This window comes from Bidens hawaiensis, unplaced genomic scaffold (assembly GCF_021521415.1).
Source record: "Bidens hawaiensis isolate Kalapana, Puna unplaced genomic scaffold, B.hawaiensis_p1.1 tig00053664_1, whole genome shotgun sequence".
In the NCBI taxonomy this organism is placed as follows: domain Eukaryota; kingdom Viridiplantae; phylum Streptophyta; class Magnoliopsida; order Asterales; family Asteraceae; genus Bidens; species Bidens hawaiensis.
The window spans coordinates 1-110,332 of NW_027506267.1; the positions used below are offsets into that span (position 1 = coordinate 1).

General features: G+C 37.0%; 9 protein-coding genes, 1 non-coding gene and 3 pseudogenes across 12 annotated transcripts; 5 read left to right on the forward strand and 8 right to left on the reverse strand.

Moving 5' to 3' along the window:
• Positions 1–14,865: 14,865 nt before the first annotated feature.
• Positions 14,866–17,382, forward strand: LOC143617295 (uncharacterized). Its single transcript, XM_077089903.1, has one exon. It carries the CDS (start codon positions 14,866–14,868, stop codon positions 17,284–17,286), a length of 2,421 nt encoding a protein of 806 aa, XP_076946018.1. The 3' UTR covers positions 17,287–17,382.
• Positions 17,383–17,557: 175 nt separating this feature from the next.
• On the reverse strand, positions 17,558–19,411 carry LOC143617296 (pentatricopeptide repeat-containing protein At1g52640, mitochondrial pseudogene; annotated as a pseudogene).
• A 1,302-nt stretch (positions 19,412–20,713) lies between these two features.
• Positions 20,714–23,272, reverse strand: LOC143617290 (O-fucosyltransferase 13-like). Of its 2 annotated transcripts, none has more exons than XM_077089897.1 (6): positions 23,086–23,272; positions 22,927–23,006; positions 22,076–22,146; positions 21,899–21,987; positions 21,587–21,808; positions 20,714–21,518 (listed from the first exon to the last, which is right to left on the reverse strand). In XM_077089897.1, exons 1-6 carry the CDS (start codon positions 23,214–23,216, stop codon positions 20,786–20,788), a joined length of 1,326 nt encoding a protein of 441 aa, XP_076946012.1. In that variant the 5' UTR covers positions 23,217–23,272; the 3' UTR covers positions 20,714–20,785. The 2 variants fall into 2 exon arrangements, with proteins under 2 accessions (XP_076946012.1, XP_076946013.1); XM_077089898.1 differs by having other exon boundaries at positions 22,076–22,183; positions 23,086–23,171.
• A 16,287-nt stretch (positions 23,273–39,559) lies between these two features.
• LOC143617288 (putative mitochondrial protein AtMg00310) lies at positions 39,560–40,354 on the forward strand. Its single transcript, XM_077089896.1, has one exon. It carries the CDS (start codon positions 39,560–39,562, stop codon positions 40,352–40,354), a length of 795 nt encoding a protein of 264 aa, XP_076946011.1.
• Positions 40,355–46,261: 5,907 nt separating this feature from the next.
• Positions 46,262–47,567, forward strand: LOC143617298 (glyoxylase I 4-like). The gene is made up of 3 exons (XM_077089904.1): positions 46,262–46,519; positions 47,027–47,132; positions 47,285–47,567. The coding sequence occupies exons 1-3, from the start codon at positions 46,365–46,367 to the stop codon at positions 47,534–47,536; spliced, it is 513 nt and encodes a 170-aa protein (XP_076946019.1). The 5' UTR covers positions 46,262–46,364; the 3' UTR covers positions 47,537–47,567.
• Positions 47,568–50,588: 3,021 nt separating this feature from the next.
• Positions 50,589–52,256, forward strand: LOC143617294 (uncharacterized). Its single transcript, XM_077089901.1, has 6 exons — positions 50,589–50,648; positions 50,697–50,969; positions 51,165–51,250; positions 51,336–51,396; positions 51,490–51,576; positions 52,016–52,256. Exons 2-6 carry the CDS (start codon positions 50,889–50,891, stop codon positions 52,106–52,108), a joined length of 408 nt encoding a protein of 135 aa, XP_076946016.1. The 5' UTR covers positions 50,589–50,648; positions 50,697–50,888; the 3' UTR covers positions 52,109–52,256.
• A 170-nt stretch (positions 52,257–52,426) lies between these two features.
• On the reverse strand, positions 52,427–53,804 carry LOC143617293 (protein UNUSUAL FLORAL ORGANS-like). Its single transcript, XM_077089900.1, has one exon. It carries the CDS (start codon positions 53,628–53,630, stop codon positions 52,443–52,445), a length of 1,188 nt encoding a protein of 395 aa, XP_076946015.1. The 5' UTR covers positions 53,631–53,804; the 3' UTR covers positions 52,427–52,442.
• Positions 53,805–62,275: 8,471 nt separating this feature from the next.
• LOC143617300 (uncharacterized) lies at positions 62,276–64,620 on the reverse strand. The gene is made up of 9 exons (XM_077089906.1): positions 64,436–64,620; positions 64,083–64,197; positions 63,942–63,978; positions 63,803–63,872; positions 63,607–63,711; positions 63,374–63,524; positions 63,221–63,300; positions 63,054–63,147; positions 62,276–62,646 (listed from the first exon to the last, which is right to left on the reverse strand). The coding sequence occupies exons 1-9, from the start codon at positions 64,473–64,475 to the stop codon at positions 62,577–62,579; spliced, it is 762 nt and encodes a 253-aa protein (XP_076946021.1). The 5' UTR covers positions 64,476–64,620; the 3' UTR covers positions 62,276–62,576.
• Positions 64,621–77,264: 12,644 nt separating this feature from the next.
• On the reverse strand, positions 77,265–83,551 carry LOC143617292 ((6-4)DNA photolyase-like). The gene is made up of 14 exons (XM_077089899.1): positions 83,002–83,551; positions 81,975–82,046; positions 81,810–81,890; positions 81,533–81,712; positions 80,681–80,752; positions 80,516–80,602; positions 80,328–80,426; positions 79,266–79,349; positions 79,107–79,193; positions 78,928–78,999; positions 78,475–78,588; positions 78,288–78,375; positions 78,101–78,196; positions 77,265–77,486 (listed from the first exon to the last, which is right to left on the reverse strand). The coding sequence occupies exons 1-14, from the start codon at positions 83,365–83,367 to the stop codon at positions 77,311–77,313; spliced, it is 1,674 nt and encodes a 557-aa protein (XP_076946014.1). The 5' UTR covers positions 83,368–83,551; the 3' UTR covers positions 77,265–77,310.
• Positions 83,552–86,525: 2,974 nt separating this feature from the next.
• Positions 86,526–92,334, reverse strand: LOC143617297 (senescence-associated carboxylesterase 101-like; annotated as a pseudogene). The gene is made up of 4 exons (XR_013150803.1): positions 92,262–92,334; positions 91,842–92,166; positions 90,163–90,672; positions 86,526–87,665 (listed from the first exon to the last, which is right to left on the reverse strand). The product of XR_013150803.1 is annotated as a senescence-associated carboxylesterase 101-like (transcript).
• Positions 92,335–92,518: 184 nt separating this feature from the next.
• On the reverse strand, positions 92,519–98,421 carry LOC143617299 (boron transporter 4-like). Its single transcript, XM_077089905.1, has 13 exons — positions 98,380–98,421; positions 98,045–98,150; positions 96,012–96,094; positions 95,716–95,908; positions 95,491–95,629; positions 95,248–95,413; positions 94,997–95,163; positions 94,739–94,912; positions 94,578–94,673; positions 94,371–94,487; positions 93,969–94,291; positions 93,478–93,886; positions 92,519–93,348 (listed from the first exon to the last, which is right to left on the reverse strand). The coding sequence occupies exons 2-13, from the start codon at positions 98,146–98,148 to the stop codon at positions 93,313–93,315; spliced, it is 2,007 nt and encodes a 668-aa protein (XP_076946020.1). The 5' UTR covers positions 98,149–98,150; positions 98,380–98,421; the 3' UTR covers positions 92,519–93,312.
• Positions 98,422–109,160: 10,739 nt separating this feature from the next.
• Positions 109,161–109,234, reverse strand: TRNAW-CCA (transfer RNA tryptophan (anticodon CCA)). Its single transcript has one exon. It is a non-coding gene; the product is annotated as a tRNA-Trp (tRNA).
• A 161-nt stretch (positions 109,235–109,395) lies between these two features.
• On the forward strand, positions 109,396–110,312 carry LOC143617289 (equilibrative nucleotide transporter 8 pseudogene; annotated as a pseudogene).
• Positions 110,313–110,332: the final 20 nt, after the last annotated feature.

Below are 110,332 nucleotides of genomic sequence, written 5' to 3' on the forward strand. Positions count from 1 at the left end.
ACTAATTATAACTTCTTTTGATTTTCTAAGACCGAAGACACATGTCGCTACTTAATAAGCATCCATACCAGTTGTTGGTCCCCTGAATACACTCAAGATCAAATCAGTATACGCTTAGATGATGTCTGTTCTCAGCAGGTTAATTCGATTTCTGTATTATGAAGTTCAAATTTTAAATCGATCGAGTGGTAATTCATGAAAAGTGTGAAATTGATGATTAGGTTGGCCCTATAAGGATTGATGACCCGTCTTCAGGGAGATTCAAGCACTGTTTGGAGAGTGACATTTACATTGAAGGTCCTTGTGTGAGTAATGTATGTTATTTCGACTTTTACAGAAGTGGAACCGACGGGTGGAAGCCTAAGACGGTATCCGTATATGGTCCCGATTATGATGATTCATTTCACTTTGAGTTCAGTGAATGGACTCCTGATGATGATTGGACCGGATATGACATTTGCTATAGATACGATCCGGATGCCTGCTCAGTTCGCTCGGCACTGAAGTAGCTAGGGTTCAATCCTTAATTCTTTCTAAATATGCATATGTTCCAAATAATATTTGACATGACGTATGTAATATGGACTACATGGTCATGTGTATGTGATAAGACGATTTTGGTGTTTCAGTTGTGTAAAGTAATGAATATAGTGTAGTTTTATGTTATTTAAAATAATGAATACAAGGTTTTGTACCTATGCGTTGTGGCGCATAAGTGTGTTTAATTTTATTGGTCGTGGACATACAGAATGTTTTCTCATCTATATTACATTATAATGCATATCGGCATCCTTTCATCTGCCCCTAAGACGCTTGTATATTTATTATACCTTCACCCTGCCGTCGACTTTATCCCTTCGATCCATTAATGCTCCAATAACCATTCATTGTATGCTTTCAATAATCAATAACTGAAATCAATTATGGTATTCATCGTATGCGTTCAATATCAATATCTGAAATCAATTATGGTGCAATCAATTGACGGGTTAAGAGCCGGTGGTTGAATCGTCGCGGGTTACGATTGACTGATTCGTCCCCGTCTTTCATCACTGAAAATGGTTATTTAAAGGAGAAATTACCCTTTCATTGAAGACGCCAACAGGACACACAAAATCGTTTCCAATTAGAACCCCCTCCTAGAGGTGCACAAATCGGTTTTTTTGAAAAAACCGGTTCGGTTATTAACCGGACCGGTTTTTTTTTATCCAGAAAAAAACCGGTTCGGTTAATAACCGGACCGGTTATTAACCGGTTTTTATCAATGAAAACTCAAACCGGCCAAACCGGTTTGGACCGGTTTAGAAACCGGTTAGAACCGGTTATTAAACCGGTTTTTTTATAACCGGTTTTTAATAACCGGTCTAACCGGTTAACCGGTTTTTTTTTTTTTTTTTTTTTTTTTTTTTTTTTTTTTTGCTTTAGGGTTTAGGGTTTAGGGTTTCGTTGTTAGCATTCTTTGCTTGGAAGATTAAAAACACATAACTTTCATTTATAGCTTTTACATTAAAAATACAAACATTAAATCGTTATCGCATATTCGTAACTCAAAAATACAAACATTAAAGAATGCTTAGACACGATTACATTAACAAGTTGATGTTTGTTACTCATTTTCTTCGCTACCCGATCCCGAGCTATTCCTTAGGTAATCGTCGTACGCGGCTTCTTCATCGGTCATTGGTTGAGTGTGTCCTTGATTGACCTCGTCTTCATACAAGGCCGCCTCATACTCCATTTCCCCCTCGAGTGAGCGTTGATGTTGTGCCCTATCTAAAGAGTCCAAGTAATCCTTGTAGCAAATCGACATCTCTACAGCTGGTGGAGTGAGTCGAGTCCTCCTAATCGATATAACCCTGCCAGAAACAGAAAAAGCAGACTCCGAAGCTACCGTGGAAGCTTGGACCGTTAGTAAATCTTTGGCCATGGCGGCGAGGATCGGAAACTCATCCTCCTTACCTCTCCACCAAGCCAGCAAATCAAGACTTCTAAATTCATCCGGAGTCATGTGTTTCACAAAGTTGGTACCACCATACCTTCCAAGTTCACTGCTTGGGGTGTTTACCCTTTGACGTTTACCGGCGTCTTCCCAAATCATGTAGTACATCCCCATTTCAAGGTCGGTTTGGGATTGGGATTGGGCAACAGCTCTTAACGAGTCATGAATTTGGGAAGACGACCCGTGTTTTGTAAGGTAAACATCATACATGTTTGCCAAGGTGGTGTTGAAAGCATTCTTTAAAGTTTGGTTATAATGGGGGTTTTGATCGTCGTTTAACTCTAGCTCATCACAAATTTTTTCTATTAAAGCTTCAACACCACCAACATTGATGCAAGGGTTTAACGCAGCCGCACAGGTCAAAACAGCGGGTAGTTGTTGAAAATATTTTCTAAATTTTTCTTTCATTTTTGCACCCATATCAAAATAAGGTGCACCCCTACAATGAATTTCAGTCAACTTTGTGCACATGACAGCAATTTTTGGTAAAGCAATGGGGCTTGTTGGATAGTAAACCCCGGATAAACTAGTTGTGCAAGATTTAAAAATTTGAAGAACCTCCGTAACGATCTCAATCAATAACCAGTTTCTAGGATCGTACGGTGCACATTTACCCCTATTTGACAAAATTTGATGAAACGCAATTAACGATTGTTTTTGTTGGATGGCTTTCTCAAACATTTCACAAGTCGAGTTCCATCTTGTTGGACAATCCCAATTAGGCCCCAACCATTGACAGTTAGCTTCTTCACAAAATTTTTTGTATCTTGAAAATGTTGAATTGTTGCTAAAAACATCTCGTAACATTCTTTTAAAATTGTTTCTTTGCGTTTCGATCACGTTTAACCCATCTTGCACGGCCAAGTTGATAATATGTGCAATGCATCGGCTATGAAAAAACGCTCCATCACAGATAGGTTTATACTTTAATTTTAAATGGCCAACCGCGGCCGTATTGTTGGACGCGTTATCAAACGATATTGAAAAGATTTTATCTTCAATCTTGTATTGTCGAATGACTTTATCCAAGAGTTTAAAAATATTTCTACCCGTGTGCGGGTAATCAAACAATTGAAACGCAACGGTTCGTTTCATCATTTGCCACGACCGGGGGTCAACCCAATGAGCCGTCACACAAATGTATGAGTCGGGCGAACCATTAGGTACCGACCACACATCCGTTGTTAAGTTCACACCAGTTTGTAAGTTTGAAAAGTATGAAATTAGTTCGGACTTTGCGTTTTTCCATGCTTTAAGACAATCTCTTCTAAGGGTCGAACGACTTACGTGTTGGTAGCGTGGTTGAACATACTTTTGCATCATCTCCGTGAATTGAGGGTTGTCGAAGTGGTTGAAAGGAAGTGATTGTTGAATCACAAAGTTGCCAAACTGTTGACGTACCGCTTCAAGGTCGTACGTAAACACCGTTCCTTGATTCGTCATCTCCGGCTGCGAACTACTTCCGGATTCGTCCTTCAAGACCTTGCAAGAGGGCTTTTCTACATGAGCTCTTAAACTGGAGTTTGCTTCTTTGTTATAAAACTTCAAACAATGTTTGCATCTAGCTTTTTGGGTTCCGTTAGACATTTCGCATAGGTCGAAATGTTGCCAAATATCTTGGTTTCGTTTCGTGGGGATGACCCGAACGACGGTTTCTCCCGTGTTCGAGGCACCCATGTTGACCGATGAAGCAGCACTTTGGGAGGCCATGATAATCGACTACGAATTAAGAGTGGTATACTCGAGTATGAAATAAACGACTACGAAAGAAGAGCGTTTGGAGTTGTATAATCGCGTATGAAATAAACGTTTAGAGCGTTTGGAGTTGTATAATCAAGTGTGATCTAACCAATACCCAACCTAAACTATATATAGATGTTTGTGGGGGTAAAATGGTAAAAAAACAAAAAAAAAAACGGCTAAAAAACGGTCAAAAAAAAAAAAAACGGCTATAAAGCCGTTTGGTAACGTTCGAAAACCGGTTTAACCGGTTAACCGGTTATTAAAAAACCGGTTAACCGGTTTTTTTTATAACGGTAATAAACCGGTTATTTTAAAAACCGGTTAACCGGTTTTTTAATAACCGGTTATTTAAAAAAACCGGTTTTTTTTATAACCGGTTATAAAACCGGTTTTGGCTCCAAAACGTATAACCGATACGTAAACCGGTTACGTAAACCGGTCAAACCGGTTTTTAAAAAAACCGGTTTTTAAAAAACCGGTTTCCGGTTGAACCGGCCAAACCGGTTCCGTAACCGGTTTTTTTTGAACACCTCTACCCCCTCCCCCCATCATCAGGTACGATTTAATTGGTTTTTAGGTTTTTAACTCAGTAATATTGTTAATGTTTGGATGTCGATTCAATTGAATTTGTCTTCACGATTTTGTACAGTGGTTTAATTGGACAAATTACTATGATTTATCATATCATTCAATTGGAATTTGTTGAATACCATATATTACATATACGTACCATATTTTACATTATAATGCAATATTGATGTGTCGATTAATTATCATTAGTTAATGTCACTAAGACGATTAATTGGAATTTGTAAGGTAAACTGTAACATATGCATTTTTAAGGTAAACTATAGCGAATTCGAAATTATAGCGAATATAATTTAAATTTGTATAGTGGTTCGATTGGGGTGTAATTGGGTTTGTGAAAGAATATAATTTAAATTTGTATAGTGGTTTGATTGGGGTGTAATTGGGTTTGTGCATTAAAAAATGCATATGTTAATGTTTACCATTTATGTGGCTAAAATTATCATTTTTTATTTATGATCATCTAAGTATCATATTATGTTGGTTTTTAATTAAAATTGATGGTATATTTAAATTATTAATTATTTTAAATAAAGTTATTATTAAAGTTTAAACTGTGAAACCAAATTAGAACCAGACCGTTAGTAACGATTCGGTTTAAACTTTCAATGGTTGAGTTAGGTTTTGAACGACAAAAAATCAGTATTAACGGTTGGACTCACAAGTTTAACTTAAAAACCATCAAAACCGACACTGAACACCCCTACGTAACATATTAATTTATTTAAAATGAAAAAAAATTACAGCAATAGCATATCCAAATTAAAGAGAATAAAATGCTCGTTTTATGGTGCAATTTGTTTATAAAATATTAACGTATGAAAAGACTATACTCGTTTAAAAATCATTTGTGGGAAGTTAGTTTACAAGTTAAATTAAAAACATAATATGATTAAAGATGAGGGACCAAACTTGTAAGTTGAATGGATTGTGTTTAAAATACATGTTTATCCTTATTAACACATGTACCTCATGCTTTAAGTGTTGTGAATTACTTAAAAATGGGTGTCTTAATTTGCCCTTGTTTTGTGTATTATATATAGTATAGATAATTCAGGAACCAAATTATATAAACAGACACCAGAAACCCTAAGAACCCTAACACATCAAATCGGTTGATCTGTTTACTTTTGATTCAATTATCCTTAGGGTTAATAAAGAACAAGGAATCGCGATCACAACCATGTAATTAAATACCTTAAACAACGAACAGAGGTGAGTTAATCGTTCTCCACAGTTTCCGGCCAAAGCTTGATTAAAACCGGGTACCAGGAAGCTACGATGGACAAATTAATGTTGGGGGTTTAATTGGCGACGGTGCAAGGATGATTCCAGTAGGTTTAATTAAGTTATTATGATTGTTATCATATATATTAAAAAAGAGGGAAGGGGTGTCGGCCAACCTTAACACGAATTGCGGATTTGATCTTGTTTCCTAAAATCTGAGTGTCCGCAAGGTCGTTTATGGTATAAGGAATCACAATCAGAGATCTCTTACTATAATAAACGAAGATTAGGCTTCAAGAAAACGTAAACGGGTACGGGGTTGCGATGTGGGTTGTAGATACGGGTTCGGGTTACTGGGTTAATTGATTATAATATATCAGTTTTGCTATTTGGTCCCTTAACTATGGACATGGATACAAAAGGGGGTTAAAGTAAGGATAAAGTTTAAAATTTTACACAGTTTAAAGTTGTTTGAAATAATTAGCCAAATATTTAACAATAACATTAAAATAATAATAAATAACTCGAATAACATGATATTTCGTAAACAAAAATAATTCAAACATAGAAACGGTTGGATTCAAATAAAATATTAATTGTGAAAAGGCCGAGTTGTTGCATACCCTATGCATTGGGTTCAGGTCGGGTATAGAACCGAGTATTTTAAAAATGGGTATTTGAATACCCTATTTTTGGGTATCGAAAAAACCCTATTTGTGTGTTTTTTCGGGCTTTTTTCCGGGTATTTTTAGAGGTATTTTTCGAGTACTTTCAAGGTATTTTTCGGGTATACATCGGGTATTTGAAATATCCGGTTTCGGGTATTGGAAAAACTCTGTTCCGGGTATGGAATGGGTTCAGGTTTTCGGGTATTAACGGGTACAAATCGGGTCCGGTTCGGGTTTTAGTACCGTAATGCATACCCTATCCGTACCCTACGAGTAGGGTCGGGTATTAAAAACCCGGATTTAAGAAAACCGGTTCCGAGTTTTTATTTCGGGTCGGTTCCGGATTCAGGTTTTTTTTTTCACCCGTAGTGGTGATGATACGTGCCTCTTGGGCCTTGCAAGGCTTTGATTAAATCATTTGTATACCATCACCGTGATTCATGTGTAACACATATTTTAGTAACTATTAAGTATTAGCTATGAGTTAAAGCTAACAAGATGTAGGCATGTATTATTAATTATTATGGTTTTAACGTATGTTGGCTATGTTACAACTTACAATCAACATGACCAACAAGGCAACAAGCCTATTATGAAGGTACATATAATATAACTCTTGTTTCACGTTAAAGTAATTGCTAGTCAAGCAAGCTTTCGATTGATGTTTACATTATTAATTACGATCTTGCAGTATGTTCTTATTTATGTTCATAATTTTGTTTCATACTAATAAGCTCAGTTGTATGTTAGCCTCGGGTCGAGTAAAGTTTGAACTACTCAAAATGGTGATTAGCTGAGATCAATTTGGTTCGTACTGTGTTATGCTGGGTAAACGAGCAGAGCTGTCTCCGAGATTTTGGTTGTCTCAAACGAGTACTAAAAAAATTAATGGCCTTATAAATAAATTTTTTTTCCTAAAGATTGACAATATTTGTGATAACAATAAACAAAAATACGTACAATTATTGTAGCGATAAACAAATACTTGCAAAACAAAGTTAAACGAAGCGAGAAACTCTTCTATCTGTTGTCGGCTTAAGTGCTTAACTAGACAGAATTACTTTTTCTAACCAGACCTATTGTGAGTTTAAGTGATTAAAAATGGCCTATAAGTGGCTGAATTACACCTATCTTCTAACCTCACTTTGGACCTCTTCGATATCAGGCACTTAGTTGTTGCTACATTATGTGTAAACGAGTTAGACGGGTCAACTAGATTATGTGTTTAGTTCTATTAATCAGTCTTAGGAACTATCCATCACTGCCACTTGTTTATGAAATAATCAAAGAATTGAGACAATTTCATCCTAGTGAGTAGTGACTATAGTTATTTAAGAAGAATCAAGAATAGACTTCGAATATCCTGACTAATTATCATTTTAATTCTTTTAAAAATAATTAAAAGCAATATAATTAGCAAATATAATAATAGAACTTAATTGCTTCAACCTTGACCCCCATAAGTTTATGTATAGTGGGTGACAAATAGGTTGGAATATGTGCGTCAAAGGGCGACAACACCTCCCCTTAGACCAGTGGCGAAGCTTGGACATACAAGTTGAGGGAGCCGGAGTCGATATTATAAAAAAATTCATAAACTAGAGGGGGCTAGGCACAAATTTCGGTCGGAAATGGGTAAATTCACACTGTGTATAAAAATTTTCGGCCGAAAAAACGATAAATTTACACTAACGAGCGAAAAACGGAGGGGCCGAGCTCAAAATTTCGGTCGGAAACGGGTAAATATACACTATGTATACAAATTGTCAGCTGAAAAAGGATAAATTTACACTACCTAGCGAAAAAACGGAGGGTCCGAGCTCAAAATTTTGGTCGGAAACGGGTAAATATACACTATGTATAATATATGTATACAAATTTTCAACTGAAAAAGGATAAATTTACACTACATAGCGAAAAACGGAGGGGCCAGACTCAAAATTCGGTCAGAAACGGCGAAATTTACACTATGTATAAAACTTTTCGACTGTAAAAGGATAAATTTACACTACCGAACGAACTGGCCCCAACAAACCTACACCCCTGCCTTAGACGATATTCGGGCATGTTGTTGGGAGAAAATTGGGGGGGGGGGGGTGATTTATGGGCTACAAACCACTACGTACACCCTTAAAATGACAACAGCTCATTTGCTAACGTGATGTCTCGTATTAAAAATCCCCTTCATTTTGTAGTACTCCACTACATAACTACGTAGCCTAACGAATTTCACGTGCTACAAGTTGTTCTCATCAATATATATATATATTATATTATTTTGCCGTCCAAAAAAATAAAAAAATAAATTTAAACGTGTACGGTGTTGGTATGTGCCTCTTGGCAACCCATTTGTATACCATGATTATCGTTAATATTAACTATTAACCTATAAGTTAGAGTTAACAATGTTTAATTAGACACCTGTTTCCAAAAAAAAAAAACAAGGTCTAGACTTTCTTTTTATATTTTTTAATTTGTTATTATAAGTGTTGGGCCCATGCATGTGCCAACCCACTAGAGTGACAAGATAGGTAGCCTATATAATGGTCCTAGGTAACGTACTAGGTAATGGACTCATACTAGTTCAAGATTAATATGATGAAATTTATGTGTTTGGTTGTGTTGCTTGTGTTTGCCCTAATCTTCATACCATCAAAATCTAGATCAATCACCCATAAACATGAACATAACCTTAACTTTAAGATCCACTCTACTCGTGATCAGCTAGTACTCGTACAATATTTAATTTACGTACCTAAATTAATTAAAAGCGGAAATCATGACTAATTAACTTCTTTTGATTTTGTAGAATGGAGACGAATATCAGTACTTACTACACTTCTCCAGCAGTTGTGATCCCACTAAATCGAGTCAAGGTCAAATCAGTGTACTCTTTGGTGATGAATACGACTATCAGGTTCCCTTTCTGTACAATGAAACTCCAAATTTTAAATTTTAAAATTTAAAATCGAGTGGTAATTATTACTGAAAATATTGATGATTAGGTTGGCCCAGTGAACGTTGATGATGTGTCGAAGAAGAATTTCGACCAGTGTGAGGGTGGTTGGGTTGACATAAGAAATCCTGAGTTTTTGGGTATTTTATGTTATGTCAAAGTTTACATAAGCGGCTTCAATGGGTGGAAGCTTAACAGCATATCAATAACGAGGCCCTATTTTGACACCGTTTATTTTGACTTTAATGAATGGATTTCGTAGGGCTGGTGGATCGGACGTAGCACCTGCCCTCCCTACGATTGGGAGGCTTGCGAAGGCAACACAGCTCGCTCGACACTCAAATAGGTTCAATCATTATCTTTCTAAATACGCCTATCTGTGCTCCAAATAATATTTGATATGATGTATGTGATATGGTCTACATATATGTTCTTGTGCATGTGACAAGACGGTTATGTTGTTTCCGTGGTGTAAAATAATGAGTATTTTGTGGTGTTATGTTATGTAAAATAATGAATACAAGGTTTGTACATGCGCGTTGTGCGCACAGGCGTGTTTGTGTGTTTATTGGTCGTGGACATGCAAAATATTTTCTCGGTTAGACAAAGAAAGATAATATGTGTGTAAAAGTAATAACACATACATAAACAACATGAATAAAAAAATACATGCAAAAACGATTCCAACGTGCCACAATAGGAAACATAAAAAGGAAATAGTAAATCTAGTGATTATAAAATAAACATTAAAATGAGGGATAACCTTACCCCAGTTTCTTTGCCATTTGTGTATGCTATAGATTTTCTTTAAGAACCTTTTATTTGAGTGCTACCGGTTAGATAAACCATGGCTGAGTTCGACCTGTTAAACATAAAAAACATAACTCGAGTTTATTCGATTCGGGTTATCTGTTATCTCTATTAGGATAAAAAAAAAAAAAGAAGTGTAGAAAAGGATTTATCATGCGTATCACCACCCATCCTTCTCCTTAATTTGTTGCTCAAGAGGCCCAGAAGGTATCAAAGCATCCAACTAACAGTTAGACTAAGGGTAACGGGGTTTGGTTGAGCCCCAAGTGACAAGCAAAATCTGACACGTAGGGGTTGATGTGGCACAGGATCAAGCCCCTCAACCAAGCCCTAGAGGGTGTAGTGGTCCAGGTGATCAGGGGCTTGGTCAGGGGCTTGATTGATTTTTTTTATTTATTATTTTTTTTGTTATATACACAAATATAAATTAAAATACTTCATTAAAACATAAATAAAAATGAAAATAAAAAGGAAAATAAAAAGAAAAATAAAACGGAAAATAAAAAAATACATATAAATAGCGCTTTTATTTTTGTGTTGCCAATTCCTTCCGAATACGTTCTTTTTCTTCCTCCATTAGCGCTTGGTCGTATGGCGGTAGGTGGCTAAAGTCTTTGACTAGAAAAGTCAAACTCTTGAAACGGTTTCTTTTGTGTCGAGCTTCACCAATCGATTGGAGGCCACTTGACAATTCCTTAATGTCTTTTTTATAGTCGCCATCAACAACCGTTTTTTTCCCAGGATCCCTACCCGGAGGGCGGCTACAACCTTGGTCTTTCAAATGACCTTCGGACAAGTTTAGGTCGAAGTCAATATGATTCTCCGACCCGTTCGAAGAGACGTATGTGCCGGACGCACTAGTTTTTGTACGTTTTGCCCCATCGTCAAACGTCTTCACCACCCCATACCTCCGCAACACCTCTTGTTTCCATTTATCACAACTGAATTTGTAAACCGCGAGATCATCGGACCCACTCGGCCGCATTCGGTTAGCATTGCGGTTATGTATGTTGGTAAACAATCCTACATATTTACGAGTATCGGTCCACCGACCCGATATCATATTATCGGTACGAGCCCTACTCCCCACTTGTTCATAAAAACATTCCTGAACCTTGGCCCAAAAAACTCGAGCTTTTGAAAGTCGGCTACAAAATAAATAACAAAAAATGTAATAAGTACACATAAAACTTAAAAGATATATTAAACAATAAAATTCACGAAATAATTTAACCGCGTTCCGATCTTGGAATATTTCAATCCAAGCTTCTCTTCTTTAGACCACAGAGTAGTCTTCCGCTTCTCCAGTGCCGAAGGACCATCCGCTTTGCCGGTCTTCTTCCCCTTCTTTTTGTGGGATCGTTTTGCCGGCTCCGGTTGTGTTTCCATGACCGAAAAATCAGGTTATGACATCCCAATGAACTCTTGAAACGAATCGTCGTCCATGTAGTTACATTCCTCGGGAAATTGAGTGTCGTTGATGTTGCCCCAACCCGACATGGTTTGTAACTTGATAAATTCTTAAATTATTATAGAGAAATGTAGTGAGAATGGTGTGTTATTGTTATAAAATGGGGTAGTTATTTATAATGTGCTATTTAGTAAAAAAAATAATAAAAATAAAAAAAAATAAACTAGCCAACGGCTGGTTTTTTGAACCTCAAAGCCCAACGGCTCTTTTTTGTCCCGCGACCACAGCCACGCCGGCCGGCCGCGCCCGCCTTCACCTGAGGGGTGTAGCGGTGTTCGCGAGCCACATAGGCGGCCGCGTCCATCCCTCACCCCCATTACCCTCAATCTTATAACATAATGCACTTGAAATAAATTTAAAAAATAAACAATGAAAAAGGACAGTTTTTTTTAACAACTTTTAAATAATTTTTTTCAACAACTTTTGAAAGGTACATGTAATATAACTCTTGTTTCATATTGAGGTTGGATTCCTGGATGTTTGTTGTTCCAATATAAATATATATATGTATAACTCTTGTTTCATATTGAAGTAACCGTTAGTCAACCAAGCTTCCGATTGATGTTTTTATTATTATTTATGATGTTGCAGTATGTTTTTGTTCATAATTGTGTTTCGTACTAAGCTAAGTGGCGTATTAGCCTCAGATTGAGTAAATTGGTGATTAGATGTGATTCGTTTGGTTTATACTATGTTATGTTGAGTAAACGCAGGGTCGTTTTCAAGATTTTGGCTATCTCAAACGAGTACTAAAAAAATGGTCTTATATATAATTTTTTTACCCTAAAGATTGACTATTTCTGATAACAATAAACAAAAACATAGTTATTGTAGCGATAAACAAACAAACAGTTACAAATAAACGTACAACAATGTTAAATAATATACAAAACAAAGTTAAACGAATCAAGAGACTCTCTTATATATTGTTGGCTTAAGTGCTTAATTAGACTGTACTTTTTCTAACCAGGCCTATTGTGAGTTTTTTTTATTTAAGAATTTGGAAAAAAAAATAAGAAAATTTTTCATTTTTTATTTTTGAGTTATTTTAAAATGAAAATAAAGAGAAAGGAAAGAAAAGTTAGACCTTTTTTTCTCCAAAACTTTTTAGTCAAATATGATATGATTGTGAAGGAAAAGTTTATAGTCTATTACAATATTACTAATTTACCCTATCTCAATTCTCTTTTCCATGTTGCTATGACGACATAGTTGTAAAGTTACAATTTTTTCCCCATTTTTTTTCCTTTCGATCTAACTCAAAAGTGTCCTAAAACGTCCAATTGTAAGGCTGAATTACTCATCTCTTCTAACTTCATTCATGACCTTTTCGATATTAGACCAGTGGCGAAGCTTGGACGTACACGTCGAGGGCGGCGGCCTCAATATGTATAAAAAATTCATAAACTAGAGGCGGGCGGGATCAAAATTTCGATCGGAAACGGGTAAATTTATACTGTATATAAAAATTTTCGGCCGAAAAAGGAAGATGGACACTACCGACCGAAAAACGGGGGGATTGGGCTAAAAATTTCGGCCGAAAACAAGTAATTTACACTATGTATAAAAAGTTTCGGTCCAAAAAGAATAAATTTACACTAACGAGCGAATAACGGAGGGGGCCGGACTCAAAATTTTGGTCGAAAACGGGTAAATTTACACTATGCATAAAAATTTTTAGCCGAAAAATGATAAATTTACACCACTGAGCGAAAAACGGAGGGGGCCGGGGCCACCCCTGGCCCCAACTAAGCTACGCCTGTGTATGAGGCCCTTAGTGGTGGCTGGATTATGTGTAAACGAGTCAAACGGGTCCACTAGAGCAGTGTAAATTTACATGTTTTCGTTAGAAAAGTTTTATACGTAGTGTAAATTTAGCCATTTTCGATCGAAAATTTAAGTCCGGCCCCCCTTGTTTGTGAAATCCCCCCCCCCCACGCGCGCGGATGTCTTAGTCCAAGCTTCGTCAATTGAACTAGATTATGTGTTAGTTCTATTAATCAGTCTTAGGAACTATCCATCACTTGCCGTTTACGAAATAATCAAAGAATGAGATTATTTCATCCTAGTGAGTATCCATACTGTATGTAATGTATTAGAAAAGAGCAAACTAGACACTTTATTTTAAGAGTTTAACACAATTTAATGCATAAGGTACATATACATAAGTAGGTAAACTTGTCTATTAAACACAAATTACATGTGAACTTTCAATTCTTCAAAAAAAAAATATTTACAATTTTTCATCCTTAATTTTAGCCAAATTTTGTTAAAATAAATAGTGTTTACAAATTTGTCCTCTCATCTTTAATCACATATTATTTTTAATATTGGGTTTTGCAATTCAAAACGGGGGTAGCGGCATTGGCGAAGTATAGTTGGGGCCCGGGGTGGCCCCGACCCCCTCCGTGTTTTTGCGCGGTAGTACAAATTTACCCGTTTCCGTCTGATATTTTGTATACGTAGTGTAAATTTACCCATTATTAACTGAAATGTCACTTGTAACACAACCCCGCTATTTGCTTAGTTACCGCTACGTTTGGCTTTAATTTTACCCTTGTGTTTGCTAAAAAATATTTTTCCTATAACTTTTAATATAATATGTTTCCTAACTTTTTGTATATTTTAAGAAATTAAATGAAGACTTGCTCAAATTAAGCTCTTCAATCAAAGTGCAAGATTCAATAACCTTATGACAATGAATAAAAAACGGTCAAGATAAATATTACAAAATCAAATAATAATAAAAAATCTAACAGTTATGTAGATAACCCTAAACAAACATCAAACATCAAAATTATCAACAAAAACACAATCAGAACCACCTCTAGGTTTATAAATCAGCAAAAATAAACTGCTTACGTGAGAGCAACACGTAACACCTGATACAGTGTTAGAATATTTCATGAATGATTTAGAAAAAAAAGGGTGTAAACAAGTTGAGCCGAGCCCGAGTTTAACATGCACAAAGCTCGAGCTGGCTCGTTTCGATCTCTATTTCTAAAGCTCAAGCTCGGGTCACAAGTAATTTTTCAAACTCATGCTCGGCTCGTTCATTATTTTTTAATTATATTTTATATATTTATAATGATTTTAATATATTTCTTTCCATTATAAGTTTATATATAACCTAAAATATATTATTTACTTATGTTTTCATAAAATTATATATATACAATAAAAATTAAATAAATGACCGGTTGGTTTAGGTCACGAGCTAATTCGATAAGTGAAGCTCAGACTCGTTTATTAAACGAGCTTATTTTTAGGCTTGGCTCAATTGAGCTTTTGCACGAGCAAATCTCGAGTGACTCACGAACAGCTTGACTCGTCTGCACCCTTAAAAAACAGTATATTATAAAACTATAAAAGCATCAATATTCAAAAAGATTAGTTAACTATTATGTCTAAGACTCTTCTCTCTCGCATCACACCCAATAACACTCAAAACTCACAATCACCATCCAAAATCCCATCTCATATCAAGAAAATCATCAACGAAATCTCTCAAATCCTCAAAACCCAACACCCTAACTGGGAAACTACACTCGAAACCCGGTTTTCGGAGCTTAATATCGTCCCATTAGATGTTGCACACCTAGTGTTCGATAAAATTTGCAACGTTGATTCGGGCTTAAAGTTCTTTAATTGGATTACTAACCGACCGTATAACGATACCCTTGATGGGTTTGCTTATTCTAGCCTTTTAAAACTCTTGGCTAAGTCGAATTGTTTTCGAGAGATTGATTCGGTGGTTATTCGTATGAAATGCGAGAGTAAAATTCCTACCATTGATGCTTTGGGAGTTTTGGTTAAAGCGTATTCGGAATGTGGGTTTATCGATAAAGCTTGTGAGTTTTACACGTTCGCGGTTAGAACGTATGACATCGTTCCGAATGTGTTTGTGTGTAATTCTTTGTTAATCGGGCTTGTGAGGAATGACCGTTTGGAAACCGCACGCCAAGTGTATGATGAAATGCTTCAGAGAAACGAAGCGGATAATTATAGTACGTGTATAATGGTGCGTGCGTTTTGTAAGATGGGAAAGGTTGAACAAGGTAGAAAGATGATTGTGGACCGATGGGGACAAGGTTGTATACCGAACATTGTTTTCTACAATACGCTCATCGATGGTTATTGCATAACGGGTGACGTCAAGAAAGCGTTTTTGTTGTTTAAAGAGCTTAAATTAAAGGGCTTTTTGCCTGCGGTCGAGACGTATGGAGCGATAATAAATGGGTTTTGCAAGGAAGGAAATTTCGGACTCGTAGATAGACTTGTTAACGAAATGAAGGCGAGAGGTTTGGTGATAAATGTACATGTGTACAATACTATTATCGATGCTCAGTGTCGGCATGGTTACAAGACGAAAGGAGTTGAGATGTTGAAAAACATGATTGAGATCGGTTGTGCACCGGATATTGTTACGTATAATATTCTAATATATGATTCTTGTAAGCACGGGAAAGTCGAAGAAGCTGAACACCTTATGGAACAGGCTGCAAGAAGAGGATTAAGACCTAATAAGTTAACGTATACGCCTCTGTTAAACGCGTATTGCAGACAAAATGATACCAATAAAGCCCTAGATTTGTTTGTGAAGATGGTTGATAATGGCGAAAAACCTGACCTTTTAACTTATAGTTCTCTTATTCACGGGATTGTTATTTTAGGCGAGATTGATACCGCGATAATAATATTGGAAAAGATGACGGAAAGAAAAGTATTCCCGGATGCAGGGGTGTATAATGTTCTGATTAACGGGCTCTGCAAAAAAGGCAAACTTACGCTTGCAAAGAACTTGCTCTCTAACATGCTTGATCAAAAGATTCCACCTGATAAATTCGTTTACGCGACGTTAATCGATGGGTTTATTAGAAATCACGAGATTAACGAGGCCAAGAAAATCTTCGAACTTGCAATCCAAGACGGTATGAATCTTGATGTTGTGGTATATAATGCAATGATTAAGGGATACTGCAAAAATGGTAATTTAAAGGACGCGGTTTCTTGTGTTAAAAACATGATTAAATCACGTGTTTCACCAGATGAGTTTAGTTACTCTACGATAATAGACGGGTACGTGAAACAGCATGATGTCGATGGTGCTTTGGTGATTTTTAACCGTATGGTGAAACAGAACTGTAAGCCGAACGTGGTCACTTACACTTCGTTAATTAATGGATATTGTCAAAAGGGAGATAATATTGGTGCTGAGAGAGTATTAAAAGAGATGAAATTACATGGAGTGATGCCTAATGTTGTTACATACAGTATATTAATAAAAAGTTATTGCAAAACTGGAAAACTTGCGAAAGCGGCTTTCGTTTTTGAGCAAATGTTAAAGAACAAATGCAGCCCGAACGATGTCGCATTTCATCATCTAGTGAATGGTTTTACAAAGTGTTCCGAGAAACATAATGTAAAAAGCTCGATGTTTTTGGATATTAACAGCAGGATGTTATCAGACGGTCATGACACAAGACTTGCAGCATACGGTAGTATCGTTGTATGCCTTTGTCTTCACGGTATGCTCGGTTTATCTTTGCAGTTGAGTAAGAAAGTGGGAATTAGAGACTGTCCTACTATTTTTGCTGCTTTGTTGTATGGTATTTGCTTAGAAGGGAAGGCAAAAGAATGGAATAATATGATATCCTGCAATATGAATGAATCCGAGCTCGTTGTTTCTGTAAAATATTTGTCGGTTTTTGGTCGATATGTACCACAAGGGCCGACAGTTTCTGAAGCTTCTTCAATTTTGCAAATGTTGATTAATAATTGTAATTCTAAACATCATGAAGTTTTGGTAGCTACAGAAAAATGAAATTAGGTGTTTTTACTATTTACACTGTACATTATAATTTATCAAGTATAGATACACGATTTGCGTGTTCTTGATGCATTTTATTCGCTTCATAGCAGAGCTACTTTCCGAGTAAGTCGAGCCAAGCCAACTTCAGCTCGAAAAAAGCTCGATGATTGTGATATCTTGTATAGATATCACAATAAAGAATGTTTTTACAAGATAAACCGAAAAACCGAGAATTCGAATCCTACATTACAAAAACTACAATCAAACAAATGAGTATTTTTATTATTTATCCAATACAATAATACCTTAACGTACAATAGATATGCGAATCCCCTTTTTTCACGAAATCGATCAATGTAATCACATCCCAACATCTCGGAATCGTCAATACATATCCAATTAATCATTGGTTCACCGAGAAAAACAGTTTTGGATGGTTAATCGATCAATTTTTTACTTTTTTTCACGAAAACCGTTTTTGAGCGTTTTAGTATTTTTGCCTTTGAGCATCTCGCGTACATATCGTACGTTAAGGCATTATCGTACAGTATCTCGACCCTTATTAATAATCACTCTCTTCTGAGCTATCTTCTTCTTTAGTCAACTTTATGTTCATCCTATTACCTCTCATAATACAAGAAAGCTCTTGTATAGTACAACTAGTGCTTCTTTCCATCTTTTCAGCAAGAATCTCTACTTGCTCTGCAAACCCTAATCCTATAATCTTATTTCTCAAAAGTTCACAAGTTTCAGCGTACGGCGGTATGCCATCATCAACCATCATTTCAAAATACCGACACGCATCCTCTAGCTTCCCTTTCTTCCTACAAAACCCATGAACCATGACCGCATATGTCGAAGCCGACGGATGAAAACCACTCGACTCCATCTTCTTCCATAGCGCCGTAACCCTGTCAAACCGCCCGACCCGAATCAACATCTTTAGCAACATGTTATACGTATGCCGATCAGGGTCACACGAATCTTTTTCCATTCTTGTTACCACTTTAGTCGCCATGTTAACTTCCAACCGGCTACAATGATAAGCTAATATCGCATTGTAGCTCCACACGTCCGGTTTCACTTTTCGTTCTAACATTTCGTCCAACAACCGGTACGCTTCGTCAATTTTATCGTTTTTACAGAGTCGGTTAATAATCGCGTTGTAAGTAAACACATTCGGAACAAGATTATACCTCTTCATCCTATCAAGCACCCTAAACGCCGAATGCACATCATTCGCACTACACGCAGCATGAACAAAAATCGAATACGTGCACGCATCCGGCTCAAGCCCTTTCGCCCTCATCCCACGAAACACCTCACGCGCCTCACTCACATTCCCGCCTTTACACAACGCCTCCAACAAACCATTATACGCCTGCACATCCACATCCACACCACACCCTCTCACAACCATTTCATCGAACACCTTACGTGCACGCTCCATTTCACCAACAAACCCCCACCCCCTAACCAAAATACTATACGTTTTAACCGTCGGCTTAAACCTAAACTCATTCTTAACCTTATCGAAAAACGCCTGCGCGTCTCGCACATGCCGTCTCTTACACAAAACATATAATAAATAATCCAACTCATCAACACTAGGGTTTATTTTATAACTAGACATATTATTAAACGCCCTAATGGCATCCTGAGGCAAATTGGCTTTACAATAAGCGTTAAATATCAACCGGAACGTACCAGGGGTGATTTCGAATGAATGCAAGCGCGGAAACTGTATAATTTCACCTAACAAGTCCCAGATTAATGTGAACTGTTTTGTTTTGGATAATATGTTGATTAATATATGGAATGTGGGTTTGGTGGGTGTGATGTTGGGTATGGTTTGAGTATATATGAAGAACCGGTGAGCTGAGAATGGTAAGTTGTTGCAGCGTTTGAGGACTTGTTCGAGTAAGTTTGGTGTTATGGATGGTGTGTATGGTGTTAGGGCTGAAACGATGTCGTGTTTGGGGCTGCGGTAGTCGCTGAGGATGCGTGATATGTCGTTGATTAGGTGTGGTGATGGTGGTGATGAGTAGTGTGTGATGAGGTGGAGTCTGGTGGTGGTGAGTGATCTGATTGCCATGGTTGGAGTGAGAGTTTGAAAACCGCACACCAAGTGTTTGATGAAATGAAATCGAATGCTTCGTGAACTGTTTGACGGTGTATTGGTTTTTATTAATTTATCTTTTGGTTGTTGTCTGTCTCGACTAACGAGTTGACCGCTAATTGTCCCATCTGTTATCATATTTTACTAACAGAATTCTAACGTCGTTAGTTACAGGTCGTTAGAAAAACGTTTTTGACAAGAAAACTCACATTCAAAGTCGGTAATGTTAGAAGGTCGTTATTTTTTGGTCAGATACCTAAGTCGGTATATCTTTGAAAGCTCAGACGGAGAGAATAAACGGACTCCTCAAGGGCTACTTAAGCCACTTTAGTGCAAACCAGAAGGATTGGAGCTGTTGGATGTTGCTGAGTGTATCAGAAAGTTCGAAAAGAGGCATTCTTTTAAGAAAGAGATCCGAAATATTCATAGGTCATATCAAAGATTTTCTTGCAGCGAGTGATTCTCCTAAGAGAAGGAGGACTTACCTTACACGAGTAGAGGAAAGTACGATGCTATGCGTGGAAGAGCTTTTTGTATGCCTTCAGAGAGAAAAGCCTTCACAGCGGAGGAGAAAGCAAGATAGAAAGCTTCCTCCGAAGCTTTCTATCTGAGTAGTCACTACGGCCTACCCTATTAGCCTAGATGAAATGGTGTAAGCACGTACAATACCATGAATATAGGTTGTAAATTGGGCAAATGAGCCAAGTCGCTCGCAAGCTACTTGAGATTGAATGGAATAAAATACTCGAAAAAACCAAGCCTTATCGAGCCCAAGCCTCAAATAAAACTCAATTAATTATCGAGCTAGAGCCTAGTGTGTTTCATAAGTTTTAACTTTTATGGACTTCATTGTATTGACTTCACATTGCACAACCGAGTTTGAGTCAAGCCTTGTGTCGTTTAAGTTATTGCACACTAGCTTGACCCAATTTTAGGTTTATTTGAGGTTTTTCTAAAAATACATAAAAATAATTATAAATGCATATAAAATGTATAAGAAAACTAAAAAGATTCCGAGCCAAGCTCAAACTTGAAAACGACTCACAGGGCGAGCTCGAGCCTAGTTGTTTCAGGTCTTGGCTAGACCAGTTTACACCCAAGTATTACCGATAAATAATCAACAAGCTCTTAGAATTCTTTTAAATTATTTGCTTGTAAAAAGTGATTGCTTCAAGCACAATAAAGCATAAAAGGTTTGGTTTGGTTTGGTTTGGTTTGATTCAAGAACAATACCATATCAACCCCTGAATTCAAATCAATAAAACACTAAGCATCATTGAATCTTAAAACCAATTTTACAAAATAAATACAAACCAATTAATAAACCAATATTGTTTCCACCTTAAAAATAACAATTTCAAATGCACAAAAAAAACCAATACAATAACATTATCACAATTTGAACTCACAAAAGCAATCTGGCAATGCAGAACCTCTACCCATTACAAAATCCTCTTCATGAGCCTTTTTAAGTGCTTTCATCAACTCTTCACCTTTTAGCCCCTGACTAGTAAACTCTGCAAAATCCTTCCTATTTAAAAACAAAGTTTTATACAACCCTTTATAAGCCCTCATTGCAGCCACCATCTTATCCATATTACCGAAATAAGTCGCTACATACGCGTCACTATTAATCGACACGTAATAATCCAATACAGCTTTCGTGTTCCCGTGCATGTTTACAAAATCTTCACCACTTAAAAGAGACGACTTTGTAACCACGTTTGTGTAAACCGAGGTTAACCCTTCCAACTCCATAATCCCGTCTCCCGCTGCTAAATAGATATTTGTGTTTTTCGGGATTAAAAGTGATTGAAGAATGAAAGCGGTTTCGTTTGGAGTAAGTGGACATTTTCCTCGGTTTCTCCAAACACGAGCTGTTTCACCGGTCCATGGTTTTCGGTCCCCACGTGCAGCATCTATAGCTTCCATTGAGGCACGTGAAAGCCCGGTGTATTCACATTGACTGTAGGCTACCATATCGGGCTCAAACCGAAGGTGAAGAGATAGAAACGGTTTTGGTATGGCTTCTAAAAGCTCGTTGCTTTTTTTCTCCAAAACGGGTGTTAAACGTAAGGCACTGTAACATGCTTGACAAAGGGACGCCTTTGCATACAGTGGATACCTGCAAGACTTCATAAGTTTAAAGACCAAATAATATTCTATAATGGTAACTAACAGTTTTAATAATACCTATCGCGTCTTTGGCTCATTGCAGGTGTAATAGAGATGTAACGATGCTGCAATAAAGAAGGAAGAACACTTTCAACGTAATCAAATTGGCCTTTGCGTTTACTGCAGTCTACTCTAACGGGTTCTTTTGATGCTATTTCTGCAGGTAATTCTTTTACAACATTTATAAATCCTTTCAGCTGTTGAATGAAGTAGTCCACATCAAATACATCTGCAAATCCACTGAAGATGAACAGAAGGATTGCATTAAAATCTTTACAACTGATAATTAGGTTTCTAACAGAAGTATTAAGTATTAATAACATAAAGAACCTTGATTCGTTCCAATACGCAGCCACTTCAAACTTTGGTAACACGAGAGTTGCATTTAGTAATCGTGCAACACCAACACCATCACATAACTGCAAACAATCTTCAAAAGTGATGACCTAGTTTCTAATTAAACAAAATGGTAATGATCGATTGATCGTAAATAATTGGAGTACTTACATCCCTCCTCATTTGATTAAGGCCACCATAACAATGCACTCGAATGTAACCATTAGTTTCAGCAGGTAGAGCTGCAGCATTTCAACACATAAAACCAAATGCAATTGTCTGCATTCAAGGCGATTCAAAGATTTGACTCAATTGAAAACCCTAAATCACATAGAACGTTCTACCGCATACATGAAAATAAGGGTGTAAACGAGCCAAGCCATGCATGAGCTACTCGAGATCGGCTCTCAAAAAAGCTCGAATCAAGCCAAACTTAAACAAGCTCTAGCCTCAAAAAAACTTGTTTAATACCCGAGCCCGAACTTCACTTATCGAGCTCGAGAGCCTAAACAAGCACCTATTATCATTGTTGTAAAAATCGTGCCTAGGCTCCGAGTACTCAACGAGTAATCCCGAGTACTCACTGACTAAGGCCGAGTACTCCCAGAGTCCCAGTTCCCCAGTTAGCCGCCTAGCGACTTTTGCAACCTTGCTTATTATATATAAAACCTTTTTCATATATATTTATTTAATAAGAAGTGTTATAGATAAAATTATGATAAAATAACTAAATAATTTACATTACATATATAACTATAATTAAAACAAAATTATAAATAATTATAAACTAATTAATAAATAACAAAATGTGCTTAAGCCTAGCTCAAGCTTGAAAAAATACTTACGAGCCAAGCTCAAGCTCTTTACAAGTTAAACAAGCCTAGTCGAGCTTCGAATTTACACCTCTACATGAAAACACTATCAATAAGGCAAAACAAAACCTAATTATCCTACAGTATAATTGACAATATAATCTTCTAATTGGAATGGAGAATTAGTGATAATTAGTTAAGCAAACTGACCGGTTAAATGACCTTGAATCCACCATTTGCAAGGTCGCCAATCCAGAATCCGTTTAGCGCTCCATATGTCAGACTCCGCACTGCAATTAGACGATTTGATCCAAAATTAGTTAGTTAGTTAGTTACAGTGATTTATTAAACGATGAGATTAGGTCTTACGTGGCGGCGTAATTGAGACGGATCTGTGAAGACGAAGGAGATAGAGAGATGATGGCGAATAACAATATGAGTGTGATGAGTGTGAGAGTGAGCAGCGGCTTCTTTACGAACAGTGATAGCATCTGGTACATATAGCTACGGATGGATCGAATCAAATTGTTGCTGGATTTGAACTGTTTGAGTGACGATTATAGCGTTGCTACGGATCCAGTTGATGTATCATATGTGGCCGTTTGGCGATTGTAAACGATGCTTTCAAGCATATGAGTGTAAACGAGTCGCGTTGAGCCGAACCCAAGTTTGGCTCGTTCTAACTTACAAGAGCTCGAACTCGGCCCATTTTCAGGCTCAGGCTTGGTTCAAGCTTAACTGGTTTATTATTTTTTAATTAATTTATGTACAATACTGATTATATATATATATATATATATATATATTATGAGAAAAACTTTAAACGAAGCTAAGATCGGCTCGAGTTCCACTGTGAAGTGTAAAACTAATACCTGGATGTTCAAAAAGAAAGGTAAAACTTAAAAATAAAAAAGGCTAGACGACCCTAAACGATTTTTCTGTACAAGGCTTAATCCCGGACTCAATGACGAAACGTACTTTATTTGAGGCTCAAGTTCAAAAAGGAACGACTGGTTACAATCTTTTTATCGATACGAGCTCGAGTAGCTAGCGAGCGGCCCGGATCGTTTGCCCATTGTGGGCATCGGTTTTATCTCCCGAAGCATCCAATTGGATCGCTTCATCTTCAAAAGCACTCCATCGATTTTTACTACCTGAAATCAGTTAGGTAAAGTGTGTGATGGAAGACCAAATGATTGGTTAGAATATATTTGAGTAAATCTGTATAGATGGAACACCACCCCTATCAATGTGACAAACTTTTACTTTGGTAATAAATGAGGTGTACTCTCTATTGAAATTCGATAAACCGAACCTGTCAAAATACTAGTTTCAATTGAAACCCGATTTTGTCAACCCAGTTTTTACTTTTGTTAATTAATCCGAACCGATTCGTGCATCTCTACTCACTTGTACGTTTGTATGGAACATGACCGGCCAATATCATGCATTTGGGATTTGGTGACGCCAATTGGGCCTGGAAAAAATGTGGGACATGTGGGCCTGTAATTAAATGGAATGGAGCCTTTTTGTTTTAACCAAATACTTACAGTACACCATGGATATAAAAACCCACTAAAATTTGAGTGAGGCCGCCCCTAGTGCCTAGGCTGGCACTAAATTCGCCTCACCATTTTTATTTTGTTCATCGGCCTCGGTTCGGTTTGGGTCAAAACCGGTTTTATTAGAACCAAATATTGCACTATCGATCAAACCTGTTTCGGACCATAGGGTTTTAAACCTGATATCAACCCTACATTTTGGGTCGGTTCCTAACCGATTCTCATCAAGCTAGTTTTAATATTAGTTTCGGCTATGGAACCGATGTTTTTACACCTCTACCCCCAATGAAGAAACACTAAGTGAACCCTGGACAGATTATAGATAATCTGGGGGTTAGGTAATGTTTCCCACGGATGAGATCTAGCTGAGAAGGCTGTTCTTCAGGAGACCTGCAAAACAAACACCGTAAGCTCGTCACTGAGAAGGGGGGGTTCCTCCTTGTGACCACCCTCCGGCGTGAGAATCAGACTAGGTTGCTCTGAATATAAGAGTATATCAAGAGATTGCTAGATAAGATTGAGATATCAGATGCCCTTACCATTCCAAGATGTTGGAGTATTTATAGCCGAAGGTAGGTTCCCTAGAAGGTACAGCCGGCTGAATAGTATTCCTGTTCTACCAACAGTGGATTATGCATAGGCCATACTGGTTGGTGGATAGGTTACGGCCAACAGTAACAAAGTCGGCTGCACTATTCCACCAACTGTAGATTATGCACGTCCCACCTACTGTGGATTGTACGCAGGCCATGCTGGTTGGTGAATAGATTACGGCCAACAGTAACACTATTCTACCAACTGTAGCCTACGCACGCCCCTCAGTAAGAGTTGGTGAGTAGGCAGCGGCTAATAGTGACAAACAGTACTAGAGGGTGCTCCTCCTCGTACTGTTGTCGGTGAGCTGTCACCCTGTGATTGGCTCATGGGTTGTTCTGGTCAGATCTTCTGTCCTATCCATACCTTGGTAGGTATAGTACAAAAGATCTTTCAGAATCATACGGACTGGCTCATTTTGGCGGGATTGTTCCCGCCTTGCTCATTCCTTCATGTGACTACTGAAGTAACTATTGCCTTGTGCGTGTAGCCCTGCTGTCTGCGGGTAGCCTTCCCTGATGGCTTGTATCCGCAACTGCGGGAACAGGCGGGGTACTTCACCATTGGGAGGCTTTCCCTGCGTGTACAGCTTGCGTACTGCGCGTAAGATTCTATGAGCATGGTGGGTCCTGCGGGAGCAGATGGCCTTTGCGCAGACGTCCCTGTTCAAGGTGAGTCTTGCGGGACCAACTGGTCTCTGCTGGGACCTACCTCTTCAAGTCCCCCCAGTCCAATGTTCTTCTCATGAATGTTTAATAAAGTGAGGTGAACTTTTGGACTTTAAGCAAGGGGTTTTGAAAAGGGTTTTTAGTTTTAAGGTTCTCCGTGGGGATTCTTCCCGCGGGTTTCCTAATGTCACTTGCAAAAATTCCCGATTTTTTTGCTTGATCTTTGGGTATGATGCGGGTAGGTATGTAACCTTCTCGCAAGTCAGGAGCGTTGAGTCTCACTTGTGTGGATTCTCCTTGAGGTTTTAGTGGTTTTGAACATAGTGATCAATTATGTTTAAACCACCAATTCCATCCTGGAGCCTCAAACAATGTAGTTCTCGACGTTCCCGCTATGCGGGGATGTTATTTCCGTTTCCGCAAGCATTGCCCAGAAGATCCTTCTTGGTTTCAATTCCCTGCGGAGCGCTAGGTATGTGAAGGGTTTTGCCTTAACACTGTACCCGCGCTCGTCTTACGGTTACTTTACTTTCAAGGTACCCCTGGCGTCAATTCCCTGCGGGTGCTAGGTATGTGAAGGGTTTTGCCTTAACACTGTACCCGCGCACCCGTCTTATAGTTACTTTGTTGCCGGGGTATTCTTGGCTTCAATTCCCTGCGGGTGCTAGGTATGTGAAGGGTTTTGCCTTAACACTGTACCCGCATCCGTCTTATGGTTACTTGATTGCCAAGGTAAGGGGTATTTTCCCGCTTACTTTTGAATCTTTTTGAATTTTGAATTTTGAAATTCGAAAGGTTGGTGAGGATAAGAACAGTCCAAACATCTGAAACGTCGTGCGACGGTTTCTTCTGACTGTGTCAGGACGTGCAGGAAGTTATGGTGACGTGACAGTACATGGTCATTCCAGACGCTTTTTCAGGCGCGTGGGCGCGATTTTTCGGGCGCGTGGCCGCGAAATTACTGGCACGCGTCCTTTTGACAGCTGTTGCCAGCCTGCTTTTTGCCACGCGTCATAGTTTCATTGCACCCTCGATTTCTCTCTCCTTCGCATTAAATTCACCGCATTAATTGCGATTAGTATATAAAGGGGGAGAGGGTCCTTTGTAATTCACACCTTCACCCTTCTCTTCTTCTTCTTAGCGATTTCCGGCAAATACTCCCCTTTTCAGGCAAGCATTTTCCCGAAATCGCTTTCTGCAAGATGTCTTCCCATGATATCGAGTCCACCACCGATGACAGGAGTACTGCTGGTGAGTGCCAGTGTGCTCTGCCCGGCAATCAGTACCGGTATGTTGTTAGGAAGTTCATGCTCGATCCTTTCGAGCCTGAGTTTCCTGAACCCCATCAGACCGTGTACGATGCCCCCAGAGGCAAGATCGGGGTTTATGCAGCATTCTTTGTCTATGGGAATCTTAGGTTCCCATTGACAAAGTTTGTTTACCGTGTCCTTGAGAGGCACGGTGTTCATCTGACCGAGTTGCACCCCATGGCGATCGCCAAGATTCGCCATTTCGAGTGGGTGTGCCGGATTCTGGGCATTGAGCCCTATGTGGACCGCCTGATGACCTTCTATACTTGGAGGTGCATCCAGGGGTGGTACACCCTGACAACCCGGATCAAGGGTTTGAAGATTTGCGCGACCGAGCGCAGTCTCCGATCGTGGAAGCGGGAGTTCTTCTACATTTCTGCCCGCGCCATCCCCATTGCCATGAAGTTTAAAAATGGCCAGGCAATTCCAAGCCACCACGCCACCAACTACCAGGAGGCGGGATGGTTTGCGAAGATATCCCGGGTCCAATCTCCGGTTTACCGGTTTGCGGAGTCCGGGATGGTGATGCTGGGGATGAGCCGGGTATGGAAGGAGGCGTCTCAGGTTCCCATCCTTCTCGAATACGGTTTGAACTCTACTCCTTATGGTATGTCTTGTCTTTCTTGCTGATATGAGTTTGTCTTCTAACTGTTTCTTTTCTTTCAGAGGGGAACAATTTGGAGTCGCTCTTGTACCCGCGGGAAGCTGACGACCCTGTGCGGGTGGGTACTCGTGCTCTTGACGAGAACGAGTTGCCCATCCTGGAGCAAACAGCGGATCGGTTTGTGGAGGTCTATCCGCTGGGCCACGAGATCCTGAGCCACCGGCGGCCAGGTAAGGCGTTATTCTCTCCTCCACCCCTCAGTGCTGTACCCGCTGCTGGAATTCCTGACATCCTGTCTTCTTCTGAGGAATCCGCAGATGGTCCTCCGTTAGTGCGGAAGAAGAGGGCTGCCGGCGGGAAAGGGAAGGAGAAGGCGGCCTCCACAGCCGATCCAGTGCTCCTATCTGACACTGAGTCAGATAGTGAAGAGGTGGCGGGGAACCCCGGTGGTGAGAAGACCACTGTTCCGGAGGCTACGACTGTTACCTCCGGAGAACCAATGACGACGACGGTGACCGGCATCAAGAGACCGGCTCCATCGGGTTCGTCCCCGCCCGTCCGTACGTTCAAGCTCAAGAAAACCCGTAAGTACAACTCTTGGCTTTTATCTTCGTAGTTTAATCCTCAAGTCTTTTAACACTTTTCTTGTTTACGCAGGCGTGGATGTTGGCGCATTCCAGGGTGAGGGGCCGAGTACTACCTCTCCGCCAATGACGGTAGGCTTGGTCAGCCTACCTGAGGCGTCGACCCAGGCGCCTGCGCCTGCTACCGCTGGTTCAGTTGCTCATTCTGAGCCGACTGTTCCAGCCGAGATGACGTCACCGTCGGCTGTGAGTGCGATTTTTACAGCATCCTTCACAGAGCCGGCGGTTACTTTTGCTGCTTCTTCCGCGGCGGCGACCGCGGCGGACACCATGCCTCCGCCATCGACTGCGGCGGAAACCATGCCGCCCCCGCCATCGGCTTCGACGGCCGAACCTTCAGGTACGCGCGGGGCTTCTTGCCAATCTTTGTTACCTTCCCATCTGCCTGACCTTTTGGATGGATTTCCCTTAGGTTCAGGTGATGGGTTCGGTGGTTATCGGCCAGTGATCGACCCTACAGGTGCGTAGGGTTCTTTTGGCCTTTTTGTATTTTTTATCATCTTTTCCTAACTGCTTTGTTTCTTTTGCAGTGTCGGATTCCAATGAAGTGTATGTTCCAAGATGGAACATACGCCGAGGAACAACCCTTCGCACACCTGTGGAGTGCGTGGACTGGGCTCGCCACACTGCTCCCCATGGTGCGTTGGGGGAAGCCATGGTTAGCTACCAGGAGGGTAGGCTAACCAACGAGCTTCGGGTTCTCCTGGCCCGGATGCAGCCACGCGTCGAGCTGCTTTGTCGTGAAAACGACAAGTTGAAAGCAGCTCGCGTTAAAGAAGTATCTCAGGCGCGTGCTCTCCGGGAGGAGAACCAAAAACTAACCACAGTGGCTGCGGAGAAGGAGAAGGCCTTCAAGGCCCTCGAGGTTGAGGTTCAAGCGCGACTCGAGGCCCGCTCCAAGGCCACCCAAGCTGTTAACGAACAGCTTCGGCTAGCTAAGGAGACTGCGAGGAACGCGACCGAGAGGGCCACCAAGGCTGAAGCCGTTGCTGAGCCTTTACGCGTGGAGAACGAGGAGCTCAAGGCCAAATTAGAGGCTCTCCAACGTGCTCATGATGCCTTGGCGATGGAAGATGCCAAGAAGCTCCAGGAGATCTTGGACCAGAGGGGCGTGCTTGACCATACCGAGCGGAAGCTTAAGGGCGTTGAAGAGGCTGCCCCAAAGGAAGTGCTACTTGCCAACCTTAACAAAAGCGAAGCCGAACGCGCCTGCACCCAAGCTCAAGCCGCCCTTAAAGAAGCTCTGGTTGCCAAGGAATGGCTTCTTCGAGAAGCGTTGTCTCAGGTATGTCTATCTTCATGTGTTCACGCTTTTCTTTGTAAATAGGGTGTTGACACTTGTATATTTTCTTATGTAGGTTGTGCATCGGGTCTTCTCAGAGACATCTTACGACGATGCAATGAGCGCAGCCCTCAACGCTTCTCACGAGGATGGGGAACGGGTCGGCTTCCTGCTTGGTCTAGGGTTTGTTGAGAAAGGCGTCCCGCCATCCAACTTCCCTTTGTACAATGTAGATACCGAAGCCATATATGACCAAGCAGTAAATCAATACGCCGCCTTCCCGCATCCGGTGGTGGAGAAGGTGAATGAAATTGCTGCTGCTGATGACGGGCTACCTATCCTTAAGGCTTACCTTGAACAGCTACGCTCTACTGACGGCGCTGGTCCAAGTGGAAGTGGCCCTGAAGCCTGATCCTGAAGATCCCTTCCCGCTACTAGGATAGATTTAGTTTGTATAGATTTACTTTCTTGTAGGCGGGTAGTTACCCGTCCATTCTTGTAACGAATATTTATGAAATGTAAACCTTTGCGCGGCTAAGACCGCTTGATTCATTGGATTCCTTGCTTTATAAACTTTATGACTTGCATACTTTAGTTTAAATTAGCAATTTTCCAAGTGTTTAGGATAGGTTAACCTTTGAACGTGGTAGATAGGTGTGAAGTTTTGCTTCCTCTTCCGTGATTGTGCGGGTAGGACCGTCACTTGCACGTAGGACGTCTAAACTTTACCATCTGACCTGCGTGTAGGTTTACCTTATTTGAGGATAAGTTAACCTTTGAACGTGGTAGATAATAGGTGTGAAGTTTTGCTTCCTCTTTCGTGATTGTGCGGGTATGACCGTCACTTGCACTTAGTAGGATGGCTAAACTTTACCCATATCTGACCTGCGTGTAGGTTTACCTTATTTGAGGATAAGTTAACCTTTGAACGTGGTAGATAATAGGTGTGAAGTTTTGCTTCCTCTTTCGTGATTGTGCGGGTATGACCGTCACTTGCACTTAGTAGGATGGCTAAACTTTACCCATATCTGACCTGCGTGTAGGTTTTCCTCATCTTTTTTTTTTTTTTTTTTTTTTTTAGGATAACCTTTGAACGTGGTAGATGATAGGTTGAAGTTTTGCTTCCTTGTTCGTGATTGTGCGGGTAAGACCGTCACTTGCACTTACAAGGATGGCTAAACTTTACTTACATCATACCTGCGTGTAGGTTTCCCTTATTAACGTTGTGTTTACGCGGGTTTTTTCCGCCTTCCACACGTAACGACTTACTTCTTCCCGTTTATGCGGTGAATACCGGTATCAGTGGGAAGTTCATAAGTATAAAGGTAAACACATTATGAAAGGAGAATCATTTCCATTAGAAGTGGCTCTATGCCTTTTCTTTACAAGTTTTGGAATTGATCTACATATAACATTTGCGTAATTGAGCTCCATTCCATGTTCTTGGGATGGGAGTGCCATCGAGCCTTTCGAGCCGGTATGCGCCCTTTCCCAGGACTTCTTTGATAATGTATGGCCCTTCCCAAACCGGGGCCAGCTTTCCTGGGCGCTCTTGGTTTGAAGCCTCGTTGTTACGCAGTATGTAGTCTCCTATCTTGAAGTTGCAGAGTTTTACCCGCGTGTTGTAGTACTTTTGCATTTGTCGTTTGTAGTTCTCCTCACGCACTGCGGCTAAGTATCTGCGTTCCTCGGTTAGCATAAGATCCAACCGTCTTTCCGCATCATTGTCTTCTGGCTGAATCAAGACCCTTGGCGAGGGTAGACCAATTTCGACCGGGACCATGGCTTCAGTGCCATAAGTGAGGCTGAACGGGGTTTCTCCCGTACTGGCCTTCTTCAGCGTTCTGTTTGCCCAAAGGACGTGCGGAAGCTCGTCCACCCAGCCGGATCTGTGTTCCGATAGCCTCTTCTTGATGCCTTCGACGATGCTCTTATTTGCTCTTTCCACCTCACCATTACCTTGCGGGTGTGCCACTGAGGTAAAGGTGTGGGTGATTTGAAGTTCTTTTAGCCACTGTTGTAGCTTCTTGTCAGCAAAGTTGGTGCCGTTATCGCTCACCAAATTCTGTGGAAGTCCAAAACGACAAATAATAAATTCCCAAATAAATTTTTTGATATGTTTCGCGGTTGTTTGGGCTAAAGGTTTTGCTTCTATCCACTTGGTGAAGTAGTCGATGGCTACCACTAGGAACTGAACATTTCCTGCTGCTGTAGGAAATGGGCCTGTCACATCGATGGCCCACTTCTGAAATGGCCATGAAGAAGTGACTGGAACAAGTTCATTCTTCGGGCGGTGCGTGTTGGGTGCGTAAAGCTGGCAAGACCTGCATTTTCTGATGTATGCCAGTGCATCCGTATGCATCCCCGGCCAAAAGTATCCCGCGTTGTTTAGCTTGGCTACAACAGCGCGAGGACCTGCGTGTACTCCACAGATGCCTTCGTGTACTTCCCTTAGGAGGTAGTCAGCATCTTGGTTGTCCACGCATCTCAAGAGTGGGCCAAGAAAGTTACGTCTGTAAAGGATGTCGTTGACGAGCTGATAATTCAGTGCTTTACAGCGTAGTTTTCTTGCCTGTGTTTTTGACTCTGGTAGTGTTCCTGCTGCAAGGTAATTTATTATTGGTGTCATCCACGTTTCTGTACCGGTTTGGATGACACAAATTTCCTTGTGCGGGACTGATGGTGCTTCGAGGAGTTCAATGCGGATGTCCTTTCCCAAGTGGGTGAAGGCTAGTGATGCAAGCTTGCTTAACGCATCCGCAGATTTGTTTTCGCTGCGCTTGACGTGTATGACTTTACAATCACTAAAATCACGCATAAGGGTTTTTGCCTGGGCGAGGTACAGGGCCATTGTGTCGTTCACAGCCGTGTACGTCCCATTTATTTGGTTGGCCACCAGCATGGAATCCACGTGGGCTTCCAAGTTTTTCACTCCCATCTTACGCGCAATTCTCAAACCGGCCAAGAATGCTTCATATTCGGCTTCGTTATTCGTACTTGGAAAATCCAACCGAATAGCGTAAGTATATTCTTGGCCTGCTGGGTTGGTTAATTTTAACCCTGCGCCTGAACCCTCGTTACTGGCTGCTCCATCAGTGTAGAGTCGCCAGACATCATTGATGTCCTGTGCTGGGGAGGGTTGAGCCTCCTCCTGGCACTCTTTCTCCCGCGAAGCGGGGACTTCTGCAATAAAATCGGCCAGGACCTGGCCCTTTATGGCTGGTCTTGGCTTGTACTTAATTGCATATTCTCCCAATTCAATTGCCCATTTGGCTAGACGTCCCGATAATTCGGGTTTGCCTAGAACGTTTGAGAGTTTGAAGTTGGTGAGAATGGTGATTGGGTGGCCCTGGAAATATCGTCTTAACCTGCGTGAAGCGTGTACGAGTGCTAAGACCAATTTTTCGAGGGTAGAGTACCGGGTTTCTACGTCTGTTAGTACACGGCTAACATAATAGATTGGCATCTGGATGCCTTTTCGTTCTATTAGCAGGACTGCCCCGGTTGCTCTATCTGTTGCGGAAAGGTATAGGATTAACTCCTCTCCCGCTTGTGGTGCTGTAAGTGTTGGGAGTTCGATCAGGCGTGACCGAATCTCCTGAAAAGCTGCTTCCGCTTCTGGTGTCCAGCGGAAGTGCGTTTTCTTTAAGCAGTTTCTCAATGTTGACACGAAAGGAAACGACTTATCCGCATGGTTTGCCAAAAAGCGATTAAGTGCGACTAGTCATCCATTCAGTGTCTGAGCCTGTTTGATGGTGGTAGGTGATTCCATTTTAATAATGGCTTCGACCTTTTCAGGGTTCGCTCTGAAGCCATCTTTAGTAACAATGACTCCCAAGAACTTCCCTTCTTCCATCCCAAATGAACACTTGCTCGGGTTGAGCTTCATGTTTATCTTTCTGAGCGTGTTGAAAGTTTCTTCAATGTCTTTCAACATCGCTTCTGGCTCGGGGCTTTTGATGACCAAATCATCCATATAGACTTCCAAGTTTCTCCCGATTTTGGGCATGAAACTCTTTGTCCATCAGTCGTTGGTACGTGGACCCTGCATTCTTAAGTCCGAATGGCATCATTTTATAACAAAATGTACCATCGGGCGTCCGAAATGCGGTTTTGTCCTGATCATCTACGGCCATGTGGATTTGATGGTACCCCTTATACGCATCCAAGAAGCATTTAAGGCGAAATGGTACCAACGAATCCACCTTAAGATCAATTTCTGGTAACGGATAACAATCTTTGGGGCATGCTTTGTTCAAATCTTTGAAATCTATGCACATGCGCCATTGTTTGTCATTCTTCGGTACCATTACGGGATTTGCAACCCATGTTTGATATCTGCTAACGCGTACGATGCCTGCGTCAAGGAGTTCCTTGACTTGGGTTCTACACGCGTTAGTTTGTTCAGGCCCCATTACTCTGCGCTTTTGTACGACTGGCGTAACAGCCGGATCGCACTTGAGCTTATGCTCCGCCTTACTTCGGGGTACACCAGTCATGTCAGCTGGTGCCCACGCAAAGATGTCAGCGTTTTTCTGCAGTAAGCGTTTGAGTAGGGTGCGGGTGGGATCAACGATTGTTGGTCCAATGGTAACGACCTGGTCGGGGTATTTGCCATTGAAGGCCCATTTTTCCGGTTCGGTGATGGTTGGTTTAGCCTTTTTCGGTTTGGGTTTAGATGAGACAGATGCGATGCATACCTGGGGAATGCCAGTGATCATCGCTACACCCTCAGCTGTTGGCCATCCCATCATGCCGTGGACTGAAGATACCACGGCGTTGAATCTTGCCATCCCGTCTCTTCCGAATAGGATGTCGTACGTGTGGTGTGGCTTTTTCATCACGACAAAATCCACGTCTTCTGTGCGTGAATGATTCCCATCAGTAAGAGTAACGGGGAAAGATAGGATACCCAGGGGGGTTTCTGTACTGCCGTCAAACCCTTCCATTGAAGCGTAGACCGTTTCCAAGCGTTCTTTGTCTTCATCATCCAGCTTATCAAAGAACTGCCTGTACATCACTGTCGACGAAGCGCCGTTGTCAGCAAGAGTGCGGGAAGTGATGTAATGCCCCAGCTGGCTTCTGATGACGATGGGGCCTTCTTTGCTGGGGCCTCCTGGCACTCGCGGGAAGCGCACCTCAGCTTCCTTCCACGCGCATGGTTCTGTCACTCGTCTTTTTCTTCCTCTGACCTTGCCATGAACCATGTTGATGCTGATGTCGACGGGCTTTCGTCCGTTACCTCTGTACCGGTTGTCATTCCTTCCTCCCTTCCTGATCGATGCCACGAGATGTGCAAGTCTTCCATCCTTGACAAATGTCTCAATAATATCCTTCAAGGATGTGCACTCTTCAGTACCATGACCCTTTGTCCCGTGGAAATCACAGGATTTGCTTTGATCCGCATTAGGTTTCTGCCGGATCAATGGGGCTTTTGGCCATGGCAATTTTTCCGTGGCAAATATCTCCGTGACGCTCTTCGTGAGTGGCGTCCACCGGTGTTTTCGGTTTGAAGGGTGTGTGTTGTCCCTTCCGCCAACAAGAGGGCGAGAGCTGGATGAGGTGTCAAAGTTTACCCTTGACTGCCAAATACCTAGCCTCCTCTTTTTGTTCTGCCGGGCGATCCGGACATTGTTTTCTCTTGTCCTCTGCGTGTAGAGGTGTGTACTCTGGGGAAGATCCCTTCCCAGTTGCTTTTCCGTCTCGGCAAAGCGCTTTGCCGCCGTCATGATGGCATCCCATGTTGATGGCATGCCATCCTTACCCGTCAATGTGCGGATAAGTTCTGGGTATTCGGCGCCTTGGATGAAGGCGGCGCGAACCAGATCCTCACTTATGTTGCCGAGACTTAGCTTTTTGGAGTTGAAGCGAGTGATGAAGTCTAGTAAAGATTCATCCTCCTCTCTCACGCAGTTGAGGATCGTCCACTGCTCTTCAGTGTACTTCCTCTGTTGGCTGAAGTGCTGGCTGAACTTGTTCTGAAAGTTCGCCCAGTCATATATGTGGTGGATTGGTAAACGATCGAACCATGCCCTGGCCGCTCCGACCAGAGTCATCTGGAACATGTAGCACCACGTGGGTTCCGTCCAGTTGCTGACGGTAGCCCCCGCAATGAACCTGTTCAAATGGTCGTCTGGGTCGGATAGACCATCATAAGTGCCAATGTTGGACATTTGTTTGGCACTTCTCGGGGCGATTGCTTCCGCAATGTCCCTTGCGAATTTTGACTTTCCTGCATTTGTAGCAGTTGGTCTAAAGGTTTTGGAGAAGTCACGCGGGTTTCTCTCCGCGATTGGTTTAAAAGCTTCCCCAAAATTCCTTTTTGGTTGGACGTCCGTTTCCTTACGCTTCCCTTTCGCCTTATGGCGAGGGTTTGAGTCGGTATCGGATTCCAACTCGTCGTCTGAGTACTCGCAGTCACTGCTCATATTGAGGTGTTGGCGAGTACTGGCGAATTCGTCAGCCTGTTGAACTGAACGCAAGCGTTCATCCAATTCGGCTTGGAATTCTCTTTGCCGTGCTTCGGCCCACGCCTTCACTTGATCTAGTGTTTGGTGAGGGACCTTCGTTCGTTTTTCCAGCTGGGTATCGGTGAACCCCAGTGGAATATTTACTGCACTTGCCCCGGCTTGGGTAGTCGGGGTAGTGTTCGTAAGGATTGTATAACCGCCGGTGTTCCCCCCAGTTGCTGGGGTTGTTACCGGGGTTTCTTGGTCGGTTACTGGCCTTTGGACCGGAGTAACGTTAACCATTTTTTCAGAAATTGTGAAAAAACTAAAATAGTTCTAGCTTTTATGCACGGATGGCGCCAATGAAGAAACACTAAGTGAACCCTGGACAGATTATAGATAATCTGGGGGTTAGGTAATGTTTCCCACGGATGAGATCTAGCTGAGAAGGCTGTTCTTCAGGAGACCTGCAAAACAAACACCGTAAGCTCGTCACTGAGAAGGGGGGGGGGTTCCTCCTTGTGACCACCCTCCGGCGTGAGAATCAGACTAGGTTGCTCTGAATATAAGAGTATATCAAGAGATTGCTAGATAAGATTGAGATATCAGATGCCCTTACCATTCCAAGATGTTGGAGTATTTATAGCCGAAGGTAGGTTCCCTAGAAGGTACAGCCGGCTGAATAGTATTCCTGTTCTACCAACAGTGGATTATGCATAGGCCATACTGGTTGGTGGATAGGTTACGGCCAACAGTAACAAAGTCGGCTGCACTATTCCACCAACTGTAGATTATGCACGTCCCACCTACTGTGGATTATACGCAGGCCATGCTGGTTGGTGAATAGGTTACGGCCAACAGTAACACTATTCTACCAACTGTAGCCTACGCACGCCCCTCAGTAAGAGTTGGTGAGTAGGCAGCGGCTAATAGTGACAAACAGTACTAGAGGGTGCTCCTCCTCGTACTGTTGTCGGTGAGCTGTCACCCTGTGATTGGCTCATGGGTTGTTCTGGTCAGATCTTCTGTCCTATCCATACCTTGGTAGGTATAGTACAAAAGATCTTTCAGAATCATACGGACTGGCTCATTTTGGCGGGATTGTTCCCGCCTTGCTCATTCCTTCATGTGACTACTGAAGTAACTATTGCCTTGTGCGTGTAGCCCTGCTGTCTGCGGGTAGCCTTCCCTGATGGCTTGTATCCGCAACTGCGGGAACAGGCGGGGTACTTCACCATTGGGAGGCTTTCCCTGCGTGTACAGCTTGCGTACTGCGCGTAAGATTCTATGAGCATGGTGGGTCCTGCGGGAGCAGATGGCCTTTGCGCAGACGTCCCTGTTCAAGGTGAGTCTTGCGGGACCAACTGGTCTCTGCTGGGACCTACCTCTTCACCCAACTATAACCACTGTTATTATTTTAACATAGGTCTAAGACACAAGAGAAGTATATATAATGTTATTTGATTTTGCTTTTAGTGCGGCCCGGGGCCATTCTGGCGGTATTTTGTCGGTGTGGGACAACTTGATGTTTGTTAAACATTCTGTTTTTTATTCGAACTTCTTTGTGGCGGTGGAAGGCGAATGGACTATTTTAGATTTGAAATGTACTATGGTAAATATTTATGCTCCTCAAGACGAACGGGATAAAAAAAATTTATGGCAATCGCTGTTGGAATGCATTCATAATAAGCCGGGCTTTTATTTTTTAATGGGTGATTTTAATGCAGTGCGTTTTCAACATGAAATACTGGGTACTTCCTTTCACGATTGCCAAGTATTTTAATGACTTTATTTCTGATGCGGGGTTGATCGATATTCCTTTGGGTGGGTACTCGTTTACTCGGTTGGATGCTAGTTGTAAAAAACTTAGTAAACTTGATCGATTTTTACTGTCGGAGGAGTTATTTTCTCGAATCACGAACATTGAAGCTGTTGCACTAGATTTATCTATTGCGGATCATCGTCCGATTCTGTTCCGTCAAAATAAGCTTAAATGTGGCCCAATCCCTTTTAAATTATTTAATTCCTGGTTGGAGAAGGATAGTTTTGAAAAGATGGTCGTTGAAGATTGGAGTATAAAACCTATGGCTCGTTCTTCTAATGGCTTTATTATTTTTAAAGAAAAACTCAAGAAGCTTAAAAATTCGATTAAGACATGGTCGTTAGGTTGCATGAAGCAAGAAGAGGCCAACCATATGGTACTTTCGACTCGTTTGGTTGAAATTGACAAACTAATAGATTTGGGGGCGGGTTCGGAATATCTTATTAATGAAAGAAAGACGATTTTGAAGAATTTAAATAAGATACATGAAGGTAAAGTGTTGGATGAGGTTCAAAAGGCAAAAGTTAAATGGTGTATAGAGGGGGACGAAAACTCAAAATTCTTCCATGGGGTTGTAAATAAAAAGAGAAGGCAACTTTCGATTCGTGGTATAAAAAAAGATGGTTTATGGATTGAAAATCCCGATGGTATAAAAGATGTGTTTCTAAAGTATTATAGAAGTAAATTTAAACGGGTGGAGGGGATTAAGGTTAGGTCGAGAAGTCAGTTTTTTAAACATCTCTTCGAAGATGAGTCAAGAAGTTTGGAAACAGAATTCTCCATATCTGAAATTAAAGAAGCGATGTGGTCATGTGGTAGTCAGAAGTCGCCTGGGTCGGATGGGTTCTCATTTGGGTTCGTTAAACATTAATGGGAAGTAATTAAAGATGACATTTGTAAGTTTGTTTTCGATTTCTTTCGCACGGGTAATATTCCGGTTGGGTGTAATTCATCGTTTATCACTCTAATTCACAAGTTGGTTAGCCCTGTGGTTGTGGAGGATTTTAGACCTATTAGTTTAATAAATTTGCAATACAAAATTATTGCTAAGCTTTTGGCTAATAAGTTGGCATTGGTCATTAATTCGTTTGTTAGCACTGAACAATCTGCATTTATCAAAGGGAGACAAATTATGGATGGTCCTCTTATGGTTAATGAGATCGTGGATGATTACAAGCGTAGAAATGGGAAGCTATTGTTATTAAATCTTGATTTTGCTAAGGCTTATGATTCACTTAATTGGGATTATTTATTTACTATCATGTCTTTTCTCGGATTTGGGGACAAGTGGTTGTCTTGGGTCAGGACTTGTTTATTATCTGCCAGAGCGTCTGTTCTGATTAATGGTAGTCCAATGGCGGAATTTCAACTCGAGAGGGGGCTACGACAAGGAGAGCCCCTTTCTCCTTTCTTATTTATCATCGCTATGGAAGGATTGCATGTGGCGATTGAAGACATTATTCAAGCGGGTCTCTTTAAAGGGGCCAAGATTGGTGGAGGTCCGTTAGTTCTGTCTCATCTCTTTTATGCTGACGATGTCATCATTCTTGGAGAATGGTCATTGAGAAATATTGAGAACCTAGTCATGACTTTAAATTGTTTTTACTTGGCTTCGGGGTTGAGGCTAAATATTCACAAGTCTAATCTTTTTGCAGTGGGTGTGGATCAAGAAGAGGTTGGTTATTTGGCAGATGTTGTTGGCTGTAAACCGGATAAATTACCCTTTAATTATTTAGGGATTCCGGTGGGTGCGAGAATGGGAAACATTACGAGTTGGAATGTTCTAGTTGATAAGTTTAAAGCTAAACTGTCTAAATGGAAAACAAATATGTTATCTATAGGAGGGAGAATGGTTCTTATCTCTTCTTGCTTGGTTCATTGGGGGTATACTTCCTTTCTCTCTTTTTAATGCCTGCAGGAGTTATAAACAAGTTAGAAGCCTTACGGAGTAGGTTTTTTTGGGGAGGGGTCGAGGACAGTCATAAAATTCCATGGGTTAAGTGGAAGCTCGGGATTGCTAATAAAGAAAATGGGGGCTTGGGCATTGGTAGTTTGAAGAATTCTAATTTGGCTTTGTTATATAAATGGAGATGGAGGTTTGTTAACAGTCCTAACTCCTTGTGGGTGAGGGTGATTAAGTCCATTTACCGGAATAACATTGATCAACATGGATTGGTCCAAAACATCAAAGGAAATGGGATTTGGGCAATGATAGTTAAGTCAATCAGTAAACTCAACGATGAAAACAGAATTCCGATTTCGGTTATTAGAAAAAAAGTTGGGAATGGGAATAATACTTTGTTTTGGAAAGATGTGTGGATTGAAAATAGTCCGTTGTGTTCTCAGTTCCCTAGATTATTCAATCTAGAGATAAACAAAGATTGCTTCCTTAATGAGAAGTTGGTTGACAAGGATTGGGTGTGGAATTGGAGAAGGCAGTTGAGGGGTGGGGCGGAGGATGCTCAACGTATCGAGATGTTATCCATTCTCTCTTCTTTTTCCTTGTCTAATTATGATGATAAGTGGACGTGGAAGCTGGAATTAGAGGATAATTTCTCGGTAAAAGGAATTAGATCGTATCTTGATCGGTGGGAGGCTCCGAGTGGATATTCTTCAACGAGATGGAACAAGTGTACTCCTAGAAAGGTCAATATTTTGGTTTGGAGATTGCTTTTGGATCGTTTGCCAACGAGGTATAATTAAAGCTTGAAAGGTTTAGATATCCTTTCTATTTATTGCCCGATGTGTTCGAATTCGGTGGAAGTGCTGGATCATGTCTTTTTAGGTTGTGCTATAGCTTCTAAAATTTGGAATTCTATTGCTCGATGGTTGAATTTGGATTTTCCGATTAATAAAGGCCCCAAAAGTATTATTGATTGGTTGGATTCTAATACTTGGGTGAAAAAAAAGTAAAGAGGTCGTCGAGACGATTATTTTTATAGCTTGGTGGATTATTTGGAATGTCCGGAACGAAATGATTTTTGGTTCGATTATCAAGTATAGAGAAAGTCTTTTTGATTTCATTGTTTCAGTTTTTTTTTTGTGGTTTTCGTCTCGTAATTTTAAACATCGTATAAACTGGGTGACGTGGTTGAAAAATTCGTTACTTAGTATGTAATTTTGTCTGTTTCTGGTTAGAAATTTCTAACCAGAGTGGTTTTTTATAAAAGTTTGCCTTTTAAAAAAAATATCTCATATCTACGTGTACATGTGTAGAAAATCATTATAAAATGAATATGTGCAATTATCATATTGTAGCTATGTGTAACGTCTAGGTTTGGTAAAAGAATATAAATCTATTTGATTGGGAGAAGATAGCTTCCTTAGTTTCATATAGTGATTGATGCCTTGACGGTTATATTTGCTTGTGTCCCCATCATTATTCTCATTCTATCACATTCAACCACTTCATTAGTTCATTGTATAAAAGTTTTCCATAATTATTCTTAGTTTATTCGATGTGGCATACAAGAAAATAAATTATTTTATATTCAACCTATATTAATAATAATAAATAAACGGTCCTTAATTTTAGAACAAGAAAAACACATTTTATGTTGATACATGATGATCGTTTCATGTGACTTCCTATATGGATTTGTTGTCACCTCATCTAATTAATATAGTGTTTGGTTTTACATTTGAAAAATATATAATTTATAAAAATAGTGTGTAACCATTTGAAAAATAAAATGATTATTTACATCGTTAGACCAAGTAAAAGATTTCTACAATTTAATTCATTTTATGGGGTTTTGAGCTTTGTCATTAGTTAAAGATTTTCAAGCATTAACAATATACATCATCAAAAGTTAATATCTATACAAACTCATAATCTAGCAAACATGTTTTTAGTCACGTTCGGTTTGGTTTGGTTATTCTTACCATTCAGTGTATTATTTTTATCTTTCTCAATATGATTTTTTTAATCGATCAGGTTTTTTGTATGTTTATTGATATGAATGTTCTGAAAACTAATTCATAAAATATGGTATCAGACTATACTGTGAAATTTTGCAAACACAACTCTAGGATGGAGCCTAGAGCAATGCATTTATTCAATAGATCAAAAGCCCTTTGTTAATAAAACAAACAATGTCAAATATGTGTAATATTGTTCTAAAAAAAGTTCATAATGACATTGTAATTTGAAAAATGATTGTTAATAAATAACATAAAATACTAAATGTTTTATCTTATATTCTGGTCATTAACAAATACGGCGTTGTGGCTCAATGGCAGAGCACTCACTTTATAAGTGAGAGGTAGGGGGTTCAAACCTCACTACCACCAACTTATATGGGAGATATGAGGGATTACCCTGGCTTGCCAGGGTTCGAGTCCTGATCTCACCCGGTTTTACCGGCTCCTCGCTGTCGTGCCGTTTGACGGGTGTGGGGGTGGGGTTTTATCCGGTGAATCCCTCAATAGGTGGACCGCTAGAGGCTCCGTCCGTCCGGACTAGTGGCCGGCTCAGGCTACCTTTAGCTAATTGGGGCCGTGTACGGGGTACCCGACATTACTTAGTTGGCCGTTCAAAAAAAAACAAATACGGCCCACCAAATTAATAGATTATGAATTAAAGTCCAAGCTAGTTAATTGTAATGTGCTCTTTTATTTAAAAGAAACTTAAATAAGCATAAGTTGATCCACCAAAATAAATCATCATCTAGTTCGTGATCCATGATTAAATCAAATAGTTACGATGGCCATTGACCCCATGAGCACACACGAGACACGAGTAAGACATAGGATGAAAGAGATCATAGAGATTATTACAGGTTATGTGAGAAAGATGAAAGAAAAAATGATTGGTTTATTAATAATGAGAGAAAGCAGTTACAACCCGTTAAGCAGCTGCTAGACTGATAAGCTAGAAGACGTGTCGCATAGTTTTTCGTATTTGACATGCATGGTAGATGATGTGTAGGATCACAAGATATTATATTAATATAATGTATAAGATTATATTACATGACATGATTCAATAATATGCATGTGATGTGAGAAAGAAAATGTGAGAAATATTTATGTATATATATAATACAATAGAAATAATATATGGTCACTTGTCGTGGCCAGCGTGTCTAAGGCTCTAAGCTGGATCTTTCATCATATTTAATGTAATGTTTTCATGTGACATAAATAATAAAAATGTCATCACTAAACCTTTTAGCTTAAGGACGGATTACGTGTATTGTTTATTTTAGAAAATTAAACTTTTAACAGTCTTTTATTTAATACTTTATTACGATATGGTGGCTGATTAGTATAATTTGGCTTATTTCATTCTTTATTTATTGTTTCACTTACCACTCGATTAATATAACTGATCGATTACATGAGATCATGATGTCTTTAACGTAAGAATAGAAAAGAAAACTTTGTCATGGCCGACACATAAAGATTAAATAATGCTCGGTAGCTTATAAGGTGCATGTCGGATTAAAGAAAAAAATAAAGCACCACGCCAAATTTAATTTTTATTTATTAATTTGTTAATACTTTATTACGATATGGTGGCTGATTAGTATAATTTGGCTTATTCCATTCTTTATTTATTGTTTCACTTACCACTCGATTAATATAACTGATCGATTACATGAGATCATGATGTCTTTAACGTAAGAATAGAAAAGAAAACTTTGTCATGGCCGACACATAAAGATTAAATAATGCTCGGTAGCTTATAAGGTGCATATCGGATTAAAGAAAAAAATAAAGCACCACGCCAAATTTAATTTTTATTTATTAATTTGCCTATTACTTGAGACTATATGTTTTATTTAAAGCTACAGATTTTATAATTTTATAAATCCACATTTAAAGATAAACTAGTTTAATTTTTTAGTGTGTATATTACGAGAGTTCAAGTTTCATGGTAAATAACTGTGTAGATTTAAAATTAGTGTTATAATGATTATGTGAGTTAGCCGTTCTAGAAAACAAAACGTTTTAAGTCCAGAAGTGATTATAAAATATCAATATGTACGTGTCTTGAGAAAGATAACAATTGTTTATAAAATAATTATTTTCCAATTATAAAAATACGTAATTAACGGATACGTTTTCATAATTTTAGTTGTTGTAAAATGTATGGTATCATGAGTACCTACAAAATGGTTAGATTATTATTTTTCTAAAAAAATATATAAGTGGATAGCCATTGTTTTCATTCTATATTACTGATAACTAAAACTACCATAGCACATAAAACTTTATCTAAAATGCAATGAGTCCAAGCTTAAATGAGATATTGTCATGAATCAAGTAGGATCATGATTACAATATTGTTGCGATCTAAGAAACACCACTAGGTACGCACATTATTAGTAGTTAATATCGTTCTAGGTTAAAAATTAACCCACTAAACATACAAATGACTAAATGTAATTACAATTTTGAACTAAAATAATTATGTTATAAAAAATAAAATGGTGTAATAATAATAATAATCATTCTAGGTTAAAAATTATAGGGTAATAATAATTACATTAGTGTTAACACAATCACTCTAAAAGTATGTACTAATTTAGTTAACTAAATATTTGTGTGTTAATAAATTATATTTAATTAACATAATAATGAGTCAGCTTTCAATAAATAATGCAATGGTTATTCATACATCATTTTTTGTTATTCACACACCCTCTTAACACACACCAATCTATATATACACCCTATAAAGGGTGTATGAATAACACATCCTATAAATAATAGAACACATACATAAAAACAATACTGTTTGAGGTTTATTTAATTTGATTAATGAAACAGGTCACTCGAAGATGTGAAGAGCCGATCTAGGATTACCTGGTGTTGGTTGGGCATGATCAATCAATCACGTGCAATCAAATTAATCGACCCATTGTAGAAAATGATTTATTTCCTTTGATGTGATGCTCCTTTTTGTCATATACTCATATTGTGATCTCAATTTCATAATAAGTCCAAATCACATAAAAATTAACAAATTTTTTTTAGCTTAAATATACTCGGTTGAGTTCCATCAAGGCTAATGGTTACACATGCAAACATACTTAATTACTTATAGAGCGAGTACAAAAACTAAATTAAATAGTTATGAAACCGACTGCGGTTTTACATATAATCAAACATTTATAATCATCTCATTGCGTATACATTGCACATAAACTATACTGCTTTATTTCTAATTTTTTAATTGTTAAATAGTTATAATTAACTGAGAATAATAATATGAATATATATGGTTTAACCCGTGAGGGTGTTATATTCACATCGATGGATGTCATACATGACAATATTGATAACCGACACTTATAGATATGTATCTCTATTCTATTTATTCATCATTGTGATGTGTGACATGATAGTATTGATAAATGACGATTATAGACATGAATATATATATCCATTTAAATTCAATTTTTTACATGATTGTAAAGTGTTACGTGACAAGTGTTACACTTATAGTATTTAAATTATGTTTATTTATAGTTTTTGATGGAAATACACAAAAGTAATCGATATCAATATACTTTATTAACAAAACTTACTAGTTAAATTATTATTCTTTTAGGACTTTACGAGCTTTTATAATGTAACATGTATTATTTAAAAAAAATTAATATTTTAATTTTCACCGAAAATGAGTGTCGCAAAGCGCGCCACTTGGATCGTGCTAAACCGTAGTTGCACGACCCGAGTCGCGTTAATAAGCTACACCATATGATCCGGACACATTCACACCATTGTGGTGCGACTCCATGCTAGGCCAGTCGTGCTCCAAAGTCACACCACATAGCCCATCATGGCACGCTATAATAGCCAGCCATGTGTGTCTCAGTTTATGTATCTAAAAACAATTACCAAGGACTCCTATTAAACTACTCTAAGGTTTATCCTTTCTCTAATGCGGAACAAGTTCTCACTCTATATTCATCTTTTCATATTCACATGTAACAATTTCACTTAACTTCAAATCTAGAGATGTAATTTATCTTAATTCCATTGTAAGAAAGATTAAATTATCACAAAGCTCCCACATAACATATATAGCACAAACCTAAAAAATAATGCTTACACCACTCATATTTGAATATAAATATTTATTTACAAAGTTAATAAAAACAATTTTACATTTACACTATAAAAGAAAAGACCATGAAGTTCGCCGCTAATACTAACAGTGCGACCCGTCGCTGCTAAAAAAATTACTTTCTTCCACTATCTTCTTAACCATACTAAATATAACATCATTGTTGCAACATCTAATATAAAATTAGAGAGCTAGGTTTAACTTATCTTAATCCAACATGTCCCATACATAATATTTACAGCTGTACGTATATATTATATTATATTACTATCAACATTAACCAAACCAAGCTGATGACTATGAGGTTTGTCACTCTGGCCCACATAGATGGTTTAGCAACGTGGAACCACGTGTCAACTTGTAAGACTATATGCCACGTGGACAAGAAAACTCGAGAAACATAACCACCTTATTAAATCTACACTCTATAAATAAACTCACATCTACTCTCAAAACATGTATATCCATCACTCCCAGTATTATTATTATTATTATTAACATAACATATATACAAGTACAACAATTCTTTCACAATCTCTTGCATAATATTCACTTCAATTTTGATTAATAACAGTCGTTTAATCGTCCTCGCCGTGTAATTCGGTTGGTTTACGAGTGTTTGATCGTCGAAAAATGAAGGAACTTGCTGGAAACCCTTTGCACTTGAAGTCGTTGAATCATATATCACTTGTATGTCGATCGGTTGAAGAATCGATTGATTTCTATACCAACGTGCTAGGGTTTGTCCCGATAAGAAGGCCTGGTTCTTTTGATTTTGATGGTGCATGGTAATTATTTCATTCTCATGTTAGCATAATATGGTTAAAAGTAACATTTATTTTAAGTGTACGTAACATGTTATTTAGTGTCATAATTATTAAAAGATATATGTATCATTTTGGTTATATATATACAAATGTAATTTTATTTTCTACAAAATGAAATTACATATCAATACTATCATAAGGGTCATGATGTATATCTACACCACCTTCAAACGTCAAAAATTATTAGTCAGAAAAGCCGTTTGTTTGATATACAAACCCTCGTATGGACCATGCATATGGGGTCTAACTATTAAAATTGTTGGTCAGAACATCTGTTTGTCCAATATTCAAACTGTCGTTCTGACAATTAATGGTCAGACTTTGAAAACTTTCGTTCGACCTTTATTCAGAAATGGTGTGAGATTAGATGTTAGACTGATAGATGATAGATGGCCACGTACTTATCATGATTGATCTTCGAGATTAGTTCTCATATATATTCTTATTGATTGATGATTTTTTTCGCAGGCTATTCAATTACGGAATTGGAATTCATCTTTTACAATCCGAAAACCCTAATAACATGACCAAGAAAAGCGAAATAAACCCTAAAGATAATCATATATCTTTCCAGGTAATAAATTCTTATATCCTATTATTATTGTTTTGAGCGGTACGAGTAGGATAATTTTACTGGATACGTTTGTTTGTTTATATCTGATGTTAGAGTTTTAGTGGATACGTTTGTTTGTTTATATCTGATGTTCGAGTTATACATAATCACAGTGTGAGAGCATGGGAGCAGTAGAAAAGAAGCTAACGGAGATGAATATTGTTTACAAGAGACAAAGAGTTGAAGAAGGCGGAATCTACGTGGATCAGTTATTCTTTCATGATCCAGATGGGTTCATGATCGAGATATGCAACTGCGATAACCTTCCGGTGATCCCGATAGGCGGAGAGACAGTCCGATCATGCTCCAGGGTTAAGTTGGATATCATTTCCCAGAAACAAATGCAAACATTTGTTCAGATGTAATGCATGTGTGTTTGGTCTTTGGTTTTGTTATCATGTTCGGTTTTATTAGGGGTTTTATGTAGTGTTTTGTTGTGTTTGTGTGTTTAGTGTTGTTGAATAAATTTGATACAAGTTTCAATTATTTTTGTTGATGCCAAATGTACTCCATACTTAAGGTTAAACCTTTCACTACAAGAAATTGAATCTATGACAAGACGAGGGCTATCGTGACACTAACACCTATAGCACGAGGTTGCTAACGAGTAATGACATGTCGTCGGCATAGGATGGCAGCCATACTATGTCTTTGACAAATGTCGTTGCTACAAGCTTGAAGGGAGGGGGGAACAGACACGCAACGACATATCGTTGCAACAAGCTTGAATGAATGAGAGAGAGAGAGAAAAGGCACATTTAAAGACAACAAGTCTCAAAAGGTATCCAGACAACAAGTCTCTCTATAGGTTGAAAACAAATATACATTTTTATACGTTTTCTTATATTATGAATAAATGAAAAGGTAAAATGGCGTCGTTTCGAATATGGACTCTGTCACGACAACTTGTCGTCATTACAAGCTTCGATGGAAGAGGGAAAGGACTCGTCATTTTGAAAAGTTGTTCCGAGAACAAGTCATCGCTAGCTTCGATGGAAGAGGGAACGGATTCATCATTTTGAAAAGTTGTCTTCGACAACAAGTCATCGCCATAGGTCAAGGAGATTAAATTTTGTACCATAAGCAAACATCATACTAAAAAATACATATCTAGACATGTATTATAGTGATATAATAACATATTTAGGTAAATATTATACTAACATTTAACACGTCTACAAGGACATGATAACCGCATCAACACGTATACAAGAACACGTGTAAACATTTCGTGCCATGTGTTTAATGCAAATCAACACGTGTAAACCTTTCGTGCCATGTGTTTAATGCAAATGCGAACATATCACATGTAAAAATTTCAACGTAAACGTCATTTTAACCAAATCAAGTCGGTCAAGAGTTATCACAAATATTAACTAAATAGTCGAATAATTGAGATTTTTGATGGATATAACTGGTATTTATATTTTGGTAATATTTATAAATGATCACTAATACCAGCGTATAGTCGTACACATTAATTTTATAATTTTAGATGTTATTAATTTTCATAGTTTTCTTGAAAAAACAAAACTTCATATTTGAACCCAACACTCATTATATACTTATATGCGATAAGTATTTTCTTAATACTTTTTTCCAAGTAATATACTACTTGACTTCTTCAAATTTATATATTAAAATTTTCAATTGGGTTAATGGTTATGTTTAGGACTTTGTACGTTTACTATATATTAATCTTACAATTTGGTAGTTTGTGCAAACACTTACCACTATATATTATTTGATAGTTGATACAGTATAAACTTACAAGAATATAATTAGTTGATGATTTGGTTAAGCTGTTGTATTTAAAATGTGAAGTCTTGGTTCAATTCTTGCTTCACTCCTATTTTCATTTCTTGTATTCTCATATCTTTTGAGGTTTCTTTCCTATTTTTCTTTTAACTTTTTATGAATATGAAGCTTTTTCTATTTTATTATAGAAAAATAAAACAAAAACTAAATATAAACGTTTCACACAGTTTTATATCACAAATACACAATTTTTTTAAAGTTCAGCGTAAGCAGACCCGGGTCACCATCGAAATAAATCGAACACGTCTACATATTCTTTTAATCATTTATCACAAGTTTACCTTTTCAATATCCATTTTCAATTCCTGCAGCGTATGCACTCCTATGTAGCTACTATACCAGTATGATGAGCGTTTTCGGTACTGGTACGGTGCCGGTGTTTTCTGAATTTTGCGCGATATACCGGTACCGTACCAAATATTTAGGGTTTTGGGTATCCTGATTTTCGAGATCGATACCGGTACAATCACGAACTCATTCCTATGTACCAGTACAAATGTACAATACTAACCGAATCAGGTACGACTTAAACTTCATATAGAATTACGGGACCATAACGCCGTTTAACTTAAACTACAAGGGTGTATTTAAAACTTTGATATTATCTATACTTGATCGGCGCTTATCGGAGATCTACACTCCGTCACTACTCCGCCGCAGATCTCCGATCAGTGTACGTATTCATATCGTTATCTATTTAAAAATAACTCGACGTATATAAAACCAATTGCTAGCAGTCAATTCCCCAAATTTTGTAGGTCTTTATGAAATTAGATCTGAATCGTAGATTGTGAAGCTATAATATATTGATGTTATGTATCTGTTGTCAATGCTAGGGTTTGAAATTTCAATATCACAAATTCACAATTGAGTTGCTTATTGCTTAGATCAGTTAGACTAGTGTAATGTGATTCAGCACCTGATTTTGTGATTTCTGTTTTCAATTAGTTTAGGTTTGATCTTTAGAATGAATTCGCCACTGAACCGAATCGAACGATCTAACCGGTGGTTATGGTTAGGGAACTTAGGGGCGTTTCATAACTGAGCCGGAAAGAATTAAGACATTTTTAGGTCGAGGTGAATATATGTATATATGTGGATTGGGTGTATATGTCAATGTTGTAACGCAAAACCTTGAGAATATGTATATATGCATGTTCATTTAGTTAAATTGTAGTTCAAATTTGGCTTAGTTAATTAACTGAAATTGCACTAATTTTGACGTTATTTTACTAATATTGTGAAAATAACGTTAAAAGTAGCGAAAGGTTAATCAGGCATCATGTGGTGGCGTTGATGGCCGAAAGACAAGGGTACATGCACCAATCAGCCGGTGTTCCAATGGTTGAGTGTTATGTGCCTTATGTCCAAGGCTTGATGCAAAACTACTATCGAGCCAGGGGTCTCACTGGAACCAGCCTCTCTATTCCCACGGGGTAGAGGCAAGGCTGTCTACATCTTACCCTCCTCAGACCCTACCACAGCTTTGCTATTGGTGGGATTTACTGAGTACGATGATGATGATGATGATGATAACCGAAGCTGAACCAACTGAGCTTCATAACCGATTAACTGAAATCGAAGTTCGATTAGGATTATGGTTGAGGGAATCTCAAAATTGAAGCAGCGGTTATGGTTATGGTTATGGTTATGGTTATGGTTATGGTTATGGTTATGGTTATGGTTATGGTTATGGTTATGGTTAAGGGTATAAATCGAACCGAATCACAATTTCTGTATCCCTAGGATGATGTTTGCATTTTTGAAATTTACTTTTGCAAATTGATTGTTGATATTCTTACGAATGATAAAATCCATGTAACTTATTGGATATGATTGCTTTGGTTTGTAAATGTGTTTTCAAATTCTTGTTGCAGATAAACATATAACCTACCGAAAATGGCTAGCACAGCGTGTTTTATGATCGTTAGCAAAAATGACATTCCAATATATGAGGCTGAAGTTGGGACTGCTCCTAAAGTATGATTTCCTCTTGTAAATCACTTGTGGATTTTAGCAATATGTTTTTCATTTATAAACCTTAATCTGTTCAACCATGTTTAAAGTTTGAACTTAGAAATTTTACATCCATTCGCATCTATATTTCCTGATTAAATGTTGTTTCAAGCTATCGTTTTATTTTAAAGAACTGGTATGTTGCTATATATTATTTAGAAAGAAGAAGCTGCACATCAGCATCAGTTTATCCTTCATGCTGCATTAGATGTTGTACAGGATCTTGTTTGGAAAACAAGTGCTATGTAAGACTAACTTTTTTTAACACTCAATCAAGAAAAATGTGTCTTTGCAGCTCAGTGTTGTTTATTTCAACCATTCTGTTTCCAGGTTTTTGAAAGCAATCGACAGGTTCAATGATTTGGTGGTGTCAGTTTACGTGACAGCTGGTCATATCCTTTTTTTGTCGAAATAAATTGCTTTTGTAATTGTGAAACAATTTATAAATTTATCTTTCCATATATTTTTCTTGACTTAAGCTATACATACACGATTGATGCTGCTTCATGACTCCCGTAATGACGATGGAATCAAAACCTTCTTTCAGGAGGTCCATGAGCTTTATATAAAGGTTAGTTCATTTCACCTTATCAAGTGTTTTACATTTTTGATACTTGAATTTATCGTTAAATGCACAAAAGTGTGACTTATTTTCACCTTTTTATCATTGTATATGTCATAGAAGTGTCTTTTTCTTTCATTGTATAAAGAATACGTTTAATGTGTCATGATGTTATCATCGAATGTAAGTGACATTTATATAACAAATAAAATAATGAGATGTACATGTTATAGTAGATTACTTACATGTAATGGTAAAAAAGTTTATAGTATGTTACATACAGTGGGAAAAAAGAATCATTTTTTCTTTTATACAAAATCAAAATGGTGAAACCGTGAAAGTAAGTTACATTTGGTTTAATAAACCCTTAAAATTTGGCCCCAAAGCGGGTATGGACTTTTCAACATTAATGATTTTTGCTAAATTTATTTTTTTTTACTTTTTGCAGACTCTTCTGAATCCTCTCTACCTACCTGGATCTCGTGTCACATCTTCACATTTTGATACAAAGGTTCGAGCACTCGCAAGAAGATACCTATGAAGGCGTAATGGTAATCCCAATTTCAGTCCTTTAAATTGTAACCATTACTCCATTTTTATGTTGGTTCCATTTTCTCTACAAGATGTTTGTCTACACTACATTACTATTGTTTGCTTCAGTTATGATAGATTTTATATTTTGTATTGTTCAGCATATAATGCTGCTTTTTAAGACTTGCTTGACCTAAATTGTCTGTAAGCTGCACAGAGTATATTTAAATTTTTAACACACAACATTCTAAATCATACTATATGCATTTATACTTATACTGACAAAAAATGAATAATACAGTTTGGATGAAGGAATAGTATTCTTTATTTTTCAACCGCAGCTCCTAAAAGAACGAAGAATAAGCAAGGTTTGGACGAAGGAACAGTCCTCTAATCGGGTAATTTTCTAATCGTTTTCCGCTTATTTCATTACAACCTTCGACCGAACACCATTCCCATTTATTCTTGTGATTCCAATTGCTTCTCCACATCACCATTCCTTTACCAATGTCTTTATATAAACACACACCACCTTCAATTCCCACACACTTGGTACCACCATTAGTAAACCTTTTTCCTAATTCAACTGGCATTCTTTCAATAACATTCCATTTATCATCCTCTCCCAGCTCCCAAACCGACACGTTCCCGCCATGGGTTCCGCCAACAACCGCCAGTTTCCCGTCTCGTGGGACCATGGCAGCGAATTCGAGCGTGTCACCCATTGGCACGCTGAGTTCCTTCCATTTGTTGGAACTCATCTCAAAGCCCATTATACTATACGCACGGGCCGAGGTCATCCAGTAGAGGACCCCACGTGAGTGCACGCTCTCGTTTGGGGTCCATACAGTAAGCCTCACCGCAAACTCTACTGGCATGGACCCCACAACCGTCCACTTGTTTATTCTCGAATCAAACATTTCTAACGTCGGTTCATACGAGGCCGCACCACCACTCTCCGCCTCGGACATCCCGCCCGCCACGTACACTTTAAACTCGCTTGAGCCGTTATTCTGTATGACTCCCACCGCGGGATTAGTCCTCGGTTTCCGCAACGGTGGAAGGTGGCGAAACCGACCAGTGAACGGATTACATACCGATAGCTGTATAGGCACGCTGCCAGTGGATTTAAACAATATCAACCCGTGTCCAGCTACCGTGGACACAGGTCGAGTGACACTAGGAACATGTTCCAAATTAAGTAAATTAAGCCGGTGCCAAGTGGTTTCAATCGGGTTATGAACAAAACACAAGCTGCTCGTGCCGCGGGTGGGTACGGCTATAAACCATGGCGGATGTCGCTGGCAGCTTGTGTCTCGGGTGGTGGACCGGCCGCAATCGTGCCAGTGACGGCATGTCGCCATGGCGCGTGCCAATGAGTGTGGAGGGAGGTAAAAGAACACACTGGATAACAAATCGGAAGGAAGATTGTTCCACATATTTGAATGAATGAATGAATGGTGGGATGTAAAAACTAAAAAGATGAATATGTTGCAAACTATAAAACACAACTCTGAGAACAATAATTGCATAGAGATGCGTGCCTAGTATTGTTTCTGATAGAATCTGAGAGGCACATGGCCATATGCACTCCGTACTTATTAATATTAATATTATAAAATTTGTTGGAGTTTGGTCTTTATGTGACCTCAAAGGTCACAAAACTATCTTATTTCCGCATATTTGTTGGTTTCAGTTCACTATGATGTGTTGATATACCTAAGGATGATGAAATGTATAGTAGTAGAATTTTGATGACACTATCCTCCTCCATTCGGGTTCTCTCTTGTGGGTGGTCTTCGCTAGCCGTACCCCTACCAACGGCTGCTCCACATAACCATGAACGCTTTATTAGAGACGGTCTAGTGATATCCAGATGGTCTTACATGTAAAGATATATGATTACCTGTAAATATTTTTTATAACCGAGTGCTATGTATTGATTATAATTGTGTGTGTTATACACACGCCATCCTCATTCTAAGTCAACACGTTTTTCAAATGACCAATTAAGGATAAGTCAAACGGCCGATTGTATGTTAGACTATCCACACTGCTACCTATGCCCGTCTCTCCCTTCCCATTGACATGTCACATGCCCAGCCCTTCCCCTTCTCCTCTGCATCAGGCGTGAGGCCTGTGGACCCCCCTCTCTCCCTCTCAAAAACCACTTTCTTTTTTTCTCGGCCCTTACCTTAAGCCTTTCTCATCTCTCTCTCTCTCTCTCTCTCTCTCTCTTTTCCATGTCATATAGCCACATCATAAAGGGCGTTGAAGGGCCTCCATTTTTCTCTTGCATTGGAGATAACTTTAAGATGTTAAATTATAGCCCCGTACTTTTCAGACGCTCGTTTTAAGAGTAAAATGTAAAATCATAGTCCTAAATTTCAAACGACCATTTGAAATATGTCAAAATGCTACTTGAGTATAGGGCCGTCCAAACCGCTCGTTGCTCGAACTCGCTCGCTGTTCGCTCGCAAATTGCTCGGAAATTGCTCGCTCGTTTTTCGCTCGATTGTAAACGAGCCGCTCTGCTCGGTTCGGTTTGTAAACGAGCCAAGCAACGAGTAAGGGCTCGCTCGGTTTGGTTCGGCTCGAATATTTTTAGTTTGTTTTAATATATATATGTGTGTGTACATATCATTATATATACACTTATGTGAACAAAGATATAGATATATTTAATTTATAAGTAATACTAAAATATTAAATTATATTTACTATTAGTTTAGTTGAAATATTAAATAAATAAAAATAAATGTGCAGTGGTGTAACCGTGTATAACACACAAACCCTAAAAGACTAAATTCATAATATGTCATCATCTTATGTTTCCACCGCCAAGCCGCCACAATCCATTTCAACAACATCTTCATGGGGAACCAAATCCCTAAATACTAACCTGCATCGATTCAAACCAACACAATCACAACATCAGGCTGTCGATCCACACCGTCACAATCAATGCCACGACTCCTGTACTCTCTATCCACGTCGAATCGGAGAATCCAAATCGGAGTCGCACGCTAAAGGCCGCTCTTCGTCTTAAAGTTTAGTCCTTTCGTATTCTTCATTCCAATCTAAGCGAAAACAAGCCGAGCCGAGCCGCTCGGTTTCAATTCGAGCCGAGTTCAAGCAGAAGCTCGCTTGGTTCGGCTCGGTTCGTAAACAGCCCTACTTGAGTATGAGGTTGTTGAATTTAACTTGGGGTGGGTATTAAATAAATCAACCCACCATTAAAATCTATATTATTATTATTGTTATTATTATTTTGTAATTCTTTATGGACATGTAAATAAAGTTCTTTGATGGACATGTACTAAAAATTTATGTACTTTAATATTTCTTTGTAATCTATCCAATCACTACCAAGCAAACAAAGGACCACTTTTATTATAATAATGATAATAATAAATAACCCCACCACTCCAATGAGGTCCAATTGAGCTACTTTATCACAACAAGACAAAACTAGCAACCAATGAACGGCATTCCTTGAGTTGCATAATTATAACGTATTATAATTGTGTAACATGTCAATGTCATTTTTCCTGTGATATTTCTTGGTTGTATGCAACACTTGAATATCTCATAATGCACTTTTGTTACATATATAGGGTTTCCCATTTTTCTCACACACACCACCTAATGGTGGTGTGCCAGATAACTAGCTCCAAATCTATCACATTTGATAGGGGGGGGGGGGGGTTTTCCATTTTCCTCACACACACCACCCAATGGTGGTGTGCCACATAACTAGCTCCAAATTTATCACATTTGATGGATTTTAGAAGGGGTGGTGTGGTGTAGTGTGATAGGTTTTGGTATACATACATACATATATAGGTTTTTGTGTGAGTGAGATGAGTGTATTTGGGGTGTGTATATATATATATATATATTGAGAAAGAGAATTCCATCACCCAAACCCACTAAATGCGTGATGGCCATCACGCAGCCATACCCCATCACGCCTGAAAAAGGACCGGCGGCGGTGCTGGGAGGCATATCACGCAGTGCCTCCCCCCCCCCCCCCCCCCTCAAGCATATAATATATCCCATGCATGTAATAATTTCATTGCTAAACAAGAAATGACCATATAGTACATAGTTATTCTAACCTCTAGGACCATATTTTGATGCAAGATTTTTAGTCTCAAAGGATTAATTAAGTGTGCATTAATAACCAAGTGATAAAAGGGTTTAACATTGCTAATATTTGCTATTGACTAGTGTTTTGAATATTGATTGGACAGACTACCGGCTCGATTACTAGCTAATGGTCCATACTCAAATAAACCAGTCGGTTTTAAGTAAATCATTGAAAATCACAGCATTGTTGAGCTTACCACTTCCCTATGCTGACCGATGCATTGAACTGTTAGAGCTACGGATTTATATGGTGATCCGGTTTTTGAAACATTGCTAGTAGGCCCAAAAGCTATATGGTGAACCTCTCCCGGTTAGATCAGTAGGCCCAAAATTTTCAATATATGTAAAAAAAATTGCCCAAACCCATATCATAACCCAATAAGCCCGTTTAAAAATATAATTATTTAAAACCCAATTAAAAAACCCTTTTTACTTAAAACCCAAATTATTTCTAGCATTTGGCCCAAAAGCTTTTAACGTTTCTCGGATACAGCCATGATGCACCAATTTGTAAGATGAAAACAAGACAACATATGAACAAAACCTCATGTTCCTATATCTTTGTTTTTTGCACTTTTAAGTGATCAATTAACACATTTCTTTGCAAGTGGCAAGATATTATGAAGATTCCTTCCACATCTTCATATGTGATATTCTTCTCTTAATGGTTGGTGCATAAGTAAAGAATCTCATCAAACCTAAAAAGCTCAAAGATTTTCTTGATTTGAAGCTTACACAAACATCATTTGACAACAAGGTTCCAGATTTTTGCAAATTTTTATTCTTAATTAATTTTTAACTTTTTATTTCCAAAAGGCTTAGGATCCTCAATTCCTTATACACCAGTATGGATTCTCACACACCATTTTTTGCCTATACGATTTATATAGGACTATACGGATCGTATAACATCTAAGTTGTGTTAGTTTGTGTCGGTCATTGTTTCTGGTGCCTCGTATAAGCCTATACGCCCGTATAAACATTTCTTCTTTTTTTCTTTCTGTTTTTAATTTTTTTTACACACTTTTATAATTTGTTTTGTTATCTGTATTCTGAAAGTTATAGAGAGTGTAAATGCACTACCTAACAAGGTTATATTTACATAAAGACTTGAACTACAAAAGTTTTCTCTACGGTTGTATAGCCCTATACGACCCGTATAGGTTTTATCACTTTATGTGTAACATCCCGAAATTTCTAAAGTAATATTTAATATATTATTTTGTCGGGTGAAATAAACGAGTTAGTGGAACGATAATAATAATAATAGCAAAATATGAAGACTTAGTAGGATAGTTAGATGGGATTAGATAGGGACCAAAAGGAAATATGGGCCTTCGGTCCATGGGCTTAAGGGAGTATAAATACCCCCTTAAACCCAATCATTTCCATTCCATCCATTTATCCATCCTAATCTCTACACACCCCAAAACACACAACCCGAACCAAGATCCAAAGGCGAGGACCCGAGCTCGTTGGTGCTAGATCGTCGTGACGAACCAAAGCAACAAGACCAGCTCGTGTTCGTAGTTCGACTCATTTACGGTACGTTTATATCGAGAACTTGTTCGTTTAGGTTTGGATTAGTATTGAAATGATAGATCTGTGTTTGTATGGTAAAAACGAATCCAACAAAGCTAAACTTACTGAAAATGGTTACGACTTGATGGGTTAATCGATTGATAAAAGAACCCGTAACCTATATGCCTAAATCGCACCCTTTAAACATCGATGTTAGGTCGATTTGATGGTTGGGGTTTGTAGGCGCTGGTCAGACGATTCCGTGGATACCTAAATCGAGTTATTTGGTTAAGAAACGAAGATGATTAAGGACGAACAGTAGCTGCAGCCGACAACTTCGCCTGCAAGCTAAGTTCGCCTGATGAACTTCGCCTGCAAAGCTAAGTTCGCCTGATGACAACTTCGCCTAAAGCTAAGTTCGCCTAAGGTTTAACTTCGCCTAAAGCTAAGTTCGCCTAAGGTTTAACTTCGCCTAAAGCTAAGTTCGCCTAAGGTTTAACTTCGCCTAAAGCTAAGTTCGCCTAAGGTTTAACTTCGTCTAAAGCTAAGTTCGCTTAAGGTTTAACTTCGCCTAAAGTTAAGTTCGATTAGAAAATAAATTAAAAACCTAATGAAAAATGTGTTAAGACAGTTATTGGAAATAAAATTTTTCCAAGCTGACCTGGCAGCTCGACCCCAGCCAGGGGCTCTGCCCCTTGGACCCTACTAGGGGCTGCCGCCCCTAGACCCCGCTGCCAGAGGCGCTGCCCCCGGACCCCCGTTCGTTGTGGGTCATATAAAGATAGAAATACAACATGAGTAGTAGTAGTAGTTAATTGATACGTGTAAATATTATATAGTCAGCCATGCACAACTGAATAAAGGGATTACGATTAACGGTAAACGTAACCGTGTTCAGGTGAATTTCTAGCCCCATTTCCTTGTTATGTTTTCGGGGCTGTGTGCATACTCGATGTGAAGTGTGAATACACTTACCTTAAGTGGTAAGTGTATGCTATAGATGTTATACGAGGTAGCTATTATATAATACTTGTTGGTGCGTGAACGATCTTCGGATATTGCACGCATCGCTAAGGATAGTGATTGCCAAGTGGTTATTAGTGTGTATGAATGCTATGATGTGACTTGCTTATTATGTAAATGATATGAAGCATGTTGTAGACAAGTAGAGGTAGAGCGTGTTAGAAGTGGCAAGAGTGTAGTAAGAGTGTTAGTGGCACGACGATAGTACGTGGTAGGGTAAGCCTATACGTGACTACGTTATTAAAACGGCAAAGTGGCAAAGTGGCATAACGTTATACGTTATTAAAGTGGCAAAGTGGCATAACGTTATACGTTATTAAAGTGGCAAAGTGGCAATGTGGTAGGTGTAAATAAGAGGCTAAGTGGTAATGTAAGCAGGTTAGATAATGGACTACGTGTCTGCGGATACGTATATGATGCATGTAGTGGTTGTATGATAAGTTGCTTGATTAACTAGAACTCACTCAGCGTAGCTGACTTTTAGTATGCACGCAGGTGATCAGACCAAAGAACTAGCATGAGGATGGCACATGGCATGGATTGAATGGCTGGCATCTTAAGATGGAAGAAAAGATGTTTTAAATATAATGATTTGTTTTATAGTATCAGAGAAGAGATTGAATTTTTGTAACGAATGCTTCAAGTAAACGTTTCCGCGAAAGTTTTAATTAACTCTGATTGCAAGAACTGTGTTTATGAGTAAATCCGACGCTAAAGTAGGGCTACCGGTTTGGGGCCTTACATTATGGTGTACTAGGTGTTGTACGAGCACTTAAATACCTATACGGCTCGTATAGGTTTATACGGTCGTATAGGCTGCAAAAAGTTTCTTTCTTGTCCCTCCGTACACTTGTCAGTCATGCGTAGCCTATATGAGCCGTTAAGCATGTCCAGTCAGCATGAGGGTGGTAACAAGACAAGAATGTACGAGCACTTAAATACCTATATGGCTCGTATAGGTCTATACGGTCGTATAGGCTGCAAAAAGTTTCTTTCTTGTCCCTCCATACACTTGTCAGTCATGCATAGCCTATATGAGCCGTTAAGCATGTCCAGTCAGCATGAGGGTGGTAACAAGACAAGAATGTACGAGCACTTAAATACCTATACGGCTCGTATAGGTCTATATGGTCGTATAGGCTGCAAAAAGTTTCTTTCTTGTCCCTCCGTACACTTGTCAGTCATGCGTAGCCTATATGAGCCGTTAAGCATGTCCAGTCAGCATGAGGGTGGTAACAAGACAAGAATGTACGAGCACTTAAATACCTATATGGCTCGTATAGGTCTATACGGTCATATAGGCTGCAAAAAGTTTCTTTCTTGTCCCTCCATACACTTGTCAGTCATGCATAGCCTATATGAGCCGTTAAGCATGTCCAGTCAGCATGAGGGTGGTAACAAGACAAGAATGTACGAGCACTTAAATACCTATACGGCTCGTATATGTCTATATGGTCGTATAGGCTGCAAAAAGTTTCTTTCTTGTCCCTCCGTACACTTGTCAGTCATGCGTAGCCTATATGAGCCGCTAAGCATGTCCAGTCAGCATGAGGGTGGTAACAAGACAAGAATGGACTCTTTGTTGCTTAATTATAAATGTTCATGTTCATGTATACAAACTTAATATTTGACGATCTTAAACAGTTGCAGTAGAAGGTTACAAATTACAACGTCTCTCCATACATTAAACTACACATTACATTTCAATAAACCGAAAAGAATGCATAAAACAACGATGAACATAGCTCCGGTTCCAGAAAGTGGCAACAAACCCGCGGCTGCACACAATGTTGGTTTAAATTTGGCTTATTGTGATGCCATGTTACTTATTACATTCATGGTATGAAAAAGTATCGAAAGGGTGTTCGGTTCCCGTATTACATATGGGTGAATGCGTTGCGAACGAGCTTAAGGAAGCTAAGTTAAAGCCACTTGAAGCTGGAAGACCGTTGAGAATCGGAGTTCTTGCCACTGATTCTGGCGGGCTCTATCGAGATAACCTTCAAAAGGAGGTAATTAATCGAGCATGTCGCATTTAAAAATTGTTTGGCGCTAGATGGTCAGGTTGGGTAACAGCAGGACTGTCGTTGAGAATCGCTAAAAAATTTTGGGCTGAAGGCAAGCATAAATTCAAGCCTCAAGTAAAATATAAATTCGTTGACTCATATATAAAAAGTAATCGAGTATTGAATATACTTTGGATTTTGGGCCTGACTTATAGGGTATTATTTAAACAAAAGTTGTGATTGGGCCTAATACAGTTTTTTTTTCTAAATATAAACATATATATATATATATATATATATATATATTTAAAAATTTCCGGACCTCTGGGATGGATCGGGCCTAAGGCGGCCGACCTCCCTGCCTCCCCATCCCAGACGGCCCGGGATAACAGATCAATATTGGTGCAGGTTGAATTGGGCCACTTTTCAATACAAGTCAAAATGGGATGGGTTGTCTCAAAAACAATGTTTTAAAAACCGGTATTTTAGTTGTACCGGATTAGACTAAAAAATGGTACAACCGGTTGAACCGGTTTATACCGGGAGGTTCAACTAGTTGAATAGTTTGCCTTATAATTTCTTATAAATTTAATTTCAATCCAAAAATAACCTAAAATTAATGATTCTTATAACAAAAATTAATCCAAAAGTTAATCTATATTTAAAAAATAATACAAAAGCACTCAATTTTAAAAAAATAGTCCAAAAGTTTACACGATTGAATGTTAATTGTTGGGTTAAAAGTAGTTTTGAAAAAATATGGGCAGCAAATATCAAAAATTTCTCGGGCTTAAAACCGGGTAGCCGGTAAAAACCGGTATTTTAGACAAAACCGCCGGTACGATGTTCTAGCAAACCGGTCAAAAATACCAGACTTAAAATACCAGCCTAATGTTGGAAATCCGGTTTAATCGGTTCAACCGGCCGGTTTGAACCGGTTTTTAAAACACTGCTCAAAAACATCTTTGGCCCATTATATATGGTTACATATAATTGTTATTACAATTATAATAAAAAATTCTTGAATAAAACGATTTAGGAAGTTATATGTGGGGACGGGTGGGTAACGGGTCAAATCACATTCGGGTCATAACAGGTTAGATTGACCCAAAGACATATTCATGTTCATCTTTGATAATAAAGTAATTTTGAAGATTGTATGCATTAAAAGTCGACTTCGGGTGAGTTTTTGACTCATTCAACGTGTTCCTTTAACTTAGTTGAAAATGTCACATCTGATTATATTTGCTATGATTCTACAAACTCGTTGCGTACTTGATTTATTCGTAAATGCAGGGTTTTGAGGTTATTTTTCCGGGTAAAGCTACTATGGAACATACAATAGTCCCATCAATTGATGCAATAAGTTCTTAATAACAAACTTTAAAGTCGAGTTATCGCTGAAGGTAACGTTTTTGAATAAATCTTCAAACTTACCCGTATAAAGAGAAGCGTTTCTAAACGACAAATAACCATTTCCGTAAATTTCATCTATTGTCAATATAACATTACATTACATTCTTAATAAATCCCAAAACTCAAATTGTCAAACAACATATTCCCATCTAAGAACCAATACGCGAAAATCCTTATTTTTTATAACAACAAACATATAAAACAACTTTATATATATATTCATATAATCATATATGTATACCATCCCATCCCATCTTCATCACTACAAATCTAATTATTTCTCCCAACTCAAAATCTGTGTAACTGTCTTGTTATTCTTCGGTTTTCTTTAATCCAAGCACGAGTTAATTAGTTAATCTCTCAGGCTAGCCTTGTCTGCAACCATTGACACACTTCTTCCATCTCTTTAGGAACCGTGTAATGCCCGAGCCTGCAGCAAAATCATATTTATTTTTAAGGGTTTTAATCTAAGTGGAATTTTAATTAGGAAAATCAGTTTTGAATAATCCCAACCAGACCTATTGACAAATAATAGTCTCAACTTCACACTTGGCTGGTGGCGGTCCTAGCTAAAGGTGTATTTGTTTCCAACGGTCCAGACTAACGGATGGTTAAAATGTTTAATACATTAGTCCAATGCTTACATGCCAAGTAAGCATCGGATTAACGGAGTTAACCATCCGTTAGTCACGGACCGTTAGAAACAAATACACCTTTAGCTGGGACCGCCACCAACCAAGTGTGAAGTTGAGACTGTTATTTGTTGATTGGTCATAGTTGGGATTATTTAAAACCAATTTTCCGTTTAGTTATGAACTTATAATTTTGATTTCTTACCCTTCGTAACTTTTGAATGTAACATAACGAAAACCCGCTGAACTCATCATCTGAGAAGACCTCTCTCCGTAATTATATGGAACTACTTCATCACCTGATACACATTCCAATTATTTAATTTCCAGCTGGCATAGTAAAATATAACCATCAAATTTCAAAACACTTACACTGTCCGTGGCAGAGCAAAACGGGCAACGAAGCAGCCCGTCTTGCAGCATCATTTGATCCTATTCTGTTCCTTAAGTTCCTGCATACCAATAAAACTAAGTTTCTTTTTCGTGATGAAATTTTAACAAAAATATCTTGTTTTTGGAATTTACCGTGCACCGGGAAGCCATCCACTTAATCCAACTACGGCTCTCAAGTTAATCGGGTACGGGTTTCCGTTTCCATATTTTCCTTGAGCAAAACAAGCAGCAGAGTAAAGTGCACACGCAGCACCCATACTGAATCCTCCAATACCGAGTTTAACTGTTTAAAAACCCCCCCAAAAAAAAACTTTTATAACTTTAAATGCATAAAAATAAAAAATATATAAATTAAAAAAAAATACCATCAGAGGGCTCCGTTGATAACAAGTTTGCTATGTGTGCGACTGAAGCGTCTAAACCTTCAACATCATTCGGACCGTCTTCTGAAAGCTCACCTTCATCAAACCCTGTAAACAACCCAAAAATATTATTTTTTTAAATATTTTTTATTTGAATTATATTTGAATTAAAGAATACATTTTATCGTTTTAATCTTACATGCAGTACAAGGGAATCCCCCAAGAACGGTCACGGGCCGAGTTGGAGCAGTTGGACATATCCATTTAACCTGCAAAATTTAAAACATAATTAAATCCCATTTTAATAATAATAATAATAATAATAATAACATGCTTACATTTGGAAGAGGAAGGTTGTCCAGGAGTTGTGACCAACTGTTAAAAAAAAAAAAAAAAAAAAAAACCATTACAATCTTTACAACATGAATATAATTTAAACACAAAACTAATGTTAAAACTTTAACAAATATTAAATCTACCTTGACCCGTTATCGCCAAGGCCATGCAACCAAACTACGGTCGCCTGGTGCTTCACTTTCGGCCTAACAACATACGTCCTCCCGAACTCAATGGTTCGCCTAGCAGTTCTACTACCTGAAAAAAATCATTGAAAACTTTCATCAAACACTTGGTATGCAACAATCTTTTTAACACAAAACATTCAAATATTCTAACTAAATTACAAATATTTTAATGGAAGGTTTCATTAAACACTTGTCTACAACAACTCTTTGAATCCAAACATTAAAACATTCAAATTAAACTAAAAAAACTCTAACAGGCATTTTATCAAACAGTTGGTGTGCACATGGGAAATGAAGTTTAAACTTACCAGAGCCCATGGAAGCAGTTGAATAACTCATCTTAGACATGTTGTGTAAGTGTGAATAATAATAATATGTTGGGTTGTGTTTATATGAAGAAACAAGTATGTGGTATGAGTGTGAATTTATATGTGAACCTAAAGTACAAAAAGAAACAAAAGCAAGAAATCTTTTACATAATGAGAATCAAATCATGAAATAATAATAATAATAATAATAATAATAATAATGGCTCAAAAACATTGTAAAAAGATGGAGGAATTTATGCACTGGAAATATTATTATTATTATTATTAGTATTATTATTATTATTATAATATTAAAACAAAGAATAATAATTATAATAATAACCCAATTTGGTAAAACTTTTTTTCAATGAAAAGTTAATACAAAGTTGATGGATACCCATTATCTAAGTTATCATTACTATATGTGACTGGCAAAGAATTAATAATAGGGATGTGCATCAAACTGATAAAATGAATTTGGAACTGGAAAAAAGACAAATGTAAGTAAAAATCAACGGTATGGTTTTGTGTTTTTGTAAAATTAAACTTATTGTTATATTTTGGATTTGCATGTAATAAAAACCGAACTGAATTTATAGATTATTGTTTTTTTTGCGATATGCTAAGTAATTCATGAGAATTGAATAAATATTTTAGTAGACATGTATAATAACCAACTTGTTATGAGTTAACAAAATGATTTAGACCAAAATTCATTATATTTGGCTAAGAAAAAATGTCCAAAATTTTGAAGCTCAAATGATAAAATCAGAAATCTATCCCGAATAGAATTTATATATTTTCATTTTTTACTTTATATTTTTAGTAATTTACAAGAATTCAATAGATATGTAAATCTAATATTTTAGCATAATAATAATACAACTAGTTGTTAGTTAACAAAACTATTTAGACCCAAATCATTATTTTGGGCCAATTCTTTTTTTTTTTTTCAAACTCAAACAGCAAATCGAAAAGAAAAACAAACAGCGCACACGCACACCGGAGCAAATTTTAATCTTTCAATAATCAAGATTCAAGAAGACCAAGTAAAACAAATACATAATAATAATTATTATGTTGAATGAAATCTAGAATTAGTTATTAGGATTTTGTTTGTTTCTCTTAGTTTACAAGACAGGAACAGAATTCATGGGCATCTTGTACCCTTTTTTAAAATTCAAATTCTCATTGATTTCACTGCTCGGTACATTCATTCCTCGTGCACCTTTTTTGGAACTACTCTATTTTGTACTTTACTAAGTGACTCGTTAGGTTCTTTTATTGGTTTTTATTATATTTTAGTATTAGTGTTAGATACTAGGGGTGTCCTCGGGTAGTGTTTTCGGCTTTATCGCCTCCTTTGGCTACTCCACCGCTGTTTTGTTTCATCTGGTGGTGCATTCGGTTTCTAATTTTGGTTTCCAATACTCGAGTGAGACCTTATGAGGCTATCCAGAATCGGCTTTTGTGGCAAGTGCCCTAGGTGAATGAAGCAGACCGAAGATTAATATTAGTTGGCACTCGACTTGTTCGGTTTCGGCCACATGCAACCAGGGTCATCCCGAGAATCGTGAAAAAACTTGGGCCGAAATTGAAAAAATTTGGGCCTTGAACTAGTTGAGTAACTGACTTTAAATAGTAAGAATACATATTTTTTTTTCAAAAAAAGTATATATAATGTAAAAAGAAAAAGAAATTCGGGCCTATCAAGGTGTCGGTCGACCATCCGACTCTGCCTCATAGCCGGCCTTGCATGCAAACCCTGGTACCTTTTTTGGGATATATATATATATATATAAGTTTACGTGAGTGTAAGATGCTCACAAGATGTAATTTAAGCGGGTACACCACCCTCTAAGTAGTACAAGGGATCAGCTAAATTGAACGAAAGCATAGGGTGGCAAGAACAACAATGTGTGTCGCCTTAAGGCAAAATCACACATTCTCTCTCATCTCCTCTCGCATAATCCGTAGGAGGGCCTTCGTGTGAACAAATGTCTCTCCCCCTTACTCGTATTTCTCTCCTCCATATTAGTGGCATAACCTGAAAACGACTAAAAGCATTTAGTAGTGTATAAGCTTATAATTTGTATCATAGTAACTCACACACTCTCTACTTTGCTTCTAAAGTACAATTTTCAACTATACGACTTGAAACCTGACCATTTGAAAATGTAAAGCCTTATGCAACACCTTGGTAGCATTTAGTCAAGACTATTTGGTACATAGTATTGAATAGCTGACCATGAATTTTTTTAGCGCCTAAATCGAAAGTTCATATGAAGTACGCCAAAACTGCATATTTACACAAGCACCATCTCCAAGTCTCATAGTTTTTTCAAATATATTTTTTTTTTTGTTTTATTTTGTTGTTTAATATAATTAACAGTTCTTAAATTCATAGAATCATATAGGGTAGCGTCATATTCATTATCTACGGTTAATGTAGTGTTAAAGTAAAGAGCATGGAGAGAAGAATTTTAATTGGTATCAAAGCATCGAGTTTCGTCTTTCGCCTTTTCTTGTTTTCTTATTATATTTGTTTATTTTAATACTTTGTGTTGTTAATTTATATTCGAATTTGCATAAAATAAAATTTTGACGGTGCTCATTTAGGTTTAGGGTGGACTTAGAGAATTAAATAAAAAGATAACAAACTTTAAATGTTCCTTGTTAGGTTAATTCTTTTTAAACACGAGACAACATATGCTGTTGCCACTAACTTCGACAACTACCATTATAGTAATAATTTTTTATACTTAAAAATAAGTTTAGTTATGGCATCTTTGCTTATCGAAATCTAGCCATCAAAACATTTACATTCTATCACTTTAAAGGTTTTTTTTTTAAAAAATTTTTTTTTATATTATTATTACTAAAACGAAACTAATTAGCAAGAAATCATAGTCAGGATACGAAAATAAATAAATAAATAAAATACTTATGCAAATCAACCAAATCTCAAACCTTCCTTTCATCACTCATCCCCTCTTATCTTTCTTAAAGAAAATTAAGTATTAAAAAAATATATTTTAGTAATGACATGTCGTTGCTAAAGCTACAAAATTATTTTAATAAATCTTTATTTTTATAAAATTGTAGTGACAGCATGTCATCGCTAAAAATGTAATTTAATTAAATATTCATTTTTTTATATTTTATAAAAATTTGACGAACCTTTTATCAATCAGATGTCGTTGATATAGACCAAGGTTTAGCAACAAGAACCATACCGACGACATTTTTAGCTATTGCGACCAGATTCTAGTGACAAACCTATACCAACGACGACCGTCGTTCACATTCTTCTAGTGTAACCATATACCAACATATAGGTGATCAAATCGGGTTGGTCAAAGAAACCGGAACCGGTTCAGAACCGGTTCCATTAGTCAACATCACTGTTTAAACCGGTTCCATGGTCGAACCGGTTAGGGAACCGAACCGGTTCCCCAACCCTCGGACCCGGAACCGGTGGAACCGGTTCTGGCCGGTTCCTAAACCGGTTCTTACACTGTAACCAGTTCCAACCGGTTACAGTGTAAAATATTATTTTTTTTTCGTTTTTCGTTTCCGCTGCTTGTGTAGGTGATGATTTGTGTTCTTCTGATTTCTGAAGAGGCTCATGCTACTTTTGTTGTTCACCCACAGAGCAATGGTAAACAACATATTGAACTTAATGCTATGAGTGTCAGCGTGTTTGAATTGATTAGTCTGTATCGTGTATCGTGTAATGGTGAACTTAAATCTGTATCGTGTTACATTTGTTGAGTTTGCTATGTATTGTAGTCTTTTGGCTTACGCAAGTCAAATGCTGAATTATAATCAAGAGCGGTGTTATACGATTCGTATTTGTATAACATGTTAAATAAAAAAAACAATTAACATAAAATTCATTTTATTTACTTTAAGAAGTTCAAAAAAAAAGGTTACATGTTTTAAAATATTCAAAAACAAACTAACAAAACATTAAACTTATAAATATAAAGTTGTGACATATTATTTCTAGAAAAGCCTTCTTGTTCGTCGTAATTATTGAGTGGCGACTTATTCATCAGAATTACTTGTAGAAACGCCTTCTTGTTCGTCGTGCACTCGAACATCAAGTGGTGTTTCGTCTTCCAGAGTGGTTACGTGTTGAACACGATCGATTGAGTCCAAGTGATCCTTCAAGCAAATGCACATCTCCACCGACTCCGAATTCAGTCTTGTTCTTCTCACCGATATTACCCTGCCACTAAGAGAAAAAGCAGATTCCGAAGCTACCGTAGAAGCTTGGGCGGTTAGTAAATCACGGGCCATGGTGGCAAGAATCGGAAACTCGGTTTCCTTTACCTTCCACCAAGCCAAAACATCAAAAGTGCCATATTCCTCTTCGGATAAACCGGTAGAGAAATCATATGCACTATACCTTCCTAGTTCGCTTGAAGGGGTGTTACCCCTTTGTTTTTTAGCCGTTACGTTGCGAACGGTGTTCATAAGGCTAATCATGGGGTCTCGTACTCTAGTAGCACTTGAACTTGATGAAGACCCCCCCGGCGTAGGCATGTGTATGTTTGACCCATATTTATTTATATAAAAGTCATACATAAATTTAAAATTCAAGTTAAAATCATTTTGTGCCTCTGTTGAAAAGTTTGGGTCAACTTCATGCATATCTAAGGCTGAAAAAATTTCGTCTATCACACATTCAACCCCCGTAACATTTAACATTGGGTTTAAAGCGGCGGCGCAAGTAAAAATCGGTGGCAATTCAAGAAAGTATTTTTTTAATTTAAACTTCATTGGTAATATGATGTTTGAAAACATTGGACTTTTATTTTCAAATTCTTTAAGATTGTTAACGATTAAAAATAACTCCGAAAGAACCAAGGGACTTGTCGGATAATACGTTCCCGATAGTTTCGTAGTTGATGTTTTAAAAACTTCAAGAAAAGTCGATAAGTCATTGATAATTTCCTATTTCTCATTTGAAAAGGGGATTGCCAAATCATTCTCGGCAAGACTAGAATGAAACATTTGTAAAGTTTCTCTTTGTTTCAAAGCACTTTGAAACATTATGCAAGTGGAATTCCATCGATGAGGTACATCCCAATTAGCTCCCAAAGCTTTTCTTCCCGTATCTTTACAAAATTTTCTATAATCCATTTGTCTTTTTTTACTTTTCTTAAAAACTTCATGTAGCATTACTCTAAAATCGTTTATAACCGATGTAACCTCATCCGAAGCAAGTCCGTCTTGCACGATTAAATTAATGATATGTGCAACACACCTTGAGTGAAAAAATACACCATTGCAAATCGGCGTATATTTTAATTTTAATTTATCAACCACCGATGTATTATTCGACGTGTTATCAAATGCAATTGAAAATATTTTATTTTATAGTTTATAAGTTTTTATAACATAATCTAAAATTTCAAACAAATTATCTCCCGTATGTGGATACTCAAAGAGTTCGAAAGCAATGGTGCGTTTCATCATTTCCCACGATGACGGGTCTACCCAATGAGCGGTGACACAAAGATAAGATTCGGGTAGACCATGTGGAGCCGACCAAACATCACTAGTTAAGTTTATCCCGTATTTATATTTTCAAAATATGCAATTAGTACCTCTTTGGCCTTCTTCCACAATTTTAAACAATAACGTTTAAGAGTATGACGACTTACGTGAGTGTATTGTGGTTGAAGCGTATCTCGAATCATGGCGGTTAAGCGAGGGTTGTCGAAGTGGCTAAACGGCAAAGCTTCTTGAATCACAAACTTCGCCATACGATCTTGAACTCGATCAATTTGGTATGTAAATATTCCGCCTTCACTATCCATTTGCGTTTGTTGCGACTCGACGTTCTGTTTCAACGCCCTGCAATACGGTCTTTCGATGTGTTTATTCAAATTTGAATTCGAAAGTGGGTTTAAATAAATCCCACAAAACTTGCACCGAGCCTTCAATGAATGGTCACTAAATTCAACCAAATCCCAATTGCACAAAATCTCTTGATTACGATTATGAGGTACAATACGAACGAAACTTGGTCCGGCGGTGGAACTTTGACCAACCGATGATTGTGAGGCAGCCATAACAACAAATATGAATATAGAAGAAGAGAAAACAAGAGATTAGAGAACTCAGAACGTTGTAATAGCGTTTTTTTGTATTTTTTTGCGTTCGGGTTTGCGTTTTGAGTGTTGTGATGAACCCATTACACTAAATACCTATTTATACTAGTAGTGGGGTGTTTGGGGAGCCAAAAAACGGCCATTTTTGACCCCAACGGTCAAAAAACGGCCATAAAACCATTTCCCAACGGCTAGAACTACTCCAACGGCTAGAACCGGTTCCGAACCGGTTCCGGTCGAACCGGTTCCAGAACCGGTTCCGGTTCGGTTCCGGTTCCTACCCGGTCCACCTCCAAAAATGTCAAACTGGTCCCGGATCGTCGGGTTGAAACGGAACCGAACCGGTTCCTACGAAAAACGGGTAGGAACCGGTTCGGTTCCGGTTCGGTTCCACCGAACCGGTTCCAGGAACCGGTTTTGTTGTCCACCTCTATACCAACAGTCCAACATCATAGTAATCACCATTTTCTGAGAAAAAATATATAAAAATGCATATCTTCAACGAGTGAAAATTATTAACGTGTGAAAAAGTTATGGCTCCTAAAAAAGTCATGGGGTAGTTAGTTTTATATAAGGGTTGAATGTATAACTATTATATAAATTAACAAAAGTTGATATAAGTTCAAGTACTAAACTTGTAAAATCAAATGTAAAAGCTTGTAGCTAGCTTTTTCTACCAATCTAAAAGCTTGAAGCTACTTCAACCAAGCAAAACTTTTTATTAAATATAAGCTTTTTCAAAAAAGCTTAAAGCTTGAAGCTCCTAAAAGCTCATTTCCTTGCCAAACATACCCTTAGTATGCTTAACATTTGTCAAGTTTTCGCCTTTTCGGTCTCATACCTGAAATATAATATGTGATCTTATAACTCAACTTCATCAACATCATAATTTATTAATTTTATGTGTATTATGCAAATTTATTGTTTATAAATAAACTATATACATTAACATCCATATATGATATAACCAAGTAATGAAAAAAGAAAAAAAACGTATTATAATTTAAACTAAAAAGTTAACTTTATTGGTTGTTGAAATTAGTAAACATCAACTCAAAGAATCCGATTCATTTTTATATCTAAAACATTATGAATTTATTAATACGTTATATCACAAATGGAAAAAGTTATGGAATAACCTTTAGCTACATATAGAACTCTAGTGATTTATTTTATATTTATGTATTTAACAATGTGAACTTTTTACAAACAAATAAGATTAAACCCAGTTTAATGCATAAAGCTATATGAAATAATGAAAATACTTTTGTTTTGGGGGAAAGTCAAAACGCGTTAAGAATCAGAATATTTACTGTTTTAATAAAAATATTTTAATTAAATATTTATTTTTTATATATTTCTTTTCTAACACAAGAAGAAGGATTCGACAAGTATAAACACGTAATGCGATTGTGGCCTAAAAGTTATTTTCATACTATAAATAATGCAATGTCATTATCAATATCTCACAGGAAGGTCCTTGGCATGTTAAAGTAGGTTGATTGTGGGTTCTAGCCGAGGAAAAGTTACAAGCGTGTAAAATAGAAAAAAAAAAATACTTTGAGGGGAACGGGGAACATGCATACTAATATTTGAGTTGTGTGCCTACAAAAAAGTATTGGTAATTGGATTTTTAAATGAACGGGTTTTTAATTATAAGATGTTTATTAATTTATGTATTCATATCTTTTTATTATGGAAAATACTCTCAGCTTTCACTCATTGGTAGATAGCACTTTCAACTTACGAAATGTTCCTCAACACTTTCAATTTTTAACATATATTATTCAGGCATCGGCGAAGTAACGAGACACTATCTTTGTTAGTGTTTGGGGTAAAAATGCCATTTTTCAAAGTTCAATCATAAAATCAAAATTTTGTTTATTATATATTTCACCATCCCTATCCACGACAACCACCACCGCCACTGACAACCACCAACCACCATCACCACCGACGATTGATGGCTGTCAGCGGCAGTGGTGGTTGGTGGCTGTTAGAGGGGTGATTGATGGCTATAGTGGCGGTGGTGGTTGGTGGTTGTCGGCATGAAAGAAGGGTGGCGGTTGGGTGGAGAGGGATGGTGGAATATTTATTAAAACAAAATTTTGATTTTATCCCTTGAATTTTGAAAATGACATTTTTTACCTCAAGCACTAACGAAGTTAGTGTATCGTTGCTCCGGGAGTGTCAAAAGAAAATATGTTAAAAATTGGGAGTGTTGGGGAACATTTCGTAAGTTGGGAGATCTATCTACCAATGTGTCAAAATTGGGAGTACTTAAAATTAATATCTCTTTTATTATTACAGAGAAGTTGATTTGATTAATTTGGTTAAAAATCCTTTTAGGTAATTTATAACTAATAAATAAGTAATTATTCATTGTCTCGTGTTACAATTCCGTTAGTTCAATATACTTTTCTTGTTTCTCTTATTTAACGTTTCACTCTTTCGTAACATATATAAATAATGAATCTATAACCTAGCTACTTGTTATCTAACTCAACAACCACCTAACTTGAGAGTCAAGTAACTAAATCACTAAGACAAGACTAAACCAGGCTTCTTGTAATCCAACTTAAATACTTAACCAACTTTGATCAGCTTATCAATTTTTGATCCTCTCATATTCACCGACTTGTGAATAATAAGTTACCATACAATAAAAAATGAATGTAGGATTGAAAGACATGGACACGACGCCACATGCAACTTCAATACAGGTGTCCAAATGTTCTAAGAAGTGTCATGCATATATATTCTTAATTTCTATGATCGAGGAATATTTTTTGCTTGGCCAATTCTGTATACATATCATATTATACTTGGCCAATTCTGTATACATATCATATTATACCTGTCAAGAATATTTGTTGTACCTTTGATGCTTGTACATCAGTACATGCACGTGTTTCTATGCGTTTGGTCCTTGGTAGCTTTAGATTAATTGAAAGATCATATGCCAAAACTGCATGGTCATGATCGTATGTATATGTTAGGTTAAATGTCGGATTTATTATTATTATTATTATTATTATTATTATTATTAATATTAATTTGACGTTTTCTCGAGTTTTTAATTGTAAAACATACTTAAATACCGAACGTTGCTAAAAACAAACTTTTATCGACTAAAAACTCACCAACAAAAACGAAATCCTAAAAAGCAAAAATTTTAAAGTTCGTTATGAATTTGTTAGTAATCCGTCCTTAATATCCGTTGTCGTAGTGTTTACCCATGATATATCGGATGTTCTACAAAAACGATCATCAAATTACCGACAGTTGGTACATTTACTGATAGACCTCTTATTTAGTGATTTTTAGTACAAATCGTGTATCGTAACATATTGTGAATTATATTAAAGACTAATTATTGTGTCATGAAGAGTGTATAATTTTAATACCACTAAAAGTTTGATTCATACTTATATAAATCTACAAGTAAAAATATAAATTTAAGTTACCTATTTACGAGTTTAATAAATATCATAACAATAATCACTTTAGGTACCGACCTAATAAACCCTTCCACTTTCATTCATTTTTTACCTAGCTCTTAGGCACACGTAGTGGGCTTGTTGTGGAGTCCTAAACGAGCGCCACACCGCCCCACCCCCTCGTTTCAATCTTCGTTTTGGCTAGCTAGTTGTCAGGCCTGTCTTCGAGAATCGTGAAAAAATTTGGGTTGAAGGCGAAAATTTTTTGAGACTTATATTAGTTAGAGTAATTAGATTTAAACATTAAAAATAATATATATATATATATATATATATATATATATATATATTTCAAAAAAATCAGGCCTATCGAGGTGTCCGACCAGGGTCAGCCGATCACCCAGCCCTGCCTAATAGCCGGCCTTACTCGTTGTGTATACAACGGTTGTTGGCAAGGTGATGCCAAGGAGCTAGAGAAACCGGCCAATGGCCATGGAGGTGTGTGTGTGGGGGGTGCGTTTTGGCCGTTTCCCATTATGTGCAAGGCCGACGATGAGGTAGTGCTGCGTGGTCGACCAACCCCAGTCCGACACCCTGATAGGCCTGAATTTTTATTATAAATTAATTTTAAAATATATGTATTCTTAAGGTTTAAACCCAATTGCTCATCTAATTTAATGCCCGAATTTTTTCCGCATTCGGCCCAAACTTTTTTCAGGATTCTCGAAGACAGCCCTGACTACGTGTGGTCTTAAGATTGGTTAGAAAAAGGGTCTGACGAGTGAACCTGCTTAAAAGTGCCTAAAGTTGAGAACATTAACTATCCTTTCTGAAAATGAGTGATGGTTAATTCATGGCTATGGTTATGGAGACCGTGATTACAATATTCGAACAATATGAACTTGACATAAAAGATGAGAACATACTCGAAAAATGTAACGTAGCAAATAAAAAAAAACACAAATCCTCAAGGCTGTTACATATTATTGGTTACATTGTAGTATTGTACTAGATTCGTATTCCATCCATCCATCACTGATAAAAGTGGAAGCTGTTACAATTAATGGTGACGTCCATATTCATCACCATGCACATCACCACTTCCTATAATGCCATATATTACTTGGCCGCCTCATATAGTATTAAATGTCATTATCAAAATTGCATGTAGTTTGTGAAATTACCACTTAACTAGAGATTGACACGCAGTGGCGAAGCTTGGACTAAGACACCGAGGGGGCCGGATTCAAAATGTATAAAACATTTCACAAACGAAGGCGGACGGGTTCAAATTTCGGCCAAAAACGGTTAAATTTACACTACGTACGTATAAAAAATTTCGCCCGAAAACGGCTAAAATTTACACTACGTATAAAATTTTCGACCGAAAACGGCTAAATTTACACTACGTATAAAAATTTTAGCCCGAAAACGGCTAAATTTTACACTACGTATAAAAAATTTCGGCCGAAAACGACTAAATTTATGCTACGTATAAAAATTTTCGGACGAAAACGGGTAAATTTACACTGCTGCGTAAAAAAAACAGGGGGGGCCGTGGCCACCCCTGACCCTTGAGAACTTTCGCCACTGTTGACACGTGTCGTTCTAATGAGGGAGGATGAAAAATGACACTTACATGAGAAGTGGTCGACAAGTGGCGGGGGTGACTATGGGTGCGAAAGATAAGGGTCGGACCCTTGAAGCCTTGTTACCTGACTCGCAAAACCCTTAATTAGATCCAGGTATATAATACGTGTCAGGGTCAGGTTAAGGGTCTTTAAATTTCACCTTAAAGGGTAAAAGGATTTTAAGAGTTTGACCCGTTTATTAGTTTCTAGATATACATCAAATTCACGGTTCATCTTAAATTTAGGAGAGATTTGTATTTATATATGATTCATCTGAAATTTTCGAACTACTAAGAAAAATAAAAATATATGGGAACCACTGAATTTTTCTCTGCATGTAATTTGTGAATGTGAATATTATTTGCATCAGTTCAAATGGTTTATAAAATTGTGAAGTTAAATTTTACTATGTTATTAAATGAAATTATAGTTGTTCTAGGATTCGTACATTAAAGTCTTGTAAAAAATATGCAACTAGCAAATGTTGAAACGGAGATGTGATTGTTGCCTTAAAGGGTAAAAGGTTGGATTATTGAAACCCATATCTATACCCGACTCTTTTATTATTTAGAGGGTAGGGTATCAGGTCCATGTTTTTTTTCCTAAGAGGGTAAAGGGTCGGGTCTTACCCTTTGAACAATCCTAGGTGCGACACAAGAACTGAAGGGTTGTCGTGGGCGATTCTCATTGCTGACCTATATTACCTTGTATCAACTTTCCGATCTATATTCACTATAAGGCCTATTAGGAGGTCAATGCTACGCCATACGGCACATGAGAAGGAAAGTATTTTTTTTCATGATGGCGCATGAGGTGAAGGGTTGACGCATGAGAAAAAGTAATAGGCTATTTTGATAATTTAAAAAGGTTCAGGCTATTTTTATAATTATTTCCGTCAAGATGACTATTTTGATGATTTTCCCGTATAATTAATCATGCATATGGTGTAATTAACAAGAGTTTTAGCATTAATAATCATAAGAGAAAGCAGTTGAGTCATATAGACATATATTATGACACATGATAAAATCACATTTAATTGAGATGAGCTTTTGGTGCCAAAATCACCTTAAGGAAAGTTGATATCCAAAATATTCACATGATAAACATTACACACAACCAACAGTAGTGATGGGCCAATGCCCAATGGGCTCACTGTATCCAATAAGTACTTGGTGCAACTGGGCTTTTGATCGGAGCCCTGATTTCAACTTAGCAAACGAAGATTATCAAATGTTCACTTCTATATGGTACCGGTACTGGTAGTACCGAATTTCAAATAAAGTTGGCACTGAACATCGTATCGAATTATCAATAAAGGTATTGGTACTTGGTACCAAATACTCATCCCTAAACTAAACCATGTCCCTTGGGGAATACTAATATACGAATTTACTGGTAAGGTGCCGACTGCTATAGTCAGTTACTAGAAACAATTAATTAGCGTGTAAGATGTTTATTTATTATATTTTACTAAGAGCCTAAGATTAATGTGTATGCAAAAACAAATACCATCTAATCATCAGTACCTATTTAGTTTGAAAAACATTCATTACTTCATGCATCTTACTTCATAAATCACAAGTCACACATATCTCTGCCTCTACATTCTAAGTGGTACAATTACAAATGAGTGAACTCTAGCCAAGATGGTCGAACCAACACGACCCATGAACTCGTCAAATCAACTTTTGTTTTAGTCTTCTAGAAACGCTCACTTGGCTTTGATCTTCCACTTGTGTTCTTAAGTTATGCAAGTCTTCTTCGCTCACGACGCCATTTTGTTTCTTGTTCAACTCATATGCTGCAGCCATTTTCCTCTTACATTCTTTGCTTGCATTTTCATGAGAAATTACTGAACTAGGATACATCATTCATTAAGGTACATTAAAGTTTATAAAAATAATTAATTACATGTAAACAAATCATATATGGTATATAACTATAGGGTGAGTATCCTAAGAGAACCCTTTGAAAATTGAGAACTTTGAGAACCATTTTGAGCCATGAAAAAAACCCTTTAAAAATATTTGAAAAAAAATTATAAAACAAAAAAAAAAACGAAAAATTTTAAAAAGTAAGAAAACCAAAATTTTTTATTTTTCATCCCGGTTTCATAAAAAAACCCTTAATTATACACATAATGTACACATACGTACATTATCATTTATCTTAATTGTACATATGCGTATAAAGAATAACTTGTATAAAATTAAAAAATACGTATTATACATATATGTATAATTTTTCTGAACCGATATTATTTTTTATTTTATTTATTCTTTTTATGAAACCAGGATGAAAAATAAAATTTTTTATTTTTTTACTTTTTTTATTTTCGCTTTTGTTTTATAATTTTTTTTATTTTTTTTAAAAGGAGTTTTTTTTGTGGTTTAAAATGGATCTCAAAGTTCTCAATTTTAAAATAGTTCTCATAAAATCCTAATCCTATTAACTATATATACTCACTTGGTTTTGGATAGTCTTTTCCAATAATACACTTGGCTTTTGTTTGAATGCTTAAAGGAGCCGTCCACGGCTCGTAGATATACTCCTTGGGCATATCTAGAAAAAATAAACAATACGTGTTAATACATATAATATCTGATACTCGTTTTTCATGTGTTATTTACTTATTTACGTATCAAATACTAACCTTTAAGAACGGGAAGAAAGTGTCGGATGTATGCGCCAGTAGGGTCATATTTCTTCCCAAATGAGATAGGAGAATAAATCCGATGATACTAACCAAAAACATTAGCAAATTGATGAAATTCGTTGCTATTTTAATATTTTTAACGTGCGATTGATCAAGTAACAAGTAGACTAGTAAAGTTAGTAACCTGGTATAAAAATGATGAACAAGATAACCATAACCAGTTTCCATTGTTGATCGACCAATCCGAATCTACAAGAAGTCTCTCAAAAACGTCGCGTCCTTTTTCCCAGTGAATGAACTATGAAGCAATTCAACGTACGTAATTATAGTTGTAGCATCTGACCCATCATACCAACATACATTATTATTAGTATAGTGTCTCACAATAATTTTAGGGGCTTGGATCAGATACAAATGACTTTTATCATGAGAAGTGTACAAATAATTAGAGTAATTAATTTTATTACTTTATAACTTTTGAACTAGAGTAATTATAATTACACTATATTATTTTTTATAACATAATTACTGTACTTTAAAAACTGTAATTACTCTAGTCATTGCATGTTTAGTATGTTAAATTTATTTGTATCGCATCCCACCCTTTTAGACAACGATATTAACGTTATCGACTTACAAGATCTCCACGAGTTAGAAAACAAGCAACGGAATGGCGAGCCAAATGATGAATCCAACCCCATTTACGAAGCTACATCAACACAAAGAAATTTCAGCCAAAAACTACTAAATACTAACTAAAACTAAAATACAAAATTTTAACACGAGTTAAGAGATTGTGATACGAGTATTAATTACCTGGACCATGATGGCATCGATCCAAGGATACCCGGTTTGAGCATCCCTCCATGCAGCCAGCAGTTCATCATCATTGTTCCAATGTATCTACAAAAAAGTTATTCATTTCATATGTGTTTTTTCATTTTTTGTTAAATATTTAAAAACACAAGTTATTACCTGTCTGCATATTTTATTACCCCTCATATGATCAAAATTAGGAGTGCCATAACTAACAGTGTAAAAAAAATCCCTCCAAAACAACTGTAAAAAACATAAGCACAAATTAAGCCATTATTTATACAAATATATATATATATATATATAGGATTAGGATCATGTGAGAACTATCTAAAAATTGAGAACCATTTTGGACCAGAAAAAACCCAAAAAAAAAAACACAAAAATAAAAAAAAGTAAAAAAAACCAAAATTCTTATTTATCATCCCGGTTTCATAAAAAAAATTCTCGGTTTAGCTAAATTATACATATATGTATAATATCTACATATATGTACATACATGTTTTTTATTAAACACATATGTACAATTTAAGGTAAATGATCATGTGCGTATGTGTACATTATTACGTAACCAGAGATTATATAAAATTATACACATGTTTATAACACGATTTTTTTTCTTTTTTTTTATGAAACCGGAATGAAATATAAGAATTTTAGTTTTTGGTTGGGCCGGGGGAAAAACACGCTTGTGTTGACCTCACAGGGGTATCTCCCTTAGCTGGTTTGAGGGATAATGGGTTTGTAGTTGGGCAAGCAATGAAAAGGGCTGAAACGAAGAAGGTGGAGAAACATGCTAAAGCCTGCGAAGAGAACCAACATGTTTTTGTCCCTCTGGCTTTTGATACCTTTGGCTCCTTGGCACCGGAAGCTATCCGTTTCCTAACCAGGGTCCAACGGGTTGTGCATAGCAATGTGTCGACTCCAAAGGGGCAGGGGTATGTCTTTAGCAGGTTAGGGTTTGCAATTTAGAAAGGGATGGCGGCGTAGCTTGTTGCCCGCCTACCTGCTATGTTGATGTAATATCTATGTTTCTATATAATGAAAGAGATCCTCTTAACCTTGTAAAAAAAAGTTTTTTTAACTATTTTAAAATTTACGTTTTTTTTGTTTTATAATTTTTTAAATATTTTTTATAGATTTTTTAGTAGTCCAAAATGGTTCTCAATTTCCAAAGGGTTCTCTTAGTATCCTCACCCTATATATGTATATAAACTGACCTGTCCGCGAAGGGAAACCGGTGGAGACGTGTGGTTTTTGGACTCTTTTTCGATATCTTTGATGCACTGGTAGAAGTATCTTGAAGATAAGCAGCCAAACTATCATACATTATGCAAACAAACATATTCAGAAGCTTATACAGAATTAGAGACCATAACAAAGAATGTTAATATGTTATGTCACTAACTTTTAAGTATGGCGATAACATGGTCGTTGCAGGCTTTATGAATGCAGAAGGATCAGTATTCGGTTTCTCAAATTTCGCTACCCATTCCTGAAATAGGTATTAATAAATAAATAAATAAAATAAAATAAAAAAAAAAACAGTTTGAACTGAAAATGCGAAAATAACCTTATCCATGGTTGATTCTCTAAGCCGCCTTAGCACTTCAGATTCACCACCTTTAAATATAGGTGGTTCCTCCTACAAAAATATTATTAATCAACTGTTTATAGGAGTACAGTAATAATAATTACAGAACAAACCTAAACCCTATGAAATTATGTCTTTTAATTATACTAAAATAATTACAATAACTATTATATGTGGGACCCAAGTAGGCCTGTAAATGAACAGGACAAAGCCTTGTTCATGTTCATCTGTTAAGCTTTTATCAGGCAAACGAAAGGTTCAAGAATACCTAACCAAATAAATTTTTTTGTTTTCGTGTTCGTTCATTAATGAACGAACAAAAATGAACATAATGTTTTATTTGATTTTGCTAACCGATAATGGTCAGTTTCAACGGTTCGGTCCGGCTACCAAGTTTGTGTTGGTGTCTTTTGTAACATTCATAATTTCATATTCATATGTTAATTTACATATAATATAATCACATAATACTCCTATATATTATTTTTAGTATATCATTTTGCTTAAATATATATGATAAGATTAGAAAAGTCACTAAAAAGATTTAAAAAAAAAAACCTTAATGAAAAATATAAACAAACAAACATAGCGAGCATAAACAAACATATCCGTAAACGAACGTTGACAAACACCTTATCGAACGTTCACGAACATGGCCTCTATTCGTGTTCCTTCATTTAGCTAATCGAACAAAACTTCGTGTACATGTTCATTCTATAATAAACGAACATAAACGAACTTCTCGCCAAACAGTCTGTCGAACGTTCGGCTCGTTTAACAGACCCAAGTATATATTTACTTTCTTATATCCCAAAACCGAAAAACACACACCTCTTGAATATCTTCATAACCAAGTTGTGTAACAGTTGGAACTTCAGAAACTTCACAATTTCCAACATCACCAACCGGAGGAATCGTATAAAGCGTTGTGGAGAGCGACGACGATAACCATTCAGGCTCGCCTGCAACTTTTGAAAACAATAAGCAGTTCATTGGCGGCGTTCCTCCATTCTGTTCATATTTCATAAAAATAAAAATTATAAAAATTATAAAATGTTAAGTAAACACAAAACATTAATATTGCGTTTTGATAATTTGATACAAGTACCTTTTGGATAATTTCTGCAGGATTAAACAGTGTATGACTAACTGGAGAGTATATCTCTATACCACTTTCTAATGCATAACTCTATATGTAAAAAAGATAAGTTATAATTATCAAATGTACAAGAAAACATATTTAAGCAAAAGTGATTAACAAAATAACAAATACCTTTACTTTAGTATCTAAAGCTTGATAATATGGGTCAGTATCAAACTCAAAGCATAGTCTTTTTATGTTCCACTGCAAGTAAAACAATGTATTTTGGAGGGTCAAAACGCTACACTACGCATGGTCTATGGATTTTAATTCCGAAATCTTCCATTTATAACTAAATCATTGATTATTATTTATTACCCAAATATTATTTTATAATTCCTAAATCCTTGTTACTACATCTGAACAATAGTCGAACCATTAACCGAAAGCGAACCAAACTGAAACCGGCGAAACCGAACCAAAATTAACCAAGAACTGAATTAACCGAAGACTAATTTAACTGAAAATCATTTTTTGGTTTTTTTCTATACCCTCAGTTACCCGAATTAACCGAACCAAACCGAACCATTCATATTTTCATGAATTTCAAGCTTTATACCTCCATTTCACGTATTTCTAAGCAAAAACTTTAACCCAAGTTTAGTTTTGGTTATAAACCAAACAAGACCAAAAACCATCAAAACTAACCGAATAAGCCAAACCAGTTATCCAAAAATCTATTGGTTAATAAAATAGGTTAACCGATAACTTCAGTTTCGTTGAGGCTAATAACCAGAGCCGGCTATGAGGCATGGCTTGATTGTCGCCGGACCCCGATAGACTCGAATTTTTATTTTTTTTAAATTATATATATATATATATATATTAGGAAAATATGTATTCTCAATGTTTAAACCCGATTACTCAACTAATTTAAGGCCCAATTTTTTTCGCCTTCGACTCAAAAATTTTTCACGATTCTCGGAGACGGCCCTTCTAATAACCTTACATAACCAAACCGAACAATGCACTGTTGCACACCCCTAGGCTAGATTACATAACATTAAATTTATTCAACCAGTGCAATACACAGTTTCTAGCCTAGTCACAATTATAAACTATGAAAACTAGAATCATGCATAAATAAATAAAAAAATCATTATTATTATTATTATTATTATTATTATTATTATTTTGAGACAAATTACATTAATATTACCTCTTTTAAACAACGTATCAAAACATCATGTGGTTCACCATGCAACACCAACAATCTTGAACCTATCTTCTTTAAACTACAATCCAAATCATCCAAGCTCTCAAGCAAGAACCGGATACGGGTCAACCCGGCAAACTTGGACCCGGGTGAGAATGCAGTCGGGTCGGGTTTCATGTAATGCGGGTCGATGATGAATAACGGGTAGACTTGGGTTGAGTTTTTGGCAGCGTACTCTAACGCCGGGTTGTCGTGGATCCGAAGACCCTTTCGGAACCACATTAACGAGTTCGGGTTCGAGTTCGAGGCGGGTGTCATGTTGAATGATGGGAGAGTGAAACGGGTCAAGGTTTGAGATGAGAGTCTCATTTTAATGGAGGGAGTTATGGTTTTTCAACTGCTGGTTAACTAACTTACAATATTATTATTATTATTATTATTATTATTATTATTATTATTAGGAAATTGCGTGATTGGTCCATGTGGTTTGATCATACTGTAAGTTTGGTTTTTAGATTTTAAAAATAGCAAACTTAGTTTAAATATTTGTGGGAGGGTTTAGGTGTGTTCATGGTTCGGTTTCAAACTGCGAAACCGTCCAAATCGTTCATTGGTTTGGTTTCGCGGTTGGTTTTTTTCCGTTACTTTCGGCCGGTCGGTTTCAAAAGTTTTAAACCGTAGCGAACGGTTTGGTTTACGGTTTATACCAAAAACCGGCCGTATGAAACCGGACCGGACCGTGAGGTTTAATTACCATTTAAATTTTTAAATATATCATTTATATGTATATATAACTATTTAAATTCGTTTACTTAAAATTTTAAGTGAACATTATGCTAATTTATGAATTTTTAAGTGAAACATTTTTATTTTGTAAACCGTTTAAAGTGAATTGGCCCTTAATTATTTTGTTATTCCCGTTCAAACTTACAAGACTTCATTTTTAGTTATGTCAAAATGGATTTTAAAACATAAGAACTACTAATTAATGTTTGATCGGTTAAAAAAATCACATCGTGTGATAAATTTTCAATGTTTATTGGAAACCAATAAGTCGGCTTTCAATTTAAAAAAAAACAATTATAACTTTCATACCGTGAACCAAACCGGAACCAAACCGTTTATAACGGTTCGGTTTTAAATTTCAACGGTTTGGTTTGGTTTGCGAAAATCAAAAACCGTTGACAACGGTTTGACCCAAAAACCGTCAAAACTGGACCGTAAACACCCCTAGGAGGGTTGTACGTTTAGTCCCTGACGGTAATCCTAGCTAGTTGTTAACGGAAAAATGATGTCATGTGTTATTCATGTGAGGGTAAATCGGCTTTTCAAATTTGGATCCAAATTTGAAAATAAACAAATACCCTCGCATGAGTGGCACGTTACATCAGTTTTGCGTTAGCAACTAACTAGGATTAACGCGGGGAGTAAATGTACAACCTTCTCACAAATTTGGAGTGAGTTTGAAAATTTTAAAATATGAGGACCAAACTTGCAATAATGTTAAAAACATGGACCAATAATTTTGTATTTATAAATAAATTGTATTTAGCAGGATTGGCTTTGCTGTTCAAAAGGGGGTTGCGGCGCAGCTTGTTGCCCGTTTGCCTGCCACTTTATTGTAATCGTTTTATAGTAAATTATATAAAACTTCGATTTAATTTAAAAAAAAAAAAAAGTTTTATATTAACAAAGTATCTGTAATAAACTTTTACTTGTTTAACCTTTCATGATAATTTTTTTAAACTTTGATGATGTCTTTTTATAAAATTCAATTTTGGTTGGTGTACATTTTTATAGTAATATTTAATAAGAGTAATAATTAATTACACAATTTTAAAAAGCTTGGTGTTATGAGTTATGTAGAACAGGTTAAAAAGCATGCCACGCTGCTTGTTTTAATCCATCCGACGTGGGACATTTATTTCCACTAGTTTCTCTTGAGCCTTCGTGGACCTATGATAACCAAGACTTCATGTCACTATGTCAGACCGCATTAAAGGTATATCAGTTTTGGGCTGGGTTCGACTTTGGTCTACTAATTACTTTTTTTTAACATCTTTATCATATAACTGAAAAGTTCTTATGATAACAAACGTGAGTAGAGACAAATTTTATTAGATGGGACGTCTCAATTTTAAACCCGAGCAAAAACGTAGTTTAGCATTATTGTTCTAAAATATTGTAGCAGTTGTTTAAAAATATGCGTAAACACTTGTGGTAGAAAACGATTGAAAGAGGAGATGCGTTGTGGTGGGGCCGATGGATGTGATGCCGAGGTCCAGACCGGGGTGCATAGTGGTAATTAGAACTACATATTGGTGGTGATTCATGGAGTGGAGGTAGCGATTTCATGGTGTGGCAGTTAACCTAACATGTTAGAAGAGAGGTAAAAGTTTGTGACCAGAAATTCACGGGACAGGTGGGTTGTGGTGGTGGTAGGGGCTGGGGGATTTGAGTTGGGAAGAGTTAGAGAGAGAGTCTAGATTTATTGAGATATTATATTTTGTTTTTATTTTAGGCTTTTTAATTTTAATAATGAAGTGGTGGTGTGGGCCAGATTTTCAAATAAAAAAGCCAATCATGTCCCGTCATAAAAAACTGCCACCTCAGCAAAAACACAAACATGATAAGTGTTCGTTAATTTCGGGAGTGGTGGATGAAAATAAGTTAAAAGTTGAGAGTAATTGATAACAAATCGAAAGTTGGTTGTGGTATCAGCCAACGAGTGAAAGTTGAAAGTATTAAAAACCAATACCCCTTATAGCAATGAAAAAACTTAATAAACTGATATTTGTAATGTTAAATTGGCACTTTCGACTTTAGTTACCAGTAGACAATTGTTCTTTAAAGATCAATCACAAAATTTGTCAACTATAGAAAACAATTGAAAGATTAAAAATAAAAAAGCAAACACGTGAAGTGTATATACACATCAACCTTAACAAGCAACATTCAATAACAACATGGTTGCAAAAACCTGTTCCTCTGTCACACATGACAACTTAGCTTACAAAACACAATCAAAACAAGTAAATAATTTATGCAAACATAAGAGTTGCGTTACCATATAGTTCTACGAATTTATTTAATCGTCAACACACTTACGCTTGTAGGGTCGAGATACTGTAAAATAATGCATTAACGTACGATAGGTACGCGAGACGCTCAAAGGCAAAAATACTAAAACGCTCAGTCAAAAACTTGAAAAGCTTTCGTGAAAACAAGTATAAAATTGATCGATTGACGATCCAAAACTGTTTTTTTTGGTGAACCAATGATTAATTGGATATGTGTTGACAATTCCGAGATGTTGGGATGTGATTTCATGGATTGATTCGTGAAAAAAAGGGATTTGTGTACCTATTGTATGTTAAGGTATTATTGTATTGGATCTTTTTCCTACGCTTGTAATGTTGAGACCGAAATTACTAGCTTGTAATGTTGAGACCGAAATAACTAACGGGATCTTGTGACCGATATATTTCCTTATTAACCACCAAAACATTCACACTTGAAATATTTTGATACTGGAGCTACTTATACGAAGTGATCATACATGTTTCAAGTGTAACATCCTATAGCAATATATTCTCCTGTAGCGAAAACAAGTTCCTTAAACAAGCATGACAAACAAATTATTTTATAAAACACTAGGAAATTAAACAAGTACATTTCACTCACACACACAAACTCACAAGGTTTACATTACCATATATATAGTCATACAAACATTGATATATATATATATATATATATTGTGACCATAACATTTAGGTATCATATATTACCTTATTAATCACCAAAACACTCATACTTGAAATACTGATATCGCCATATCGAAGCTACTTATATGAAATGTAACTCCGATTCTCCATGTATTGAGCAAACTTAGATTTACATGAACCTTGTTTGTATGTGTCGGACGACTCATACTCGCTCCACCACGTCATCAAACTACTTCCCTCTAGGAATATATCCGGTGACACCAAGAATTCTTCGATTCCATGCATAACATAGTCCATAAACTCCTTAATATTTTCTTGATCGACGCTCGAATTTGCATTAATCTTCAACTCATTTAAAGATATCAACGCTTCCTCTACGTGAGCCCAAAAGCATGAATCCTCGTTAAGATTAGGAGCCTTATTTCTTTTGACGTCGTTCACATACTTCTGGTCTTCCTTTAACCAACTCTCTAACAACTTATATCGATACGGCCTATTCTCAATGTACTTTGTTGGCCTTTCATGGTGTTCACCTACACCTAGCGGCTTTTTGTAGTGTTCAGCTATGTCGAGTGGCTCGATCATCCTTCTATAGTTGTTCCCACTTAAGAGCCAACGCGTGCGTAACTTAGAATGCTCCTTTTGCGGATTTGATCCTTATCTTCAACAAAATTCTTCCAATACGTGTTCAGACTGCGATGTTGTGTGATAATCTTTTGATGACCGTCATATTCATTTCTTGTTGGATCCTTCTTGTAGCAATCATAGTAACCCCCTTTTGATTGCCTAGTCTTTATGTACCATTCCATGTATGTCATGCTTATCTTTATATCGTTTAACTTCCTCGTCGGCTCGTATGTGTGCTTCTTGCTTGTAAACATCTTTTCATGTTCTAGTTCCATTTTCTTAATCAAATCATCGGATATTTGATCGAGCACACTATCAATCAATCAATCATACCCAGTAAAATCCCACCGACAGCAAAGCTATAAGTAGGGTCTGGGGAGGGTGGGATGTAGGCACACCGTACCTCTATCCAAAGGAATAAAGAGGTGGCTTCCAGAGAGACCCTCGGCTCTAAGTACATGTGTATGAAGCAAAATAAAGGAAATCAAAGTTTAACAGCTATATAAAAACTACTACTAATTATAATAAAATTAATAATAATATTAATAATAAGATCACAGTTTAACAGCTATATAAAAGCTAATAATAATTATAATAATAATAATAATATATGTAAGGGAAATACCATTATGGTATGTGACCTAAATAAGTTAAGTCTAAGCCCTAAGGTATTCAATTCTCTCTAAAAATCCTTAACTTTAATTCTACTTCTCCACGAATTCCTATCCTCAACCATGTCCTCGGAGAGGTTTAGGTCTATCAAATCATGCCTAATCCTCTCATCCCAAGTCAATTTCGGTCGTCCTCTACCCCTCCTCCCCTCTATAGTAATGTTGTCTACGGATCTAACAGGATTCGTCGTCAATCTTCTCTTTACATGTCCAAACCATCTCAATCTCCACTCTCTTATCTTGTCTGCTATGTTCGCCACCCCTAATCTCTCGCGAAACACAACGTTTCTTATTCGGTCTAGCCTTGTGTGCCCACACATCCAACGTAGCATTCTCATTTCTGCTACCTCCATCTTCCGCACTTGTGCCTTCTTGATGGCCCAACAATCTGTTCCATATAGCATTGCAGGTCTAACTGCCACCCTATAGAATTTTCCCTTTAGTTTAGTCGGGAAACTCTTGTCGCACAATATACCTGTGGCTGCTTTCCATCTACACCGTCCTACCTGAACTCAGTGGGTCACATCACTGTCTAATTCCCCATCGCTCTGTACAAAAGATCCTAAATACTTGAACTTCGTTACCTGCGGGACCACCTGCCCTTCAATTGTGATCTGTGCGTCTTCATTGTCGTTTATCCCACCAAAATCACAGTGGAGGTACTCCGTCTTAGATCGGCTAATCTTTAAACCTTTTGTCTCTAAGGTTGTTCGCCACTCCTCAAGCCTCATGTTTAGATCTTGTTTTTTCTCAGCAAGTAACACAATATCGTCTGCGAACATCATGCACCACGGGAGAGTCCCCTGAATCGACTTTGACAGCTCATCCAAGACTACTGCAAAGAGAAACGGGCTCAACGCTGACCCCTGGTGAAGACCTACCTCTACAGGAAAGAAATCAGCATCCCCCACTAGCGCACGGACACTTGTTGCACTCCTGGTATACATATCCATAATTATCTCTATGTATTTCCTGGGCACTCTTCTACCCTCCAAGCACTCCCAGAGCACCTGTCGTGGCACACTGTCGTAGGCCTTTTCTAGGTCAATAAACACCATATGTAGATCACGCTTCTTCTCCCTATACTTTTCCATTAATCTTCTTATAAGGTGTATTGCCTCTGTGGTGGAACGCCCCGGCATGAAGCCAAATTGGTTGACCGTAACCTGAGTTTCTCGTCTAAGTCTAACCTCAATCACTCTTTCCCATAGCTTCATAGTATGACTTAGTAGTTTGATTCCTCGGTAGTTACCACAACATTGGGCGTCTCCTTTGTTCTTATAGATAGGAACTACAACGCTGCTCCTCCACTGGTCTGGCATCTTACCTGATTTGAGAATACTATTGAACAGAGTAGTTAACCACATGACTCCTTCCTCCCCCAGACACTTCCACACCTCGATGGGTATGTTGTCTGGGCCAACCGCCTTAGACCTTCCCATCCTCCTCAGTGCATCCTTCACCTCTTCTCGTGTGATCCGTCGGCAGTAGCAGTTATTCGATTGTTGTCGTTGAAAGTTTGTGTTGTCATGTTCTTCTTGGTAAGCTCTCCCATTGTTAAAAAGATTGTGGAAGTAGGTTTGCCATCTTAGCTTGATGTCCTGCTCCTTGACAAGTACATGCCCATCTGTATCCTTTATGAACTTCACCGGTCCTAGATCTTGCCTTCTACGCTCCCTGGCTTTGGCAATCTTAAACATAGCTTGTTCCCCCTCTTTTGTTTGTAGACCTTCATACATCCGTTTAAAGGCCGCCTTCTTTGCTTCCGCCACTGCCTTCTTCGCCTCTATCTTGGCCGTTTTGTAGTTGTCCTCAATTCCACTCGCTCCTCCTCATTCGTGCACCTCATTAGCTCCCTAAAACATCCTTGTTTGTCCCTTATCTTGTCTTGCACTGCGTCATTCCACCACCAAGACTCCTTATGCCCACTTGTCTTTCCTGTTTTTCCTGTTGTGACCCCGAGAGTCTCCTTTGCTACTTGGATGATCTTTGTCTCCATAGCTTCCCATATATGAGTTGAGTCCCCATTTAGTCGAGCCCGCGTATGCAATATGAGTTTATCCTTAAACAGTTGAGTCCGCGTATGCAGTATGAGTTTATCCTTCCCATATATGAGTTGAGTCCCCATTTGATCGAGCACACTAATTTCCTTAAACTGCAATCTTATTCCTTCTGTCAACGGCTTCAAGTCAAATCCACTTGATTCATAAACCCTACGACGCAATACCACCTTTCTTAATTCAATCAAGTCGTTCTTGTAATCGTGTTTTCCCAATTTTGCGTCGCTTGGTAACGTCATGGTCTTTAGAACGGCAAGGATTGCTTCATGATCCTTAAAAGTTGCGTGGCCTCCTGATTCGGTGCAAAAGAGGAAAGAACCAAAAGGCTTGTATTCACCTTTGGTTGGGACCAAACTAGCAACATAATCAGTCATGGCAACCACATTGAGAAAACAAGATTCCCATTTCGGGCGTTTAGAGATGACTGATCGCAGAGCTTCGTCACCAATAAGGGGGGGTACCGAACGTTATGCAAATCAGGCGCTTGGATTCTTCTTCATACATGGTGCTTTGCAGCCATAATGTAGTCATTATAGCAAGATATCCCCCAAGACCCCATCCGGTGACGATCAACGGGCTCTTTATATCCTTCAAAACAAAATTTAAACCAATAGAATAATGAAAATTGTTAAGGAGATATATGATGTTCATAGAATAATGAAAATTGTTACTGTCAATAATACCACAAATAGAGAGATTCATTCACAAAAAAACAATCAATTTGACTTTATTTTTCAACTAAAATGCCCATGACTATGAATATAATTTTCTTTTATAGTTTTAGAAAATAAGTTTATAATATACATGATTATCTAACTTTATAAGGGGTTTATATATAGAGTATTAGAGTAATGTTGTCAAATCTTTAGTTCAAACAAATCATATTATTTTGTTTTAATGTTTTGTTATATTTATTTCTTCTAATGAAACTCACTCTTTTTAATATTTGTGGGTTATAACTATTTGTTTTTTTATTTTCAATATTATGGTTTAATTATTCAAAATACCTTAATTTTAATCATATCTAGGCTTATGCAACGATTCGTAACTGAATCGGAACCGTTAAATACTGAATATAAGAAACGAAACCATATCATATTTTAAAGATTGGGTTCGGTTCGGAACCGGGTTAAATGGTTCTCGCCAGAACCAGTTTTTCAATTAAATCATAGCTAGATATGAACTATTATAAGGTGCAAGAAGCAAGAGACAATTTATAAAATAAAATAGTCATATCAACATATTATATTTTAATGGAGGGAGCTGAAATGGATTGCAATGCCTCAAGATATTATAGAAAAACAACTATATCTTAAAATAAATTTAAGCCAACTATATAAATCGGGTTTTAAATATAATCTTTAAAATTTAAACCCAACTCGGTTCTAGCGGTTCTTTAACCGGAACCGTCGGTTTTAACCGGAACTGAACTGGGAACCGTTTTCACCCAAAATTAAGAACCGTACCCAAAATACAATAATACGATTCAGATCTAGTGGTTCAGTTTCAGTTCCCCTGTTCGGAACCGTGATTTGCTCACCCCTAATCATATCTCATCTTAAAAAACGTTTTACAATTCCTAAATCTTAGTTACCATAACTATTTAAATTATTGTTTCTTTTATTCAAACCCGTGTAATACACTGGTTTTTAACCTAGTCAACTATACCATAACTAATATATTTTGTCACATAATGTTGAACTAGATGGTTTTGGATATCTCATATCTAGATATATGCTACAAAAAGATAAGTTTACCTTCTTTTCGTCCTCATTCATGGTGCTCATGAGATCCTGAAACAACTCAATTGCAGCTTTGTTAATGGAGAATAGAGGGTTGACTTTTGTCTTGATAAAGTCAACAACTTCGTCGTCCTGTGACGAGACTAAACCGAACTCAGAATTGACAAATCGAGTTGTATCATCAGGCCTACAGTTGAGAGCCAAAACTTTGAACCCATAAGGACTGTTAAGTATGTCATAAGGCAAATTCTTATCGGATGCTTCACGAGCTGCATCGAATGCATACGGAATGATACCAATGCTGCTCAAAAATTTGCTGAGTTCAACTTCATTACATGATCTGCAAGTTTTTTTAATAAAAAAAAAGTAAACAATTTCGTTAAAGGCGGAATAAGCTAGTATTATAATTTATAAACTTGATGATGAAAAGCTTACATGTTTTTGCTCATCTTGTTTCTTGATTTGATTTGTCTCAAAGAAACTTTTTAATGTTTTGGTATGAAGTTAATTAGTTACAAATTTATAATGCTGAAAGTTTTGTGACATTCATTTATTTAGTAATTATAAAGACCAAGTCCAAAAGTCTTTCATCCAAGTCTTCTATTATTTACATCAACTTGCATATTGAGTTATGCTTATATTGCATATATTAATTCAAGTCTTCTAGGCTCAATTGCTCAAATGTCAACTTTCATGTACTCATTTACACTATTGTGGGCCTTGTGGCTACCCCATTTGCAATTTCTTAGTTATTTCTTATGATCTTATTGATTTTTATAACATTTAAAAAGAGCGAATACACGGTATAAAAACTACCTATATTCAACTTATCAATAGACGACGACTGGTGCAACTTCTTCTAGACGCTTATTTTTAAAAAGCAAGTTAATAGTTTCGTCATCGTCTCGACAGAACTTATTTAATCATTTAACAACTGCAATACAGAATCATACCTAGAGAACAAAAGTACATAACTAGTTGGTTGTAACCAAGCGTTCTCGTATTGAACTTTGTCACTATAAATGCAACACTCTAATTCAGCTAGCATACATCTCCAACCGTTTGTACCTTGGAAAAGATATCAAATCCTAACAAATATAAATGACCTATGCAGGTTATGCTCGTGTACTACAAAGTTCATCATAAAATAGACGTTTGAAAAGGCAGAAAATAGATAAATAACTCATTCGAAAAAGCAGAACAATAAGCACTTTCGTGATTTTCTCGAGTATTAGATAACGTTTATAAGAAATTATTTGATTTCTTGGTTATTCTAAACCTAACGATTCGAATATGTCACCTCAATCAAAGGTTCGCATCACTAAAACTTTGCACAATTAGACCTCAACGTGCTTTGTATTTAACATTTTAACTCAGTCATTTCGACCCCAAAACGAAAAACTAAGTCTAAAAGCCCAGTGGGCTGTTTACTCTCAATGTTTTATTGGGCCTTTGGCCCAGCTGTTCAGTTGTGGGCTTGTGGCTTTCACTCAGGCTGCATATAGTCATCATTGTAAATTTGCTGCAAAAAAAAATGACTCCATCATCTAAACATCATTGAATAAATTAAATTATAATAATACTAATGATATAATATAAAAATAAAAATAATAATAATAATAATAATAATAATAATAATAATAAACGTTACCTGTATACGTCTATCTTCTTTAAAGCTAAGATTTCGAACCTTAAACTCCCCTCTACTAGTAGTAAGTTCATCTAGTATTTCATCATCACATATTGACACGTCACCGTCATCGCTCCCACCATCAGTACCTTCAAGATTAAAGCTAGGAGCGCGTGTTGGACCGCCCACAATTTCTTCATACTCGGCTGCATCAAGTTCCCTCAAATGGTGCATTTGGAACAGTTTCGGTAGAATGTATTGTCGAATGCTAATGAGAAGAAAAAACGGCACAGGGAATAATATTCCCGCTACAGGAATCCACGTCATACCAAAACACACCAAGAAATAAACAGCCTGAAATATTGTGAATATAACTATGCTTCTGAATGGGACCAACTCGATAAAAGATGCATGAACCTTTTCCAAAACCCTGTGTCATTATTTCACATGTAAAATAAGTTCACAAGAAAACTTATATAAAAGATTGAAATAATTAAAAAAAAAAACTTTACTTATATCTTCTGCTAGAGGGGACAAAAAGAAGCAAGACTCGTTCCCAAAACTGGTTTCCCGGGAGGCTGTCAATTGCCATGTAGGCGAAATACCCCCATAGAACCGAGGTTGGTATTAGCTTTATAAGAGGCATAGCACAAATAGATGCTGCTAATAAAACTGACTGCAGTAAATTGCTGACTCGTTGCTCGTTAACTCTCACGGGTAAATGAGCATCAATGTGTTTTTCAGGATCAAAATTATTATTTGTGTTTTCTTTTCCATTTTCTACTTTCATGACCGCTTCTTGCAAGTCTTTTAGCTCTTTAACTACTTTAGTTGTCTGCACTAAAAAATACTAATTAATATGAATTATGAAAATATGAAATAACTTTGTTAACGCTAATAGATTGAAGATTTACAGTTGGTAAGCTGTCGATTTCTATGAACACGGTTTGCATCTTGTTGTAGATTTCGGTGTTGCTAGCTTTCAACTTTATACTTTCCTTGGCACTCTCTACCAATTTCTTTCTAATAAACTGGTAGCATATTAACATCATTAGTTAGAACTAAGAACATATAAACCTTAATCAAGTGATTAGAAGATCTTGTTTTCTTTTACTACTCGCCTGTTTTTTAAGAACAGCTAGGCTTTTCGTGTGCATCGGTGACTGAGGCAACACACCATTTGAAGGAGGTAATCCTAATAATCCGCAGAGCAACGTCTGAAAAAAAAAATAGATAATATAAAAAAATACATTAAGAAAACTAAAAGATAACATATCATTACCATGAAACCAAGCAAAAGAATGTCATAATGATAAGCGGAAGGATTCTTGAGATTGAACTCTTTTTGTTGAGCTAACTGTGAAGCAACACTATGATCAAAGAAATAAAGCCCGGATATCATAAGAGCCGGGATGATGGCTGCCATAATGTATGCAGGAGAAACCCGACCCATATCCTGTAGTAGAAATTACAAGATAAGTAGAAAAACGATTTTAAGTCGTTTTTATCTTCACTCGAAGTAAAAGTTTAAAAAGTGTACCTTGATTACAGTCCAATGGCTTGTAGATTCAGATTCCCATAGAAGTGGACTAAACAGCCTTCTTGGAACACCAGAAGGGATTTTGCTCGGAACACTGAATGAGATCGCTGTCCACGTGACAACCATTAACGGGACACCATAGTCGGCTATGAAACTTCTGAGTCGCCCTATATTGAACAGAATATTAGTTGCATGTTATGACATAATTAATAAAAAAATGATAACATTATTTTGAAATATAATTCATCCACCTGTTCCACACCACCATGATCTTGCCTTCCTGCTTTTTAGTGCAGTGTACAAAAGTCCAAACGAGAAAACAATCGCCAGCAGACCATTAGTGTAAAGCCATTGAAACTGATACTTCACTTTACTCGGGTCCTCACGTTTGGGAACATTGAACTCGCTCACTAGTCCCTGTTCAACAAAGTCTTGTGAATCTTGAAACAAGTCAACAACAGTAATAAACTATCAGTTTTGGAACTTTAAATTACCTTAATGGCCTCTTGTATAAACAGAACAGAAATTAACATCCCAAAAGTTTCCCCTGCAATTCTTGTAAATCTGTTGATGATAACACAAGCATTGAAAATTGCTAGAAGAAACAAAAACAAAGCTGTCCAAGTGCACACCCTGCAAAAGTTAAGTCAAAATGTCACTGCTTTTAGAAGACTAAAGATATTATTATATTACCATCCAGTAAGATATTATTATATTACCATCCAGCCCAAGCCAAGAACAACTCTTTCCCCAAATCTTGTCTATCTTTAGCAAAGTTATACAAGTAAGTATACATTATAACAGTTGGTTCTGCAACTCCTAATATAAGAAGCGGTTGTCCACCGAGTATCGAGTGTATAAGACCGCATATTGCAGTAGAAGCTAATGTTTCAACAGTGCTCAAACTTCCATCTACAAACGGAATGAAGAAATTATCTTACAAAATCATAACTATACTCTTTAATAACTATACTCTTTAATTGAACTATTTTCTAATCATTCTTCAATTAAAAACCTGTATCTCTGCTAAGCTGCTCCCCAAATGCAATCACAGGTAATGCAGAAGCAAAGAAGATGTATGTAGTTGGAGCCAGTATCCTACAAACATAATCTAAATTACGAAATGATGATTAAGAATACAAACAAGCCGAGCAGCTCGCGAGCTACCCGAGATCGGATTGAAAAAAGCTTGAAACGATCCGAGCCCGAACCTCAAACAAGGTTCTTTTAGTTATTGAGCCCGAGCTCGAGCTATGTGTATTTTTAACTTTGACCTCTTTTGGACTTCTATGTATTAACCTTCACATTGCACTGCCGAGCTTTGGCTCGTTTAAGGTTTTTCTCAAAATATATAAAAATAAATAAATAAATTTTAAAAAACTATAAAAATTAATTAATAAAAAATAAACTAACCGAGCCCAAGATTAAAAAACGACTCACGAGCAGGGGCGGACCCACATAGTGTGGATCGGGGTCCTGGGACACCAATGTTTTTTAAAAATTTATTAGAAGCGGTATATTAAATTTTTTGAGGACCCCATAAGATTTAATACTTGGAACCCATACTATTAATGTTGATGTGGTCTGGTGGAAAGTCCCTTGTTTTATCTTTGAAAGGTCATGGGTTCAAGTCTTACAAGGCTTAGTTTTTGGTTTTTTGTGTTAATTTTTAGTGTTAATCAATCATTTGATTGCTAATGTTGCAATGATAACTTTGGAAACATTCAAACACCTCTAAAATACATATCATTGTTTTCAACTTTATGCATTGTTTTCTTTAGAAACATTCAAACACTTTAAAATATCAGTTTTATTTTTCACTAGTTTAAGTTAATGGTTTTCAACACATGCTTATGAAAGGGTGGATCTAGGTTCTATCTCAAAAATGTTTAAGAAAGGGAAAACAAAGTGTTTATGTGTCAACCCGACCCATTTTGACCCGTTCAGGTAGTGATGATTGAAAAGAAAGTTTTATTATGATATTGTTTTTTATTATGTTCTTCGCCTCGACCCGACCTGAACAACGACCGACCCGGAAAATTTGAACACCGAAAATATGGGACCCCATTGGCAAAAAATCCTGGGTCCGCCACTGCTCACGAGTCAAGCTCGAGCTTAAGAAAAAGAGCTCGAAACGAACCGCTCTTGTACGTCAAAACGAGCCGAACTCAAGCTTTAGTAAAGGCTCTCAAAAGGAGCCGATGCAGAGCATGAGCTTGAGTTCTCGTAAGTCAAAACAAGCTGAGCTCGAACTCTGGTAAGTCAAAACGAGTCATACTCCTCGAGCTTGAAAAACAACTTACAAGCCAAGCTTGAGCTCTCATAAACACTTCGTACACGAGCTTGAAAAATAACTTACAAGCCAAGCTCGAGCTCTCGTAAGTCAAAACAATTCGTACACGAGCTTGAAAAAACGACACACGGGCCGAGCTCGAGCTTTAGAAAAAAAGAGCTCGAAACAAGCCGAAATCCAACTCTTTCAGTCAAAACGAGTCGTATTCGAGCTTGAAAAACGACTCACGAGCCAAGCTCGAGCTCAAGCTCTCATTAGTCAAAACGATCCAAAGTCGAGCATGAAAACTCGACTCCCAAGCCAAAATCGAGCTCTTGTAAGTCAAAACGAGCCAAACTCGAGCTTTAGTAAAGACGCTCAAAATGAGCCGAGCCCAAGCTCGAGCTCTTGTAAGTCAAAACAAGCTGAGCTCGAGCTCTCATAAGTCAAAACGAGCAGAGCTCAAGCTTTAAAAAAAAGTGCCCACGAGTTCGAGGTCAGCTCAGCTCTCATAAGTCAAAACGAGATGAGAGGTCAGTTCAATGATCAATGAACTAATATTCATTCCACATTTTGCACCAATCTACCACCAAAGGTCCAAAACCTGTGTTAGGTATTCAAATCTGATCCGAAAACACTAATCCGATTATCAAAGTGCTAAATCATTAGGTTAAACATTAAACATACTTATTCACATAATCACGTAATTAACAATCGCATAATACATTTGAATCATCATTCACATTTCACGCATTGCATATAAAGTTTATATTTACCCAAATCCGGAAGTAAAACCGGATATCCAGTCACGCTTATAGCACAGTAACCGTCCTCTAACGTCATTCACAACCCCTGTGAACGGAGACTTCATATTCTCCATTCCTAATATCAATCATCAAATATTATTATTATTATTACTCAATCGGACACATTATAAAGAAGAAATGAGAAAGTGGAAGCAAGTAACATGCAGTGAATTGAATTGAAGTTGTTATTGTTAAATGATGAATTGACAATACATAAATTAAAAAATAAGTGTTATAATAATAATAATAATAATAATAATAATAATAATAATAATAATAATAATGAGGAAGATATTAACGCGTACACAATGAGTTGCAGAGATGATGAAGAAGAGCGATAAATGAAGAATATTCGGACGCTCAGAAAGATTTCAGAAGCGTTTTTAAGGCAAAGGGTTTATTGTTTATGTCTTAAAGTTATATTACCCGCTTCAGCCTCGTGGGTCCCACCTTTGCTTATACATGGCCAGCTCACATCCCAAACGCGCCACCGGGTTATCTTCAGTTTCCAGTTTCGAGAAAAATCCATTCGTCTGAATGCGTGTTGTTGGTAAAACCTGGATGCTTTAGGAATTGAATCGGATATCACAAAGATCCTAGTTTTTCACTCTAGAGGTGGGCAAATAACCGAACCGGGTTGGAACCGATTGAAACCGTAGGTTCGAAATCGGTTTGTGATTTTCTCCACCAAAACCGGTTCCAAACTGGCCAAAATAGCGCAAAAGCTGGTCAAAACCCAGACCGAAACTGATCAAAACCCGAACCAAAGCCGATCGTGACCTAGTCAAAAACAGGTTTTAACCCGAACTGAAACCAATCAAAAACCAGTTTTGACTTTTGTTGGCCAAACCGATTTTGAGTTTTAAACTGAATGTGCACCTCTATTCCACTCTTCATTCATTGAGCTACTCATATCATCTTCGAAGTGTTGCATGTGAGGATCAAACTCAAGTCTTTATTGAAAAACTCATGTTTCCTACTATTATACCATATTGGAAATGACCTTTGCTTATAAATTATAATACCCCATGACCTTACTACCGTGTGTGTATTTGACCGGTCAAAGTTATTAGTTTGTTTATTTAACTAATAATTAAATTTGGTCTTTTTAAAAAGTTAATCTCAAATTCAATCGAGCCGTCTAGAAAATAATTGTCACCTGATTAAATTTTCAACTAATCAGATTTCGTCACATGTTAGCATCTAATCGAGTCGCCATGAATTTTCTAAAGATTTCGAAAGACCAGTCAAACCACCTAGATTTTAGAATTAGTTTTTTCTTTTGTATATAAAAAAAATAAAACTAGTCGAACTGCCTTCATTTTTCACACGCGGTGGGTTTGAATGCTCTACGTTTTGCCTAACTTTGCTTATCTTACACCTAAACCCTGGCCCTACAATCATATGGAATGTACTTAATGAGTTAAGGTTGTCATGTTGATGTTTGATTTTGATTTTTTATCATACTGTTTAACACAAAAGTATGATTTTATTCCATCGTTCATGTTATTTTTTTTAAAACAAATAAAATTATTAAAACATTTATTAACTAGATAAATTATAAGAACAGTAATATTAATTTTCACATACGTACTCTTTAACATATAAAGATAACTCCATCTAAACGGGAACCATTAATAGTGTCACATGCTTGCAAGATATTGGACTAACAATTAATATAATTTTTAATAAATATGTATCAAATCTATATTATTAATATTGACATGATACCGTGAGTCTGTGACCATTGACCAATATCAAATTCGTAATACTGGCATGTTACTGTGACCAAACGTGTGATTAATTTTTTTGTATAAAATAATTACTCGTACATGCTACGGCTTATCACCTTTAATAGGGTTTACGGATAGGATTTTTTTATAAAACCATATTAAAACACGACAAGCTAACATAAAATTTGTATGTTGGAGTTAAGTATAAACAGATTCGGATCAGTTTCATGCTTACATTGACTCACAAATACTTATATCATGGTAGGATTTATACATGTGAAACGAGATTTGAGTTCATGTCGTGTACTTCCCTTTGTTCCAATACAAAACTCACCACCAACTTTGTTTTAAGTTGCATGTGCTATATATTATATAATCAAATAAAACAAACAACTAAAGTGAATAATATGTCATCCGGACAAATAATGTTTGGATCATTTACATTTTTTATATTCTTGGTCTATTGATAACCTTAACTTAATCACCGTCTATCTTTTAATACTTTGGGTTAGGCTTTTCTAATCGGAAGAAGTGTTATTTCAAGAATTTAAGTTGACTATTAAAAAAAAAAAAAAAATTGTTTATTGCATGTATTCATGGAAAATAAAAGATAAGAAAAAGAAAATGTACTCACAATTCAAAAGAATATATCACATTTAATAATAAAAAATTAGTTTATTTCCTTTGTAGTCATTGTTGAAATGTTGGACAAATTTATCTACTTTTCTCAGGGCCGGCTCAGAGACCATGCAAAGCTCGGTCGATGTTTAGGACATTTTATCAACAGGGCATGAAATTATATATTTTATTTATACTAACAAATTTAAACATTTAATAAAGTATGAAAAGAATTTTAAGTTTTTTATTAGAATACGCTTTTAATAACAAATTATATGTAAGGGTCATTTTTCAATTCTACTACGAGTTCCTGAAATTCAGGAGCCGGCCTTGATTTTCCTATGCGTATCTTATGATACAAATTAACACACGTAACGCGAAATAAATTCAGGATTAATTTGTTTCTAATTTGTCGTAGGTTTTTTTTAATTACAAACTTGACATACGTTTACTTCTTTGTAGATTTGCATGACTTAAAAGAATAGCAAGTAGGTCATGAATTATACTTTTCAAACAGAATATAAGAATTCGTGAGAGAAAAGTAAATATCAATCATACTTTTCAAACGACTTTTATTTCTTTCATGACTATAGAGAGATTAGAGGCGTGATAAGTTCTTGAAAATGATTATATTTGTGATATTATAATTTTAAAGTTTAAACCAAGTGGTGGTTACTACATTCGGTAAAGTATGTTTGATTTACTAAAATAAGCGCCTTAATGATTAAATTTCATAGACACGTTAAATGATTCAGAAGCTACCTCTTAATCAATCAGGCCTCTTAATGATGTCATGCTTTTATTTATAGATTTAACGATCAACTGTTTGTTAGTCTTTCAAAAAAATATATATATATTTAAACATTACTTTACAAAAGATTTGATTTTCGTTTTGAAGATCATATAAAAAGAATTCGAACAACAATATGATGTTATAAAACTAGTAACAAGAAATTCACTAATCCATGACATAATCAGTGACGTTCTTAATTTTGTTTTCTTAATATATTAATACTGTCATTATAAGCTACCTTAAATAAACTTTTAATAAGACTAAATGGTCCTTAGATCTTTAGACTAAAAAAGTGAGATTTTAATTCATGAAATGTAACCAATGGTGGAGCCGGAAATTTTATTCAAGGGGTCAGTGTCTTTAGATGCTCCACCTTCATATGATAGACATAAAAATAATCAGGTCGGATCGGGTCAGGTAAAGTTCATCACAGGTGTGACATTCGTCAATTTCGGGTCTTGTTTGTATTCGTTTTTGTATTCGTTTATCATGTAAACCGACCCATTTTGTAAACCAAAGCTTATGATATAATCAAAATGATGGATTTTATGTTACAATATTGTTTTACACTTGTTGGGTCTTGAAAACATTATTTTTGGTCCTTAAAACTCTTTAAAAATGACTTAAACCAAACTTTGGAGACTATTATTGTCATTTACCAAAATCTTGTTTGACCATTTCAACCATCACATGCATCTTTACCCTATTTGTATGAACCATACTCTTACCATTATAAAAGCAAGGCTCCATACACCATTTTGGTTGTTCATCTTCTCCAAAATCTCTCTCAAATCCAAGTATTCATCTTCAACATTTTGTTACTTTGATTTCTTAAGGTCAACTAACTATAGTCTTTCATTTTAACTTGTTCATCTAATATTATTAACACTTGAATATGGTGGTACAACATATATATAATACACACCCCTTGTTTCCTTTATTTGTTACGTCACCGACTCCGGTTGGTTAAGTTTCGAATGTCATAAGGCAAGGCTTCATGGAGGACTTCGTGTTCTTGATATATATTTACACACACATAACTTATTATACATATCACTTATGACTAACTTCTAACCCTTTTTAGTTTGTTCATCTTATTTACAAGTTCCATGGTGTGGGTTTGTATAAGACTAACCTCGGTTTAACCGAAACTAGTCCAAACCAGAAACCGAACTTTTGTTTACTAATTTTGTTAAAATAGTTGTTTAAACATGTTTATTGCTAGATTTGAGTTTCAAAAATCATTTTTACAAGTTCTTTGATATTAAGCATATGGAATCCATCTATGAACTTGTTGGGAGATAGAAAATGAACTGAACCGAAACTTTTGCTTAAAAGACTTGTAGTTAACTTTTTAGTTGTAAAATTTAAGTTTTCTTCATTTATAAACCAATATACAAGTTCTATGATATTTGGGCATGTAGAAACTATCTATGAACTATTTGTGAGATGGAGACCGAACCAAACCGAACTATACCGACTTTTACTCGCTTAAGACACACAAGTATGTTTTTAGCTATCAAGACTTGTATATTTCTTTAAAAATAGTTTACAAACCGACTTTAATTATTTTCTTAAGTACTTGGAATTGTTGGATCCAACTTGATCTCATCACATAGTTTGGACCGACAAAACCGAACACTCGCTTAACGTGCGTTGTTAGTTCTAAACAATATATCTACATACTTGGTTAAGTGTTAGTATATTTTAATGAGTTATCTCATAACAATTAATATGTTGGAAAGTTGACTTTGGGTTTGACCGTTTGTCAAGACCCGAACCGACAACCCGAACACTCGTTAAAAACCCGTTTTAGTATCTTTGTCCCAAAGGAACTTGCATTTTAGCATTTTTCCCACCTTATTACTTAACATTGGTTAAGTAAATATTAAGGTTAGATACTTTAACCCGGTTTAGAGCAAACTTACATTTTTAAAGGATTGTTATTATAAATTCTTAAATAGTTACATTTTAAACCTTGAACTTTAATTGTTTACTTTTTGCAACAGTTATTTTATTTAAAGATCTTCAAGACAACCATTCTAAATCCAAGATTTTATTGTCATTTAGGCCTTGCTCGTTAAACTTCATCCGTCCGGTTATTCATCTTTTACCGATCAGGTTTTATACTTGAACGTGAGTAACTTCATACCCCGTTTTCTATCTTTTATTTTGGGAGTGACATTTCATCTTATCTAAACTAAATGTTTTATACTTTGGTCTTAAACCACAAACGTTGTTGTATACTTTACTTGAATAATTGCTCGATTTGGTGTTCTATGCTTATTTGCCTATGTGTTTATCGCTTTTGGATGGTGGAACTATAAATCCTAGACCATTTGGCAACCCCTCATGGCAAGGTGTCGTTAACGTAATGCAATTAACGATAACTATAAAATCCTAAACTATGTGGCAACCCCTTATAGTTGGGTATCGCTAACTTGTTAGCGATAACTATTTATCCAAGTTTATAGCTATTATTTATGATTTTGTATACTAGTTTTGTGACTTTTCATACTATATATCTATTGTTCAAACTTATGAATTGCTCACCAACCTTTGTGTTGATAAACTTTATTTTATGAAATGTTACAGGTTTGCATCTAGGTTGATTTTGAAGTTTGGTGAAGAAAACGTCACAAATACCGTTAGGATATTAGCAAAAATGAACAACATTTGATTTGCTATATTTTGTTATATTTTGTTGTATTTGACTTATGAATATTTGGTTATGTGACATTTTCGAAGTTGTGAAATGAAATGAGTTTGTTAAATATTGTCGCTTTAAATAGTGTCATGCGCTTATGAACAATCGTTGCACCCCGGCATGTTCCGCCGCCTTTGGTCGGGGTGTGACAACAGGGGCGGCCAAACGTTTTTGAGTCCTAAAACAATTAGAAAAAATGGCCCAATCTTCTTGGAAGCCTAAAGTGATCTTCAAAATTTACGCCCTTTTAGGATCATGTAAGCCTAGCAAAATAAGTGAATCGGGTCAGACAACCGGCCTCAAAGATAACAAGAACAAATTAATGTCAAAAACTTCAATTAGTCGATCCATAATTGCCATGCCATGTATGTTCTCCAAATTTTTTAAAGATTCTTAAAAGTTAAGACTGCTAAGTGCCAACTGAAGACGAAATTCATAGCCAAGACATTTGTTTGCAAGTTATGATTATTATATATGAAAATAGGTTTAAACGTTTAAAGACATGTTTTTTAAATATTGAAATGATAAAATTGAGTGCCAAATAATAAAGTTACATTTGATAGTGCTTACAAGATTGGTCCTGTTAACATCTTTTTGATAAAAACTAGGACTTGTAAGTTCACTTTGATACAAGAGAAAATTCCTAAAATAAGCGTTTATGAAAACGTTTTTCAGGTTTTAGGTGTCATTTACAAGAAATTTCTAAAATAGGTATTATAAACTAGTCGTGACAAGTAGTTTATGATTACACACGAGTAGTTTGTAGAACTAGTTAAAACTTGCCACATGCCCTTAAACTAATCATAACGAGCAGGTTCATTAATCATTTACTCATCACGACTAAATAAGTTGCATGCCTCGTAATCAACGCCCACGAGTAATTCATAAGTCGTTTAGTCGCGAAGACTAGTTTACTTGGTTTACATTCCCTACTCGAGTAGTTTATTAGTAGTTAACTCGTCGCGACTAGTTTTACCTTACAATCTACTCGTCGTGACTAAAGAACTTATGAATTACTCGTGAACGTTGATTACGAGACATAAAACTTATTTAGTCGTGACGAGTAGATGGTTAGTAAATCTGTTCGTTAAGGTTAGTTTAAAGACACGTGTCAAATTTTAATTGGTTATGCAAACTACTCGTTACGACTAGATTATAATACATATTTTGAGAACTTCTTGCAAATGACACTCAAAACCTGAAAAACATTTTTATAAACGCTTATTTTGGGAATTTTCCCTTAATATAATTGGGTTCACTTCATTTTTTTTATAATATATAATGTTACACTATAAATTTAAAACTCAGGGGCTGAGAATGCTCTTGTGAAAACTGAAAAGTCTTTTAGGTGGACAAACAATAAACGTAAATAATAAGTTGGTTGTTACATACCTTTCTTTAATCAAAATACATATATAATCCCATATTTAAAAAGTTAACACATATCAAATTTTTCCTTCTACACATAACAGGAAAAATATTTACTTCTAGAATCAAGGAAAAGTAATTCTAAACATTTATTAAATCAAATCGATCACTTGGAATTCTGTTACTATAAAGAAAAATTCGTTATTCCAATCTCTCACACACACACATACACTGATACACATATCTGACGATCTGATGGCAATCGTCTTCACTAAATCTTCATACATACTGTGTTATATATAGGGTTGGTACAAAAAATCTGAAATTAAAAAAATCAATTATGCTTAAACATACATTGAGAAGAAGAAACCATCAAATAACATGATCGATAGTGTGGAGAATTGATATTATTAATGTGATCTATTGGTAGTTCTCAATAATTTTGGAATTCTTCTACATACATATTATCTACTTTGGCCATTGGCCTTGTGGTGACATGAAGAGGTAGGTCCCAGCAAAGCCCAGTTGGACCCGCAAGACTCACCTTAAACAGGGACGTCTGCGCAAAGACCAACTGGATCCGCAGGACCAACCATGCTCAGAGACGTGACGTCCTTACGCGCAGTACGCAAGCTGTTCCCGCAGGAAATGCCTCCCATGGTGAAGGACTCCGCCTGTTCCCGCAGCCTCGGATACAAGCCATGAGGGAAGGCCACCCGCGCAGCATGGCTACACGCACAAGGTACTTAGCTCTCGCACTCAGTGTCACCTGAAGGAATGAGCGAAGCCGGGAACAATCCCGCACAAGGGCGGGAGGGGGAATACTCCCGCCCAAATAAGCCAGTCCGTACTACACAGGAAGATCTTCTGTACTGTACCTGACGAGGTATGGGAAAAAGATCCGACTAAAGATACGACAGCTTATGGACAACAGTATGGCGAGCAGCATGCTCCTACACTGTTTGTCACTATTAGCCGCTGCCTACTCACCAACTACTGTCATACCACGTGCGTAGCCGGCAGTTGGTAGAAAGGGAATAGTGTGCAGCAGGCCTGGTCACTATCAGCCACTGCCTACCCACCAACTGCCAGCAGGGCACGTGCGTAGGCTACTGTTGATGAACAGGAACACTGTTGCAGCCGGCCATACCTCCTTGGAAACCTACCTTCGGCTATAAATACCCCAAATGGTATGACCATCTTATCTTATCTTGTATCTTCATATTATACCTGATATCTGCTCTAGCAACCTCTTAATATACCTTTATATTTAAAGAGCAATCTAGTCTGATTCTCACGCCGGAGGGTGGTCACAAGGAGGAACCCCCCCTTCTCAGTGACGAGCTCACGGTGTCTGTTTTGCAGGTTATCAGAAGAACCATCTTCCAAGGGTCTAACCCCTCGTGGGAAACATCTCTCCAACCCCCAGGTTACCAGTAATCTGTCTGGGGTCCGGTTAGTGTTTCTTCATGACAACAAATGCTAAATTTTATAACATGAGCAATAAGTCACATGTTATACAAAGTGTAGATAAGCAAGCCTAATGACCATTGATAGATAACAATACAGAAAAACATAAAAGGTTCTATGCAAAATCATAGATACCCAAGACAAAAGACATTAAATATTGTCATAACATCAACCCAAAGAACCAAAATACAAAAGGCCAACTGATACGAAAATTAAACTAAAAAAAATGTTCACTAAAATTATAATTTTGGACCGTTCACTAAAAATGCTATCTTTGACTTGTATGCTAAATATGGTGAGCTTGACCCATTTGATTAAAAAAAATAAGGTCGACCCGCTTATTAAAAGTGAATAAGTGATATGTTTGACCCACAAACTAAAAAGCGACAATTGATATAGAGTGTTTTAAAATAGTAAATAAATTAGTAACTGAGATTTTAAAAGGAAAAAGTAAAAAGAGTGTTGCATTTATTTAAATATGTATCAAACAAATAATGATGCATAATTTGGCTTGGTAAGAGTGTTACATAATTGTTTGGTCAAAACGTGTATTTGTCTTAATAGTTGGCTACTATTTCAAATTTCAAAAATATGTAAGGTGGAAGAAGATATTTTAAGTAATATTGAAAGATGAAGAAAGAGTGAAGTTTCTTAGATAACACTTTCATGCAAAGTCTTGAAATACAAAAAAAATGACTTTGAATATAAAAATGGTATATAGGTCAAAAGCTAGTTATCGATTTTAAATTTTTTTATAATGTTTAAAAAAGTTGTAACCGATAAGTTATTATATAATAGAGGCATGAGTCTTAAAAAAAGTTTTAAAAATGTAATTTTAAGCATAAGCAAAACAAATCCTATTTACAAGTAAATAAAACGAAACCGATATTATTAAAAATATAAAAGATAAATATTATAATAAGCCATAAAACTAACATGATTCATGATTTATTCAGAAGATGCTCATCCTCAAACTGAGGAAACAATCTCCTAAGGATATTTGCTTGCATGGTGGTACCTTGTAAGTATCAAATGAAAAAAGTGTGAGAATTTTATTTATTAATTTATATAATATAATTAGGGAATCAGTAAAAATATACACAATTTTTAAAATACAAATAAAGTTTTAAAGAATAGAAGCAACTTCTAGAGAAGCAAAGCGGTTCGGTTAGGAGGTTCGAGCATTTTAAAAAAAATATATTTCACAACCGCTTTCTTAAACATTCTTATGAACAACTGTCTCATGAAACAAATTAAACAACGCAAGTCTTAATAATATAACTACTTAAATCTTAAGTTAATGCAATGTTTCATGAAACTTTTGGAGACAAGCAGCAAAATAATTTAGAGGCATAGGAGTTGGCTGAAAACCATCACAGTTCAATTAAACAAATAAAATCCACTTAGATTGTGGATTTATGGAGCTGCTACTATAAACTGTTAAAGCTAAAAATAGACCCAGGCCCATATTTATATTAATTGAACCAAATATAAGATATAGATAACTAAATATCTGTATTATAAAATATATAACAAAAACTTGAATATATTGCCAAATCTTACGGTTCTATCCGATTTTATACGAACGGTTTCTGGTATAAAACCGCGAACCAAACCGTTTGTTACGGTTTGAAAATTTGTAAATCAACCGACTGAAAGTTAAAAAACAAAAAACAACCGTGAAACCGAACCGAAGACCGGTTTGTGCGGTTTCACGGTTTGAAACGGAACCGTCAGCACCCCTACTTATGATTATCATGAATAAAAAGCACAATAAATAACAAAGCTAAATCAAGAACCGAGCCGTTAAACCTAGGGTTTCAAACCCTTAACCAAACAATACAAACCTCGCGGGTTGACCCGAACATTATCTGTTTCACCCGTACATTATCTTTTTAGAATTAAAATAATTTTTTTAATTAAAATAAATTTGAAAAACTTGAGTATTAAAAGTTGCTCCTGCTACCCAGCCGAGAGCCTTAAGCATTGTACAAGGACGTGCTGTAGGAGTAACCCATTACCTTCTGGGTGGAATTGCCACGACATGGGCGTTCTTCTTAGCAAGAATTATTGCCGAATCACTCATTTTATGATCTTCTACATCCTAGGTCTTCCCGTTCCATCATCTGGCTTATGTTCTTCATGTAGCATTCAGACCGAATGACTCTATGAAAAGGCCGAAAGGCGTAGTCGATGGACAACAGGTGAATATTCCTGTACTACCCCTTGTTGGTCCCGAGGGACGGAGGAGGCTAGGTTAGCCGAAAGATGGTTATCGGTTCAAGGACGTAAGGTGACCCTCTTTGAAGCGCTGTTCCCTAGATACATACGTCGTGATATTTTATTTCACAATTGAATCAATTTAAAAAAGACCTAAAGTTAGGGATTTATCCGAATCACGCTCTGTAGGATTTGAACCTACGACATCGGGTTTTGGAGACCCGCGTTCTACCAAACTGAACTAAGAGCGCTTTCTTATCATAAAAGAGAATAATGTAAAGAAAAAAGAAAAGAATTGGCCCCAATACATCTTGTATGCATACTATATAGTGTCATTGTACCCGAATGGTATTTCTTTCCCGTATTTCAAATACTTCGTACAGTACCCAATAAATTATTGGGTGTTCTGTTAATGGTATCAGTACCCGCGGGAAAGAATCCTAGAATTTTAGGCGGGATGGGAGTTGTAATTCTTTCTACCTCTCGGGGTATTTATTTCTTCACAAGCACACTCATTGAACTCCTTTGCATCCTATGTTGCAACCTCCTACACAAATTACCAACCATCAAACATTACAAGACCAAAGCCCAACTCGATAACCCACCCGAAACCACCTCCAAACCACGAAACACACTCGCTATCCTAAAGAAACTTCGGTCTCTCGCTATGTCCATGGTCGCAACTACGTCGTGACACTATCAATATTCCCGGGCTACTTGAGTGAAAACGTCAAATCAGTCCGTTTTGGTGATTGGTATCCCGTGTTCTTGATAACAACTTTTAATGTTGGTGATTTTTCAGGCAAGTGTATGACCGCAATTTATGTGATTAAAAGGAGTAAATGGGTGGTATGGGGGTGTGTCACAAGGGTGTTGTTCTATCCACTTTTTATGGGTTGTGTTTTTAGACCCAAATGGTTCAAGAATGAGAGTCTAGTGGCACTTTTAACGTTGTTGTTGGGCGTTAGCAACGGGTATTTGACAAGTGTGGTTATGATTGTGGCTCCTAAATCTGTTCCGGTCGAGGAATCAAACATTGCCTGGATTGTGATGAGTTTGTTTTTGGCTGTTGGGTTGGTGGTTGGTTCGGGTTTGGGTTGGTTATGGAACATTTGAACATATGCAAGCCCCTTTATACTTTGAGAAAATAATTATATGCATGTTATTTGAGATTGATTTGTTTTCTTTGGGTTTGGTTAATATTGGTTACTTTGATTGGTGTTTGAGTTTAATGATGAATTAATCAACTACCTATAATAACTTGTTAAAACTGGACCGGTATGGTTGGATTGGGAACGCTTGCCGGTTTGGTTAGCACGAGTTGAACCGCCACTAGTTTAACCAACCGC

Bases quoted from the DNA above. Each gene is read 5' to 3' on its own strand.
- LOC143617295 (XM_077089903.1), top strand. From the start codon at position 14,866: ATGTCTAAGACTCTTCTCTCTCGCATCACACCCAATAACACTCAAAAC.
- LOC143617290 (XM_077089897.1), bottom strand. From the start codon at position 23,216: ATGTACCAGATGCTATCACTGTTCGTAAAGAAGCCGCTGCTCACTCTC. The intron at 23,007-23,085 runs GTAAGACCTAAT...GTCTAATTGCAG, and splicing joins CGTCTCAATTACGCCGCCAC to TGCGGAGTCTGACATATGGA. The intron at 22,147-22,926 runs GTCAGTTTGCTT...GAAATGCTGCAG, and splicing joins GATTCAAGGTCATTTAACCG to CTCTACCTGCTGAAACTAAT.
- LOC143617288 (XM_077089896.1), top strand. From the start codon at position 39,560: ATGCCTGCAGGAGTTATAAACAAGTTAGAAGCCTTACGGAGTAGGTTT.
- LOC143617298 (XM_077089904.1), top strand. From the start codon at position 46,365: ATGAAGGAACTTGCTGGAAACCCTTTGCACTTGAAGTCGTTGAATCAT. The intron at 46,520-47,026 runs GTAATTATTTCA...TTTTTTTCGCAG, and splicing joins TTTGATTTTGATGGTGCATG to GCTATTCAATTACGGAATTG. The intron at 47,133-47,284 runs GTAATAAATTCT...ACATAATCACAG, and splicing joins ATAATCATATATCTTTCCAG to TGTGAGAGCATGGGAGCAGT.
- LOC143617294 (XM_077089901.1), top strand. From the start codon at position 50,889: ATGGCTAGCACAGCGTGTTTTATGATCGTTAGCAAAAATGACATTCCA. The intron at 50,970-51,164 runs GTATGATTTCCT...TATATTATTTAG, and splicing joins AAGTTGGGACTGCTCCTAAA to AAAGAAGAAGCTGCACATCA. The intron at 51,397-51,489 runs CATATCCTTTTT...ACTTAAGCTATA, and splicing joins CAGTTTACGTGACAGCTGGT to CATACACGATTGATGCTGCT.
- LOC143617293 (XM_077089900.1), bottom strand. From the start codon at position 53,630: ATGCAATTATTGTTCTCAGAGTTGTGTTTTATAGTTTGCAACATATTC.
- LOC143617300 (XM_077089906.1), bottom strand. From the start codon at position 64,475: ATGTCTAAGATGAGTTATTCAACTGCTTCCATGGGCTCTG. The intron at 63,979-64,082 runs GTAGATTTAATA...TTTTTTTAACAG, and splicing joins CTTGGCGATAACGGGTCAAG to TTGGTCACAACTCCTGGACA. The intron at 63,525-63,606 runs GTATTTTTTTTT...GTTTTTAAACAG, and splicing joins ATCAACGGAGCCCTCTGATG to TTAAACTCGGTATTGGAGGA.
- LOC143617292 (XM_077089899.1), bottom strand. From the start codon at position 83,367: ATGAGACTCTCATCTCAAACCTTGACCCGTTTCACTCTCCCATCATTC. The intron at 81,713-81,809 runs GTACTTGTATCA...AAATATGAACAG, and splicing joins CTGCAGAAATTATCCAAAAG to AATGGAGGAACGCCGCCAAT. The intron at 78,589-78,927 runs GTAAGTCGATAA...ATTGCTTCATAG, and splicing joins TTCTAACTCGTGGAGATCTT to TTCATTCACTGGGAAAAAGG.
- LOC143617299 (XM_077089905.1), bottom strand. From the start codon at position 98,148: ATGGAGAATATGAAGTCTCCGTTCACAGGGGTTGTGAATGACGTTAGA. The intron at 95,630-95,715 runs GTAATATAATAA...TAACTTTTGCAG, and splicing joins TTCTTGGCTTGGGCTGGATG to GGTGTGCACTTGGACAGCTT. The intron at 93,887-93,968 runs GTAAAGTTTTTT...ATAATGACACAG, and splicing joins CCCTCTAGCAGAAGATATAA to GGTTTTGGAAAAGGTTCATG.